We start from the raw sequence: 121,896 nt of genomic DNA on the forward strand, positions 1-121,896 counted from the left end.
GTCCAGAAGCATCTCCCGGGAGAGCTGTGTCCAGGCTGACCGGAAGAATCAACTGCTTCTCAGTTTGGCCAGAGCTTCCCAATACTTATAAGCCTTCTGAAGCACACCTTGACGTTCTACCTCCCTCCCTCTCGCTCTCTCTGTCTCTCTCTCCCCCCAGCCTCCCAGTACTTCTTAAAATACCACGTGATGAACATGGTTAATGATCTGTGGCCCACGTGGTCAGAAAGGGAAAAGGACCGGATTCCTTGTCAGTGTCAGGGCCGAGTGACAAGTGTGTGATCTCAACACGTCCATGACTTTCCTCCTCAAGGAGGGGCCAGCGCTGCCCCGGAGGAGGAACCCGGCACTATGGCTGCACCCTTCTGCCCTGCGGAGAGGTCGGGGTGCTGTGGGAGGAGTGACAGGTCAGAGGCTGAGATCTGGAGCACAGAGGCACCTGCATGGGGAGGAGGACCCCGAAGCTTTGCCTGAGAGACGGCCACCCCAGCACTGGGGAGGCTGGCCTTGGGGTGGGGATCCTCATGGGACTGCAAACATACGGACCTATAACACCGCCCTTCTCTAGACGGGGAGAGAATGACCTTCTCAGTGTTGGGGAATATCGGTGCATTTTCCAGGCAAAAAAACTTATTTCTTTAAGAATGCAAAATGCGAAGTTTAGAGATTTGCTGTGGTCTGTAAAACGTCCTCAGTGTGTTCTCTTTACCAGGTTGTGGCTCTGGGTCCTCATTATCGAAACTCCCTTAATCTTCACCATGGGGACCTCTGTGGTTTGTGGGGCTCATATCCTGCCCCCACCAGCCCCCACCACCCTCACCTCTGTCTATGGGTGCCCGTTTGCCAAGCTCTCACACCCACAGCTGTGTCTGGAGGCCCCTTTCTCCTCCTGTCTTACTGACTCGAATTTGTATAGGGCGGGGAGCTAGGACGTCAGGCTTCTCAGTGTCAGTCAACAAATAAGAGTGAAAATATTTTCAGTGATAGCCTGAGTCCTCCTATGAATTAAGTGCTTGAACTTTAGCACATCGATCTTCTAAAACAACACAAGCGACTTGTTTGTATTATTTTCTCTTTTTTAAAAATCAAATCATGCTTTTTGGTCTTTTTTTAAAGGTTGTATTTATTTATTTTTAGATAGGGAAAGGAGGGGGAGAGAGAGAGAAAGAAAGAGAGAGAGAGAGAAACATCAATGTGCGGTTGCTGAGGGCCATGGCCTGCAACCCAGGCATGTGCCAGGACTGGGAATCGAACCTGCGATGCTTTGGTTCGCAGCCCGCGCTCAATCCGCTGAGCTACACCATGTATTATTCTCTTAAACACACAGAACCAAATTTACCATTTAATTATTTTAGGTACATTTACGTGGTTGCTCAACCACCGCCACCATCTATCGCCGGGACCCTTTTCATCTTGCAAAACTGAAACTTGACACCCACCAAACAAAAACAGCCGTATTCCTCCTTCCCCCAGCACCTGGCAACCAACCACGCGACACTTTCTGCCTCTGTGAGTCTGACTCTTCCAGGTTCCGCACACGTGCAAGTGGAATCACACAGTGTTTGGCCTTTTGCGACTGGCTTCTTTCACTTACTGTTACATCCTCGAGGTCCACGTCGAGGCATGTGTCTGACGTCCCTCCCTACTGCAGGCTAAGCCATAGCTCCCTGGTTGTGCACCCCACACTGATTGTGCACCCCACACTTTGTGCCTCTGTCCATCTGTCGATAGACATGTGGTCTGCTTCCGGCGAGTGTGAGTAATACTGCTGTGAAGATGGGTGTGCAAATGTCTCTTGGACACCTGTTTTTACTTCTTTTGGGCATATCCCCATAAGTGGAATTACGGGATCATGTAGTCATTCTATTTTTAATTTCTTAAAGAATAGCTATATTGTTTCCTATAGCGGCTGCGTCATCTTACATTCCCGCCATTATGTATGAAGCTCCCAATTTTTCTTTTTTTAAAAATTTTTATTTATTTATTTATTTTTAGAGAGGGAAGGGAGGGAGAAAGAGAGAGAGACACATCAATGTGTGGTTGCTGGGGGCCATGGCCTGCAACCCAGGCATGTGCCCCGACTGGGAATTGAACCTGCGATGCTTTGGTTTGCAGTCCGAGCTCAATCCACTGAGCTACGCCAGCCAGCGTGAGAAGTTCCCAATTTTTCCATAGCCTTGCCAACACTTGTTATTTTCTGTCAAATGCCGTTTTGCCCGTGTATTGATTCTTGGTTGTCTTTTAGATAGTGAAAATGACCAGCTTTCAGACTTCCGTGTTAGTGGGGTGTTTCCCAAGAAGCAATAACAAATTAAGCAGGTGTGTCTGTTTGCACAGTAGTTGTAATAATAAAATTTATACTTTAAATGTATAGAGGAGCAAGCTATATAGAAGAAGCCTATAATCAATTATTGTAAAAGATCTTTTTAAAAATAACTTATTACAAAATAATATACATTACCTGTAGAAAACTTTGAAGTTATAGAAGAGCAAATAAAATAATGCCACTGTCTAGAGACAACTTCAGTTAATATTTTGGTGCATGTCCTTCCATTATATTTATATGTTCTTATTTTTAAAAACTGGCCACATTCTATTCTTACTGACTGGTTTTCTCACTTCTAACTTAAGAGCATTTTCCCATATTGTTTTATCTTTAAATAATCATCAGATAGATACTTTTTAGTAGCTATATAGTAAGAATCCTTAAAAACATAATCACCTCTTATCATCTGTTCGGGAGGTTTTCACGTGCTGGGTTTTCTTGGGGATACCAGAGAGGTTTTTTTTTTTTTTTTAAATCATACCTGTTTTTACAAGAATGTCGCTGGGTAGAATCTTGCCTAGGACCATTATTCCCACTTCATAGATGGTGAAAGACAGACACCCAGAGAGGGTTCTAGGTTTCTGGTCAGTTTATTTATTTTTTAAGATTTTATTGATTTTAGAGAGAAGGGAGGGGAGAGAGGAAGAGAGGGAAAGAAACATCAATGTGTGGTTGCCTCTCACGTGGCCCCAACGGGGGCCTAGCCCGCAACCCAGGTGTGTGCCCTGACTGGGAATCGAATCGGTGACCCTTCAGTTCGCAGCCCATTCTCAATCCACTGAGCCACACCAGCCAGGGCTATTTTTTTTTAAATGGCAGAAACATTGATCTGAAACATATACAGGAAGAACTGTGCAGAAAATGGACTGATTCAGTGCAGCATTCCAACTATCAGGAAGATGAATCCCTAATTTGGACAAAAACTTCAAAAAGAAAAAAACTGTCCTGGAATTAGCTGCTGTGTAATTCCATGAGGAGCTTTTGCTGCAGGGTGAATTGACAGTTAACAGCGGTCCCCATAATATTTTGGCATCGTCAGCCCTCTGGGCCCATGCCCTCGGGCATGCCTTTTTATAGAGTGATTAATAAGTGTTGGCAGTGCTCTTGTGGGCCTTCTGAGATGCTTGGGAAGGATATTGTCCCTACTGTAGCTTTGTGTATTTTGGGTCTTACAAAGGACTTACCACTCACTAAATCTGAAATCTAAATTGTGGATTTGGCTCTGGCTATCGCCAGCTAATAAATGCTATAATCCTGGGGAGAAATTAAGAAGCTATTATAAACTGCTTCAATTTCTAACTTTTTCCAATTTCTCTTGGAAGAGAAATTTCTGGATTTATAGGTCAAAAAACATGATATAGGTACTTTGTATTATTTAAAAGATATTTTCCATATCCCATTTGGAAAAATTTCTTCATGATATATTTTTAAATTGATATATTTGAGTAAATGGTTTTTTAAAGATGATAAATACAAGTTACCATTTAACTAATAATTACTAGATTTCTTTACTTGTGACCATACAGCTAAATAGAAGTCTGTGTTTTCCTAAGTATGGTCATTCGCAACATTCCTTTTGTCTTTCCTCAAACTGGAAAAGAAAAAAAACATGGCATATAGAAACATAAAGACACAAACTTTTAAAAAAGATTTTATTTATTTATTTTTAGAGAGGGAAGGGAGGGAGAAAGAGAGAGAGAGAGAAACATCAATGTTTGGTTGCTGGGGGCCATGACCTGCGACCCGGGCATGTGCCCTGACTGGGAATCGAACCTGCGACACTGTGGTTCACAACCCGCGCTCAATCCACTGCACTATGCCAGCCAGGGCTTAATGACACAAACTTACAGGAAAACGAGAGAATGTGCTCGGTTGTAGATTTGGGTTGAAATGGTGCAGTTCTTCAACAGCACAACTGCTGGCCGAGTTAGTCGCGAAGAGTCCCACATTTTCATTTTCTCAGTTCACAGTGAGTGAGACGCTGCCCCTCAGAGCTTCAAGGTCAATGACGAGCTAGCATCTTCTACTGAGCACCATTCAATCTGTCGTCCAGTTTGGGAATATATTGAAATATATTATTTTACTGGACTTCAAAGAATAGATCTAACATTCTAAAAAAAACCCATGATAACTGAAGGATATTATAAATCAGCTATTCCAACTGTTTCTCACTTTCCACATAAGAAAACAGAGAGACCCAGAGAGGTAAGCAACTTGCCTAAGGCAGATTTTTTTCATTGTCCCCTCGGTCTTCCCTCTGCACATTCAGTCAACCACTGCTACCGAGAAGAAGTCCATGCCAGCCTCTCGGACTGCAGAAAGGAGTAGCCACTGTCGCTGTTCTTGCGGAGTTAAGCTCAGGCGGGTAGGGGCAGGCAGCCCCACCATCCGCCACTTTGGTGGACCGTGGTGAGGGCCTTGGGGGCAGCGTGGGCTAAATGCCACCCAAAGATAAAGATAACTGTTAATGCACCCTGAGGAGGTCAGGAAGGCTTCCCGGAAGAGGAGACTTTCGAGCTGGGCCTTAAACGAACATTTCATGTACTCATGCGGAGAAGAACCTAGGACAACCCGGGTAGAATGCACGTACGGCAGGGTCACGGAATGGTCAGCAGTCTAAGTTCAAGTCTGTGTGGGGGAGGGGCCGGGAGGAAAGGTAGGGAAGAAACACAGTAGGAAGTTGGTCTTCAAAAGTCTCGTGTGGCTACACTGGTGAAAGCTTTGACTGTCACGCCAAGAAGTGTAAATTTTATTCCGAGAAAACAAGGACCTGTGGAAAGCTTATAAGGAGGGTTAGGGTGTGGCCAGGCCGTGGTTTATACTACAGCCGAGTTAGAAATTTACATTCTTTCTTTCTTTCTTTATTTTTAAGATTTTATTTATTTATTTATAGAGAGAGGGGAAGGGAGGGAGAAAGAGATAGAAACATCAATGTGTGGTTGCCTCTCATGTGGCCCCCACTGGGGACCTGGCCTGCAACCCAGGCATGTGCCCTGACTGGGAATTGAACCTGCGATGCTTCTGTTTGCAGCCCACACTCAATCCACTGAGCTACGCCAGCCAGGGCCAGAAATTTACATTCTTATTTTTAAAAACACTTTATTTATTTTTTTAGAGAGAGGGGAAGGGAGGGAGAGAAAGAAGGAGTGAAATATTGATGTGTGAGAGAATCATCAACTGGTTGCTTCTTGCACGCCCCCAGTTGGGGACCTGACCTGAAACCCAGGCGTGTGCAGTGACTGGGAATTGAACCAGCGATCTTTCAGTTCACAGGCCAGACCTCAATCTGCTGAGCCACACCTGCCAGGGCAGAAATTTACATTCTAAACAGGAGATGATGAGAACCTAAACATGGGGCAGTAGCAGGAATGAGGAACAGAGAAGATACACGGATGGCCAATAAGCACATGATAAGACAGCCAACATCATTAGTCCCCAGGGAAATAAATGCAAATTAAAACCATCGAAATATGAAGTAACATATGAGATATGATAGAACATTGCATATACACTAGGTGTATTGTGGATATGACACTGAGATAACACTACCTGTCCACTAGAATGGTTAAAATGAAAAAGGCTGACCATACTAAGTGTTGGCAAGGATGTGGAGCAAATGGAACGGCTAGTGAAACGTAAACTGAGAGAACAATTATGGAAAAGAGCTTAGCAGTTTTCTATAAAGTTAAATATTCCTTAACTAAGCCCTGGCTGGTATGGCTCAGTGGACTGAGCACCGGCCTTCAAACCAAAGGGTGAGAGGTTCGATTCCCAGTCAGGGCACATGCCTGGGTTGCAGGCCAGGTCCCCAGTAGGGGGTGCTCAAGAGCCAACCACACATTGATGTTTCTCTTCCTCTTTTTCTCCTTCCTGTCCCGTCTCTAAAGATAAATAAATATACCCTAACCATATGATGCAGCCGTTTCAAATGTTTTTACTCAAGAGAAATGAAAACATATATCCACAATAAGACTTGGACGTGAAAGATAGTACCAGTTATATTCATAATGGCCTAAGAACTGGAAATCCAAATGTCTATCAACAGATAAATGAATAGACAAATGTAAACTAATGTGGTATATCCATACAATAGAATACTACTCAGCAATGAAAAAGTATGATCTACTGACATGCCTAACAGCATGGAGGAGTCATGAATGCATCATGCTGAGTGAAAGAAGAGACACAAGAGCTAATACTGTATAATTGCATTCATATGAAATTCTAGAAAAGACAAAACTAATCCATAGTGGCACAGAGCAGGCCAGTGGTTGCCTGGGGCTGAGGGTGAGGGAAGGATTGAGCAGGAAGGGTCAGAGGGAATCTCCTGGGATGATGGGGTCGTTCTACACTTTGATTGTGCCGGTGGTCACATGGGTATATATATTTGCCAAAGCTCATTGGAATAAGGTGCACTTAAAGTGGATGCATTTTATTCTGTATGAGTTGTCACGATGAACTTCATTTAAAAAATAGCAAATTGAACTTAGATGGTAAATGAAATAAAGTTTAAAAAACATGGTAGTTGATCCGGTTGTACAAGCTTCTCCTTTGGTTACATTTGATTATGAATTGATGTCTTCATACAATCCAAGCAGATAGAGACAGAAACGGATGCAGAAAGGCCCTCCCACTCTATCCAGCCAACCAGAGGGAGAGGCTGGCAGGGTAGAAGTCAGTAACCAGCATAACGCACAGCCGTAGCTCCGCAGGTGAGCAAAAGGCAACTCCCCGAGGGCTATTAACAAACTCCACACGAATTGGAAATAATTGAAGGATTCATGTATTTACCACCTTTCACCCACTTGAAAAGCTATTTTTATATCTTTCTATGTTTTAAAGGCATCTCTGCTCTATTTATGCATTTAGGCTTAATAAAATAATGGGATTACCATAGTATGCACCCATGTTTTTGGCCCAAGCTTTGTGGGGAAAAAAATCTTTTGTTTTACATTTTTTAATTCAATTATTTATTTATTTATATTTAGAAACAAAATTGATTATCCTATTCCAGGGTATTATTTTGCATAAGGATATTGCTATTGCTTTCTAGAGTTACACTTTTAATGCAGAAACATAAATAAAAGAATGAAAAATATTTATATAGATATGGAATTAGTACTACCCACGTATAATGCTTATCCTTATTTTTCCCTCAAAAATTAGGGTAAAAAGTGTGCATTATATATGGCAAAATAGGGTATCTTTAATATTGCTGGTTTAACATTTTTCTTTGTTCATTTGTATTCTCATTTTCACAACTTTGATTATACATCCAGGGGAAAGAAATGTTGAAAAATGAAGTGCAGATGAAGATAAAGTGAAAAAACAAACAAACAGAGAGACATTGCCTAGAACTTGGTCTACGGCCACTATACCATTATTTAGACATTTCTCTCTTCTTTATCATCTTCCTCCTTAAAGGTGTGCTCCGCTGGGAAACAGCAAAACTGGGTAAGGAAGCCAGAAGAATGTGGAACTGTTTTATCCCTGTCGTCAGGGAATATTCACTCCCTCCCTCCCCTGTAGAGTTCCAGCAGGGTCCTCAGTCCAGGTATGAGACCCAAGCTGGATCCATTAAAGTCCGTCACCCCCCGGCCAGTGTTGGGGTCAGGCCACATGGCTCACATGCCATCATAGCCTCTCTCCATGTCCACCACCTGGAGTTCATTGGGATAGGTCACGTCCGTCTCCGGTAGCCAAGTCACGAGGTGAGCCAGGAGCTACTGGCAGCTGCGGTTACAGCTTTGTGAAGAAGCCAGTTGGAGAAAAAGAAGCTAATACTCCAAGAGGTAAAAATGCAGGACAGAGAAAGAATCTTGGCCATTTGAGATGCCGGTCATCCCTGCCTTTCCCGAGGTTTCGTTACCCGAGAAATAATTTCCTCAGTTCAAGCTGGCTTTCTGTCTGTTAAGACCATTTAAGGGAGAACAATTAACATAGGTCCCTTATCCTCTAGAAAGGGCCACAGTGCAATCACCCTGCCCAGGGCAGCAGAGGGCGGTTTGGGACCCTACTGAAGAAAGGGCAAGGGGTCCTCCTGGGGGGGTGTTCGTATGTTACTATGCAATCTAGTTGGTTTCGGGACCCCTTTAAGACCACCGCACCCTGATATTTGTAAAGGGCTTCCCCTCCCCTCCCGTTAGCTCGGATTCTTCCCTCTTTCCGACCCAGGGGTCCACTTCCATTCAGGCCTCAGCGTCTTGAGCTCTAAGTTTCCTTCTTGCAGCCTTGTCATGTCTCTGATAAACCCTGTGTTTGCTGTAGTTACTGCACTGGGCTGCTGCCCAGCACGTCTGGTGGAGGCCAAGGTCTAAGATACTGCTCTGCGATCTCCAAGAATATCTGCTTCCTCCCTCCTGTCCTCCTTTGAGAGAAATGACCTTCTCGAACTCTTCTCAGGGGTGACCTCAGTTGGTTTTTTTTTTTCCTTCAAATTATAGAGAAGCATGGATTTTATCCTTACTCATGCCTGGCTCCTCAGCCATGACATACAGACAACGGTCCCTCACTGAGGACTTTGTTGATTGCCACTGAGTAAGAGCTTGTTCCAAAGAGTATTGTGGGTTAGGAGGAGTGTCTTCCTCATATCTACCTCTGCCACCAATGTGATGGCCTCGGAGAGGTGCTATTCCCTTAGAAACTTGAACTTGAAACATGGACAAAGATCTTTCTTTTAATATCCAGAGATCAGGCTGGAGCATTCAAACAAGACTTTACTCAAGATTTGTGGATAACAAAGGGAAAACCAGCAGAGAGGGAAACAAAAACCTAGATCATCCAGTCTATAGGACTTGCCCATGACCTCAAGAGCTCCCATCTTATGTGCATGCAATTTGGTGTCCTAAGAGGTCCTCTCTTTTTTTGTCATTGTGCCCATCCTTCCCTAGCTTGCATTCCCTGCCCTCTTCTGGAGGAAGAACTCCAAAGCGTATTAACCAACCAATCAGCGAGGAGTTGTGGTACCTCAAGGCACATGGACTTCATTAAGTCTTCAGAGAATCCCTGGATATGAGAACCTGGGCAAAAAGGGAACATCCTTCAACTGGAGCAAGAGCTTCCACCGCTGCTTTGCTCTTCTCAGCCATTGCTCTGCTCAGAGCCTGGAAGCTTCTCGAAGAAGAGAACTGGTGTATCGGTTAATGGGGCTGAACAACGAACTGCCCCACATCTTTAGCGACCTTCAAACATGAACCATTCGTTTTTATGATTCTGTGGGTTGCCTGGGTAGTTATTTTGGTCTGGCTCAGCTCAGCTGGGGTTGGATGATCTGGAACCCTCATTTATAATCTGCAAAGCAATGATTATAAGGATGCTCAACAGCATGAAAAAAGACATAGAAACCATAAAAAAGGACCAGTCAGAAATAAGGGATGCAATATCTGAATGATACACTGGAAGGAATAAACAATAGGTCGGATGCAGCAGAGGACCGCATCGGTGATTTGGAAGACAAGGTAGAAAAAAAAAACACCCAGGCAGAGCAGCAAAAAGAAAAAAAAGAGTAAAAAAAATGAGGAGTGCCTTGTATTCTATGGATCCATGCCAATGAGCAGGACTTAACCGAGAGATCAAAATGCTATGGTCGATAACTCGCCACCTAGACTGCTTTAATTCTTCCTTCCTTACTGCTATCCCTTCCCATCCTGCCTTAGAAAAGAGTTACTCTGGAGAGAACCTGTTGAGTCAACCTTGCCATAAACGATGACCTATCAACATTAAACAGACTATCCAGTGCTTGGGATATGCAAAGAACACGAAGAACCACAGACCAGCTTTCTTAGGAATTGTTCCTTAACTTAATTTGGGCATCACTCAGTAGGAGAGAGTGCCAAACCCGACTTGATACTCCACAGAGATCTGAAGATAAAAATAACTCAAGCAAATCAGTATCACCATCTTATTAGTAACGAGAGAGAAAATAAAGTAAAAAATAAGAAGGAAAAGACCGGGCTGAAGTTTTGAAGGGAAATATCATTCGCAAGTGACAGACCCAATGAAATCCAATAAAATCAAGTATGTTGAAGATGCTCAGTGAAGGCAACGGTATAAAACACACACAAACACAACAGGAAGCATTTAAGGAAAATTAATGACGAGATTCTTGACGGATATAAATGCCACCTGAGTTAGCCAAGGAAGCCTCCACGGGAAGCTTAAGAAGATAAGGTGGCTGTGTCCAGGTCTTTCCCTGAAATATCGTAACTATAGGCATGGGTGAGGAAAATTTCAATGAGTGCTTAAGTCCCAAAAAATCTTTCGCAAGAAGAGAAATGAAGAAGCAGGTGACTTCCTTTCGAAGACTTTGGTAACTTTCATCCTAGACTAAGGTTTTTATGCTTGCTTTGCAAACAAGCCAAGCTCAAAGTAACACCAGTGGAGTCGGCTGGTGAATGTGTATTCCGTCTAGTCTCTCTGCTCCTCACTGGACTGTTAAGGAGGAGAAAGGAGACACTTCTCTAAAAACACACTTGGGCTTGGCTTCAGTTTTGTTTATTGTCCTGTATTCCCCGTGAAATGTTTAGCCACTCTTCTCCAAGCATTTGTGTACAAGTTGTGGTTCACTTTACCTCGGCTAGTTGTATGCCTGGGATGATATCTCAGTGGTGAATGAGCGAATTATCATTGGCCACTTCTCAGCACCACTATTATTCTGGAAAAAACTCCATGAGTTTGACGTTCCCTGACTTGGTGACTCAGTGAAGTCACTTACTGAGTCCCTCCGTTGCACAAGGTACCCTTCCACTGGAGACACACACCCCTGCCTGAGGGAGGGGCTTGTTTCCACAGCTCTTGCTGTGGCCCCCTGTGGCCCAGTCAGGGGCGGAGTGACTGGAGAACGCTTTGTTTTGTTTCTCACTCTGCTAGTTCCCTGTCCTAAGTGGACCTAGAGTCTTTTTTTCCTTCTTATTGTTTTCTTTCTTCTTTTTAATCAGAGGAAGTGAAGAGAAATGAAAGAGGCCACCTGTGCGGAGGGTAGGCGTGACTCGTGGAACCGGTCGTGCTGCCTTTCTCATTTACTGGCTGTGTGGCTTTGGGCAAGTCTCGCAACCTTTCCGCGCCTCCCCTCCGTGAGCTACGTGCGTGGCGGGGATGACCACAACGGTACCCACTTCCTGGGGATGTTGTGAGGGTTAACTGAGTTAACGTGTGTCAGTGCCTAGCAGGTCAGCAAATACCGTCATCGGCTAGTCCGTCAGCTCCATGCATCTCTCACATCCCTGGACACTCAGAGAGCACTGCTTTTCTCGGAAGCAAAGCCTGTCTTTGTTGGCCTCCATCTGAAGAGGAACGATGACTGTGCAGAGAGGAGATGGGAATGTGACTCAGTTCTGACCTCAGCAGCCATCACTTTTGCTTTTCACTTCAATTCATTTATGAGTTAATAGAGTCGCCACTCCACATCACCGTTTTTCTTTATTAGAAGTTGGCGCGAATGGTACATATGTTAAGAGTATTCAAATGTTTGGAGGCCACATGAAAGTGTTATGATCAATGACATAAGATTATTTTTCGGATAATTGCTACTTCCCTTTTGACCTTCTAAGACTTGACTAGAGGTTGAATTTCGACACTAAACCCAGAAAATGCAGATTCAGGTGTATGTTCTCAAACTAGAATTTGGCCATTTCACCATGCTTAGCAAGAGGGTCAAGGAGAAGGATAATTGGGGTTTTTAATGAACTTTGAATCTTCCCTGAAAGGTGGAATACAAGCTACAAAAGGTACGGCATTAAGCAGGATGAGTTCATTTTAGACGGCTTGTTCAGAATACATCCTGGTGGTAATAATTTCCTTCTCTGCTGTGATCACCCACCACATTAACTTCATTAACTTTTCTCCTGATCCCCTTTGAGGAAATACGCCAAGGTCAGCTGTCACCTGACCACAATTTCCATAAGGTAACTGGCTGGTATTCTCCAGTTTGATTATAGTAGATGAGACAAGTAAATCAATTCAGCGCAAGAAGGAGGGCAAAGAACCCATTTTTCTTTCCAAGATCCCAGCTAGATTTTTTAAGAGACAGGAGTTCAGAATTAGATCATGGCGATTCCTCTTCTCAATCTCATTTCGAAAGCACTATGATTTGATTGTTATCTAGAAACGAAGCCCACCAGCCGAATTCTTTCTACGGCAGCCAGGGCTGACTCTGGCGGAAACAATGCATTGCATTTTATAGAACATAGCCGGTGCCGGTTCATGTTGCTCCAAGAATGTGCAGGCTTTATCTGCTGCACAATTTAAACAGCGGAGCGCTAAGAGAAGAGCCTCTGGGGAAGAGGAAAAGACACGAACGAGATACATCCTAATTTGGAAGGGAGAAAAATGACAAATGAAAGAAACATGCAAATGGCAGAGGGGCACATAGTTTCAGCTAATGTCTGTGTCTCCTGATAATATTTTCGAACCGAGATTATAGATGGGAAGCTAAAGCTGGAAGATGAGTAATAAAAATATCTCGAATCCTACCGGAATACCATGTTCTACATTAGCTTTCTTCTATTCTGGGGAAGACAAACAAAATTGCACTAATTGCCAACAAAGAAAACACGATGCTGTGACACATAAGCAGAAAATGAACCATCACATTCGCTCCAAACTATCTTGTTTCTCCCCCACTCGTCCCTAAGTAATTTTCCAAGGGAGAACCCTTGTTTGGGTGATGGGAGGCTGTGCCTACAATCCTTAGCAATGATTTTCTCACTGCTGAGCATCCTTAGTCATACATCCTTCTCATGCCCATAAATGGAGGGCAAGCCCACACTGATGCTATCAGACGAATTTAAACAGGGCATGTTCTGAGCGAACCCTCAGAGTCGGACAGACAACGCTCTTGCAGCAAACCCTCTTCAACACAAGCATGTTGTTATTTCCTCTTCTGCCAGGGTGCACACTGCTGAGAGCTGTGTGGACCCACTTGCAAAGGCTGTGTATGCCGAGGGTGTGGAGCAACTTTCCTACAGGGATAAGCTCGGGTGTTGTTCTGTGATACGAACTTGAGGTCCGTATACTTAGTGTTAAGAGGAGAGTCTATTTCTTTTGCTGAATAGTTTCCTCTTCATCTTAGATGAGAGCAGCCATTCATTCACTCGTTCATTCGGTCACTCCTTCCACTTACAAACAGGAGGGCCGGGCATTGGGCTCCAGGCTGGGCAACTCCTATGAGAAAAGAGTTCAGACGATTTTCACCAGGCCGACGTAATCTCAGCTAACTATTAAACAGGGTTTATGAGAAGAGGATCCGCTTTGATTTTTACTGCCTCAATCCACTTCTACTTATGCCATAGGAAGGTGGCATGAGCTGGTGGAAAGAGCAACGGACCAATAACCGGAAATTCTGGGTTCAAGTTCCAGTTCCGCCACACCAGGGACTGTGTGACCGTGGGCCATTTACTTAACCTCTCTGGGCCTCACTTTCCGTTCCTGAACAATGAGTGGGTTGAACTTAAGATTTCTTCCATTTCTAAAATCCTCGTATTCTATATGGTAACACATTCCACAAAGTTCCCTTTGTGACCAGAATTAGTCTACGATTTCCTCACTCATTCCCCTCTTGACCTCTTGATTGTTAAAACCAAATATGAACAAGAAGCAATACCATTTTGTCACAGCCAACAAATTGCCCTTCCACAGGAAGAACTTTGGAGGTCAGGCCACCCATTGCAATATCTAAATTCAAAGGCAATGGTATGATCAACTTGTGAGCTGGCGGGCTGCCATCCAAAAGGATGGAAATGGTTGTAGGCAGCCAAAATTCTTGGCTGGTACATTTTTAATAAACATAGAAAATAAGAACAGCATTTCCCACGTGGATTGCTTAATTTGGTACCCATACCACTGGAACATTTGCTGTTAGGGTAAAGATGATGTGATATATCACTTATTTAGCGCAGGGTGGATTAACTTTCACGAATGAGAAGTAGGTTATGGAGTCATCTGTAAGGAATTTTTATCCTTGCCTCGTCTCTGGCAGGAGGTAGCTGGAGTCGTTGCAGCAAAAATCTCCACCCCTTTTGGCCCTTTGTGAGACTTTTCCCTGAAACATAAGCTTTGCTGGATTTACTGTATTGCTATGAATGGACTAGGGCAAATTGGTGAGAATTCTTTGTGGCCGCCTATGTCTTATTAATACTTTTCCAAGATGGTTCCATATGTCTCATTACTTTTCCAAGAAAAAAGCCTCCACAGCAAATGTTCCTTGGTTAATTTGTATTTGAGCTTAGCCAAAAAAGACGGAGAAGCGATGTTTTTTGGTTAATTTGGAGACTAATATTTGAAGTGCATGTGTTTTAACTACATACATTATAGTGAATATTTCTCAGAAGACAACCTCATAGGAGTTATGACTTTGAATTGTGCCTATTGCTCTAACTCATCCAGTTCTTGAGCTCTGTATTTCCCTGTCTCTACCTGCAATATGGCAACAAGGATATTTGCCTGGCAAGGGTGTTTTCTCGCCAGTGATTGGAGATCCTTGAATCAGATACTTCCTGTGATGATAAACTGCAATTAGGTATGTGGGTGGAAATTAGCCTTCCTGAAGTACATCATGTTTAAACAGAGGCACCGTGTTTTTTAGTACCTGAGGCCACTCTGGTCCTGTACCATAGCTCCAGGTCACTACTTCTATAGCACTGTTGATTTGGGGCTGCAGGTTCCAAAGAGAAAATAACTCATCGTTGAGTCTGAAACCAGGAAGCTTTTTATAGTTAAAACTGGGCCACACAGTTCTATTATAGATAAGTTAGGCAGTGACCAAGTATGACTATAACTTGCTCATTTTCCTTTTGGAAGGATAAATGACCTCAACTGTCAAAACTGTAATTTGAACTTTAAATAAAGCACTGAAATTTTTGAATAGATTTCCTAGAGTCAAGGTAGGTCCTCTATTTTGGATTAGATCCTCTAGTAATACGAACCCAGGAGCAACGGACCTTTTCCATCCTAGTCAGCTTTTTATAGAAAATACAGCCCCTTCCTTTCTCAGGATTACCAGAGGCCTGCAATTTGCCCAGTTCCAAATTTTGATCATTGGATTTGCTTTTGGATACTGAAAAACTCCCACAACTGTACATTCTGGCTTCCTAGACACCCCACCCCCCTCCATTTGACTTTAAATGAGTTTGCTTTGCTAGCAATTTACATCTCTTTATACCTTTTAAAGGAGGTGATTTCAAGGCAGAATATGAATGACAGAAAAATTTGAAACTGTCGTTAGTTCACATCCCTCCCCGCCCCCCGGCTGGAATTCCCTTTTCGCTAATGACGATAGAAAGGGGTTTCGCTGCTGCGTCTCTTCCACGCCTGCGGTGCTGCGCGTCTCCCCGCCACTGCGTTTCCCCGCGAGTTGGCCGCGTTCGTTTGGGGATGAAGTCATCCCTATACATAGTGTGCATATCAGCTCGTTAAATCGGTACAGCACGCAGGGATTCCTCGGGAAGACGAGGCGAGGAGCGAACAATGATGACCATATTTTACATTTACAACCCGTCCCCCCCCCCCCCCCGCCCCTACTCCCACTCCCAACCTCCCTCCAACCCGGAGTAATGGCTGGGAACGGCGGCGCGGCGGGCGGACCGGGATGCCCACCTATTCGCCGGTCCGGGTCTTCAGAGAGCAACAGGGAGAGCTGTGAACCAGCTTTGCGCGAGGGCCCCCGGCCGCGACAAAGGCGGAGTCCCCCCGCCCGGCCCGGAGCCCAGTCACGCATCTCGGTCGCCGCCTCCCGGCTTTCCACGCGGGTGCCCAGAGGTCCCGCGCCCGGGAGGTCCCAGCGACTCGGTCTCTGCGCCCCGGCTGCAGGGGAGGCCCGGAAGGTCCCCAGCCTCCGGGGAGCGCGAGGTGGCGGGGAGGGGGCCGACGGCCAAGGACAACCCCGGAGAGAGTGGGGGGGGGCAGCCCCAATCCCAGGGGGCTGAAGGGGGCGGGGTGGGGAAGCAACAAAGAGCCTGACGACCCCGACGTCGCCGAGCCCGCTCCAGCCCCTCCCGCTCTCCGCAGTCCAGCGGGGGCCCGGGGCCGCCGCGAGTGGGGAGCGCCCGGCCCCCCGCCGCCCCTCCCCCCGCGCCGCCCCCTCGCCCCCGGGGAAGGAGGGGAGGAGGGCGGCGCCTGCGTGTTCCTCCGCCGCGCGCCCCGCCTCCTCCCGGGCTCCCGGCGGCGGCGGCGATCCCGACTCTCCTGCGGCTGCCGCAGCTGCCGGTTGCACACGGCCTGGACGGCGGGCGCGGGCCTGGGGAGCGGCGGCCCGGCGCGCGGCCCCGGCGGGCACCCCTGGGAGGGCGGCCGAGGAAGCTCCGGGAGGCGGCGGCGGCGGCCGCGGGACCGTTCGGCCTCTTCGCCCCCTCGCAGCCTTTCTTTCGCCCTCTCCCCTCTCCCTGGGACCGCCGCCTGGGCTTTGTGCGCGGAGATGGTGTAGCCCCCTGGCCGCCCCAGGAAGCCGCCGGCCACTCGTCCCCGGTCCCCCAGCCGCGTCCCCGCCCCTGGAGGACGGATCCCCCCGGACTCCGCGCCTCCCGCGACTCCCGGCTGCTGGGGAAGCCTCGGCGCCGCCGGCACCATGAGGTGAGGGGCGCGCGGGGCGCGCGGGGCGGGGGCCGGGCGGGCCATTGTGCCGCGGGAGCCGCGACCCCGCTGTCCTCGGACCCCGCCTTCCCTTCCCGGCGCGGCTCTCGGGTCTCCGGGCTCCTCTCCCACTCCCCCTTTTGTCCCCTCTCATTTCTCTTTCTCTCTCGTGACCCTCCCCAACCCCTTCATATTGGGGGGGGGGAGGGTCTCTTTTCCATGATCTCCCATTTTCCCCTCAAACGCTCGCCTTTCGCCCAGGATTTCCCTTCCCGAATTCAATTTGCTCCCGGCTGCCCCCCACCCCCAGCCTTGGCCAGCCGAACCGGGGAGATGGGGAGGGGTTCGAGAAGCGCGGCGTGCGTGTTGCTCGGGAACAGGTATTTTCCCGTGGGTCCGTGAAAATCCCGTGCACTTCTAGGACACGACTCGCGTGTTTAAGGGAAAAAGGAGGAAAAGTTTGAGAGATCTGAAATCTCTGCGGGTACAAAGTGCTCCGGTAGGGGTAGGGGAAGGAGCTCCGAAGGGGGGATTTTCGCAGTGGGGAGGGAAGGGAAAGGATTTATTGGGGTTACAAGGGGAGGGCAGTGAAAGCCTGGGATAAGTTAGTTGTTTGGGGTGTGTAAACGGGGGCGGGGAGGGATTTGTTTGCAAAACCCCTTTCTCTCCCTCCTCCTGGAGCAGCCTGTGTTGCATTGCAGCAGCTTCTTCTCCGCTTTCCTCTGGAATCAGTAAAACAAGCTAGATTTTTTCAGCCCCAAAGACAAGGATGGAACGTACCGTCGTAATCTAGTTTTTTAATTGCCACGATGAAACAGACGGCGTGACATTTTTTTCTTCTTTTTTTTTTTTGTTTGTTTCTCCAGTTGAGGGAATTCAACCATGGTGTGTCATTCATAGGAGGTTTTTTCCAGCCTTTCCTTAGCCTGTTGTGAGCCCATAACCTCCTCTTTTCGGATTGGCGCAAGACTTCGTGAGAAATGGGACTTGGTAGACCGAAGGCTGATCCGTTCTGCGTTATCATCCTCATAGGCCTTCCTTTTAGGTTAAACAATTGTGGATAAAGTGAATTACTCCATTTCTGTGTCCTGGAAGAGATAGTCTTACAGTTCATTTGGATTTGAATCTCCTTTGTGTTAAAGATTAATGGCTAGCCGTTGCCAAGACCTTTATAATGTAATACAATGAGATTTGAATGATATAATCTACAAATTCCTTCGCTTTGGCTAGAAAATGTCATGTCATTGGAATTCTTCAATTTAAGTAGTTTTCCCTTTAAACTTTAGTTCTCTGGTTTCTTTTTCTATCACCGTTGAACGCTCTCCCATTTAAAACATTTTTTTTTTTTTGTGATGTAGCTGTATACTTCAGTTTACTGTGAATTTGAATTAATGTTTTTCTCTGGTCCCAAATTAGAGGTTTTTATTGTAGTGGCCTTAAAAATTGTGTCAAATGCTGCATCTCTAAGTGAGCCCTTTCCTTTTTGTGATTTTCACACGAGTTATTTTCAAATGTAATGAAAAGGTTTAAAATGTGAACCAAAAAAACCCATAATCTTTGTAGAATATGGCTTGAAAAACTGGAGCCATGGATTAAAGCATGTTTTTTTTTTTAAAGAATTAAATTACTAATGCCATTGGAAACTCAGAAATTCTAATAAAACGTATGTAATGTAATATCTTGTAATACCATATATGGTAGATTGCTCCTTTAAAGATTTAATGCTGTAGGGCCCTTGTGGACCAGGAACCATCAGTATTTTTCCAAACTTTGGGTTAACTTCTCTCAACACTGAGCAGTGGAAAACAGTGCAACTGGAATATTTTCAGATAAAATGATTGTCAAGGGTTCTGATTCAGAGGTTGTGAACTAAAGAAAAAAGTTCAAGTTTTGGGTACGCAGTGAAGTGTACAGTCTGTATCATGGATCATTGTCATTCTGTCACAGATGAATTATGTCTTCTCTTAAAAGTGCCTTTTCCAATAAAAAGTCACTTGTACTTTTTTCTGCCTTATTCCTTATTAAATGTAGAGAGGGAGGAAGCGCAGTGAAGCTTTTCTGTAGCATAAATAGAGACTGTGGTACACAGGCTAGAAAAGTCTGTTGGAGCGGCCTACGGTGATTCTTTGTAGGCTAATTGTGAATAATTGAAGAGCAGAAAAGAGGATCAGCTTTTCGTGTTGGAAGGCGTTGGATTATTTGGTCGGTGGCTGGTGTGACTTGTGTGTGCGCGTTTCCTCAGGTGCCTGTAAAAGGAGGGTGGTCTGGTTTGGGGTGAAAGGTTCTCGTGCTCCTGGCAGAAAACTTGGGGATGTTTTGGTGCTTACGGTAGGGCTTCTCAGGTTATATTCATATTTGACTTCGTCTCAACGGTGTTTTCCTGGGCTGTAGGACATCGGTGTTTTGCCATTAAAGCGAGTCTCTTGTAAAGAGCTATATTAAGGAGGAGTTCTGATGTTTTCAAGGCCGTCCAGAAATAGGCATGCCTGGGTCGGAATTTCCACTTGAGTTGGTCCGAATTCTGGAGAGGGGATATGGTGACCGTGTTGCTGTTTCAGTGTTTGGGATAAGACCTCTGAGATGACTTTAATTTTAGGGCTGGCGTGCCTGCTGTGATGTAATGTAATAATCCCTGTACAGAAGGGAACAGAGTAATACTTTACATTCCTGAAACGATCTTGAAGGCATTCTACATATGTTAAAAGCAGTGGGTAAAATGACTTCTTAATACTTTGCTTAAAGGTGAGAATGTAAAAAGTGAAAAAAAAAGTGTGTTTCTTATACAAAAGAGTGAAAGGGTTGAGACCTTCCAAACTGGTACTTTTAGTGTACTGTTTAACTTTTGGGGGTTCTAGTCTTATTTTTCATTTATTTAATGTTTCAAAAGGTTTGTGATTGCGGTAGGTATACACATATATTTTTATAGTGTATGCCTTTTACATTATTGCATTTTTCTCTTTTTTTGCATGTTTTATAACTAAGTGGTTAGTTACTCACTTTTTTGTTTGTTTGCTTGCTTGTTTGCTTTTTTAAAAAAATAGAAAGAGGGACTTGTGTGATCTAAAATAGTCGCATGTAGCCTAGTGGCTGAGCAGAGCTCAGAAGACTTTGTACTGGCATTCTTGGGTCCCTATTAAATATGGAGGCCACTCATTGCACGGCAACTTCTCCTGTAACAAGGCTGGGGCTGTGAGGTTTTGTCCAAGCCACTTACCAGCTGGATGACCTGGAGCTATTTACTTTATTTCGCTGATTCATCGTTTAAAATAAGTAAAAAAGGGGATAATTCTTTACTGGCTAGTGAGAGTCAAATGGTAATAGGAGGGAAGGTGTTTTGTGTACTTGTCAGCGTTATATACAATTATGTTTCTCTTGTTTTGAGGCTTAATTATATAAACCTTTTGGGTAGGGTAGTTTGCTTCACCTATCTGGGCCTTATCTGGTTCAAGGGTGGCACGCTGGTTACATTTTGCTTACTCACTGGGGTTGGTACTTGCTGCCACGTTGGTACGATACGTACATGCGTTTCCGGGCTCGGTGGGGAAGTGCCATGATGAGTGGTGTTTGACTGGGACATGGGTCCTGGAAGGTGGCCCTGGAGAGGGTTTCTTGGAATGCAATTATCTGTGACCTCGTCCGGCCTTGTTAATTTTTAGGTGAGGAAATGAATTGTGTCCATTTCCTTTCTCGGGTATTTGTAGAGTCTTTGAAATACTCCCTGTGATTTTGCTACCTTTGTTTATGAGAGTGATAAACGTGACAGACATTTTAGAGTGCGGTACAGGCAAGGCTCAGGAGATGCAGGTTTTCTGTGCCGACTCATTAGTTGAGCAAACTGGTAGACATGGAGTTAAGTCTCCTATTTTACAGAAGTGTGTCAAGTGAGGTGGCCATGAAAGGGGACAAATAGTAGTGTCCCATGGGTCTTCATGTATACCTGTGGCTGTTGGGTGTGTGATTTTCCCACAGAGGTTTATTTCAGGGGCAGGAGCCAGATTTGTATTTTTTTAATATTGTCATTGCCTTGCACGGAGGCATTGTTTTGTGTTGTAGGTATTTACTATAAGTGACTATAGTAAAGAATCCTGAATGAGTGTGGGTTAGTGGAGAAAACTTATCGAAGTAGTATTCATTCTTCAAGACTTCGGATACCTCGTTAACCTATTTTGGAATGAGCAGAGTAATTAGGCAGGGCCGATGTGGCCGGTGTAGAAGACATTACACACTGGCTGGCGGTTTTGGTTACTCCCTCTCCACACACACGGCTTCAATCTGTGGCCTGATTGTGTAACTTGTACAACACCGAGTCTTTGTCACGAGTGGGAGAAGTATTTGGAAAAATGCGACTTCCATTTTCATGTGGTCGAGGGGAGAAAAAGAATACTTGAACTCTTCCTATCCCAGCTGAAGGTTGCCCCCTCCCCTTTCCCGTCTTTGAAACGGACCCGTAGAATGGAGAGGAGCCCACGTGGAGAAGAGAGCTGGGACTGAGACGGGACCTCAGAGGAGGCTTCCCCTCCTAGGGCGGAGGGACGTTTTCTGGACTCGGACGCGCTTCTCGGGCCCGGGAGGTCGCCCCCGGCTCATCCCCCTCCCAGCTCTTCTGAGTGTCCCTGTGCCCTGGGCAGAGTTTCTGCTGTCGCGTTTCTTACCTTGTTTGATACTTGGATCTGTCTGTCCCTCGTTATGGTGAGCTCTTTGAGGGCAGGGACTGCGTTTTTATATTCATCGCATCGTGAAAGATTCGGCAGATAGTGGGTGCCCGTGTACATTTTTGACTTTGACCGGAGTGTTCTTTTCCAGAACGTTCACTAGTAATAGCCACCATATTTTGGGAGCACCTGTAATGTTCTAGAAGCTTTCCTGTGTACTTCGGGGTGTAAGATAGTACTGGGCATATAGTAAATGTTAATAAAGTTACTTAATTCAAGCAAGCCAACAAAACCAGCATCCTGGCCACAGGAATAAGTGTGGAGGTTGTTTCTGACTCAAACGCCAGGCTCAGGAGTGGCCCCAAAGACTCCCATTCCGCTTGGCTGAGCTCCAGAGCCCTTTGGAGGACACCATGTTTCCTTGACTTTCTCTAAACCCTCAATTAATAGACGGGCCATCATTCTGGTTTTTAGTCTCTTTGGTCATGGAACTTACAAATGCTTGTGAGCAGTAAGTGTACGCATGTCTGTTTAGCTTATTTCTACTCCATGTAATGCCTGCTTTGTTTTGAGATACCAATACATTTCCCCCCCTATTTTTTTTGCAGTTAGAAATAAAGCTGCCACGAATGCTAACTTGGATAGTTCGTGACACTCATGAAGGAAGCTGTGTTAGTCATCTTGGGGTGCCATAACAAAATCCCCCCGACTGAGTGGCTGAGACCACAGAAACTTATTTTTTCAGAGGTCTGGTGGCTGGAAGGCTGAGATCACCGTGCCAGAATGGTTGGGCTCAGGTAGGGCTCTCGTTACTGGCTTGCAGACTTGTCTCCCTGGCTCCCTCCTGGTCATATCCTGTAATGGGGTTGGGGGCAGGGGGGTGGAGAGGGAGAGAGAAGGGTAGAAAGGGAAACAGAACCAGAGATCTCTCTCCCTCTTCTGACAAGATCACCAGTCGTATCAGATCAGTACCCCACCTTTAGGACCTCATTTAGCCTTAATTTCCTCCCGGAAGCTCTATCTCCACAAGAAGTCACCTGGGGGCACAGGGCTTCAGCCTGTGAGTGAGTGGGGTGGGAGGGTCCCTTGAAGAAGATATGCAGACTTTTTTTTTTGCCAGTGAACCCAGCTTTGATGGAAGAAGCGAATCTATATAATGCATAGATGATTTGTAGGTCAATGAAGGGGTGGATTTACATAAGACATCACTTGCATTGGCTAGAAATCTCTGAACATCGGGAAGTTTCTGTTTTAGAATGAGTCCAATAAATATCATTAGCATGCAACTTTCCCAAAGAATGTTCTTAGTGTGAAGGAGGGTGCATCTTAAGTGCAGAGGTTGCGTGGCAGAGGGTGACCAGTACAGGCTTGGAGGTCTGCCTGAGTTTGAACCCTGTTTTGACATTTTCTAAAGTTGATTTCTGAGCAGGTCATAGTTTTTGAGATTTGAGTCCCTTCTGTAAAAGGGTTATAATTTTTGCATTATGGAGTTGGGAACATTGAATCAGAAATAACATCAGACCCTGGCATAACACTTGGCACATAAAATGGGCTCGATAAGAGTAAATCCTCTCCTTCTACGAAAGTCTGACGTCTAAGTTTACGTTAAGACTACAAAGAACCATGGAAAATGGTACAGTTGCTGTAGAAAGTCTGGCAGTTCCTCAGAAACTCAAACACAAGAGTCCCTGTGTGTGACCCAGCACTCCCGCTCCTAGGTATGGCCCCGGAGAGATGGAAACATGTCCACACATACATTTGCTCACAGATGTGTATGGCAGCATTATTTATAATAGCCCCAAAATGGAAGCCACACAAACGTCCATCAGCGGACCGGTAGAGAATCAAACTGTGTCCCGTCCCTACAGTGGGCTAGTGTTTGATCATCAGAAGAAATAAAGTACTGCATCCATGCTGTGGCGTGGAGGAAGTCGGACACCAAAGGCCACGCACTGTCGGATTCCATTGGTAGGCAGTGTCCAGGGAGACAGAGAGTGGGTTAGTGGTTGCCAGAGTCTGGGCAGGGGGAGAGGAATGGGAAGCGAGTGTCACTATGGAGGTGTGTGGGGCTTCTTTCTGGGGTGACGCAATGTTCTGGAATTCAACAGTGGTGATGGTTGCACACCTTGTGACCGTGCAAAAACCCCCTAAATTTTATACTTTAAAATGGTGAATTCTAAGGTCTGAATTATATCTCAACTGCCATTGCCCTATCCTTGGGTTATTATTTTCACTTACTCATTAGAATGTATGATATCAGAAGAGGGTCTTGTTGTCGTGGGCTTTACATTGTTTCTGACACTTTTCTTACTCTGGATTCATATTTGAAATTGACATCTTCGTGTTTTCTAAAGAGAGAGGCTGCAGACAGCACCCCTGGGCTTTTCCGGGGGCGGGTACCGAGGTAGGCACTGGGGTGCTTGCTGCCTTTGAGCAGCCTGAACGCATTTCAGAGACCCATGTGGCTGTCCCCTCGCTGGGAGCCCTGCGAATGAGTCAGGATGACCGAAGTCACTGATAAAATCAGCAGAGCACATCCAGCAGAATCTTCAGGAAACTTTGGTCTGGGTGGGGAGATTCAGTGATCTCAGATAGCAAGAAGATTCTGTCTTTGGGGAAAGAAGTAGCCTTGATGACTTTTTTTTTAAGATTTTATTTATTTATTTTTAGAGAGGGAAGGGAGGGGGAGAGAGAGAGAAAAAAAAAACACATCAATGTGTGGTTGCTGGGGGTCATGGCCTGCAACCCAGGCATGTACCCTGACTGGGAATCGAACCTGCGACACTTTGGTTCGCAGCCCGCGCTCAATCCACTGAGCTACGCCAGCCAGGGCCTTGATGACGTTTTTAAATGGACAGAGCGACTGCCCCGGCAGTCATGGCCTTCTGGAACGTCGGGTCTTGGCAGAGACAAGTCTGCTGAGGTGGAGTCAGCCCGGCCACCTTTGTGCCTCCCGGGCCCTCGGCATCCTTCGCTTCGGCGTCTGCATTTTCCGGGTCAGCTTGGTAGGGAGGCTGCTTCCTGAAGAAACCCAGGACGAAGTGGAATCAAGTGAATGGCTCTTCAGGTCAGATCTCACCGGAGTCCCAGCTGCTCGTGTCATGGTGCAGTGTGGGGATCTTCCTGTGCGGGTTAGACAAAAACTCATTAAATGTTGGTTAGATTTGGAGTTGACTTTGTTCTGCAGACTTGGTGCCCCCTCCTCTCCTCTCCTCTCCCAAAGTCTCACCGCATCGTAGGCAGGTGAAATTGTGACTGTTCCGTTTTCAACAGTTTAAGATTTATGAGTTACAGGCTTTCATGGAAAACGTAGTCATTTTCACTTCTTTGCAGTCTCTTTAATCGTTTTATTTGCAGTATTTTAAGGAAATGAACCAATCACCATTGTCTAAATAAATGTCTTATCTGTTTTTTTATTTTTCTATTATTTTTTCTCTTTCCCATCATAAAGCAGGACAGTTTTTGCATAGATTTTAGAAAGTATGGAAAGTATAAAGATGCTAAACCAGAATTTTTGATATTTTGATGGATAGCTTTCTAGATTTTTTTATAATGCATATATGCAGCCATACATGCATTTATATGTGGGTATGAGTATTTTAAATAAAAGTGAGATCATACTATGGAAAGGCGAAATTATACTATATTATATTGTAACTGGCCCCTTGCCTCCCAATTCTTGTCTCTAAATACAGATCTGTGTAATTTTAAGTAACTAGTATTTTCACTATGCTTCAGTTAACCTTAACCTACTTAATTTTGTAGCAGTGCTGAGCTTTTTAAACACTGTTTTTGTTATAGAATCACTGCTGTGAACTTCTTTGGATATATGTCTTTGTGCAGATATCTGCTATTTTATATCTGCACGTATATTTAATATGTCAGGACCGGTTTCCAGAAGGAGCATCAAGTAGCATTTGTGTTTTCCTTTCTCTTCCTCCATCAGGGTCTGTCAGGTCAGCCCTGTCTGCCTGTCTCCCCCGCCCGCTGCTGGTCACGGGCAGGCCAGTCCGACCCTGAGCAGGCGGTGTCTCCCTGTCCCCGTCCTGTCCTCCGATTTCCGTCGGTCGGTTCCAGCGATCTTACCCTGGACATCAGATGTTGTCATTCCCTTGCTGAAGCCTTCAGTGGCCTCTCAGTGCTCTTAGAGTGAACCCCAGAGTAATAAAACCAAAATTATTAAGGTCCTGCTCGATCTGGCTGTGTTCCTGGTTGTGAGCTCAGGCCTCTGTGAGCTCACAATAAGTATTTGAGTGACTAATAAATGAAATGACCAGACCAAAGGGAATTTGACAGTTTTTGGTACTCATCACCGAGTGAGCAACAGTGGATGGGAGTGCCATTTTCCCCGCATTCTGGCCAACTCCGGGTGTTACCAGCCTTTTTAATCTTTGCCCATCTGATAGGCAAAAGGTGTTACCTCATGGTTTTAATTTGTATTTCTTTGATTACTCGTCGAGTTGAACATTTCTTCATGTGTTCATTGGCTGTCTTTGTTGTTGTGAGTCATCTGTTTATGTGCTTTGTCTGTTTCCCAATGGGATGTTTAGTTTTTCTCACAGTGATATATAATATGTTTAATAAATAAGTGCAGGTGTCTTGTCTCCGTGATCTGTTGTGGTACAACCACTCAAAACCTGGTAAAACATGCATGAGCTGTTTGGGGCAGCCCTGCTGGCCTCACCCGAGCTCATGCATGCTTTGTTCCTTGGCTGGGTGCATGTGCGGTGTGTCCCGCTGCCTGTCTCTTCCCCAGTCCCAGCAGTCCACCCTGAGGTCCCGCCTCACTGCCCCAGCTCCCACCAAACCTCTGCCTGCAGCTGGCCCTTCGTGCCTTTCTGGCTAAGGCTAGTCACATGATCTGTGTGGGCGGAGACTACACCAGGATGTCTCCACAGGTGCGATTCACTGGGGGCACGACGGAAAATCTACCAAATCTACCACGTTACCTTCTAAATTCGTCGCTGGCTTGTTTGTTTGTTTTGGTATCAAAGTTTTAAAATTTCATGTTGGATCTGTCGGTCTTGCTCTGTACGGCTCTGCCCTTGGTGTCTCGCTTTCTCCAACGTAAAATTATGTATATGTTCACTTACATTTTCCTCTGTTAAGTTTTATGGTTTCATTTATGTTTAAATTTAAGCCACTTGAAATTTATTTTGGTGTAAGATGGGAGGTTACTATTTAGGTACCAGTCGCTTGTCAGCATCATTTGCTCGGTAATCTGCGCTTTCCTTCCCATTGATGCGGAACGCAGCCGAATCCCTACACTTGGTCCTGGTGCTGGACTCCTTAGTTATCTCGTTCTCTGCTAATGCCCCACTCTTTCAGTTACTCTAAGTATAATTTTTTAACATCTAGTGAGGGATGATGTTACTGTTGGTTTTCTTATCGTTCAAAACTTTATTTGCTGTTTCATTTAATGTGTTCTTTTAGGTCAGTTGTAGGATCATTTGTATCCATGGAACAAGTAAAGATGAAATAAAACAGAAATGACACCCCCAGCCTGTCAAGAGTTTTAATTAGCATTGTGTTAAACTAATGGATTAATACGGGTGGAGAAGGAACTGACCCTGTGCTAAGAGTGGGTTTTCATTATTTTTTCTCTCCATATATTCAGATTTTTAAATTTCATCTTTAGGAAAGTACAGCAACACATTAGTTTCTAGTTTAATAAGTTTTTGATATGGCCCTTTTAAAAAAGTCCTTATATCTTTAAAAATGAAACTTTTAACATTTTTACTATAAATCCATCTGTTCCCCTTTTTTTTGGTGTTCATTTCACTTAAAACGCGTGTGCTTGCGTTTTAAAAAGTTTTTCTTTTGTTAATAAAGTTCATTCCGATGCTGGCATTTCTATTCCTCAGTTTTCTTGCATTTTGAAATATAATAAATAACAGTTACTGAGTGCTATACTAACCATTTCACACTCCTAACAACGTAGAAGTAGGAACTGTTGGTGTCCCCACCTGATATGTGAGGAAACCGGGGCACAGAGGGTTCAAGGACGTGCCCCAGGACTGCCAGCTAGTGAACAGTGGTTCATTCCGAGCCTGTGCTTTTACCCAGCATGCCCTGGGGCACAGGTGGCAAACACCAGGCCCACTGGCCGAGTCCAGACCTCCACCTTGTTTTATCCAGCCCGGCACCTCGTTTCTACCCAGCGGCAGCCTTGAGCTCTGGTTTAACTGTTAAGGAGGAGTTACATTTACACAGTCCTAAAATTACATTCGGCCCTTTGAAGGGCAACCTTGAGGCTGATGCGGCCCCCAGTGAAAATGAGCTTGACGCCCCCTGCCCTAGGGCCTCTAGTGCTTAACTTTTGTGAACTGAGGTGTGTGTTTGAATTCTCTGAATGTCCATGTATGAGCAAATCATGTATTTTTCCTTGTGGTTTCGTCATGTCAAGGTTCCTTATTTTCTGAAAATAATTAGTACAAGAACAAGGTTGTGTAGAATGAGTTGACCTAGAAGAGGAGCAACATTTCGAAGATAGCAGGGGTAGGGAGAAGAGGTTTTATTTTTTTAAAAAAAGGTTTAATCTTGAAAAATGAAACAAGATTGTGAAAACATTCATAGTATGGTTGCAACTATGTGCTCAATTCTTGGAATGGAAGAATAAAGCAAGTTTTGGCTGCTTTTTTTTTCCTATAATTTTTCTAAAGAAATTGTGAGATTTCACGAAACTGTCTTCCGTGTTACGGGGGACTTTTCCAGTGTGATTCCGTAGAAAGTCACTTTTGCCGGCGGGCTGGGGCTTTGTCCGTGAAGCCCAGGGACTCTCCCCAGACGTTCCGTTCGGATGGTTTTCTTCCGACTCCCGTCACCTCGTCTTTGTTAGCCTTCTCCAGGTGTTCACTGGTTGTGTGTGAGGATGTTTCCAGCTGCAAGTCACAGACTTAAAGAGCATACACATTAAGAACATTTCCCATCTCGTGCATGTAACTGAAGTCCAGAGGAGGGGGCTCGCTGATGTCATTGAGAACCCAGGTGCACTGGCCATCTTGACTGTCCACTTCATCTACGCCGGCAGGAAGCAGGCCATGGGAGTTCCGGGCTTCACAGGCAGACCCAGCAATTCTTTGAGGAAGGAGGACCCTTCCTTCTTTCCGGGGCTCCTTTTCTTTTCCCTTTAAGGTGTCATTGACGTACAAGTAAATGTATACTTCGTAAGCGTACACACAGCCTGATGAACTTCTACCGTATAGACATACCCGTGTAGCCACCGAGCAGGCCAGGATGCAGACCGGTACTTCTCACCCCAATTAAGTTCCCTGATGTGCCTTCCTGATCAGTGTCCCTCTCAAACCTCCACTTCTGGGGGTGGCCTTGCCAGTGGTTGGCAACAGTTCTCATCATTTTCAGTGACTTCATAAAGGCCTGCTTTGGGGGAGGCTCACATTTTCACTTTGCAGATGAGTTGCACTGTGTTGCTTTGTGATTGAAACAGCTGCCGGTCTTCGAGAGACTGACGGGGCAAGGGGGAAGTGGGCTACTCCAGGTTCATGCCACCTGGGGAGGGATGTTTGGAAATAATTTTATAAGTGGTTAATTCTTCAGTGGGTATTTTGGTGTTAGGATTACCTTTGCTTCCCTGGGCAATCTGGCCATGTGGGGGAGTCGGGCAGTGAGTCATGTGAAGACCCCTGAACCTGTTTTGCCCTGTATTAATTTTTACACGAGTGCTCTGGATTCTCCGATTCATTGCACTGATCTGTCACCCGTCTGTTAACCTGTGCAGCGGTCCAGTCTTTCTGAAAGTCAGGCTTGATCAGCTGATTCCACGTCCGACACACGCCACTGGCTTCCCATTGCCCTTGGAATTGTCATGACCTACTTCCTGCATGATTCTTTTTGCTTTGTGATCCCAAGGTTAGTGAAATGGCCCAATGAGATAAATCCTCAAAACCACTTACAAAAAAGTAACGACATGCATAGCCTTGAACTACTACTCCCTGAAGCTTCTGGTTCGGTGGGGGAGGAGCCGAGAATCAGTCCTCCAGAGCTGGGTGCATGCTGTCACGAAGGGAGAGACGATTTCATCTGTTTCTGTTGGATTCCTTTGCTAAGTAATGCCAGCTGCAAATAGTTAAAAATTTTCCCCAGTATGTATATAACATGGCAGATTGCCAAGGTTATTTTGTATTGCTTTAGAAAAAGCATTTTGTTCTATTCGTCTGTTATTTTGTTGAAGTCATCTACTTTAAGGGAAATCCCCCTTAATACCATCTTTCTATAGTTCTCTGGATATGAAAGTTTTTCAAGGTGTTTTTTTTTTTTTTTTTTCCATTTTGGGCAGAGATGGTCAAGCTTAATAGAATCATGATTGGCTTCGAAGTTGTTCTACTATTTACTGGCTGTCCCAGATTTCAATTTCTTTCTCGACAAAATGGGATTAATAACCCATGGCCTGAAGCTGCAGTTTGCCATAATGCCTTTGGAGGATTTATAGGTTTATGGAAATGAAGTCCAAGCTCCTGGATGTTCTTTTGCCTTTTCTCTAACTTTTAATGTAAAAGACTTCTTTTCTGTTTTTAGGCATTCTACAGAGTAAACTACCTAGGAATACATTTAACCAAGGAGGCGAAAGACTTGTAAACTGAAAATTATCAAATATTGCTGAAATAAATTAAAACCTACATAATTGGAAAGACCTTTTGTGGTCATGGATTAGAAAACTTGAAAAGTGATGTACACATTCAATACAATCTTTGTCAAAATCCAACTGGCATCCCCCCCCCCCCCCCCCAGAAATAGAAGAACCCATTCTAAAATTCATAGAGAATTTCAAGGGACTTGGAATAGCCAAAATAATCTTAAAAAAGAATGAAGTTGGAAGACTCACATTTTCTGATTTCAAAACTTACTACAAACTATAATAATCAAGAGTGTGGTGGTAGCGTCAGTATAGCCCTATAGACCAGTGGACCAGAGTAGAGAACCCGGAAGTAAACTCTCCCACGTATGGTCCCTTGATACTTGGCAAGGGTGCCAAGACCGTTCAATGGGGAAAGGGTGATATTTTCAACGGATGATGCTGGGAAAACTGGATACTCCTAGTTCTTTTGAATGAGAGTGTATAGCATTGCATCTTTTCCCTGCGATCTGAATGCCGACCTCTGCATTCCAGTTTCTCAGCCTCGGCACACTATTGGTATTTGGGACCAGGTGATTCTGTGTTGTGGGGCTGTCCTGGGCCTTGTAGCATGCTTAGCATCTCCGGCCTCTACTTACCAGGTGCCAGTAGCCCACCCCTGGCTTTTCCCCCTAGCAGTGACAACCAAGTGTGTGTTCAATGTATTTAAGACACTGAAATGTTTCATGTTGAAATGAAAAAAAAAAGGCGACACTTGTGCTATTTGCAGCTTTTATGATAAGACATACCTGTGTTTCATTGTTAGTTTCATGCAAGTATTTGAAATATACTTAACTCATTGTTTTTAAAGATATTTTCATGATTAAGTTTTGTGTCTCAGAGAGCCGGCAGATTTTCCTCACTGATCCAGAGGCCCAGTACCTGAAGGTCTGTCCAATAGGTGCCTAGCACAGGGCCCAAGTCCTTGGCTGCACACCGCAGTGTCTCTGAGGCTAATCTTTGCATAACCTTTGGTCACGCTGGGTACATGTGTAGAGGGCTAGCCAATTATACATGACAACTTTTAATATCCTCTATTCGTGTAAAATAAGTAGATGTTTGATAAGTAACAGCTATTACTTGTTGCCCAGTTAAAGACAGACCAACCAAACTGGGAAGGGCTCCGTGTGAGTTATTCCATTTAATAGATTGGAATAAGCCATGAGATTGGTGTTATCAGTCCTTTTTGGGGGGGGGAGGGGCGGGAAAGCAAGGCTTAGAATGCTTAAGTGACTTGGCTAAAGCCACACGGTTGGTAAATGACGCCTGAGGTTCAAATCAAGTCTTGCCTAATTCCAGAGACCTTGGTCTTAATACTTTATATGGCCTCTAACTGTTTTACCTTTCCATGCTGCTTCTCAAATGCCCTTTTCCATCCTTAACATCGCATCCAATACTGTCTCACCTCGCATCTCGGAGTTTGCATAGAAAGTAGTGGGGAATGCTGCAGATGGGGCTGGATTGTATTAGGCTTGGGATGACAGCTAAATGAATGAAACTTAATGTGCTACATACTTCTATACACTATTCTTCTAACCCTTACAGCTACTCTGCAGGCTAGGTATCATCCTCATTAATGCCCTTGCTGCTGGAGAATTCGAGGCTAGTGAGTGATGGAACCTGGACCTGAACCCTGCATTGTCTCACTTGCATACCTGTAAGTGCTTTACCCTGTGTCTTCCAATGATTTGCACTTTTCTGGTAGACTAATGACGTCCAGTCTGGGGGCTCTGGGGCCAGCTGTGGGGTTGTGTTACAGAGTACTTGAACGCCTGGGTTCACCCAAGATGCCAGCCTTCGCATGTTACGTTTCAAGTATATGTGCCTGCTGTTATGGTAATGTACAGATTAATTTAAACGCCAGTAAATTCAAAGTGTGTTTTAAGTCGCATTTTCTCAGACAACATGTGTTAGAAGTGCAAATAAATGAATTTAAAGGGCCTTCTCATCTTCCAGAAGGTTGGGAACCACTATTGTAAATTGATTTTCTTTGTAGTTAATCTGTTTCTTAGGTGGGGCTTGGCAACCGTTTAACTTGCTCAAAAGAATGGGGGAAATCCCAAAACAAAATGAAAGTATTTAAAGCTGTGGCACGGATCGTTGCAAACCTTTTTTTTCCCTTTAGATGAAGTAGATTTCTGTTAAAAAAAAAGTTTTGTGAAATGTTACTAGTTACCTATATAGGCAGCCCACAAAAATAGTTCAAATAAATTTAAGTGGGAGAAAATTCTAATTATTAGGGCCTTATGGCCCTTGCCTATAAATGATGATTTTTAGAAAATTCACTGAAAGGATCAAATTATTTCTTTTTGGAGTTATGAAATAAAAGATGTGTTATGCTATTACATAGGATTTTTTAAAAACCAGCTCATGAAGATGATGCTTTTAAAAGAAATGTGTCTAAAATTGAGTAGCAGTTTTTTGTTAGTACATACAGAAACATTGAGAGTGTAGGCACAGTGGATAAATTCATGTTGTAAATAGGCTGGTAATGGGGCTTGTGATTTGACAGTTTCAGAAATTATATCATTAGACTTTTGATGTTAGGGTTAGTCTATGCAAATTTGTTTTCGCATATTTTCTCAGCCTTGATGGGGTTAATTGTGGCCTGGCAAATCAAGAAAAGGAGTTCTGTGCTGTTTCAGACTGCAGAATCCTGTTGCTATGCAACAAACATTGTCAGTCAGTATAGGGTATAGTAAATTGGTATTCTGGTCCCTTTTCACCACATGCTCATTTTGTAATCTGAAGAGAAGTGGTTTCGGGCTATTTTGCAAGGTTTTATTTTAAAACAGGCATATTTAAATTTTTTTGTTGCTTTTTGGACTTGGTTACTCTTAAGGTCTGTGAAGCCTTTCTGTTCTGATGTAGAAGGTACACTGCAATGCTTGTGTTCAGAGAAAGGGGTTTTATAGACCTGTTTCCAGGTTGTTTCAGGTTAGAGCGCTCATTTTATTTTGTTACTGTGAGGGGGGTGATAATGCCAACTTCCAATGAGTAACTTTTTGTTTGAAAATCCGAGTTAGATCATGCGAACCTCAGAGAACCCCATATTATCTTTGAAGTTTATTTAGAAAAGTACGGACCCAGTAGGCCTTAACTGATGAGGATTATTTTTCATAAAAAAAGTCTTATGTGGAATCAGATCATTTACACTTTCTTCCAGGACAACTTGAAATGTTTCAATAGCAAATGGGTGACGTGTGTAGTATAAAATGCAACCATTTTAACCATTTTTAAGTGTCGGGTTCCGTGGCATGAAGGGCGTTAGCGTTGTCGTGCATCCGTCATCCCTGTCCGTCTGCGGGGCTGAGTGACAGTCTTCTGTGTCTGTTCAGTCCCTCAGCCCAGGCCGTCTTGCAAACGCTTTAGCTCGATTAGCTCGTTCGGCCTTCCTAACGATCTCACAAGGTAAGTACGCTCGTTGTGTTCCCAGCGAGGAGGCTGAGAGGAACACACACCAGCCGCACGAGTGGAATCAGAATCCTCGGCCTCCGTGTTGTGTTGTAATTCTCTGTTGGAATGACTTCTTCTGTTCAGTGGTAAGAGCAGAGATTTGAAATATAGATGTATTTTGTAGCTTTGTCACGTAAAGGTAACGTACTTCACCTGTGTTTTGAACTTCTAATGAATTTAGCTTGGCTATACATCCCTGCAATATTTTAGACATTTTTTTCCTGAATATTTTAAAAGGACACAGTTGGTATTTTATGTTATGGCGAATTGTATATGAAATGATGGGCATTATGGTTCATCATATAGAAAGGATTTAAGTCCCTTTTTTCACTTTGTTTCTGGGCCATTTTCCATACCAGTCCTTCCAGTAGAGTGTACAGAGAATGCACATTATTTTCTGGTGGTTTAATAGAAATATACAGGAAGGTACCTTGTTATTGGAGAATTGTGATGGGATGCCATTGGAAGTCTACAGCCAATTGGCGTTGGATCATCTGCATAATATTTTCTAAATTCGTGCTTTTCTTTTTCATGGATAGTTTGGAGTTAATCGTAGTAATGACAATCTGGAATAAAGAGCAGTAGGCAGGAATGAAAGGGAGAAAAAACAGTGCAAGGTATCGTTTGAACTTGCAGTTAATGCAAAGGGATGGTTTGTTTGCTTGCTAGCTCTGCTTTCTTTCTGGTGGGCACTGTATTTCTAGCTCCATGTTTAACCAAAGAACTCCTCCCTGCCCCCATATTCTGGTACGTCTTCTACCTTGAGAATCCTGGGCCTTGATCTCCCCTGAATTTGTATGTTCATGTCTTGTGCAACCAGAGTAACTCCACAGTCATTTTGCTTTTCACTTCTCTTCACAGTTGCACCATCTTAAAAAAAAAACATTTCCTCCGTTTATTTTTGTGTATTTACATATGCATTTGATTATATTCTGTGCATTTTTTGCCTTGTTCGTGTGATATGCTTTGCATTTTCTGTGCTTTTAAAAAACTGCTCAGAATTTTATTAGTTGCATATTTCACTGTAATTTACCTATTTTGTTTTAAATGGCTATTTACATGGCTTGAAGTGATTTTGTATAATGAGTAATGCTTTCATGAACCCAGAGGGTTTTTTTCCCCCTCCTAATTGCAGACTAATTCCTTTAGATTTCCAGAAATAGTATTAGATCTCCGAAGAAATAGAAACAGTTTTAAAAGCTCTTGAATCATATTGCCAAATGCTTTCCAGAAGTGTTGTACCAGTTTTCATGTCAGCTAGCAAATACTCGGAGTGTCTATTTCACCACAGCCAGTAGCAGCAGAGCATGCTTTGATGCTAACCTTTCAATCTAAGAAGAAATGACTGATGGCTCTCATGGATTTTTAGCCTGCATTACACCTAGAATTAAAGTGGTGCTTTTTAAGTTCTGTTTTGATGCAGCCACGGCGCAGGTAAGGTTTCATTTCACGTCTTTTGGATGCATGAAGTCACTTTTTTGCTCTTCAACCCCTCTTAATTGTTTGGATAGTTGCATGGTGTATGGGACAAAGTGGTGTGTGTTTTAAGTGACGTTTCCCTTGGACACTGGGGCGGATGAGGCTTGGCTCCCTCCTCCAGCCTGCCAGCGGGCTCTGTGTGGTGGGGGCGGGCTCTGTGTGGTGGGGGCGGGCTCTGTGAGGTGGGGGCGGGCCCTGTGTGGCGGGGGCGGCGCCCGAAGTCAGGTGCAGCAGCTACCTTGTCCAGGGGCTGCCCCTCACGTGTGGCCGGAGTCACTGTGACTTCTTCAGTGAGAAAATCATGAACAACTGTGGAGATGAAGTGACTTTTCCCTAAAAACTGGTTAGAGAACTCAGAAGTATTAAGTTCTGGTAGAACTCTTCCCCTGGAATAGGAGAAAGGCCCAGGAAAGCTCTCCTGAGAGTTGGTGATGTGGCCTCACACTAGCATCCAGCACGGTTTGCCATCCTGGCCTTGAACCACCAGGACTCGGTGATTTTTGGGCTCTCTTGGTTCTCTCTGTTTTGTCTCATTGGCTGCGTGTCTTGGTCCTTTCCTCCCTCTTCTCCTCCCCCGTCTTATTCAGCCCCTGGGCTTTACCCCGCGGCGTGCTGCCGATCCCCAGGTTTGAGTGTCTGGCCAGCTCTCTCTCGTGAGCTCCAGATAATAAGCTGACAATTCAGTTCATTCGATGCAACTAATAGACCCCTTAAATACTGTGTTTCCAAACCAGCGTGTGTTGTATGTTCATACAAATATGTGGTTACCGATATATAGGTATTTCGGTGAGGAAAATTTATGCTCAGATTTTCATCTATAAAAATAACATAAGGTGCTAAGTTATCAGGAATATCAATGTAAGATTGTAATATTGAAACAAATGTCTTCTGCTCTCATTCTGTAAGCCCACCTTTTTCTTTCGGTAGGGCTCAAGAAGGTCCTTATTTCCTTCTGAGTACAAAAACCATCATTAAAGGATTTCACTCGTGTGGTCTTTCGTATGCCCTGTACCTGTACTGTTAAATACCATTTCCTTCTCTCAGCTTAGTGTTTTGCGTGTCACCTGGCACACGGTAATGTGCACTCCTGCCTGATCGTGCCACTTCCTCCTCAGCAGTTCAGCTGTGTCGGTGTCGTGGACTTGGTAGAGCATCGTATGCCTTTGACTATTGCCTATTATGTGCTTTTGCCTCTACAAAAGCAAGGGGAAAGTAGAAGAAATGAAATGTTAACAACAGTTGGGGTAAATGCACACGTCACCAGGTATTCCAATAGCGGTAATCCTTCGGGTGCACTGGGGCTGGACCCTGTTAGCACTTAAGCTAGTTGTCCATGTCTGTATGTCAGACAGGGTGATTTTGTTGACACTGATGGGAACTGAAGGTAGCTCACGAAGGACCAGAGGACAGCTTACAGAACCAGGGCTGCTGGGCCAGGGCAGCTGCAGTCGGATATCCGGGGCAGTGACTGAGCAGCCCCTCCGGTGGCTGGGAGTTCCTCCGTCTCCCCTTTGCTTGGCTTTAGTCTTCGCCACTCCAGTCTCTCTCTATGGTTTCTCCAGCTTCCCATTGTTCCCGCTTTTGTAAGTTGTCGTCAGAGAATGTTTTCTGTAATCCCGCTTGGGTCCTTGTCCCAAGGGGTACTGTGCCAGTGGGGTACTGTGTGGTGAGCACCAGTGGGCAGTGGAGAATGAACACTTCTCCGGAGTGTGAGAAGGAACCTTGGCAACATGTGCTCATGATGATGGTCAGCTGCAAAGGACCACGGCAAAATGACATCATGTGTAGAAGATACAGGGATGGTGTCTGAAAGGTGAAGTCTTATGATGGAAGAAGTGGAAGGTTAATATTTTAGGGATCTGTTAGATTTACAGGATTATAGAGCTTGCTGGGGAATGTAGCTTGTAACACTTTTTTTCGTTTATAATAATAGTCTGGAGTTCAATTTTATACTAAGAAAAAATTTAAGGACAGTTGGTAAGATAATATTTAGTTTATTGTGAAGTCTCTGAGCAATTAAAAAAAATCACTTCTGCCTACTACATATTGTTTTAGATAAGCCAAGAAAACTAGAATTTGATGTGAGATTTAGGAAGTTAATTTTACCTGTATTTTATATTTACTCTGTCTTGCCTGAAGTGATTGCTTATATCTTAGTTTTAAAGCTAAACACCCGTCTCCTAACTAGGGATTTTGTGCCCGACTCTTGGAATGAAAACTCGTTTTTAAATTAAGACTGCTGCTCAGTCAGCTCTTCCTTCTGCTGTCACAAGCTCTTCAGGACCGGGGCACGCGTGAGAGGAGGGATCCTGGGATTCCGGGTCAGCGTGTTCTGAGTCCGCATTGTTGACCGTAGGGGTCCACCCTCAGGGGTCAGACCGAGGGAGGAGCCACGTCACATCCCATCTGCTCCAGAAGCACCTTCTCCCTAGCTTCCCACCTGTCAGGTGATACAGTGATGAACAACCAAGTAAGACGGTGGCCTGGGAAGGATGGACCCTGTGACAGGCATCCCAAGTATCAGGATCCCCTGGGTATGTCCCCTTGTAGGGACCTTAAGGTTGGCTTCTTTGTCCCCTGCAGTTAAGATGCTGAGAAAACATCTTACGTTGAGAAATGTTGAGGAAAACAGAGCATCAGTTCAGTGTTGAGGTTAGATGGTCTCACCTCCACCGAATTATGAAGCTTTTAACATTGAAAGTTTCAGAGTCCAGAGTGCTAACTGTTGCTCGACGGAACCCCTGAAGTTTCTGTATTTTCCAAGGCGTTTGTGAATGGAATTATCCTTGTACTTTGGATTTACAGGTGAAATGGAGGGGTTTTGATTGCTGATAAGAAGACTTGTTAGTTATTCCCTTTCTTCTTTTTTCATTCACCAGGTTAATATTGGTGATTTTGAGAATAGCGAACCAACACAAGCGGATTAACCTGAGAGCCTGTGGGGAGTGAATTTACTGAAAAGAAAAATTGGAAAAAATAGCTTTGAAAAAGTGAAAAAGTCTTATTTACTTTGCTAGTTATAGATAAAATACACACAATAGGACAACAGAATATAAAATCTAAGCACAAGAAACATAGCATAAATCTCTGAAAAACAGACCGGAAAAAAGTCTTTGTTTTACCCTGTTCCTTTCTCTCAGCCTATGTTTTAGAGACCTCTTAAGTCCGTCTTGAGAACTCTGGTGTCTGGAAAAGTTCTTGGCTTCTCTTCTTTGGGGTGTTAGTGTCACCCGGACTCTGTCTTGCAGTAGTACAGAGTAGTACAGAGTACAAAAGTTCTGCTACGTCTAAAACCTTAACTCGCCGGTTTGCTCGCTTCAAGTAGAGAAGGCTTCGGTAAACTGGGCGTGCGTGTGTTGGGGGTCTCTCTTTAGAGTCTTTTCTCTTTTGTTCTCGTGCTTTATGTTGTTTCCCTTTTGAAGGTCACCCTTTGGGTTACTGTAAGGACTGGGTGACGCTCTCTGTGGCCCCTTTCCCTCCAGCCTTTTCCTGTTAGCTCTGCTTCCTCTGTGGTTATGTCATTCCGCCATCACCTGGGGGACATTTAACACAACTTAGACGTTTTAGCAGCTTCTCGGAGGTATTATCGGCAGACGGTGAGTCACATGTTGAAAGTGTGGAGTTGGGTACGTTTTGACAGGCATGTCTGTATGAAGTCATCACCACAATCAGGTTAGTCAGCACATCCCCCACCCCCGATTTAAAAATTAAAAACATGTCAACGAAAATCTCGAATATGGGGGGGAAAAGGTAGTCACCCATAAGCCTGGCACTTGTCTGTGTAGCCTTTGGTGTTCTTTTTCATTTAACACGCTATCACGAACACTTTTCCACGTTGTCACGTGATCTTGATAATAGGCAAGAGTTTTTTCAAGAGTCAAACATGTTAGAAACACCCTCTTTACACATCTAACATGCTAGAACACAGAATGTTTCATGTTGGGGGTAGAACAGATTTTTTTTTTAAAGATTTTATTTATTTATTTTTAGAGAGGGAAGGGAGGGAGATAGAGAGAGAGAGAGAAACATCAATGTGCAGTTGCTGGGGGTTATAGCCTGCAGCCCAGGCATGTGCCGTGGCTGGGAGTCGAACCTGTGACACTTTGGTTCTCAGCCCGCGCTCAGTCCACTGAGCTACACCAGCCAGGGCTAGAACAGATTTTTGATTGCCTTTGAAGTGGGGGATTTGGAGAAGGAAACAGGAGAGAGTAAGAGCCAGCCCAAGTGGTTCCGAATGGTCCCCTCTCTTGTACAGCAAACACTCCGGTTTCCCAAACACTCCGGTCCGTCTCCAAGGGCTGCGAGAGTAGAGCCGTGACCGGGAGGACAGGTGACAGGGAGGACAGGTATACGGCGTGGAGAGCGTGGGTGTGGAGAGCGTGTTCGCTTGCAGTGAAGCCGAGGCTGCGGCTGAGGGGCGTGACAAAGGGGAGTGCCTAGCTGGGGTTGTGCTGAGCTGTTCAAGGCCCGTGCAGCCTATGGGGACAGGGTGGGTTTCAGGAGAAACCAATGAACTTGGTAGGTGGACTGACGGGATCCTCATGGTCTTCGTGTGAAGTACTCTGCACGGCTGATTGAGAGGCCAGTTTACTCCTTCTTACACATGCACATTTCTTTTTATCTGGCTTTCTTGAGATTGTTGGCATGGAACGTGTGAGTTTAAAGTGTGCGATGTGATGATTTGATACGTGTGTATATATTGTGAAACGACCACGGGAAGGCTAGTTAACACCTCGATCCTGTTACATAGTTTCTCTTTTGTGCGTGTGGTGAGACTAGTTAAGGTCTGCTGTGTTAACGACTCCCAAGGATGTGACACAGTGCTGTTAGTTCTAACCACCTGTCTCAGTAGTCCCCCACTCCCCAGGGCCTGGCAGCCCCCGTCCTACCCTCGGCTTCTGTGAGTTCGGCTCTTTTAGGTTCTCCCTTATTTGTCTTTCTCTGTCCGGCATATTCCACATAGCGTAATGCCAAGAACAGGTTTAAAGGGAGGATTCTCCTGGCCATAGTGCGTGGGTCAGGAGAGTGATGAGTGTAATGAGAATGGGGCTGGGACAAGTTCAGGTCATGGCTGGGGACAGGAAGAGATGTTGGGGAGGGATTTTTTCTGAATAGAGCGGCACCAACGACAGAGCAAGGACTTGCACATCTGAGACAAGGTCTGCGCGGCGGCCCAGGTGTTCTGGGCTTTGCCAGTAGGCAGGGTGATGGCACCGTCACCCCTCCGAGGGAGATTTTTGGCAGGTTGAGGTGAGGCGAGGATTTTCTGGAGAAGATTTGTTAATTGAGGATACGTTTCATTGTTTGATAGTACACGATTCTGCAAAGAAGTGGCTTTTCAAAGATTAGAAAGGATCGTCTCCTCCACCTTGGAGGAGCTTGTGGTCTGCTGGTTTGGACAGAACAGGCTTTCGGAAACTTAGAGCTGAGAAAAGCAGCGGGCTGAGGCCAAGGCTCCAAATTTCGCCATAGCGTGGAAGCAAGAATGAGCCAGGCACCCCAAGGTGCGTGGTAGAGGAGGAGACTTTCAATGGAGCCTAGGACTCCTCTGGTGGCTGAGGGGAGAAGCCAGTGGGGATTGCCCTGGAAAAGCACACAGAGATACTGCAGCATGTCACACCCGAACTTCAGGGGGTCCCAGCTTTCGTGTGGTAGGGGTTCAGCCCGTGTCTCTTCTGTGGACACTATTCTTAGGAGGGCTGATCAGGTCCTCAAGCTCAGACCATTTAATGTATCTGTGTCCTTGAAGTATTGACCCCACTCTTAGGTTAAACCGTAAGATGTGATGCTCAAAAACCATCAGGTTGTAGCAATTGAATATGGGTCAACCCAGGACACTTATCACCAGACGTTTGTGATGCCTGTAATTTATTTGTTTCCTTGACAAATGCTGGGCTGCAAAATTAGCCTGATAGATGTGTCTTACGAACACTTCTCTGGGACCATCTGTTCAGAGTTTCAAAGTGGGGGGGGTTCCCCAAGATAGGAGGGTCCCTTTCATCTGCTTTGGGAATAGAGGTTCTCCTTGTGTCAGGGTTTTGACGGGTCTTCTCTCTAATAGGCACCCTCTCTTCCTCTGTCCTCAAAATAAGTTGAAGGGGAAGAGGACAGAGGAGTCTTTGGGGGGCATTCTTCAAACTGTGGGATTTTCACAGCACTCACTAGAATTGGAAAGGGAATGGGATGTATCAGAACACACTGCACGTGGTAGCAGCAAGCATGCTTCCGTGACGCTGTCGGCAGTCTGTGGAGCTGCGTGTGTGCTGGGCTGCAGTGCGTTCAGTGTATTTACCTCCGGCCTCGGAAGTCTGGCCGGTGCTGCTTTGGGAGATGCCCTGGTGTCGGCTGGCCATCTCCAGGGTCCAGCGTATGCCCTTTGGGGTCCTGGGACTTCCTCAACCTTCTACCTTTCTCCTCGGAGTGTGGGAAAACAGACCCCCCTCCCACCCCTTCACTGGCCCACCACCCTCCTCAGCACCCTGACTCCTGGTAGTTTTCCTCCTTTCCCTGCAGTGTGATGAAATGCAGTGTAGCACAAGGGCAGAGTTCTTTGGAGGTCTTTTTTTCCCCCAAGGAGTTGCCTCGTAGTTGCTGGTGGGAAGACAGTTAAGGTACAGAGGGGCCTTTCTTCCTCATTTCCGTGTTGTGAGTAGAACTTACAACTTCCTAAGCTGGGCTTCTGTGCAGAAGTCACTGAGGTGTGCAGGAGTCGTCTGTGGTTCGGAGGCAAACAAGGCGGAACAGTGGTTCACGTGCAGCAGGCACTCAGTAAACACTTGTGGACTGACCGGACGGACGAGCGGAGAGAGGCCCGGGCACTTGTCGAGGGTCAGTGCACTGCTTGTTAGAGGTGACGAAGCAGAAGTGACAGTGGGACCGGAGGTGGTCATCATCCCGTCTCTGTGCTGGAGTCATCCTCTCTTAAAGGGGGGCTCTCGAAGGGGGGCGGTGAGGGGGAAAGAATCCCACGTGTGGGCAGCAGGCTGATTAAAAGCAGTCCCCGTGTCCCGTTTAGAATTTGGATGGCTGTTGTCTTTAAAGGGAGATGGGTAGGCCTTTCATGAGAGCTGCTGGCCCACGGCTCACTTTTCTCTCTCCCTGGTTATCGGACAGGTTGATGGTTAAGACGGCCGGACTGTTTGGGGGGTGGGGGGGGGCCTTTGGCTGAGAATGGAGGTGACTCTGCAGGGGCAACAGCTGCTGAGGCGTTTGTTGGGGGATTAGGTGCAAGTCCCCCCGCAGTTGCAACCTGCCCCCCTGGTTTCTGAACTTACGTTCCTCGGCCTCAAGGATAAATGCTTCCTGCTCACCAGTTATGTTCACCTAGTTCTGGCTGGTGATGTTTCCAAACTGATCCCCTTTCTCTTTTAAGGGAGCTTCCTTGAACGAGATTTGACAGCTGCTATGATGAGCAAATGAAAAATGTTGCCTCTGTCTGTCTTCCCTTAGTTTTTGCCCAGGACATAATTACAAATTGGGGATGGCGGAATGTTTGAGTTCAAAAAGTAGCCGGATCATGTCTGATAATGTTGGTAGAGTTTTAAGATGCCTGCCGATTGGGTGGCATCTTTTACCCAAGACTTATACAAATTTTGTGATGGAATTTAAATTCTGAGAACCTTTAGGAACAAGAGTGTAATGGACTAGCCTGGTTGAATCCGGAGCTTGCTGGTGGGTTGGGGTTGCTGCATCCGGTCAGTCCCGATGGCACTGATGTCAGGTGTCAGTGGAAGAGCCTGGATCAGTAGCCAGCCTGTGACCATTGCCCACTTCGTGCCGTGCTGTAGGATCACTTTGATAAGCTGAGTGAATGCTTATTTAATACTGCAGAAATAAGAGCCTGCTGCGGGTGCTTTTAATCGGGTGTACGCTGACCTTTTATGTATCAGATAATGCATCTCAGTCCTGAGCCAGGGTTTTAATAACCTCAGCCTCCACTAAGGCTTGACCTACAAGCCATCAATCAGTAAGCTAGGTCTCTGGTGTTATCTAGACAGATCTTTTTATTCAGAAGGTCTCTTGTGGCATCTTTGAGCCTAGAAGGAGAAGGTAGGAGATTTGGAGGTACATTTGCATATTGAATATTTAGTTTAGTTGTATCACTGTGAGTGGAATTTATGTTCACATGTAGAATGGATGGCATGGTGGTCAGTGGACTGGCAGATTTCATCCAGCTGCAGAATGACGGGTGTAAATGTTCTTTCTGATGTCCAAGGTTGAACCCGTTGGCCTGGGCTCAGCAGATGCTTAGGGCTTCAGCTGGGCATCTTCGAACTTGGGTTTAGGGGGTGGGCTCAGTTTTCCAGTCACTGGTAGAAGCTTAGTGACAGTACATTTTGGATGCCTGCATTTCATTGGAGTCGGGAATTGGCCTCTCCAAAGGGGGCTGTCACTTTTGGTTCTTGAGCATCTCAGCTAGCTCTTCTCTTCCCAAAGGAGTAACTATATATACAGTGATAAGTTCTATATATAGTTATGTTCTTGTGAAAAGGCATTTCAACTGCGGATCAACAGAAGAATCAATGTAGTTAGGTTACTTTTCTGGTCTATTTTAATTTGAATTTTGCTTACATGAGTAAAATTAATTTTTTTCTCAACATTATTTAATAGCATATTATCTCCAGGGAGTTGTGAAACTGTTCTCATGCCTCAGATGGGATTCTTTAAAAATATTACTCAAAGGGTGTGTGTTTCGGGTGAGGGCTTTAGGGTGGAATAGGGGTAGGACTGGTGTTGGGAGAACGGTGGTTATTAAGTAGCTTTTGGAATCCGATATTTGAGACAGGTCTCTGATCTTCTGAAATAGGTAAAAATTGTTACCACGTACACTGGAGCCTTTATTAGGAAGTATTTAAAATTAGTTATGTTTGTTGTTATAACTGAAAATCAGACCCTTGCCTTGTCCTTAGGGAACAGCCGCCAAAGTTAACACGTTTTCTTTGGCTCAGTAAGTGATATTTGTCCATTGAAGTCGCTTTATATTTATAAAAAATATAAAAACAGTATGCGTTTATTATAGAACAAATGACAAAGTATGGAAAACTTGAGGGAACAAGTTAGTCAGTCTACTAGCATTTATTGATTACCTTCAAAATGTTGCTATTAGTGCCAGACTCAGTTCTCTGGCTCGGGGATGTGTAGATAAACAAGGTGAGGGGTGCTGTGCCCAGGGGGCCGGCATGCCTGCTAGCAGAGGGCGGAGGAGAGAGAAGTACCAGTTAATGGTACTGTTCTCAGGTTGCACTAAGTGCAGAGAAGGTACATGTGTGGTGGGAAAGCGGGGGAGAAGGTACCCCGAGGCCTGACTTGCTTTGAGTGGTTAGGGAAGGCCTTTCTTGGAGGGGGAAGTGTGCCTTGGCCTGGAAGTCCTGGGGACATCGGGAGGGGGAGCGTTCCGAGGGGAAGATGCAGCGGGTCCCAGGGCCTGTGCCCGAGCCAGCTGGCTTGTTCCAGGGACAGGGGTGGGTGGTGGCGGGGGTGGGGGGAGAAGCAAGTGACCGAAGTAAACCGTAATAAACATACTTGGAGTCTTTTTTGTTGCAAAGTTGGGTTTCTGGCTAATGCATTTATGTTTTGCGTTTATCACATTTGCTTCATAATGTAGGCATTCCCTTATTTTATTATGAGTGCCTTTAGTAAATATTTTTAGTTTCAGCATAATTAATTTTGTAAATGTATCATGATTTACTCAAACCCATTCCCTGATAGTTTGGCATTGACTGACCTCCCTCCCTTCCTCCCTTCCTCTTCTGGCCCTTCTTTCCTCTTATGAGTGTTAACAGTGAGCACTTTGGGACCTCATCACCACACATGGAAGTCTTGCCCTTATTAAGCCACCACTTCCCATTCCTCCCCCCAGCCCCTGGCACCCAGGAATCTGCACTCTGACTTTATGGATTTGCCTATTCTGGGCATGTCCTATAAATGGGATCATAGCACATGTCTGGCTGCTTTTCATTTAGCTAGGGTTGTAAGGTTTATCCGTGTCTGAGCAGGTGTCGGGACAGGCGTCGTCCCTTTTCATAGCTGCATTCCTTTTCATCCCATTGTTTGGTATGTGTTTGGGCATACTGTATGTTGATGATCCATTCCTCTGTACAGAGGGACACGTGGGGTGTTTTCACCATTAGTCTGTTGTGAATAGGGTTGCTGTGCCTGTTGCGTGTGAACACGGGTGTACAACTACTTGAGTGCCTCTTTTCAGTTTCTTTGGCCATCTAGCTAGAGTTGGAATTGCTGGGGCCGTAGGATAATTCTGTTTAACTTATTGAGGACCTGTCTAATTGGTTTCCACAGCAACAGCACCATTTTACACTTGTTATTTTTGTTTTTGGTTTTCATTATGTCCGTCCTTGTGAGTGTGAAGTGGTATCTCTTTTTGGTTTTTGATTTGTGTTTCCCTGATGACTAATGATCTCAAGCATCTTTTCATGTGCTTGTTGACCATTTGAGTGTTATCCTTTTAACCTGAAATTTCTTTTTTGAAGTATAACACATGTCACAGGTACAACAAATTGCACATAAATGTTCAACTCAGTTTTCACGAACTCGGAAGACCCACGTCAACCAGCATCCATCAAGAAGCAGGCCAGCTCCCCCCATCGCCCTTGTACAGCCTCAGCCCCTCCCCAGCGGGCCCCTCCGTGGTCCGTGACAGCCTAGATGAGCCTTTGTACTCGCGTGACTAGAATCACACAGTATGAATTCTGTGTCTGGCCTCTTGTGTGCGTAACGTAGGGTTTGTGCCGTGCACCCATGTCATTCATTTTATTTCATTGTGTGACATAGGCTAGTGTGTAGAATCCACGCTGCTGTTGGATGAGCATTTGGATTGTTTTGTGGTTTTGGGGTATCATAATGTCCTGAACATCCTGGTATCTGCCTTTTTCCTGCGCATGCGTGCAGGCTAAACTCAGCTCTTGCCGTGGTTGTGCTGGCTTCAGTTTCAGTACTTTTGCGGTGTTGCCTTTAGCATAAATATTTCCTCTGCTGTGTTGGTTGGCATTTTTCCTTTTAATTTCAGTTCTTTTTTGGACATAGAGAAGTTTTACATATTTTCCTTTTTAAGTGTAGAAAGTGATTGCTGTGTCTAGAGTTTCAAAATGGGAAAAATTACAAAAAATGAGACTATTTTCTAATTTGGGACTGGTGTTGTTTCACCATGTTATCAGATTTTGAGTGTCCCCAGTATTTTCATCATAATTATAAAAATCACAAGTTTATTTTTAACCTTGCAGTGGTTTAACATCCTTACACATACATAATACACTTACTGGTTTCCTTAAGTAAAACCTACAGAAATGTAATCTGTTGAATCAGTAGGTATCCACATTTCAAAAACTTCTCATGCCGAAGAACAGACTGCCCAGAAATGCTTATCATTTGACTTTCCCGCTCTGACAACTTGTTTTTATTTAACTCGCCTTTCTTTGCCACAGCGAGCTTCAGTATTTTTTGTATCTGTCTCTGCCTTCTCTAAATGTTTTTGTGACTTGTCCATGTTTATATTGGGTGTTTGTGTTTTTCTATTACTCTTAAAGATCTCTTTTCCCATTCCTTCTAGGTTTGTCTTGTTTCAAAGTTGAAAACTCTGTTGTTGTCTTTCCCATTTGTTAATTAAACTAAAGGGACTAGAACCTTTCGTTTCCCGGATGAAGAAATAGAAACAAACAAGACCAAGTGTGTACACTGGGCAGTTAGAGGAGTCTGGGCTCAGGTTGCTGAGGTCTGAACCCTGGTTTCACAGCTTAGTGCCTTTCCAGCATTAGGCCAGCTCTTCAGCTCCTCAGCTTCTTCGTCTGCAACACGTGACCGCGGCACCTACTGCATGTGATCATTGCAAGAATTCGATGGGATGGTGGTCCTAAAGCTGCTCCCAGCGCACACCGCAGAGCAAGTGCCCTGGAAGGTGGGCTCGCCGTGGTGATACGAGCCGCAGTGGTAGCGGCTGTGGGAGAAGAATCCTTGACTCGGCGCCTTTGTTTTTGGCGTTCCTAATCTCGTCACTGGAAGCCTCCTCAGCATTTCATGGGAAGAGAGTGTCCCCTTTGAATAGTATTTACTATTTTTCATTTCAAGACAGAGCGTAGGTTTCCAGCTAATTGTAATTAGTCTTAAAATGATTTCTTGAGTGCATCTGTTTAGTTGCTTTTGCTCTTCTAATTTGGTGACGATGGTTTTAAGACAGTACAGGATACAACATACCCTATTGAAGGGGGATTCGGATTGGAAATCACCTTTAGTTTTCAGCGACCAATCCATGCTCACGAGAGTTGTGCTTCACACCTGGTTGTGTCACGACACGAACACATGCACACCCTCCACGAGCCTTGGTTGTTGGGAGAGTCGGGCATGGCAGCCCACAAACTGTGTGACCTAGGGACCTAAACGCTAACCCCAACCGTGCAATCTTCCTGGGCTAAATACTAGGAAATCTTGGTGGCTCGCTCTCTGCCTCTGCCTCTGCGTTTCTCTCATCCCTCCCCTTGTTTCTTCTTTGCAATACAATGTAAAAGCTAAGGTCTTTGTACGTGGTCTGTTTTTAAGTTAGGTTATGATACACCCGCTGCTTGATTGGCCATCGTCAGTAGTACTTCGGTGGGTGTAGCAGGGCGGTTTCAAAGGCAGATGCAGCACTTCGTTTTACATGTTTTAAGCTTTGTCATGTTTTTACTGTCTTTGACAAATAATGTTGTGCTATTGACAAGTTACGGGTTTTTGGGTTTTTTTTTTACATTCTAATTTGATACTTCCTGTTTGCCTTTCAGAATTTCAGGGATTGATTAACAAGCATCCTGGTTGCTCTAGGTTCAGGTTTGCAGGATTGTTTTTCTGTTGTGCAGACTGTCTTTCTAAGCCCCTAGAGAAACCAGCACGGTGTGCTGACATCATCCCTGCCACGTGTAAATTGTTTAACCCTTTGGAGCCCCACTCGGTGTCCGATCGGCATTGCCTGAAGTGTGCCGGCACCTGTCTTGTCGTCTTTTGCTTACTGCGACGACTGGGGGTATACTGATTTTCATGTCTTGATTTTTTTTTTTTTTTACCATTTACAAACATTAGTTGCTTTTTGGTGATCCTTAACTGAATTTAAAAAAATGAGGATTTCTACTGAGTGGTCTTTTAAATACTGTTATTAATATGTTCCAGTTTTTCATGTTAGCAGAATTTTTGAACATCGATATTCATTTCTAGTGGCTAAGTCCCCCGGTATGTGCTCCTCCTCTGTGGACTGGGCATTTAGCGCCTATTTCTCCACTCACTTATTTACCCCCTTTTCAGTTAAGTCCTCCTTTTCCCCTTCAGCTCCGCTTGCCCATTTTTGCTCAGGTCACTGGCGTTATCCAAAGGAAATTATCCTCCAAAAGCAGCAGTAGGAACTTCACTGGCCCAAAATGGTAAAAGTGCCTGGAATACCCCTAAGAGGTTGTTTTTCCCCAAAAGGAAAGAGACAGGGGATTCTGATTTTGATAACCTACCACTGAAAAAGACTTATTTTTTGTTTTGTTTTGTTTTGTTTTTGTTTTTCTTTTAGATTTTATTTTAGAGGGGGAAGGAGGGAGGTAGAGAGAGAGAGAGAGAAACATCAATGTGCGGTTGCTGGGGGTTGTGGCCTGCAACCCAGGCATGTGCCCTTGCTGGGAATCGAACCTGCGACACTTTGGTTCACAGCCCGCGCTCAATCCACTGAGCTACGCCAGCCAGGGCCTGAAAAAGACTTGTTTTTAAGTGTCCGCGTTTATTTAGTGAAACAACAGTGCCGTCATTTTAACTCAGTGTACTGTTACTAGAGATATTTTGACCTACACAGGAGTTTTTGCTTGTTAGACGTTTCTAGCAGGAACAAACAGTACGAACATAAAGTTTTACATTGTTGTGTAGTGGAATAAAGACGATTTAGAATAAGATCGTCTTTATTAAAACTGTGTGAAAGTTTCCCCCTGTGTTGTCTTTGAAAATAAACAGGACTCACTGGTGGCCCTTGGGCTGCCAGGGCCTGCCTGTAATGAATGTCTCTGTACATGCTGAGGCTGTGGAAGAGTAAACACGGCAATTCCTTTCCTTTTTGAAACTGGAGCTTGAAGCTAGTGTTAAAGATTAATAGAACTGCAGTTTTGGAGCCAGAAATGCAAGGTTATATTTGAAGGTATACTTTTCCCAACTTTCTCTAATTTAATTTAGAGTTTTGATTAAAAATAATTTTACAGAAGCTGCAAATTACCATCTCATAAATAATTTCAGGGGTTATTCTTTTAATAGCAATAAACTAGTTTTTCAACATGTACCTTGAACAGTAATAAAGGACTACATGTGTAGTTTTAAAAAAAAAGCTTTACCTACACATATACTTTAAGTTTCAGGAAGTTCTACATGTAATTTTAAACGTTGGTTAAATTATTGTTATTTTTTTTAAAGATTTTGTTTATTTTTAGAGAGAGGGAAGGGTAAGGGAGGGAGAGAAAGAAAGGGAGAGAAACATCAATGTGTGGTTGCCTCTCGCACCCCCTACTGGGGACCCACTGGCAACCCAGGCTTGTGCCCTGACTGGGAATCGAACCGGTGACCCTTTGGTTTGCAGGCCAACAGTCAATCCACTGAGCCACACCAGCCATATCGTAGTTATTTTTAACTTAGGGAAAATGACTTAGATGGTAGACCCCTCATTTTGTATGACCAAGAGCCGTTGGTATATATCCCGTGTGTGGGGATGGTGTCCAGTCCTCGACCGGAGAGCTTTCATTGTCTTTTTCAAGAGTGTGGGAGACAGGAAGGGAGAGATGAGAAGGGGTTTAATTAAATCTGTGTCCTAGACCTCCCGTCAGAATGGCAGAACCGGTGCAGCCAACAGCTGTGGCCACTTGTTGAACTTCTTTACCATTCTTATCTCAGTGGTCAGATGTTGTATGTTAATTTTTCACTTGAATACCTAGAGAAGGATCAAACTCTTAAAGGTGGCAGCTGTAGTGTGAGGCATAATCTATCCAACTGCGAGATAAATAATGCTTTTAACCCTTTGCTGCCCAAGTTACGTCTTTATCACCCGGTTATGCTTTTATCCTGTAGGTTTTTGAAATGAAATGGCTAATCTATAAGGCCACGTTTTCAACTGTATTCCTAGATCAAATAAGTGAAAATTTCTGGAATTTTTTACAACTGATTTAGAGCAATACGTGTAAGCTAAACCATTCTTTTCAGGCTTAATAATTGAAGAAGCATATTCATAGCCTTTTTATTGTATTATTTAAGTGCTATTTGATGAATATAAATAGTTAAACTTTTTGGAGAAGTACTTTTTAAAAAATATTTTATTTATTTATTTTTTAGAGAGGGAAGGGAGGGAGATAGAGAGAGAGAGAGAGAAACATCAATGTGTGGTTGCTGGGGGTTATGGCCTACAACCCAGGAATGTACCCTGGCTGGGAATCAAACCTGAGACACTGGTTCCCAGCCCGCGCTCAATCCACTGAGCTACGCCAGCCAGGGCCCGGAGAAGTGCTTTTGAAAGCCAGTTACCACCCAAGCTCCCCTGCCTTCATTGGGAGCTGTATAGCTTCCCCCAAGGCACTCCAGTTTCGTGATGTGGCTTTTAGGAACTCTCAGGAGCCCTGTCCTTTTACAGACCAGGAAGTTGAAGATGAACGAGGGCTGAGCTGAACTTGAAGCCCCTAAGACTCTTGACTGATCAAGTGCCAGGTGTGACTGATGGAGGGATCGATTGGGGGCTTTGCCTGGTGGGCTTAGCCTAAGTGGAGTGTAAGCCCCTCTTGTGATTGTCACTAAAAAGGAAGAAAAGTATCTGGAAACTGGGTTTGTCATCGAGGAATACGGACTTGGCGGTAGACACCACGGCCTGTCTCAGTAGCAGTGCGACTTGCGGGACAGGGGACTAAAAGGGAGCATGAGCCCTTTGCACCTAAGTGGCTTAGGAGGTCAGTGAGGGAGAGACAACGCCGCTTCAGACAGATCTCGAGCCAAGTTTGGGAGGGCACGGAACTATGTCAGGATGCCGAGAAAACCATGGTTTCTGAATTTTTAGCCAAAAAGAACAACTTCTTTAGCTGTAGGGAAATAATACTAAAAAGAATACTTGACGTGCAGGTGCAGGCCTTACACATATCTCGGGGGGAAAAAAAGAGGCCACTTCTAAAAGTAAAAGACAGCCCGTGAACATTTTTACTTTTTGTGAATTGCATTACTCACCGCTTTGAGTGTTGCTTTCTGCTCAATTACTCCTTTACCATGAGCTGAATTGACTGTATCCTGCTCAGTCATATTCCTCCTGTTACGTAGAATTCACTTAATGTTTTGACCTTTATATTTTTAGACATACTCTAAAAATTGCCACAGCTGTCACTTGGGGGGATGTATGTGAATTACTCTGAGAAACAGGATCACGATTTAGGTCCCGTGTGCCAGCTGACAGTCAGCTGCTGCACAAGTAAAAGATTAGCACGCGAGGGTCTGGGCACAGGCACCGCGCTTGCGAATCTCTGAGTGGCCCTGCCCTGCGGCAGGTGCCTCTTCGTCCCGACGGCGTGGCGTGCCTTTCGAGACTTAGGAGACTGGCCGCGGCCTCCTGGTGGAAATCGGGCGTATTTTCCCTTCGTTTGGCGTTGGGAGCTAGAGTGTGACCAACTGCCCGCGTCAGGAGACATTTCATGAAATCGGCTCTAGTTTTGGACTTCATCTGATGAAAGTTCATTGACTAGTAGCGTTACGTAGTTGAGATCTCTGTGCCGTGATTCATTTGGTCGTTTTAGGATCGAGTTGTTCCCGAGCTTCCGTTCAGGAGGTCCGACACGGTACGGGTTGAGTTTTTCATAGGCCTGTTTTCCCTCAGTCGTATCACATCTGCACATACATCATTTCCACCCTTGAGGGGTGACGGCTTTAGCAAAGATAGCTAGCTGTAAAGCAAGAGAAATTTCCCTATTGACTTGAAGTACAGAATTGCCTGCTATTTTTGTGGGAGGTGATCTTTTAAGAAAAAAAAAAGATTAAATAGTGGTTGTCCACGTATCGTGCTGGGCACTGTAATTCATTTGCTCATTTGACATTCACCGAGTACTTGAACATGCTTCAAGTGAGTGTTAACACCGTAGGTAGAGATGATACAGTTCCCTACACTGGGATGTGCTGCCCCACAGTCACATTGTTACACTACAGTACGCGCCGCCCTGGGAGAGGGCGGTACCAGGAGTCCTGTGGCGCCCGCAGACCTGCTTGGGGGCGGTGTGGGAAGAGGCCAGTTGGAGAAGGCTGCTTGGATGAGGGCTGTGGGTACAGATGGAGCAGTAACAATTAAGAAGACAGGGAGGCAAAGAAGGCTTTCTGGGTGGGCATCCAGAAACAGCAGGATTAAACGGGTGGAGGCCAGGCAGACCGCTGGCCCAGTGTGGGAGCCACAGGATTAAGTAGATCGTAAGGACGGAATGCCACTGAAGCAGCCCCAGAAACAGGGACTTCGTGCTCTGCTGTCTGACAACGTCCTCGCTCAGATGAAAAGAACAAAAACGGTTGCATGTGCTTATCACTTTTTACAACCACTTGGGAACGGCTACCCTTAAACTTTGAACCTAGCAGTGGGCCGGAGAAGCACTGGAATATTTCTGCATTTCTAGCCTCACCTCAGCTTTTATTGCATGCCCACTCGTTTCCGCTTCTTCCCCAGGTAGGCTGGAAGGAGGATTTTTGCAGCGGATACCGTGTAGGTGTGCTCGCAAGGCCTGTTAGTCTGGCTTCTCCCAGCAAGTAGCCTTTTCTGCAAGCACCCGTTGATTTGCTGAGAACCCCACTTTGCTGATAGTCTTAGAAAACCACAGCACTAACGCCTTCTGTAGTCTAGCAACTTCTAAAACATGTAGTTTAGCAACTTCTAATGACCACAGAACCTTCTCTGAACATTCTGTGGAAGTACGGGACGAGGACTTCCACGGTCCCTCGAATGTCGTGAAGTTTGTGTGTGGCTGAGGATGGATGACGAAATCCGGCTGCCGGGTGTCAGGTCCCGTTCCTCTGGGATTGTGCGTGTGCCGTAGTGACTTTCTCACGCACGTCCTCTTGGATTGTGCATGTGCCATAATGGCTTTCTCACGCACTGCCCAAGCGTGCGGACAAAACATCGTGTGCTCGTGATTCCTGCTTCACTCTGGGCTTTCATCACGTTCACTCCCGTGTCAGTGGCGGCCACACGACTCCGGCTGCCCGTCTGCACAGACGTGTCCTTCTGCCTCCCTGTGCTGGTCTGAGGCATCGGTGTTGACTTGGACATTCATGCTTCCTCCTGCAGCACTGGGAGCACTCTTGGGCTCCCCCTCCCCTCCTGCTGCTGCTGGGGTTCCCGCTGACCCCCTCCCCCACCCCCACCCCGGGACAGGCTGTGCTCTGTGCTGCGAGTAGAGACCCATCAGGCAGACGTGGCACATCTCCCCGGAGCATCAGCTTCCCTGACACACTTGTAGGGAGACTGTCAGATTAAAACAGGCTGGATCATGGAGTGAATTGCAAAACACTCATTACATTTTAACATAAAACACGTAACTTCCAAGAAATCTGTTTGTTGTGGGCTCCTCAGCTGCTGTCGGGCATGGCATGCGTTCAGGGTGCCTGTGCCCCTTCTGCGACCTTCAGATCCCTCCGCAGGGTGCTCGTCTCAGGGTCGTCGTCCTAGTCGCGTCCCCGGAACGTAAAGCGTGCTGACCGTGTTTGAGTTAGCCGGTCTGTGCCCCGGGGGATCTGGTGTGCCACACTTGGGGGCTGAGTTCCTGGCCTGGCTGGGAGAACTATATATGGAAGAAGAGGAGGGAAGTGTGCTTTCCCAGCTGTAGCGGACGGGCTGTTTGTCAGGACAGAATTTCACAACCGAGAAAGTGGTTTTGAGCGGGAGTTGGCAGCTGCTGAATGTTGACCGTAGTTGCCAAGCTATATAAATATCTGGTCTGGAACCATGAATGTCCAAGAAATACACTTGGAAAATTAAGGATTTCCTTAGGATAATAGGAAAACCAGGCTCTCCTCACGTGGTTATTTTTAAGCATGAGAAGCATCCGTTTGTAATAAACCTGGTTTAACTAAGTGTCCAATGTCCCTGAATGTCATGGCTCATATGTACTTTTTAAGTTGACTTTTAATTCTAATATTACACGTTAACAAATTTAACAAATACGAAGTCACATGCTGTAGCAGTTAAATTGCAACAAGAGGTTAGAAGCTAGAGACGTGCTAAGCAGCGGCCATTGGTAGCCGTGTGCTTGTGACATTTCAAGGCCGTTACGAATTCCCAGATCCTTAAATAACCGCAGGAGCCTGTCATGGCCACGAGATAAAGCAGGCACCCAGGGGTGGGGCGAGCGAAAAGGAGGGAAGCCCCGTCGGCATGCAGGTGTCAGGAGGGCAAGCGAGCTCACTGTCCCGCGCCAGGCCGGCGGAGTGGGCGGCTCTGGTTCTGGTTCTGGTGTGGGTCGGAGGGCGATGCCACACATGTGCCAGGGCCCTGTGGGCTCGCCTGTCCGCACACCCGACATTAAGGGTGCACTGTGGTAGTTTGGTGGTGCGGCGCACACGTGCAAGCTGGGAACCCCGTTTATTTGCTTTCCTCGTCTCCTGAAATGCTGCTAGTAATGGCTGACGTCGAGTGCCAGTGTGTGCCAGGTACTTGGAGTGCTCTCTGCTCATGGTTTGATTCTGCGAGGTGGGTACTGCCATTGTCCCACTCAGGATTGAGGAAACTGAGGCTTCAGGAGGCTGAATAACAGCTTGTGTGGGGTCCCACGGATGTGTACGAAAACGGGGGGGCTGGAATCTAAGTTTGCTCACGCCCAACTCCAGACTCTCAGCTCCAAACCCCCGTGCTCCAGTGCTTCTGAAGGGGCCCTCTCCACGCCCTGTAGAATCTAGTGCTGGTGCTCATTAAGGCGTCAGAAAGACTCACGAAGCCTTGCCGGACTACAGGCTGTGTGGGGGGTGAAAGACGTATAATATAGTCCACGTGTCGGTGACTTTGATAACATGTGCTCGGCAGCAGTTCTGTAATGAAATCTGGGGCCCTTGTTCTCATCTGTTCTCATCTGCTCTTCTCTATGGAAGGGACGTGGAACGGTGGATAAACTCGTCTTTATCAGCTTACCTGAACATGGTGTTAGTGGAGCCAGCAGAAGTGCAGGCCCGTTTTGGATAAGTCTCCTCTGCAGAGACAGTAGGGCGCTGTATTTTCTGGGTGATTTTAAGATGCTGCCCTTGCTCCGGAAGGCTTCTGGCTGGAGAGGGCAGAGGCGGGAAGGCCCCTGCAGTAAGCACTCCAGGAGGGATAGACGGCATTGTGCAGTGGCGACGGGGCAGAGGGGAGAGGTGCTCACAGAGACTTGGGTGGTGGAGGTGACAGGATGTGGTGACTGACGGGGGATGACTGCCCGGAGTAGTCCAGCCGGGGCTAGCCGGCATTCAGTGTCCTTCACCAGGGACGGGAGATGGGGTGAAAGAGGTCAGTAGGTTTGCGATGTTTGGGTTGGAATTTAGGCAGTTGTCTGTGTCGGTTTGGAGCTTAGGGGACAAGTATGGGCTGTAACGTTTAACACTTGTCCGTTGCAAAGCGTTAGTTGGACTTCTAACCCCAGCCGAGGTGGTGGTGGTGGGCGTGTCTTCAGCGAGAGGCCCGGGAATTAGTCGCTGCACTACTTGGAAACTGATTAGTTTCATCTACACAGTGTCTCTCAGCCCATTCAGTTGAAAATTGTTCGAGTTCCGATTGGAATGAACGTGGGGAAATAAAACATGCCAGTCTTTTGTCTTCCCTTTTTATTAATGAAGCTATAAAAATGTAGTACATTACATAATCTTTATTACGGGTGTGAAGTCTGTGCATAATTAGCTCCTTAATAGAGGAGGCTGCACAGGAGTGAACACTTGGTGATTTACCTCCCCACCTCACCCCCAACGGTTTATTGTGAAAGATTCGAAACACACAGAGCAGTTGAATTATTCAGTGAAAATCTGTACACCCACAATCTCGATTCTGCATTACCATTTCACTATACTTAAGCTTTATCGCGTATCTGTCTAATCCCATATATTTATTTTGATGCATTTCAGAAAAATAAGTGGTAGTCATCAGTACACTGTTTGCTAAGTATTCCAGTATGCATGCCATTCACTATGCATATACTAGGGCCCAGGATACCTTTTTTATTCCTTTTGAGGTAAAATATGTCCAGTGACATGCACAGTCCATTGGGTGACTTTTGGCAGATGCACACACCGGTGCACCCCAAACCTCTTTCCAGATGCAGAACATTCCAGGGTGACGGCAGAGTCCCCTGAAGCCCCTTCCCACGGCATCGTCACTTTCACCGTCTCCCCCACAGATAAGTCGCTGTTCTGATTCGTTTCCACACTCGGTCAGGATCTCCTGTGTCCGAGCTTCACCCGGGGGTCCTAAAGCACACACACTTTTGTAACGCTTCCTCGGGGTGTAATGTCCTTGCTGTTCGTCTGTGTCCTCGCGTGTGTCAGTTGTTTGTCTTGCTCAGCGATGCACCTGTGTGACCGCACCACAAACTGTGGATCCCCGCCGCGGTGGGTGCCTGGGCTGTTTGCAGGGTGTGGCTGTGCTGAGCGTCGGAATGAGAGGTCAGAGGGTAAGCGTATGTTTAGTTCTGTAAAAACCATCATCTTCCAAATTGCCGGACCGTTTCACCTACTCCCACCAGCAGTGTATGGGAGTTACCGTTGTCTCACATTGTAGCCATTCTGGTGGGTGTGTTGTGGCATCTCGTTGTGGCTTTAATTTGTATTTCCCTGATGAATGTGGTGATCAGCAGTTCGACATGGGTTTAGCAACTGTTGATATATTATGTTTTGTGATATCTGTTTAAATTATTTGCAGTCTTTTATTGGTTGCCTGTCTTTTATTTATTTAGTTGTGGGAGTTTTAGAAATACATCCTGGATATAAGTCAGATTTATGTTGTGCAAACTTTTTCTCATGCGTGTCTCGCCTGTACATTCCTTCCCTCCCCGCTTCCCTTCCTTTCTGTAACAGCTGAAGATATAATTCATATACCGTACACATGCATTTTCTTAAAGGTGTTTTTTAATGAAAAGAATATTTTAATTTAAAGAATATTTTAACTTGCCTACTTTTTTCTTCCGCAATTATTGCTGAAACCTTTGCCTACCCTGAGCTCGTGAAATTATTCTCCTGTGTTTCCTTCTAAAAGTTTTATGAGTCTAGCTTATAAGTCTATGGTATGTCTTAAATTAATTTTTATATGGTGTGACGTATGGGTTGATTCATGTTTTCATTATGCATATTTAATTGTTCCAGTACCATTTATTGAAAAGAGTACCTTTTTTGCACTAATGTCTTTGTATCCTTGTAAAAATCAGTTGTCCATATATGTATCAGTTTATTTCTAGACTTTTATTCATTGATATATGTCTCAACTTACTGTATATAAAATTGGGGATATTAACAAGTATCCACCAAATAAGGTTGCTGAATAAAAAAAATGAATTAATAAAGGCAAAACACACAAAACAGTGTATGGCACTTGGTAGTACATTCATATTAGTATTTGTTTTTATTACTAATGTTACCATCATAGCACTGGCTTGGTGATTAATTACTTACATTGCTTAATTGTCTCTGGGTTTTAGTTCTTTCCTAATGGGAAGAGATTTGGATTCCTCGTGACTGTAACTAACAGTATCGGTAATCCATTAATACATTTTCATTGATTTTGTTATGACACTTGTGCATGCAGTAAAGTAATACTTTGAAACATGGGCTCCAAAAATACTTACCTATGGATAGTTGTAGAGTGCAGTCTCCTGAATCAGTTGATTTTAATTTTTTTAAAGATTTTATTTATTTATTTTTAGAGAGGGAAGGGAGGGAGACAGAGAGAGAGAGAGAGGGAGAGAGAGAGAGAGAAACATCAATGTGCAGTTGCTGGGGGCTGTGGCCTGCAACCTAAGCATGTGCCCTGACTGGGAATCAAACCTGCGGTGCTTTGGTTCGCAGCCCATGCTCAGTCCACTGAGCTATGCCAGCCAGAGCCAGTTGACTTTAATTTTTTAAAAATTGCCTTGTTGTTGTTAGTTAGTCTTCTGTACCACAGGGGAGGCAGGAGGGCTTGGATTTGCCTGTGCTCCGAGGTAGCAAGCCCTCCCCATCCCGTGGGCCCTGCCAGAGTTGCACAGGTGTGCGGGCGCCCATTCGAGATGCTTCCCATCTCACTGGTTTCTTAGTGTCTCTTTTTGCTTTCTGTCGCATATGATTTCACTTTCTTTTGTCTCCACAAACTCATGCATTGCACACTAGTCTCTTCTCTTGTGGTTCTGAGAGTGTTGAAATTGTACGTTTTCATTTTCTTTGTTATTTCTGTCCAGATTTGTTGTTGGCAGAGGCAGGTTCTTTTTGTTGGCCAGGCGTATTCATAATTAAAGTCAAATAGTACCACAAAGATTTATTAATATAAAAAAGTTCCCTCTCATTACTCCTAAACACATGACTGCCTGTTGTAAGCACCTACTTTAGGGTACTTTTCCCACTTATTACTTAGCCTAACAATTTAAGAGAGATTTTTTTTCATTTTGTAGGATAACCCAACAGATTTGTTTTCTGAAGCATGCTGTCTTCCTTAAGATGCACTGATTATTTTCTTTTTTAAAAAAGAGATTTTATTTATTTTTAGACAGAGGGGAAGGGAGGGAGAAAGAGGAAGAGGGAGAGAAACATCAAAGTGTGGTTGCCTCTCACACGCCCCCTACTGGGGACCCGGGCTGCAACCCAGGCATGCGCTCTGATAGGGAATCGAACCAGTGACCCTTTGGTTTGCAGGCTGGTGCTCAGTCCACTGAGCCACACCAGCCAGAGCTGGTTATTTTTCTTTGGGTACTGTAGATCAGTTATCATGCTAGATTGCATTGGCACTTTGCACATGAATACAGATGTTGTGGGATGAAGACTTTAGTAGTGACATTGCCCTTTTTACCTTTTTAAAAAAAAAAAAACTTTAGTGTTTCTTAGAAACATGAATGACATGTAGCTGTGTGGTCTTGATGGGAAATTTTGCCTTTCTGCGTAGTTGGAGCTGCCGCCTCCCAGATGGTCTCCTTGCCTCGCAGAAAATAAGTTTGTTTGCCGCCCTTCTGTGTGTGTGCTGTTTGTCGGTGGCGTTCACAATGTATCTCTCAGTCAGCGAGCCATGGCAACTCCCCATTGTTACCAGCAAGCAGCTCCCCCGCCCCCTGTTCTTAGCAAGTGGTTTGTTTTTGTTTTCTTGAAGGAACAGGGAAGGAGAAAAGCTGTTCAGTATTTCATAAATGTGCACTATAGTAGAAGCCCTGGTATCTCATGTGCTCTGTACTGGTAATGACGGTTAATTGAACTAGTTGAAGCTTGGTGTCTTTAAAAATGACATATACCTTTAAATATTGTAGCCTGCTGTATAATAGTACGTGTCAATTCTGTATCCTTTTTCTGCAAAGCTTTTAGTGTTGGCCTGGTGATGAGAATTCCACGTTATTTTTTTTCCCCTGAGGTATGCCCATCTTTTATCTCTAAAGATTCAGCGTGTTTTTTTTTAAGGTGGAGAGAGAGCTTAGGCATGTGCATGAATGCAGCATTCTGCCAGACTTGTGGGACCACCCCCTTTTATAGACGTCTCACGATGTTCCGGTGACTTGCCTTTACAGAAACTTTCCAAAAACATTTCCCCTAATTTCATGCAATTTCTATATACTCACATTGTCTCCTTTCATAGGATAGTTAGATTGCATAATTATAAGTACAGTTGGAATGAGTACATTTGGTCACAAATGCAGCTGACTCTTGAGAAGCGCACAGCCCAATGGCAGGGAGCAGAAGGGGGCGGGGCAATGAGACAGCTCACCCGCTCTGAGTGTTCCCGGTGCTGATGGTGCGTTTTATAGGCGGGAAGGGGAGGGTGTGATAGGTTGTCCATCGGGGCTTTGGAAGTCAGAAAAGGGAACTTTCCCTGGCACATGTTAGGTAGGGCCCCTACAGGTTCCAGAGTTTTACTCTTTACAGTTACTCTCTCACTACTTTCCAAGTCACCACTTTAGCAGATCTTCATCAGGAGAAGTGAAAAGCTACAGCGCCAGCCCTTCAGGGGTTTAAGGCCTGATGTTGGTGGCGAGGTGATGTGCAGCAGTGTATTGCGATAATGCAGAATGAGTCCCTGTTTGGGGCCGGAGAGAGGAAAAGCTTCCGAGAGGATGTGGCACTTGTGTCTTGATTTCGAAGGACAGCCAGTGTGAGGCAGAAGGTATTTGGGAAGAGATAATGTGCAGGGAGGTCAGGGGGAGAGAGGCACGTGCAAAGGTGTGCACCGGTGTGGCATCATCGTTTCTGCTGCTGCGCTGGAGTTTTGACCTGTTCCGCACACCCGCCCCCAGCGGTCGGGAGGTGGAGTGTAGTGTGGCGTGCTTCACACGCTCCCGGTGTTTGAGAGAGAGTCAACGTCAGAGACGGAGGCCAGATGACGGTGGACCCTGTACGCCACACGACAGAGCCAGTGTTCACCCTGAAGCGAGTCTTCGGCGGCTCCTGACCTGGAAGAGTGACCTGATTAGATCTGATTGAGAAAAATATCCCGAAGCATCGGGAATTGGGAATGAAATTGCGTCTGAAATACCAGTTAGGGCACCGTCGAAATAGTCTGATCGAGAAACAAGGGAGGGCCTGAGGCAAAGCTTTCGAGCATTGTGAGCGAAGGGAACTAATGAGTCAGAAGTCCTGGGGGCAGCAGTGACAGACGGTGGTGGGTGGTGGGGCGACGGGCAGGGGGGACGGTGCAGTTAGTCCCAGGATCACAGTGTGGCCCGAGCCCAGAGCGGAGGACCGAGAGCAGAGGCACAATGGGACCGTCGGGGGACTTACCCCGACACGGACTTGATGTCCACTGATTCCTTTCCCGGGTGAGGAGAACACGTGGTTACCCCGATTCGACCACGTCGTGTCTCACCACCGGGATGGCCCGGTTCAGCTTTAGGGCGCTGTAGGGGCGGGGCGTACAGGTGGGAACTGTGTTTGTGGAATTGAACCCTGGCGTCGTGACTCCGGTCCTCTTCAGTGCTTGCAGTGTGATGAAATTGCAGGCTTGAGCAAAAAAATTTGGCATCGGAGAACAAGATGGAAACCCCGCTTGAATTTAAATTCCCTCCTTTTTGGGTGTAATTTCTTCCTTAATATTTTTATCTTCCGAACAACTGACATCTCAGCTCATCGAACGAGTGACTGAGTATCGTAACAGCCAAGGTGCTAATTCCCTCTTCCAGAGTAACCTGTCTGTGGCTGGTAGTGTCACAGAGGTCATTGCACAGACTGTGGGAACTTGAACAGGGGTTTGAAGACGAATGAATGACACTCTCCTTTCTCAAGGACGGTGAAGACGTGTCTCTCTGTACGTAAAAAAAAAAAGGCGTCGGGCCCGTGACGTTCCACGGTGATACTCTTCGAAGCATGTTGCATGTCCTTGGGGAGTGTCGATAAAATGCTAGGTGACATCGTACCTCTCCTCCTGCCTTTGACCGCCCCCTTCTCTTCCCTCCTCTCCCATCTGTGTACCGGCGATCCCCGCCCGCATCCCTTCCGACACGTGTTCCCACACGCTTCCCTCCCGTGTTTCCAGTGGGGTCACCGTGCGTTCATCTCACACTGGGCTTCATGCTTCCGTTCTTGACTTCTGTGCCCCCTTCCTGAGTCCCGCCTCCGTCTCCGTAGCAGCGAGATCCATCTTTTAAAAACGTGAGGCAGGCTCTGCTTAGAGCTCTCGAGTGGCTTCCCAGCGGGCGCATTTGGAGTGGAGTGCCCACGCCTTCCGGGGGCTCAGGCATCACCCCCTCCAAGAGAGCTATCCTTGTTCAGAGATTAGTGAGTACTGTGAGACCCAGGAGGATGCAGGTGTCTCTGACTTTGGAGACCCCGGAGAGCCTTCACGGAGAAACGGAATCTGATCCAGGTCTCCATAAGTGGGAGCTCCTGAGATGAAATCCGGTCCTGAAGAAGCATTTGAAGAGCGTCCCCTGTGTGCTAGGCCCTGTGGTGGCCGTGCTGTCTTTGACAAGTAATGATTCACGAGTGGCGTCTTTGAAAGAAAGCTGCTATTTACAAAGATGTGGCTTCACTGCAACCTCAGTAAATAGCCAAGCCATCCTTAAAATGCTTAAATACGGGGAAGCTTCTCTCTCACTAGTAGCTCTGAGAACAGGGCTCAGCAACCATTTTCTACCATCATACCTACCTGTTCAGGGAACTTCACTATAGTCAGGGATGAATTACTTGACAAAGCCACAGAATTGTAATGTAGGGGCGTGGTTTTTACACTTAAAAAGAAAAAAAAAAACAGCTATCTCTCACCTTCTAATGCCGTATTTTATTTTAAAAACACAAAAGTTAATGTCAGAAAGAAAAACTGTTACCTCTCATATATACCAACTGCCTTTGGTCATAGAATGACATGTTTGCTTGCAACTGATTTGGTGCCTGATCTTCACAAAACCGCACCCGAGTAGTTGACGGATTTGGTGTCCCGTAGTTCCTCTGTGGGCTCCGGACGCTGAAGGCTTCTTCTGCAGGTGTCCACGTGGAGGCTTGTTATGATGCGGAGAGAGGATGGTCGCGTAACAAGCATGAAGTTTCGGGGTGTTTCTGCCGTGCTTGTTTAGGTCTTCATTCTTCCCCCTTTTCGACTCCAGTAGCTGTGGTTCTCAAGTCTCGCCTCCCTTCCCTGTTCCTTTCCCTGAAAAACTGCCCGTGTGTGTGCACCGTCCGCACGTCAGAAATCCATTCGGTGACTTTCTCAGCTAGAAACCCTCCGGGAGAAAGCTGGAGATCCCCGTCAGAAGACCCTTTGAGCTGTCTCTTCCGTTGCTTGTTTATGTGCAGCTGCACAGGCCGCTCTGCTGGGGCCAGGGCCGGCGGCGCCCTCGAGCAGACCCCCTTAAGTATTTCAGTGGGTCAGAGAGAAAGGGGAAGGAAGAAACAGACAATGTGGAGAGCTGTGTGGAAAGCCAGCTGCTACATTTACAGTACGTTACAGTAGGTTTCTTTATTGTGCGATGTTTAAGTGCCAGAATGTCTTCGTTTTATTGCGTTGCGGTGATCCCTCCCACACCCCCAGTCTCCTACCTGGCAAGTAGGCCGAAATAGTGCTGACCTTCTGTGTTGGTTCATCCCACCTGCGGTTGAAGTTCCTGAGTCCGTGAGGCCCCAAGCAGGTAGCCAGCGGCTTATTTTGTGCACACCTGGAGTGGGGGTTGGTGTGCAGCGTGGTTTTCTTCTTGCATCACAACCGGTTCAGGTTTTGACACCGCCTGGGTGTCCGACAGTTGGGTTCAGTTGTGACGGACACTCTCAGGAGTGAGCGCAGGTGCCATAGGGGAAGGGCTCCGCCCCATGAGACTGTGCCCACTTCGGGCGCCAGCTGCCAGTGGGGCACTTGGACTCTCCACCTTTGCCCTGTGGACGGCACATGCGGGGGTTCCCACGACCCCCCTTCAGGTTTGGTGATTCATGGGAATGGCTCCCTGAACTTAGGCAAGCACTTGACTTGCTGGTACTGATTTACTGTAACGGATGCAGCTCAGGAACGGCCAGATGGAAGAGTGCTTGCACATAAAAACACCAGGGGTGGGTGCAGTTTCCGTGCCCACTGTGGGCATGCCACCCACCCAGCACCCGGACTTGAGCTGTTGGGGTGTTTTTATGGAGGTTTCGTTTACGTAGTCATGATCGGTGAAGTCATTGGTCATTGGTGAGTGAACTCAATTTCTGGCCCTTCTCCCCACCCCACAGGTGGGGGTGGGGTGGGACTGAACATTTCAACCCTCTAATCATGGCGTAGTGTTTCTGGCAACCGGCCTCCCTCCTGGAGCCTAGAGTCATCTCATTAGCATACCAAAAACTCTCTTACTGCTCTGGAGATGCCAGGGGGTTTTGTTCTGGGAGCTCTGTGCCAGGAACCGGGACAAAGACCGAATATTTTTTATGCCACAGGATGTCTGTCTCTAGCAAGAAAGGTCCTCCCATGCTGTGGAAAGGCCTGACTCGATTTGTCACCCAGAACTCCAGTGGGGGGTGGGTGTCATCGCCTCCTGGCTGACCCTTGTTGCGGCTTCTGGAGTGCCAGACGTCTTCTGGGACTGCAGTTACGTGGGCTCAGCCTTCTCCTTCACCGCTCGCCACACCTCCTGCGGCTCTCATTGCTTTCCCCCACAGCACTTCAGCTCCTACCCACGTCTGACTTTTTCTTCTCTTTACCGTTGGCTCCTCTGGTGCTCCTTGGCTCTGTTCGGAGTTAGACTTGTGCCTTTCACGAAACCTCACTTTGAACAGTTCTTTTCATCTTCATTAGAAAACGAGTCAACTCGGTTTTTGCATTGTTGGCCTTCGTTGGCTGCTCTGGTGGGTTCATTTGGAGATGTCCTTGTTTCGTGGTTGTAGCTTTCCCAGGGAAGTTGGGGTCACCGGACATTTGCCGGTGGACAGGCAGTGTGTATGGTGAGCACCAGGGAAAAGCCGTTTCATGAACTGTGTGCTTCCATCTGTGGGATGCTTCCAGGTCCCCGCTGTAGAGCAGTGGGGGGAGGAAAAAGTCGGGACAATATATCTAACTCGCCTGGTTTTGGATTTTCTGTATTTTTTTTAAACTTCTTTTTTTGAGGCATGGAATGACCTAGTTTACAAAATAGGGGTTTTCCGTTGCCGAGCCTGTGTTGAACCCACTGGGACTTTTCTTGAAGAGACATCATTTCTCGAACCATGGGAATCCCATTGTGTGTCCAAAAATAATAATTTTTGGAACCTGGGAAACACTGTTCTTAATTAATTCACAGATTCGTTCATCGAATTGCGACGTGCAGTTAGTGGTCAATTCGTTTCCGGGCCTGTGGGCTGTAAGAGGCGCCTTGTCTTACCTTGTCCATGGCGTCTTCCTGCGGGCCTACGTGAGTGTTGTCACCTTAGTATTTCTCTCGTGCGTGGCGAAGAGATTCCCACGGCCGTGCTGACAAAATGCTCTTTAATCAGGCTTTAAGAAGTAATTCAAGTTCAAGTCATTGCCTCGTTTCTATTCCCAGAGCTATTTTACCAAAAAGTTCTAGTGCGACATAAAAATGTAGACTGTCACTGGGTTCATTTTAGCGTTTGTGCCGCACAAATACTGTTCCAGGTTTTTATAACATTTGTTTCGTGGGAGAGGAGAAGCAGTTGTGACCCCCCGTCCTGAAGCAGTGCTCCTGCTCAGTGCTGCGACCGCCTGTGTCTCCAGTGGCCCTCGGTCACCAGGTCCCTCAGCAGGTGGAACAACACACACGCACACACGCGTACACACACACACACACACACACTGTCACGGTGTCGAGGTGGGGCAGGCGTGTGGGGAGGAGAAGTCGGGAAAGTGGCTTTGTTTCCGAGGACGCTGGGGAGGAACCCACGCGATGTTTGGAATCTTTGGAGTAGGTTGGAGGGAGGAAAGCTTTCCTGAAAGACGGGGCTGGGCGAGCTGCCTGGGCGCAGCTGCATTCACCGCGGCGTCCACCTCCGATGAGCCTGCGCCGGGGGGGGGGGGCTGAGTGAGGTGGGTCAGCGGTCAGCGGTCAGCGTGGCGTTCGTGTGCCCGTCTTCTGTGGACCACTTTTCGTGTGTGATTTTTTTAAAAAATAAAATACGGTATGAAATTAATACAATTCAAATCGGTCTTCCCCTACCCCCGATGGTGTTAGAGAGTTTTTTTGAAAGATGAAACTGGTGCTTCATGTGAGATTACGATCATCTCCCTCATTTTATTTGCTCACGCGTCTCCGTCTCCTTTGGTAGCAGGTCACTGAGATGAAGCTGAGATCGAAAGACATTGTGCCGGAATCGCTCTTTTTGAAATGTTTGTCGGTGAAGGTTAGAATTAAAATCCAGAAGGATCCCTAGAAAGCCTCTCATTTTACTTTTTCGTTTTTAAGTGAAGGAATGTGACACACAGGGTGTTACCTTGCCCGAGGGGACTCACATTGCCGGCCATCGGTTGCTAGCTCCCACTCCCTATCTCGGGGGGCAGATACGCTTGTCAGAACTTGCCAGACACCCTGAAGCCATGATGATGGAGAAGATGGTTTTCGGTAAAGAGGGATTCACACACAGGTCACCGGTGTTAGACACATAATATGCGGTTAAACAGATGATTAATTTACACTTGTAGTTGTGTTCAGGTTGATGGAAGTGTTAGATGCTCAGATTTAGGAGAAACCTTTTTTGTGTTGCTGGTGTGTCCGTGGATCCTGGTCTCCTCCGCACGGTCCCTCGTTGCCTCTGTCGTTTCGTCTGTTCGACTGCGCCCGCGAGGGCAGGAAGCTTCTGTCCCACTCGCTCACTCACTGTCGTTTGCAGCTCCCAGGAGAGCGTCCGTTGTTGACCGACTGCTAGGTTGGCCAGCGCTGTGACTCTGATGTATGTGGCTATGTGGGCACCTCGGCATGTTTTAAATGTCTCAAGTCTGCCCTTTTCTTTGAACAGTGAACAGAGTATCTGTCAGGCAAGAGCTGCCGTGATGGTTTATGATGATGCCAATAAGAAGTGGGTGCCGGCCGGTGGCTCGACTGGCTTCAGCAGAGTCCACATATATCACCACACGGGCAACAACACGTTCCGAGTGGTGGGCAGGAAGATCCAGGACCACCAGGTAAGGCTCTGCTCCGTCCTCAGAGTCACCTTGTATCCCAGCGGGACTTGGTACATGCTCAGTGAAAGAAAGCAGGAGTTTAAAGCCGGAGTCGAAGTAGTCTCTATGGGGAAAACGTAGATAGTACTGAAGAACAGTCCTAAAGGGTAAATTTTGGCAAAAAAGAAAATGAATACTTAAAAATAATTAGAAAGACATCTTTACCAAGTCAGGCAATTTCCAGACTATCCTATGACTTCTGGTTTTTGACGAAGGGAGTGTTTTTAAAATGGATGGAAACTTGAAAACACTTCTTAGTAATCCAGGACACTCAGACGAAGTCATTATGAAGACTGGAAAGTGTACAGAAAGTAAGAAAGTACTTAGACCTGGGTGACCAGTTACTATGTACAGAAACCTGTGCAGTGTCTAAGCTGCCCTCAGCTGGGTGAATCTTCCTTAATGACCTCAAATGACCACAAATGAAGAAGGAAGCAGAAGGAAATCTAAAAATAAATAGAAAGTGTTAACACAGAAGCTGCCCTACTGAATGGAAAAGTTGGCAGACTGAAACAGAAAAAAAGACAGTTACAAATAAACAGTATTAGGATTGGAAAAGATATTGATATAGTACAAAAATAAATGACTATACAGCCCTGGCTGGCGTAGCTCAGTGGATTGAGCGCGGGCTGGGAACCAAAGTGTCCCAGGTTCGATTCCCAGCCAGGGTACATTCCTGGGTTGCAGGCCATAACCCCCAGCAACCGCACATTGATGTTTCTCTCTCTCTCCCTCTCTCTCCCCCTCTCTCTCCCCCTCTCTCTCTCTCTCTCTCTCTCCCTCCCTCCCTCCCCTCCCTAAAAATAAATAAATAAAATCTTTAAAAAAAATAAATAAATGACTATACCATAAGATTATGAATAACTTGATGCCAGTAAGTGGGCCATTTTGTAGAAAAATATGATTTGCCAAAACTGGCAGAAATGTAGAACTTAATAGGCCTACAACCATATAAAATACATCAACAGTTCATGAGCTACCTAAAATTTTATAAAACAGAGGGAGTCAGTCCAGAATATTTGCAGTCAAAATGTAAAAATCTTTAAAACACTGCTAGTTATAGACAAATTGTTTTAAAGAATAGTATTTTATGAGGCTTGTACAATTTTGATGTCTAAAACAGAAAGGTTTGAGAGAGGAAAATTCTAAGCCAGTCCCACTTATAAATATTGACGTAGGAGTCCTCAATAAGATATTAGCGGACCAAATTCAGTAAAGTGTACGACAAAGAAAAAGACCACCTCTGGACCAAATAGGATTTCTCTCTCTCTCGGCAATATAAGGGGAGTTTAACATTAGATAACCTAGTATTGAAATTGGGAGAAAACCTACGAGAATTGAGATTCAGGAAAAGCATTTGATAAAATTAGAATCTGTAGGTAATAATTCCCAGCACGTTTGAAAATGAATTTTCTCTGGCTGATAAGGATGACTGATACAGACATTCAGCGAACACTGCAGGTCAGTGCAGTGTTAGGAGAATTTCCATTAAACTCAGGAATAAGTTGAGGATTTCGGCTTTAATCACTTTTATTTAGCATTGCAGAGGAGGTGACTTAGTGATATGAAGATGAAAAAATAGAAGCTGTAAGGTTTGAAAAGACAGAAATAGCTGATTTTAATTCATAGGTGATGCACCTGTCCCCAGAAGCGTCCCAAGGGTGTACAAAGATAAAACATTACAACTGTCAAGACCATTCAGCAGGGTTGCTGGACACAAGACCAGTATATAAAAGTCAGGAACATTTTTGTACAACTAGCAATAAGCAATTAGAAAATGCAATTTTATAAAAATACTAAAGTAACAGAAATGATAATATACATATGAGTACATCGAATAAAAATTGATTTCCTCTCATTCCAGAGTACCCTGTTACATTTCTTAATGGTTATCGGTCTTTTCCAAGTGGAAACATGTTATAATTTATCAAACGACATCTAAACTTTTTATACTAAGAGCCATTAAAAAAATAATCATTTATTTATAGGATGGAGCATGTACAAATTATATAAACATATTAAAACATTCCATTTTTCTACATGTTTTAAGTGCTTATTATGTCGTAGGCACAGTGGTTAGGTTTCACGAGCATCATAGAGTTCCCAGCCTTGAAGGAAGGACGCAGTCAAGGATGGGGATGTTTGCTAAGCATGTGAGGAAAGAAATATACTAGTAAGTCGTTACGATCTTACCATAGACGTGAACTCAGCTTTGGACCTGCGTTTACTAGAGGTGCGTGCCAGTTTTGAAAGAGGAGACTGAGAAACTAAGCAGGTTTTGGAGAGAGTCGTGGGACCAGCAGAGCAGAAATCTAAAGTCTGGCCCTGCTGATGAGGAAGGGTTATCTTGGTAATCCCCCAGCCCACAGTTCGGGGCCTAGAATTCCCATATGCTTGGAAGAAGTTTGACTGTTAATTCATTCATTTCAATCACTTTTGAATTAAGATGACTTAAGACTGTTAGTTTCCCTCGCCGTTTGCCAGAAGCAAATGTAAATTTTCACTGGAAAAAATATAACATTACCACAGGCCTCAAAATGTCCTTATATTGGTCCATATGCAATGTCTGGCACTCAATGAAAATACCCAGGCATTCGAGGAAGCAAGACGAACAATGGTAGTAGATCCAGTACGAATCCAGTTAATGGAACTATCAGAAAGTGACTTTAAAATAACTGTGCTTAATATACTCAAGGAAATACAAGACAAGATGGAGTATTTTAGTTGAGAACCGGATACTTGAAAAAAGAACCAAATGGCATTTTAAGAATTGAAAAATGAAATAACTGCTATGAACAACTCAGAGATGGGTTTTATAACAGTTTAGAAACAGCTAAAAAGAATTAGTAAACTGGAATATATATGTATATAATATATATGTATATATCAGAAAAAATATTCAGACTGAAGCTAAGATACTCTGAGAGAGAAAAATGCAATATAAAAAGAGCTTAAATATAGGAAATACAGCAAAAAAAAAAAACCCCAAACAGTGTAGCATCTGTATAATTAGAGTCCCAGAGGGGAGAGGAGAATGGGGCAGAATAACAACTAAAAAGATAATGAACAAGAATCTTTTCAAAAGTGATGAAAGAATATCCCCTGAGAAATGCTATGAGCCTTGAGTGGGATAAACACAGAGAAAACCACGTATACACTCACTGTGTTAAAACCACTGTACACTGAACACTGAGGTGGAACTCTCGAGCAGTCACGGAAGGAAGCTAAGACGACTCCAGAGAAGAACTAGAAGCTGTTGTCCGGTGTCTCGATAGAAACGTGAGCTGGAGGGCCGTGGACTTCAGTGGACTGTCGGAAGTGAGTGCCCACTTAAAATGCCGTGCTTCATGAAAATACCCTTACAAGATGAAGGCGAAAGGACGATACTCTCTGACAAAAAGGGAGAGAATTCATCGCCAGATCTGCACTGGAAGAAATTCTTCAAGATCAGAAGTGGTCCCAGCGGGAGCGTGAAGAAGGCCGAAGGAACAAAAAGCAACTGGAAACATAAATATTGATCTTACACGATCCCCAACTGCCTAAAGCTAAAGATAGTGCTTTACAGGGTTTCAAATATACATAGAAGAATGATGTCCTATTTCTTGATCAGGAGTTTGGCTGCATGGGAATGTTCGCTGAGATACATGCTTAAAATTAAGAAAAAAAAAGTTTTTTAATCATCACCTGAGGATACGTTATTGATTTCGGAGAGAGAAGGGGTGGGGAGAGAAAGAGAGAGAAACATTGACGGGTTGTCTCTTGCTCATGCACTGACCAATGATTGAGCCTCTAGCCTCAGTGTGTGCCCTGACGGGGACTTGAACCTGCCACCTTTTGGTGTATGGGATGGTGCTCCAAGCAACTGAGCCACCTGGCCAGGCCACAGGCTTAAGTTTTATACACTTTGTGATTTTATAATATTCACTAAACATCTTAAAATACATTTAATGAGGGATATATCTTTTCCTTTGTTTTTCTGGTTTACTATTTTAAGGCCAGATCTTTGTAACCATCTGACAGCTTAACTGCCACCCATCAGACTGTCACTTCTGCGGACTGATTTTACCCTGGACAGTTGTTTTAACCGTTTTTTGCCAAGGTCAGCCCAGAGCAGATCTGAGTGAATGAATGACTGTGTATCCGTTCAGTCAGGGTTTGTTGACTTTGCCAGTTACTAGCTGGACTTTATGAAGAATTCTTGTCTTTTAGGTGGTGATAAATTGTGCCATTCCTAAAGGGTTGAAGTACAATCAAGCTACGCAGACCTTCCACCAGTGGCGAGATGCTAGACAGGTGTACGGTCTCAACTTTGGCAGCAAAGAGGATGCCAATGTCTTTGCAAGTGCCATGATGCATGCCTTAGAAGTGTTGAATTCACAGGAGACAGGTAAGCGCCTGTGCTGGGCCTGTGCCCTTGAACTGAAGCGCCATGTCTGAGTTAAAACAGTTCTTTTCTGACCAGCTTGTAAATCATCTGTGTATCCGAAGTGATTCTTGAATTTCTGTTATTCTCTGCAGAAGTGTGAACTTTTATCTGCTGATGTAAACTCGGAGTGTGTCAGGGTAGTCGTATGAGATTGGTCCGTTGGTGACTTTCAAACACTCTCGTTGGAAGTCATCTGGGACCTGCTCTGGACCCTCGACTTCTGTCGGAAGGGTGTGAGGCCCAGAGAATGTGCAGCGGGTAGAAGTGATGCACATTCATCCTCACCTCAGGTTTTGTGAGGAAACGTGGTTTCTGAAATGTGTTTTAAGCCACTACCAAGGCCTCGAACCTCCAGTAGGACTGGAGGGGGATAATCCTTCATCCTAGGAGATACAAATTTGATTCTAAAAGTCATTTCAAGATTTTAGGAGTGCCCTCAGGTGGTACAAGCTGTGAATTGCATCTCCCCTGCCACAGCATATTGGTTAGACAGCTATGTAGAAATAATTCACTTAAAAACCCCTCCAGAGTTTAAGATTGTGTATGTGTCAGAGATGAGCTCTCTTTTTGTTTTTTTTTTGTTTAAAAAACAAGAAGAAATGCACCAGTGTATTGTTATCTCTTTGGGGAGATTTTTATACTCAGAAACTGTTTATATATAAAACAATACAAATGTGATTTGACTTTGTTGTATATTTAGTAGTGATCTACATGATATAAATGTTCTATAAACAGAATTTATTTATACATCTTCAAAGGAAGGATACACAGATTAAAATTTGATATTTTGTTGAAGGTTTAGAATTTCAAAACCTATTATAGATCAATTAAATTTTATTTATTCTGCCCCTTATTGTAAAAAGGATTGAAACATCTCCATGTTTTAGTTTATTTCAAATGTGAATTTCGGTGCAAGAAGACATTTCGGCATCTGGGTGGAAACCTAGTATTATGCCTCAAGGTGGTTTGCGTTAGATCTCCTTGGAGGACACTAGCATCTGTATAACTGATTGGTACGTAGCTCTCCTGGCTTATCTGTTTCGAGAAAACAGGCCACTGGAACTTCTCCTGGTTTGTCAGGAAGTCCAGAAAGTAGACAGAGAAGTCTGCGTGTGGACAGTTTGGAGTGTAGATGGACTGGGTCACTGTGCTTGCCTCACAGACGTCGGTGTTATCTCGGCGTTCTGATGTGGGCGTAGGATGGCCTTCCCTTCACCACGGCCTTACCGCAGGGCAGAAGCCAGAGTTGCGGTTCTTGGTATCTTACTAAATGGGCCAACTACACAGTAACATAATTAAAGGGCAACTAAAGGACCACCGTTTCGACAGTGTATGTGTCACAGTCATATTTGGCCTCTCCATATTTGGAACGGACTAGGATTTTAATTTCTAAATCTTCAAGAGTGTTTACTGATGTTAGGAGCTACACGTTACTAATTTAAAGTTAAGATTGTTATCTTGTTACCAGTTTTTTTTTTTTAACCAAATGGAAAGCATGTGTTTTAATCAATGCATGGTCACACAGTTTGCTTTCAGAATGTATAAAGCTAATTAATGTTTTTTTTTTTTCTGATCTTAATCCTTTCAAATTAATGAGTCCTGATATGGAGAGACTCAATGACATTCTCTGTAATTCCCATATTATAAAAAGTTTGGCAAGTGAGAAAATCGCCCCTCATTTACACCAGCATTTTGGAAGGGCAGAACAAATTAGTAGATCCTTCTTAGACAATTTTGGAACTTTCTTCTCTTCTCTGTCACGACCTGAGCCTGTAAAAAATACCACAGGCTGAGGAGAGAGAAAGAAAGGGGGAAGAAGCTGGCCCATCCTGTCACCTGTCATCTGCTGGCATCATGGCCCAAATCATTGGCAAAGATGCTTTTGGGTCTACAGCTTTTTCATCAGAGAAAACAAAGCGTATGAAGTGGTTGGTGTTTTCCAAAGTCTGATTTGTGTAGAAAAGGACTTTTCGTAAATCACTGTAGTTTAACAGGACTTTCTGATTTTGGTGCCGTTGATGGGTTCGGAAGTGGGGGCGTGGGAGGAAGAGGATGCTAGGAATCAGAAGCGTCCCTGGGGAAGGACTTAATTTTTTTTCCGTAGATCTCCACCGAAGTAGGATGGGTGTGTCCCCTGCCTGGGTTTATTCCGTAGTCCCCCTGCACCCACCCAGACACACACACCCAGCAGTGTCACCCCTAGTCTTCAGAAATGTCTTTCCCTTCCACCGCCGTTCCCTTTGGGCTCGCTGCCAGTTTCTTGTTAAAACCGTCCATTGTCTTTCTGCCAAAACCAAGTTGAAAAAGGTTAACCTGTGTGTCCCCTCCCTAAACAAGGTACCCGATAAGTCTCTAATCAAAGGCAAAAGGAATTTATTCATAAAGGTAAAGCAACTACAGATATTAGTCATGCCTACTTAATGTCTTAACATTTTTTAATATTTTTAAAAAACATTTTCTTTATTTATTTTCAGAGAGGGGAAGGGAGGGAGAAAGAGAAGTAGAGAAACATCAATGTGTGAGAGAAGCATGGATTGGTTTCCTCTCTCATGCCCCCATCCAGGGACCTGGCCTGCAACCCAGGCTTGTGCCCTGACTGGGAATCAAACTGGCAACCCTTTGGTTCGCAGGCCAGCACCCAGTCCACTGAGCCACACCAGCCAGGACTGTTTTACTGTTTTTTTTGTGTTTTTTAAAAAGCATTTGCTCATATGAATGTTCTGTTTATTGTTTTATTAGGTGTTGATGTCAATATTATACATTGAATATTGGTGAATCCTTCTTAGGGATTTTCAGACTTTTTAAAGTCACGGACACCTTTGTTCAGACAGTTATTTTTCAGAGACCCCGTGCATAGACAGACCCAGAAAAATGGAGCTTCTCTGATGGATATGGGGGCTTGGGAGCCCGTAGCTGCCGAGGCACGTACGTGGTTCTCCAGAGCAGGATTAGAAAATTACTAACCTATCTTTTTTACCAAAACCAGTAATTACACAATTCTCCCTTCCTCTCTCTCCCTTGTTCCCTAAGTCCTCTAAATCCTCAGACAAATTTTTTAAATGGAGAAAAAAATAGCTTTCTTTGGGGCGCATCCTGCTGACCTTTACAAGGTGCTCTGTGTGTGTTTCATATTTCCGTTTCTTGGGAGAAGGGTGGGTGGCAGACATGTTTTCCTTTATTTTGTTTTAACTCGGTGTGCAATTATCTAATATACTGGAGAGTACAGGAGGTGCTAAATACAGTGAGTTATATTTGGAATTTAAACACAAATCACATGTAACGTTTTTGAAAAGAGTTGAAACAGTGTTCTTCCTTTTATGCCACATGCTTCAGTTTCTCTCTTTCAGTTGTCTAATGGAAACCGACTCGATGCATTGCATCTTTAAACAGATGCATTGAAAATGCATTATTCAGACTGATATTTTGTATTTCTGTATTATTTATCAGGTACCTGTGTAGCAATTTTGCAGATGATAGTTATGAATTATATGAAATATAGAGTCAGTCATTGCAATGATTGGCAGAGGTAAATTTACATGGTGTTTCATTTGGAAAAATGTTTGAATCATTTGAAAATAGAAAATAATTTTAAATGTATTTTTAAAAGGAAACTCATAGGCATAGCCAGTAAGATTATTCTACTGCTTGTGTTCTGCTCAACCGGGGTTTCCTCTTTGTGAGAGGAACTCCTTAATATTTGCCCTTGGCAAAACTGCTCTTGCTCTAAAAATATCTCTTGAAAATGAGAACACAGTCAAAGATGCCCTCATGTTTGAAATTTTCTTTAGGCTTTATAAATAAATATTGAGCTTCCATCTGTTTATTTTTTCCTTACACTTTTTGGCCTGATATACCTTCTGATATGAGCATCCGTGTAAGTTTTATCTCAGCGTTTTTTAATCTTTTTGAGATTTAAAAAAAAAATTAATTGGATTTTAAGACGTCTCCAAAAGTCTCTAGAAATACCTTGTGTCCGTAGCAACGCTCTCCTGTTCCAGGCTGCCGGCATTCGTGAGAGCAGCGGCAGGGTTCTGTCGCGGGAGCCGACCCTGCTGGGAGCGGAGCGGCCGTGCCAGGCGCTGGGGGCACACGCGAGTGATGAGGCGGCCCCTTCTCTGCCTTCCAGGGTGTCGTAGCTGGGTGGGGGCTACGAGAAGCAAGGCCAGCAGAATTAGAAACCAGTTTGGGAAATGTTGTGGACGAAGGGTGCAGAAAGGCCTTTGGAATGAATGCTAAAGAAAATTCCAGGGCTAAGGAAATTTCCAGAGAGGAGATGGTGGTTGAGCTGTGTCTCGAATGAGAACATTCTGGGTAGGTGTGGGGGCCTGAGCGCGTGCAGCAGTTGGGACACAACAGATTGACTGTGGGGGGCGGGGGCCCGAGAACGTGTGTGGGGAGAGGGAAATCCTGAGAAATGAGGCTGGAAAGGTTGGGGAGGACCTTGCATTCTTGCTGAGAAGTGTGCATATTATGTCGGTCGGTGGTCCAGGCATTGCGGGGTGCTAAGTAAACGTTTGATGCGATGAATCAGGTTTGTGCTTTAGAGCAAATGTGTAATGGGGTGGTGGGTATGGAGATCAGTTTAGGACACCGTGGTGGTAATATTGGTGAGAAAGATGAAGCCTGAAACGACAAAGTATAAAGAGGAAAGGAACAGAGTGAAGAGGCCCTGACGGGTGTGGCTCAGCTGGTCGGGTGTCCTCTTGCGAACTGAAAGGTCACCAGATCGATTCCAGGTCAGGGCACATGCTTGGGTTTCGGGCCAGGTCCCTGGATGTTTCTCTCCCTTTCTTTCCCTCTCTTTAAAAATAAATAAAATATTTTTTAAAAAGAGTGAGGAGGGGACATGACTAACTTTTATTTAGTGCCTCCTCTACCTGCCAAGCTGTTGCTGTAGGCCTTCAACTCCTGCTCTCATCGAGCTGTTCACGCACGTCTGAGGCGTGAATATCTGCTCTGTGCCAGTTCCTAACTGGGCACCTACGTTACCGACCACCTTTATAACAGCTGCACGACATTGGTGGCATTGTCTTTGTTTCAGAGATGCGAGTGGGGCTTGTAGAAGGTCCCTGGGCTTGCCCAAGGGCCGGCGGCCCACAGCTAGACAGCGGCAGAGCTGGCGTGTGTCCCCAGATCTGGTGTCGCAGCTCGTCCTCTTTCCATTGTTCAGTGGGATGCGACGGACGGGCCAGGAGGCGGAGGAGATGGGATGTGTGGTTCTGGGCGAAGGCCCGCCCGTGAAGACGGTTCCACCAGCCGGGGGCGGGGAGGGGGAGAATGGGAATGTTGCGCAGACAAATCACACTTGATTCTTGGCAGAGCACTTTTGGGGGGCACTTCCTTAATGCTTTTAACACGTGAAATCATACAGCATAATAAAGTCACACGAAATTGGGTCATGAAGGGTCCCAAAGGCAGCCGTGGACAGTGTCTTTCCCTTTGAGCTTTCCTAAGTCAGCTAACCCTACTGGGAAAGTAACCTTTTTAAACAGGTTTGGGGGGTGGGGCGGGACAGTCTGTCTGTGGGTGCTTCACTCTCATGCTTCCCGCTTCCCCTGTCTCCCTCGTTTTCAAACTCACAGCCTTCACGGTCCTGCGAGGTCAGTCTGTGGGGGCCGTCACTCCCAGCGTCCGGTTATAGGAAGGTTGGCGTGGACAGATGGGACTTCTTCCCGTTGGCCCTGCCCTGCAAGGAAGGCATGGCCGGGGCTGGCTCTTCCCCCCTTCAGGCCGCTTTTTCTGTGTCTCTGCTTTTCAGTGCAAGACCTTCACAGCGCACGTGAGAAGGCTTTCCGGGCAGTCCGTTCAGGGGGAGAAAGGAGGAAAGAGACGAACTTCCGTTTTACTTTGTGTTTTACAGTTTTGGAGTAAAATTAAGGTCTCGATTGTGATTCAGTGGAGAGAACTTAGAATGGGAGTCGGGAGACTCCAGTCTCTTTCCCCGCCCCCCCCCACGGGCAGGTGGTCTTCCCTGACCTTGAACCTGAACCTGAACCGCTGCTGCTGCACCGTGTGTGAGACATGGATCACGAGAAAGCCCGTGTTAGGGAATCACTGTGGGAATTAAGTGAGATAAAGACATTCGTATTGCTAAACCATAGACTGTTATCCTTGAATGCTAATATTTAAAAATACATAGAAAATTCTACTGTGCAGATTAACTTACGTAGAGGAATAAAAAGTAGAGAGACTAAGATTTTTCCTGACCTCTTTTTTGTCTTTACTGCTTATTAAAGACATATTTTATTATGTCCCGTGGCCCCTCCTCCCCAAGAAAATTCATGAATTCATCTATCATTTGAGTACCTCTGTATGCAAGGGGACATTAGGCTGAAATCCTGCCCTGAAGGATTCTTCTCTTGCAGGGGAACTGAGGCCCAACCGTAACCCTGTCTGAGGCCCAGCAAAGAGCCATGGGCCACAGAGATGCAGTGCACGGTGTTGAGCCAGTGCAGTGGTGGGAAGAAGGCTGTACCAGAAAGCCGGTGCTGGTTTGAAAAGGCAGCCCCTGGAGGCCAAGTGCGAAGGGCTGTCCTTGTTCGTGTTCAGAAAGGGCGTGTGCACACTGGCGCCGAGCCTCTGAACTAACACCGGCCGTCCCTGGCTTGTGATCTGGGCACGATACAGAAATGCTCATCAGACTTTGGAGGATGCTATTAAATACTGGTATCTTTGAAATCAGTATTTTATATGTGAAGAATGTTGGGACTTGTTTCATAAAATCCATTAAAAAAGTTCCTAAGAGCTAGATGGTCTCATAATCTAAAAGAAGAAAACCACAGGGAACTGAATTATTTGTACTCTTTTTTTTAAAGATTTTATTCATTTATTTTTAGAGAGAGGGGAAGGGAAGGAGAAAGAGAGGGAGAGAAACATCAATGTGTGGTTGCCCCTCATGGGCCTGCTACTGGGAACCTGGTCCGAAACACAGGCATGTGCCCTGACTTGGGAATCGAACTGGCAACCCTTTGGTTCGCAGGCTGACGCTCAATCCACTGAGCTACACCAGCCAGGGCTATTTGTACTCTTAATAAGGTACCATAGTACCGTGGCGTGCGATGAGAGAAGCAAAAAAGAATACTTCAGAATTGTTGATCTGGAGGCTCTGCTGAGCGTGTAGAGAAAGTAAGACGTGGTCAAAAACATGAGGACAGTGTACGGAGTGGCAATGAGCAGCCGCATAAGCAACCACGGCACCCTGCTCGTGCGAAGGCACCGGAAATAACCCTTACGAGGTGCACCTGCTCTTTCTGTGGGCTTTTCTGGTTTCGGAGGCGATCGTGGTAGAAACAAGTGGCATCTGTTTTCTGGAAACGTTCAGGGGTGTTTTGCGACGACAGTGCATTCGTGTAGGAAGAAATCCATTTTTATTTTGTAGTTTCCTGGGCAGATGCTGACCTGATCTTGACTGTGGTCACCCTAGACTAAATCGAAGATTAAGAGTCACTGGTGCCTATCTACTTAAAATTTCCTTAAGCCAATTGGAAGGTGTTGACCACATTAGTGACATTAATTCCCAGGGAACGGGGCTCTGGTCTCCTTGGGGCGGACCTCATACTGGCAGGAGGCAGGGGAGATGTCTGCCTGGCTGCTGTCGTGTGCACCACATAGTCTCGCGGTGGCTTTCCGTTGCTCGGAGGATAAGGGACACACTCCTCCTCAGTGTGACTCCTGGCTCCTTCGTGAACCGGTCCTTCTGGACCCTGGAGGCGTTCAGTGAACAACCTCTCCTGCATCCAGGTCCTTGCATTGTGTTTTCCTTCTTTCGCTGCTCTGGGACTGACTTTTATCAAAACACTGTAAACTGTTCGTTTCTCCACTGTGTAAGGAATTGGGCAGAGCCACAGTTAGTGACAGTGCTAACATGGTGACACTGGCAGCTTTGATTTGCAAAATAAAGATCAAATTATTCAAAGTGTCTCTGCTGAAGGCTAGAAGACACACACACACATACTTAATGTAGCATACAGTCTTATTAACTGGACTGAGATGTGGTGCATAAACAGCCCTTGAGCCTGTTTAATGCAGCAGCAATGTATAGTGTTATTTACACGAACAGATGTCTGAATCTTTAGAATTTTGTTCTTAGAGAGCCGTAACTATTTTACTGCCCCAAAGGGATACTATTCTTTTGGTAAATCAGCTCAAATTATATATTTTCCCTCTTAAATAGGTACTTTTGCTCAGTTGGGATAGTACTGTTTTATTTTCAAGTATCACATTCCAGACAAGAGCTGAGTTTTCGGGACTCTGGGATATTTCCACCTTGTCCATAGGCTCAGCAATGATTCCTCTGCCAGAATTTATCCTTTTATTCATTAAAGTGTGAATTGGAGCAAGCAAGTGTTATTTACAACTTTTTCACCTGTATTTTTTTGTGCATTTTATTTTTCTTTAATGAGGGGTGGTGTATGATCCCTGCAGCCAGCGGATAGTCTTGATTTGCTTAAAAACAAGTGTAGTACGATGTTGTCCCCAGAGGAGACACCCCCAGATTGCCGGTCGAAGGACACGCCCTGCTCTGTGAAGTCACCCGCCCCTAACAGTGCTCCCGTGCCCTGCCCTCTGCTGTTTTGGGTCATGAGAGTGGGGGGGGGGGGGGGGGCGGAGAGCTTGCCTTCTCCTGGATTTCTGCACCCTGAGAATTGTCTGTGGGCCAGACCTCTTTCCCGCTTTCTTTTAAACAGTTATTTTTTTTTTCCTGGAAGCTTGTGGGATCCCAACTTCACAGTCCATTAAAAAGTTCAGATCTAGATTTTCTGGGCTGTTTCTTGACATTATGCTGAATTTGGCCGTCCAGGAACCTCCAGTTTTCCAACACCATGAAGGTGGTTTTTTTACCAAGATCGTTTCATTTTCTTCTGTTTAAATATTTCTGGTTGTGTACTTTTTTTTTCTTGCCCCTTTATTGTAAAATTATACACAGAGTCATTCATTCTCATGCTTATTCTCTATTTGCATTATTTAGGTGGATCAATAAATGTAGAGCTACTTTGTATACAGCTAGCACGTGATGCACCCCTCATGGGTTCTGTTTAAGTTGCATCCACTCTGTAAAACTCCAGTGTAGTGTTGAAGATTGCATTAGTTACCTAGCATATGCCAAGCACTACCCACCCTCCTTGAAGTCTGGTGAGGCGGACAGCTGACTCTGAGTAGATAATGTAAAGTAATAATTCAGCAGCCTCACAGTGCGTTGGAAAGACCCCAAGTCACTGCCAGCTGGTGTTGGGGTTTCAAAATGTGTTTCCTTGGAGGCTGTAGCTGGTATTGAAGTTTCCTTTTCTTCTCCCATTTTGTTCCGTCTTTATGTAACAATGAATTGCTGTTACTTTTGTATCTTTTATTTTTCGAGGGAGAGGAAGTAAAAGACCAAGATTTAACATGGAAAATGTCTAGTGAAGAAAGGGCAATGATAGAAGCCTGCAGATGGAACTAAAATACTAAAAATATTGTTTAAAATATGTCAATAACTATTTTGTGCACAGTTTTCCTGAAAAAGAAGTACTTTATTGAGTAACATTTATTGAGTCTTAAAGAGTAGGAACATGACTCTCCTAATTTAAGGTTTTGTGTGTTTGTCTGAATATTCGTGTTTCATCTAAACAACATCCTGTATCACATGTGAATTTGTATGCCAAGATTATGACCTACCAACTCAGACTACATTTTTTTAAAGAATAGTAAAATAAAATACATATTGTTAGGGGCGTAATTACATTTCAGAGACAGAAGTTAATGGTGCTTAGTTTGTAGAACAAATTTATTTTTATGTTCTTGCTGACAGTCCACACCAGTAACTGTACTTAATGTGATTTTATTTAACCAACTCCACGTGAATGGGAACAAACCCAGCTTAATTTTTTTTTTTTGTTTTCAACAGAACTGTTTTTTAAAAACTATTTCATTTTAAAAATCTATGTACTTTTGAGTTTTAAGAAGTAAATTTGGACATTGCTGTCTCGGAGATACAAGTTGCCTCCCGGGTTGGAGTACCGGGAGCTGCTGTGCGGAGAAAGGAGCAGAGCCAGGGCCCCCGGGTTCCCATGGAGACGCGGCCGCCGTCCCGTTTAAACTAGGGCAGCCCTGGTTTCCGACGCGCCCTCCTGAATGGAGATGTGTTCAGAGTCGTGACCCAGGCGGGGCCTGCGGTTTGATTCCTGCTGACCAGCCAGCCTGGCGGCAGGACCTGCCGTGCACCTTCCCAGACCGGCTCTCGGGTTCGGGAAGGGCGTCCAGGTCCTGGCTCTGCGGTCCGTGCAGACGCCTGGGTCACGTGGGACTGATCAGCGGAGTCACTTTCCTTGCTGTTCACGGTCAGTTCTCTGGTCGGAAACTGGAGCCGGTTAGAGCGCCGCCGGACGCGACCTCTCACTTCCAGCACAGCACTTGGTTTTCAGATGAGAACAGGCCTTTTCCCCGCTGATTGTGCTCACTGTGAAAAGTTCAGCGGTACAGAAAAGCATAGGGAAGAAGGTAAAATGACCTAAAATCCTGCCACCCGGAGATTAATGGAGAAGTAATAGGCACTGAGATGTCTTCAGCGTTGTGCTGTAGTCAGTGCTGAGCTGGAGAACACCACACAACCCACTCTTTAAAACAGCCTTATTGTCTTCACGTACCACGCAGCTCACCCATTCAGAAGGCACGATTCGGTGGTTTTGAGTGTATTCACAGGGTTGCGCAGTGATCGCCACAATTTTTGAACACTGTCGTCATGCTGAAAAGAGACCCCCTGTCCTTAAGCCATCATTAGCACCCCCGCCCCCCTGCCCTCTTCCATGCAATTCCTCCATACCTCCCAGCTCCTGGCAGCCACTCGCTTACCTCCTGCCTCTACCAGACCGGACATATAAGGACTGAGGGGGCACGGGGCCCTGCAGGAGTAAGGCCTGCGTGAGCGTGGTTGGCAGGGTAATGATACACGTGTAATCATTTACAGTTTCAATTTGAACATTTCCCCTAAAATGTTCTACGGTGTGCTTGCATGTGATATTGTTAGGTTACCGAATCACATGCCTGTGATTTTGTAAGAAAAGATTCTGTAGTTAAAAGAAGGGGCGCTCTTTGTGCCGGACCCTGCAGATCTCGATCTCGATCTCCATGCATCTCTCCGTGTGCATCCGTCTCCATTGTCGTCCCTGTGTTGACGGGCACTTACTACTGTGAGTGATGCTGCAGTGACCGTGGGGGCGCCGGTGTCTCTTTGAGATTCTGGTTTCATTTCCTTTGGATCGGCACCCAGAGGCGGGATTGCTGGGTCACGTCACGTGGTGGTTCTATTTTTACTCTTGGAGGAACCTCCGCACTGTTTTCCCCAGTGACTGCATCAGCTCGCCTGCCCACGGTGCCTGTGTTTTTGAGCGAGGGCAGCCAAACCACTGCAGTGTCTGCCTCCGGTCCACTCCAGCTACCTTACAACAAACACAGCACGTTTGCTCTCGTTCTCGCTCAGAAATGCATGCAGTCGAGCTTTGCAGCCACGGGGGTCCTACCTGGGGGGCCTTATTGACCGTTAAAAGCGCGAGCGCTGCTAATTTGGCTGCCAGGGCTGTGCTCACTGAACAGACCAGCTTTCTAGAGTGCAAATCAAATTACAGCCAGCTTTGGGCAAACATTACCTCATTTCATCCTCGGAAAAAATGCTGAGAGGCGCACCATCCGCATTACAAATTGCCTTGGGGCCAACTGCCTGTGGTGGGAACCTCTGATGTTTGAAACGTGAATGTTGAGGGTGTATGGTGGTAATTCTGTGTAGCAATATAATATGGTAATGCTGATCCAGTCTAAATAGCCTTCATTTTCTGCTGTTAATATGTTACTCAAGGTTTCTGCATTTCCCTGCTCGTATAAAACCGTTAATGGTGAAGAATGTTAAAAGGCAGGGGAGAAGCCTGAGGAATAGCCGTTTTACGGACTACATTAGAAATAAATGGACAACCGTGACAAGACTATTTAAGGTTAGAGTAGCTGATAGCCACGGCCATTTTTCTTCTCCTTAAGTTTAAATGAATGTTAAATCTTGCTTCTTTTGGATACGCAGTTCATGCTTTTCATGAGGGCCCATCCCAGGCTATCTCAGCCCTAAGCCTGTTTTAATATGGCTGAGAAAAATGACCTTTGATAGGTAAAATGTGAGCTGTGTGGACCATCGATGCCTGTACTGAAACTAATTATGCTGTAATCATCATTTTGCTGAGTTTACTCAATCTGGACAGGGAAGGTTTTCGGTACATTCAGGCCTCTTCCCCTGGCTGAGTGAAGAAGGAGTTAACAGCATCAGTATTAAGCAGGAAATGCTGCTAGCTGTATGCATATAACAGAATGAATAATTTAGTATCTTTGGGGAATGCAAACTGCAGTAGAATTCAAGCAACTGTATCAGAATTTAGATCAGTATTTCTCTTACATGACGGTAAGAAGTAAAAGTCATTAGAAAGAAGGCGCTTAAAGATGCCGAGTGCGGGAATGGTGCACAATACTTGAAACTGACAAGACTGGGAGTTTTTGGGTGACAGTGTTTTGTCTCATGCAGTAACAGTGGTTTACCTGCATTCTGACAATGGTCAGATGACTTTTTGCCACAATGATCTGTAATCGATCGTGGTGGTTTCTTTGTTGTCAGAGACGAGATAATTTCTCAGGTTTTTCTTGTAAGTGTTTATATTTGCCTTCTGTTCCCCCCTCCCTTAAATATGCGTTAAAGGAACTGAAGGGTAAACCCTGAAGACTAGGCACCTTTGTTTAACAAAGGCTTTAAAAAGTCATTTACAGACACTGGTAAGATAGAGTTCTTTCAAGTTTAAACTTAAAATATAATTATTTAAAACATTCTAAATTGTTTATCTCCTTTGGAATGATCTGATTAGCTTGGCAGACATTGTATATATATATATATATATATGTCTGTGGTCTTTTTTATGTCATTACTGTAAATACTGTGCATGCAACTTTAATAATAGACTGGATGGTGGGAAGTACTTAGTGAAGGGGACATTTATCAATCTTTATGTATTTTGTTTGTGTTTAAAAATACCTGCTGAATATAGTTTCAAAACAAGATTTATACTTTGTTCGACTATATCAAATCTAATTTCTAAACATGATTAAAAATCTTGAATTTTAAGATTTATTGCTATTTTCAGTGTGCGTTCTTTAAATATTAATTGGCTTGGTCTGATTCTCTGCAAACTTCAGTTAGCATAAATTCTGATATTTGAAGCAGGCAGTTTTAGAGGAAATCTGCAATGCCCTCTTGTTTGCCTTTACGTCGTCCTTGCGAAGTCAGTCATTTCTAGCCTGTTCGTTGTTCCTGGTTCGTGCCAGTGGAAGAAGGGAATCCTGATCATGGTGGAAAGGATTTCCTTGGGATTTGGTAGAAAATTACCGGTGTAAGGTTTTGAATGTCACTAATGTAATACTAAAAAAATTAATTTTGGTGTCACCTTGTTTTGATAGAAGCCCTTTCTCCCTATTCCTCAGCTCTCACTTCTTACTCAGTTTTGCCTTGTAAAAAAGAGTTCACTTCATTCATGCTAAAGGTAAATTTTAATGAAGGTGGCCTAAATAGTAAATGCCTGTTTGACATGGCCACACGTTTTAATAAGATAACTTATCAAATATGTGTACATATGTTGAGAAAAAAGGAACAATAATAAGTGGCTTGGTAAAACACGGAGTTGTTTTGCTATTTTTCCACATGAAAACCAAGTGAAGATATTTGTATTTTACATCAGTGACTGTAAAACACGTTAAGTGCTGTAGGCTGTTTAAAGTGGCTGTGGTCTTTTTCAACTAGTAGATACGAGTATTTCTCTTAAGTGTTTCCCCTAAATTTTTTTTTCAGCTGCAAATTCTCCTGCGTGAGCAATACTAAAGGAGGGTAGATACCAAGAAATTAACTCTAATGGCCATAGATCTTGACTTCCTGGACCTCAGCTTCATTTGCTTTTAAAAAATGTAACTGTAATACAGAAATTGATTGCATTCTCTGATTGTATGACTCAGGAAATAATTAAGCTACATGAGCATCATTAGAACTGTGGCTTACGGGGTTTTTCCACAAATAAGATAACGCCTAACCGTTTTAAAGCTAATGTGAAAGAGGATACGTTTTTATTAAATTGCAGCCCTTCCAGAAGGAGGATTTAGATAGGAAGTCTGTATAAACCCATTGTGAACTTTTCAAAGCAGCTTTTAGTTTATGTGAAGTTCTTCAGATGGCCCCTTGTCCTTCGAAGCTTCTAACACCAAGGTGTCTGTTGCAGCCCAGAGCAAGGTCACTGCTACCCAGGACCGCACTAATTTGCGATGTATTTTCTGTGGTAAGCACCATTATGTTTACATTACTTTTTTGAGCTGTGGTACATGCTCTTGCGCATTTCCATGACTTTTGTTTCCCTAGGCCATAGTCTGGTCCCGTGGTACTCGGAACACACAGCAAGCTGCTGTCCATGTCGTGATACCTGTCGTGGTCCATGCAGGTGCTCAGCCAGCTCCCGAGTCGGCGTCTCAGTGAGGGTTTAGTGAGATGCAGGATCTTAAAACTAACTCTCGTTCACTTCTTTCAACATGAGCGAGAGAGGTGTTCTGTTCGTTTTTGGTTTTAACTATTTTGCATGAGAGCAATCTTTTAATTTGGAGTTTTGCGGGGGGGGCGGGGGAGTCCATCTTACTAGGATCTGAGGAAGGTAAATGTGCCTTCATAGAAGGGAGCTTTCGCTTCTTCACCTGAATTCATCTATGGGTGTGCACGCTGCCGGGCAGGTGTGCGCTCTTGCTTGCTTTGGTGGGTGGACTTCTGACCACCAGCCTCCTTTATTCATAGTTTATGTGTCTGTGGCTCTGGAGTGAACTTAGGCTTTAGAGAGTGTTTCCTTTCACTCGTATACACAAGTGTGCACACACATGTATTGTTTGTGTGGACCAACCAGATGTGTCACTCAGCCACCCCAAACTCCAGTTAATTAGAGACGTGCGTGTCCCTGTCCTCACCTGAGGGATACCTGCACACGCACACAGGTATCCTTTCCGAATTCTTTTTGTCCTCATCGGAGCCTAAAAGTTTGTTTTGAAAACCCAAGTTCAGAAAGTAGTTTTCAAATCTTAGTGCTTTAGAATTTTTTTTAAAACTCACATATGCCTTTTTTTGACTCCTGAATACCTGGCCAGATTTTTTGAATCGGAGATAAACTTACGAAGTGATCTACTGCTAAAGTTTTATGTAAACAGTTCAGCTGCGTATACATATTTTATCCATTTTTTGACTCAGCTTTTGATGTAATTCTTCAGGATTACTGATAATTGTTTCTTTATCTGTGACGAGAATTGTTTCTAAATTTATGTCCTTGCTGGTTTAAGGCAAAAATGTGCGTGTTACACGTTTTCAAAAGTGAAAATTCTAGCGCATTTCCCGTTGTGTTTAACGATCGCCCCAGGCGACCCAGCTGAGCAGTGAGCCTCCAGTTGGGCACTTGGTACGTCCCCTGCCCTCCCCCCCAGAGGCCACAGTCAGCCGCTGCAATGAAGCGTCCCACCAGTAACTTTTGATTCTGAATTTTCTGCCTCCTCTGGGGTGTTCTTGCAGGCCTTCTTCCGAACTAGCCCTGAGTGACTGTTCCTATCTGGGTCATTAGGACTCTTTCTGGAAACCGACTTGATGTTCTACACTTGCTGCTGAATGTGCTGAGTCCCACCTACAGACTGATAGGTGCGGTTCACCCAGTTGAGGGGAGAGGAGGGATTCGGCCTTAACAGGAGTGGATTTTTTAAGCTGTAAAATTGTGTGTTAAAAAGCAGATTTTCCCCCATTATTATCTTGAATTGTACAAACAATATTAATTACCACATCTCTCAGTTTAAACTTGATTTTGTATTGTGTATAATAACACCTACTTTGTCTTTTGGTCCTGTGTTCTTAAATAGTCTGTGGCTGAGTGTGAAACTGTATCTGTGAAAATTAAAATGTTACAGTGAGTAAAATGTGCTTTAGCCAAAACTCAACATTGAAGTCCAGACTGAATTGCCTGCCATTCATTCCGTGTTTAGAGAGAGATTCTGTTCTGACTCTGTCCCTTCTGGGTTGCCATTTCAGCAACACGAACACTTTTCCTTTATCAGAAACTGTAATTCACGGACTTTGCTATATGAATTCCAACCAGGACAAATGAAGATCAACCATTGCCTTTGGCCGTGGTAATTAAACAGAGAAAATTAACCCAAACTAACAACCCTCAAATAGCTATTGTCCTTTATGAAAATATAGTAGGAACAAAGCAGGTTTACTTATTTCTTCTCTTTTTCTTCCAAAAGAGAACTTGAACCACCACATGATGCTCCTACAATACCGTCACGTGCCCACTGGTCAGGAAAGGACCTTTTTTTGTATTCCTTGGGGACACACACTCGTGTAGGAATACGGCCTGTGTGAATTGAGTAAGAGTCACATCCAGAAAATTCGGTGGTAGCTGATACCTTGCCTGATCTGAGTTGCCACTTCACATTGTGTGTGGTGCCTTTGGTACAACTTGCTCATTGCCCAACCCCCGGAATGCTTGCCAGGAAGAAAAAAATGTAATTGTGTACCTGAAGTCCATGATTCATGTAGAACTCTTTTATTTAATGCTTGCAGGGTGCTTGTGCTGTCTGTGGAAAGACAAGTGGCCCACTATCACAAAGAACCATGTCGAGAGAATTTTAAGAGTTGATTTTGGATCAGATCCCCCTACCCCACACCCATGTTAAAAGGATCTTTGATGAAGTTTTTCTTTACTTCTCAGCTTCATGAATAAACCGCAGTAAATTACTTTTAAATCAAGTTCGCTGAGTAAACTTTTAACTAAAAAACAATCCAAACCAGTTTCTGTAAATTGCTAAGATACTTTTCTCTCACTCAGACTCTTTGGCGAGTCATATTGACTTTTGTTAGTTTTCTTTTAAAAAGCCTGTTTAATAAAACCAACCGAATTGACATGTTGATATCTTTTCCTTGAATTCATCTATTTGAGTTAAAACTTACATCGATGGCTTTTAATTGGTGAGTTTGTCTATTAAAACTGTCCTTGAGATGCAGCGCCTGCCCTGGGTGTAGCTGTGTGAGCGTGTTCTTGTTTGAGGTGGAGGCCAGCGAAGTCTGGCCTGCTGTGTGATTACCTGAGCAGCCTGAGGTTTTCACGTAAACATCTCAGCATTGTTTTATAAAAACAGTCAACCCAAAATCGCCTTGTGAGATGCCCTTTTAATATTTTTAAATAAATATGACTTTGGATATATAAAATATTCCCCCCGAATAATTTACATTTTCTCAAATTTAACCTCCTACCTTATATGGACCCCTGCTGCCAAAAAAGACACCTTTTCCCTGTAAAGTATTAAACATTGGTGTATGACAGTATTTTTACACTATTACATTACTTTTCTAAAGAAGGAAGGAATTCCATTCTGTTCATTAGACAAGTTCTGTACCTTCATTTATGCAGACATTTAAGGGCGTATGTAAATCTCATTTTAAAAGTTTTTGATCTTTCTGTTGCTGCTGATTACATGAGAGTAATATATTTTGTGGTTCTCAAAATAGCAGACTCTTAGGAAATCTGATGAAACATATTGCTGCAGTCGTTAACCTAATTTGTCGTTAGAGGACAAATTAAATGATTAATGTAAAAAATGTGTGAAAGAGATGGGGCAAAAATTAGTGGGTAAGTTCAGATCGAATTACTTGTTTTTCTGCACTTGGGATAAACCAGTTCTTTATTAGGTTTAAATGAGCCGCATCCTTCCGGTTGTGAAGTCTCTTCCACTAGTATACAATACTCTGTGCTGTTACTTTATAGATTATAAGAGTTTGCTTTAGAAGCATTTACTTATTAGCTGTTTTTTTATACTAGTGGTCTATGAAACACTTTTAAAACATCTGCTGGGGCATTTGCTGGCACACTAGAACTCACAAATATGTGTATTTCTCCCCAAGAGTGGAAGATAACTGTTTCTTTATTCTCTTGTTTCCTGGATTAGATTTCAGGACTTCTGTTGTAACCCTAGGCATTGTACATTAGGTCCAGTATTTATCTCGATCTATGACACATTCAATAGCCAGTGACATTAAAATGTCCCGTAATTTAGAGGCATTCTTTATCAGATGCTACAAGTAGGTCTACCTTGTACATGGTGTGTGGGAACGGATGGTCATCCGTTTCTCATGGCAGAACCATGTTGGTTTGAATGCAGGTGTTTTTGGGGTTTTTTAGCCCCAGATGGAAAGTTAAAAGATTACCTCTGTTACCTTAAAAATTCAGATAAGTAGGTTAATTATATATTAAGTTCAGTGGAAGTTTGTCCTCACCAATGCCAGCAGTGCCAGGCCATTGAACAAGAGTGGCAGCTTCGATTGAGCACATTTGATAAATGCATTGACAGCCATCCGTCCAGTAATGAGGTTCTCATGCTTTCTCTCTCCTGTTTTTCATTTCCAGTGTTCTATTTAGGTGAGTTTTTGAATTCTGATTTTTCATTTAAGTTCCCCCTCTCCGCTTCATGAATAAGTACCCCCAAAAGAATGTCTCATTGTCTTAGAAAATGTCGAGCTTAGGTGCCTCTCCAGGTGCCCATTAAACACTTGTTTTACTCAAGCTCTTCATATATAAATGTTTCTTTTTCCTTTATCGTTGGTGTTTCCCATTTGTTTCAAGTAAGCCTTTGGAGATGATGACAGTATTATGTTGCAGTCTTTCATTTGCTCTGTGTTATGTAAGGCTTCTGTTTTATTTTGCTAAACAAAAAGGAGACACATCTGTAAATATGTGATGGTTTTATGTTTTTCTCATGGTTTGATCTCTAGCCAGCTAAATACTGAGACAATGCTCATCCATAATGTTTTCCTCCCTTTTTAGGGCCAACATTGCCTAGACAAAATTCACAGCTACCTGCCCAAGTTCAAAATGGCCCATCACAAGAAGAATTGGAAATTCAAAGAAGGTCAGTTTCCTAGTTCCTGTTTATACTTTTTCATTCTATTGTGGAAGACCAAACTATGAACATCCTAATATTGAAAGTAGATGGTCTCATTAGCCATTTGAAAGTCAGAACTTTGCCCTGGCTGGTGTAGCTCAGTGGATTGAGTGCGGCTGTGAACCAAAGTGTCGCCAGTTCGATTCCCAGTCAGGGCACATGCCTGGGTTGCAGGCCAAGTCTCCACTTGGGGGCACACAAGAGACAACCACACATTGATGTTTCTCTCCTTCCCTTCCTCTCTCTCTAAATATAAGTAAAAATAAAATCTTCAAAAAAAAAGAAAGAAAGTCAGAACTTTTATTAAGTTTCGGAATCAGCATTAATAAACGAGCACATTCTTGTTAATGCTGAACAGAAGATGTTAATAAATTTCATAGCTGCTTTTTTTTTTTGTAAAAATCATACTCATGTATATTTAAATATTTTAAATAGCATAAAAATGTATGTACTTCGAGGAGTCTTATTTTTATTGTAGTTATAAATTAACCTGTGATTGTTACGGCTTTCACATGACTAATTTAACTAGAAAGTTGAGCTAGTCCTGGCCTTCTGTGTGAGGCATTGATCTCGAGACATCACCATTGATCGGGTGTAGTAATGGAACATGAAATCATTCTGTTTATGACCACACTGCTGGCTGAGTGAGATCAATACCATTACCTTCATTCTTTTGGTGCCGTTTATAAATACATTTGAAATGATAACACAGACTCATTTAGGGGTAATTTTTCTGAACTAGAATCCCTGAATGATAAGCTAGCTACTTGGTAACAAAGTTGGTTTCTAAAATTCAGGTGTATTCGGTAACAAGCATCGAGCTGTTGAAACCAGGTCTCACATTTTAAGCACACGCAGGCTTTTTGGAGATATGTTAAACCCATCACCAGTGGCCACCCTGTTCTGGGGAGCTGGGAACTGTCGCACAGATGGGTTTTTCCAACTGAGAAGCCCTCGCTCCATGACAAGCCGGCGTTTCTTCTTGTGGCCTTTCAGCTGGATCTTATATGTGACACATTCCTCGCGTTCTCTGTGTCGTCTTAATACAGGCGCCACGTTTCCCCGACAGAGAATCTCTCGCCCTGGTCCCTAAACTGCTCATCTCTTGAGGAAGTTCCTCTAGGACCTCCCAACATGGTTTTATTTATTTATTCATTTGTCAGTTTGTTTATCCATTCATGCCACAGTCTGTCTATTCAGGTAGATCACTCCTGAAATAGCCTCCAAATCTGGTGAAAGTCTAACTCTTTGGAGTGATGCTGTCATCAACAGATTTTATAAATAAAATTAAGTTTCTGTAGAAATAAGGAAAGCTTAAAAGATGGAATAATTTCAGTTCCCTGTTGAGAGTTTTCAACATAGCAGAGTAATTCCAAGAGTTGTAAGCTGTAATGATACTGTACAGGCACACATATGCCAGGGAAGTAATTAATAAAAAATGATCACAGTGTTATTGGGACTAACAAATTTATAGAAAACTAAGCTGAACCAGGAAAAACCCAAAACATAGTACATAATTTTGGTAAGTACGGTGGCAAGGAAGTAGTCTGAGGCAGCTGCTAGAGGCCGGGACAGTTGGGGATGGAGACAGAAACCACGAAGGGCCTGCGGGCTTGTGGGCCACAGGTCGAGACCCGCCGCACAGCAGGCTGCCGAGAGCTTGCAGCGCGCAGTGGTAGCTGGGAGTCAGTGTTGAGCGAAGTTCTAGTCCTTGTTATGGGAACTGCGTGCCTCCTAGATATTCTTTTCTCTGATCAAAGTGCCAGCCCTAGCAGTGCCCACCTGGACCTCAGGCTTTTCTGTTTGTCTCAAAGTAGAGATTTAAGGGTTTGTTTGTTTTTTTAAAGATTTTATTTATTTTTAGAGAGAGGGGAAGGGGAGGAGAAAGAGGGAGAGGCACATCAGTGTGTGGTTGCCTCTCATGCAATCCCCCTACTGGGAACCTGGCCCACAACCCAGACATGTGCCCTGACTGGGAATCGAACCAGTGACCCTTTGGTTCGCAGCCTGTGCTCAATCCACTGAGCTACACCAGCCAGGGCAATACTTAAGGGTTTGAAAATTGGAGACGCTGTTTATACTTGTTCACTTGAGGGCCTTAATTTTCTCATTTTGAAGACTGAAATCCAAATTTCTGAAAAGTTGGTATGGATTTTTAAATTATTTTTTGTCTAGTCATGCACAGGTTCCCCTTTGAGGTAAACCTTCTGAACCCATTTCTTTCTCTTTCAATATTAATCTCATCTTGGTTCTGTCTCCACCATTTGCTTTGTGTCTCCACAAATTGTTGGACATGCTGCTTCATGTCTAGTTTAAGTTTCCTGCCTTCCTTTCTGTGCTCTAGTGGCTCTTTTTGTTACTTCTCCCTTTCTGTTCTTTTCTGCCACAGAAAAGACCCGGAGTTTATTTATAAAAAATGATGTACTTATTCTTACGTGTTTAAACTTCAGCCACCTTCAAAGCACTCTCCATTTGATGCAATACACTTGTTGAGATGTTTTTTCGACTGCTCCAAACACTTTTTGAACTTGTTGATTTTGTTGATGCCTTTTCGAGCTTCTGCTGTTTTGTGTTTCACCTCTTCCACATCCACAAAATGTTTCCCTTTGAGGACTTTTTTTCGTCTGGGGAAACAGACAAAAAAAAAGTTGCTTGAAGCAAGAGAGGATGGGGCATGAAGGTCATGCATTTTTGGTCAAAAACCGCTAAACACTCAGCTCAAGGTGCGGGCAGGTGCACTTGTAAATTGCCCGCCATGAAATGGGCAATGGGCGTTGAAAGAGTCTTCAAAAAAAAACTCACTGAAACCGAACACAGCCTCTCACTGCAACACCAGCTGGTCCACTGATCCAGATGGGTTCCTAGAACACTCACCTAGTGAGGGAGCCTGTACTACAAGGGCCCCCCCCCTCCTGAAAATAATTCTGATTTTGGGGGGGGGCGGTCTCCCAAATATATGTACAATATTTTATGAGTTTAACTTTATTTGTGATGAAAGTAAAATTGAGTTGATAAAACATTTACTCTAGGTGTTAAATCTTACTAGTCCAACACCTTTACATTAGTAATATGATAATATTGTAGTAGTTTTCTGTTCATATGTGTATCCTTTCTAATACTGGCTCTTGATTCCTATTCATTAATATTTGTCTTCCTTGGCTGACTGTGATGCAAAACATATTCTGAGACACATGAGTCAGTCCTCTGTTAGTCTCAACACAGAACTGAATGTAGTTAATATCTATAAATAGCTTGTACGTCACCACCACTACCCGGGACTTATAAAAGGGGAGTAGCAGTGTCCGCGTAGAACAGGGGCCAGAGCAATGAGGGTGTTCAGACCTCAGATCAGCCTGCAGAGGCAGGAGGGGCCGAAGGTTGACCGCCTTCTCCTGTGAGTATTGTCCCTGGTCTCAGGGGCTCTCTGACAGTAAAACTTGATTATATTGTGTAGTTTTGTCCGTTGTCACGTGTTTGCTAATAGAGATGTGAAACGGCCACATGGTGGGATCAGAACATATTTACTTGATCAGTTTTATTTTCTGACAAATGGCCACATGATGGGATCAGAACATATTTATTCAGTTTTATTTTCTGACAAGTGTCCGTAAGATCGGAGTGTTACTGAATGGTATCAACCCAGAACATCCTTCCTAGTCTGCCGTCCTACTTCATGACGTCAAAATTTAAATGACTCTTATTTCCCTAACACTGGATTATAGGTAAGGCTGAATGAAACCAGTTTTAATTTTTTTTAAATGTATTTAATTTCTTAATTAATTTTTATTTACTTAAAGGTTTTATTTATTTTTAGAGAGAGGGGAAGAGAAGGTGAAAGAGAGGGAGAGAAACATCAGTGTATGGTTGTCTCTTGCGCATCCTTTATGGGGGACCTGGCCCGCAACCCAGGCACGTGCCCTGACTGGGAATCGAACCGGCAACTCTTTGGTTCGCAGGCCGGCCTCAATCCACTGAGCCACACCAGCCAGGGCCACAGTTTTAAATTTTGTTATTTATATTTTGCTTGCTTTAACACATCAACCTAAACTTGACTTTGAGTCAACCTATGTGTTTGACTAAAACACATAGTTGACTATGTGTCAACTAAATATGTGTTTGAATATATACAAAACCTATTAATCTCGTGGGCCAGTGCTTTGTACATCTCTGTATTTGGGGACACCTCTTGTGGGAGCAGAAACAAATATTTCGGTTGGTGGGGGGAACTGTTTCTGATACTATTTAAAAAATGTTCTTGGCTCTAATTTTGGTCACCCACACTATAGTTGTTTCTGAGAAAATACATATATTTCAAATTATTTTAAAATGAATATCCTCACTTCAGAGAAAAAGTACTCTACCAGAATTTTTCCATAGTTCAGAATTAGGGCTCTTGTATTCCAAAAATTCTCCAGGTGATTCTCCAAGGTGGAGGAGCAAAAGCAGGTTTACAGTTTTATTATTTTCTGTACAAACAGCTGTGTTGTAGACAGGACTGTAGGAAGGGGGATCACATGCATTTCCAGTCTGTGAGTTGGCTGTGATATTTCTAAGAAAAAGCAGAGTTTATATATTTGTGAACGGTTATAAAAATTTATATAAATTCCTGCTTTAGAGGACACGAAAGTCAGATTTACGTAGCACCCCGTTTAGGGGGGATGGATACTAAAGATTTGTAAACTTGAGAGAAATTCTCTGTTTGGCACATTACTTTGGGAGATATAGTTAGATGGGCAACTTTTTTGGTGAGCAGGCTAAAATTAGCTAGGATTCGTAACACTTTTCCTTCTTACCCTCAAATCAAGAAAATCAACAGTAGGATCTCCTGCAGCTGTCTGAGCTACAGACTTCCATCGTCTGTCAATGAACTTGGGAAATCTTCAGCGTTGCGTTCTTTCCCTACATCAGCAAATACTCCACCTTTTACGGACCGAAAACCCTAGAATAGTATGACATGTGGAACAGTCTTCCCGAGTCAGGACACCCTTCGTTGTAAATGCCATCACTCACGAGTCTTTCCGATTCGTTTCCCTCGTACCTAGCCTACTTCTCCCTCTGACTTCAACCTCCTGTTTTGTGTCAAAAGCATTGTGTTGCCTAGAGAAGCAGCCATTAACTTGGGGGTAAAAAAAAAAAAACAAAACACAAGAACTTGAGTAAGAAATGAGATGTAATCTTAGAATATTATGTGAATGGTATTTACATTATCCCAGGAATAACAAGCTCAGAGTGTCGACTTAATCGGCAGAAACCAGTCTTCTCCCGTGACTACTGGGAAAATTGTGTGTGTGGTAAGGGGCTTGGGAAAGCATGCTCTCATTAGAAAGTCAGCATGTTAGATGCTGGAAGCAACCTAGATGCCCATCAGTAAATGAATGGATCAAAAAACTATGGTCCATTTACACAATGGAATTCTATGCAGCAGAAAGAAAGAAGGAGCTCCTACCCTTTGCAACAGCGTGGATGGAGCTGGAAAGCATTATGCTAAGCGAAACAAGCCAGACAGTGAAAGACAAATACCACATGATCTCACCTTTAACAGGAACCTAAACAACAAAACAAAGAAACAAGTAAAATATAACCAAAGACACTGAAATAGAGAACAGGCTGACAGTGCCCACAGGGGAGAGAAGAGGGAATTTCAGGGGACAATGGGAAGGGTTCACGGGAACAAACTTAAAGGACACATGGACAAAAACTAGGGGGAGGGTGGTAATGGGAGGGAAGTGGAGAGGGTTGGGTGGGTGGGCTGGAATGAGAGTAAAAGGGAGAAAAGTGTACTTGAACAATGATGAAGGTAAAATTAAAAAAGAAAGAAAGTCAGCATGTGGCATCTAAAGTTAAAAAAAAATACGAAACATCCAGAGAATTGACAGCAGTTGTCTTTGATGTGTTGGAAATGGGTGGGAGGATTGGAGGAATGAACTGCTGGTTTTGTTACAAGTTTTAAAAATGATGTGCTTATATTATTTTAATAAAATGAAAATGTGAGGTGGCACAGAGATGCAAAATGACCTGGTCACTTGGGTCTTTTCATCACTGATTTCTTGGTGCAGCTACTAATGTAAAGTGAAGCACTTTCCCTGACTTTCTGCATTCCGATATATTCTTATTAGAAAAATATGGGTGTATTCATTTGTCTTTTGGACCCGATAGATTGCTCAGAGTATTACATTTAAAATTCCCTTAAAAAAACACATGTTGTGTGTTTTCAACTTAATATAAGACCTAACTGAACTTATTCATTAGATACAGGTTATTAAAAACTACAATAGCTGACTTTGTCTAGTTTATTTTTAAAAACATTCCTCCAAATGCACCTAATTTCTTGCCCTCCTCCCTGGGTGGCATTGTCATCCCTCAGACACTTGGCAGCTAGCAGTTTATCCAATAGCATAATGAAGTCGGTGCTGTGTCCTAAAAATCTGATTTGGTTATTTAGTAGCCGGTGGCCCAAACCACTACTACTCCGAGTAAGCACTACTATAGGTTTGTTCCGGTTCTCTCCTGCAGTTACTGTTAAGTATGGTGATCTGCCCAGAGAGAGGCTTTGTGTCTTTGTGAGAGACGTGGGATTAATTTACTCACCAGGTGGGCTTTTTCTTTGTTTTCTAGTCAGTGTAGGAAACAGGAAGGGGAGAGATTACCGAAAGAGCTTACTGGTTTATTGGTACTGCTGGGAGGGGCAAAGGATAGCGTACACATTCCATCGTTTGGCTGTACCCGTAAGCCAAACCTGGCCAGTTTGTTAGCCAGGCCAGGGACAGCCCCAGTTTGAAACTTCTAGATCATTATTATTATAGCTCACATTGATCAAGTGGTCTTACGTTCCAGGTTCTTTTTATAAAGGGGTTTTAAGGCGTTACCTCACTTAATCTTCCTCACAGTGCTATGAAATAAATATATTATGTGTAAGATGAGGATAGATTTTTATCTTTTAGTTTTTGAAGAGTTAGCTTTTATGAGCAAGAATATCGTTTAGATCCAGATGAGGACTTGGGGACATTTTATTGTTCTTTGACACATGTGTATGGAAAGTAATAAACAGACTGTGTTTTAGAGCCACAGACATTGGGCCTCGGCAGGTTTTTAATACAAGAAGAGTAGTAAGGATGGGTGGGATGCTCCTGACTGGATATTAAAGAACGTATGTATCAGACCTCACAGCATCAAGATGCCGGTGCCGTACTAGACAGACAGACAGACAGACCATGAACCAAAACGATCCGGAGCTTCAGAAGCTGCCACCACACACATATGAAGGTGTCGTCTTAAGTCGGGGCTGTCATCTGTCCCGCAGATGGCGTGTGAGGTGGAGCTCTAGTTCCCATCTCCGGCCCCAGAGGAGGTTCAGATGAGCTGAGGGCTTCACTGTAAAAAGTGAAAGTACGAAAAGGAAGTGTTGGTACGAGAGGACCGCCTAGGAAGGGGACACCCAGGGCGGATCACAGCAAGGAACACTACTACCAGACTTCCGCAGGAAGATCGAAAGCCGTAGTACAAATCAAAACACATCTTTTCCTGTAGCAAATAATGTGTCGGTAGTGGTCCTTAAGGTGCAGTTAAAAGGGGGCCCCAGGGGGAATGGAGGCAAAACGCCTACCACAGTGTCTCCAGGAGTCAGCCAGGGGAACAGGGCTGGACTGGCACACCCTGCGCTCGGTGACTGCTTAAATCGCGGACAGGCAAACAGCGGAACACTATGCGGTTGCAAAGAATAAAGATGCAGAACTAAGTGCCCTAGAATGCCTTTTATAGTATATTGAATGGGAGAACTGAAAACAGAATGGTAGGTACATATTATTCTATTTTATTTGTTTTTAAAAGTTTACGTGTGTACTTTTACAGAAGGAAAAGTCTGCAAGCATGAATGCCCACATGTTAGTGATGGCTCCCTCTGGGCATGAGACTTGGGATGCCGTAAACTTTCTTTTCTTCTTAACTCGGGGTTCGTTTGTGGGTTTTTTTTTCTTTTTCTCTTTTTTTTTCATTTAGGAAACTTTGTTCATGCTAGTCCTGTGATCAGCTGTTGTATTTTCTAAAATGATAATGCAATGCTTGTACAATGAAGCTTTGGTGTCATGTTTTAGGGAGGAAATTAAAATTTAGAATTTTTTTTATTGAGTGATTAAAATAATGCCTTGGTCATTAAAGTGATATGTTCAGTTGTTTGGAAAATCCACTTATCTGCAACATTTTATTCATGGAAGGTACAGAATAAAATGAGACATGCCCTGACTGGTGTGGCTCAGTAGTTTGGACACTGTCCTGCAAAGCAAAAAGGTCACCAGTTCGATTCCCAGTCAGGGCACAAGCCTGATTTGTGGGTCTGATCCCTAGTTGGGGTGCGTGTGAGAGGCAGCCAACTGAATGTTTCTCTCCCTCTCTTCCTTCCCCCTCTCTAAAAATAAATAAAATCTTTGTTGAAAAGCTAACTTTAAAAAAAAGAGAGAGACATGAGTGTAATGTGCTGAAGCAGTCAGCCAAAACTGATCTAAGAGAAATTATTTTCATGTATATAAAACTGGTGAGTCATCTCTGTTCAAGGTGGTCCATCACGTGGTGAGATGCTGATTGTGTGTTCTACGTGGCTTTGTACTTGAATCAGAAATGACGTTCACGTAGGTTCATCGTGAAAGAAACAGGTTTTTCGTGGTGAGTAGCCGGAGGTGCATATTTTAAAACACTTCTGTGCAATTCCAGGCAACTGCAAGAACAGCAGCGGCAGAAGGAGCTGGAGCGGGAAAGGATGGAGAGAGAGAGGATGGAGAGGGAGAGGCTGGAGAGGGAGAGGTCGGAGCGGGAGCGGCTGGAGCGCGAGCGCCTGGAACAGGAGCAGCTGGAGAGAGAGCGGCTGGACCGCCTGGAGCGGGAGCGCCAGGAGCGGGAGCGGCTGGAGCGGCTGGAGCGGGAGCGCCAGGAGCAGCTGGAGCGGGAGCAGCTGGAGTGGGAGCGGGAGCGGAGAATATCCACCACTGGTAAGGAGTTTGCCTGTCGTGCGTGGTCTTGGTATCGGCGCTTGGAGGGTGGGTGGTGTTTGGAGGAGTCATATGTTACGATATCTCACACTTGAGATGCTGGGGATGAAGCAATACGATCAGAAATTATGAAAAAGTTCATAAAATAGCAATTGCTACTTTCACATTTTTTCTTTTTATTTCTCTCTGTATTGCTTTTATTGCTTGGAGACTTAAAGAAAGCCCTTGGAAATTTTTTTTCTGGCATTCTAACTGTTCTAACTCCCTATGAATTGGCTGTAAGGTATAAGTGTTTTTGTGAATTTTCTTATATTGGAGGAAGTTGGGCTGTATTTCCCTTTAGAGGTTTGCTTAAATTGTCTTGACTGCTGTATTATTATAACACAGTTCCATCAAGACATTTGCCTAATTGTTTCCTAAGTTTTTGAATGAGAATTAAAAACAGTCGGTGAAAAATATCTTCTCTAAAACTGACGAGTTATTTCAATATATTTTTTTAGTATTGTGAAAATTATTAAACGATGGAATTTATGGAAAGACTCGTCGGTTAAATAAGTATGACTGAGAGTTTGAGGTCTTTTGGCATTGGCTGAAATGAACATTTATTCTGGGATTTAACCATCAGTTTCTATTCCGTATGGCCCATATGAAAAATCTCAGTGTGGGCTGGTTAAATACTGGTTGACTGGTTTGTTGTTTGACTTGACTTTTTGCCTTTACCTCCCTAGTATTTTGGGGGGTTATAGCCAACAAAACAAAACTTTTTCCACAAATAAGCATTGAATAGGAAGTTCCTCTGCCTTTATAATAAAGGTTTGCCAATTTGGCTGCTTGTTCTATTTTTAAAAAAGTGGAACTTAATTCCTCTGTTTGTAGCCCTTATTCGCATAATCTTAATGGACTTTTGGTGGACTGAAAAAGGGAAATTAAGACCCCAGTGCTGTGCTTTTCTTGTAAAGGATAAGCGAATCAGCTTAAACGGCCAGCCTGCCCATTAGATGGGAAGAAAGCCTCCTTCCTCCTCTCCCGGACCCCCGCAGTGTGTCCACGAGTGAAAATGTTCTCGGGTGGAATCGGTTACTTGCGCACGTGCCCAGTTCTCTGTACTAACTGTAGCCTACTTTTATACATTTTTTGTCTGAATGCTGGTTTTGTGGCTTTACTAGCTCCCTTTTTCTCTCTCCTTTTTTATCCTGTCTTTCGCTGCCGCCTCCCACCTCTGTCCAGCGCCACCTTCCGACAGCTCCCCGCATAGCGCTCCACTTCCCGAGTGTGCCAGTTGCCAGCCGCCTCCGGCACCTCCTCCACCTCACGCTAAAGTCATCTCGGCTGCAGTGCCAGAGGCCACTCCTGATCACGCTGTAGTGACCGCTTTGCCACCTACTTCCACACCCCCTACGCCGCCGCTGCGGCACCCGGCGGCACGTTTCGCCACCTCCTTAGGGTCAGCCTTCCACCCGGTCCTCCCCCATTACGCCGCAGCTCCTCGCCCTCCGAGCAAAGCCTCTCGGCCTTCTTCTCCCGCGAACACACCCTCTTCTCAGCCTCCAGCTGCGAAGCCCTGTGCCTGGTCCACGTCCGGTTTCTCGCCCCTCCCCCCCTCCCCCCCAGTAATGATCAGCAGCCCCCCAGGCAAAGCTGCGGGGCCCAGGCCTGTCCTCCCTGTCTGTGTTTCTTCTCCTGCGCCCCCACTGCCTCCGTCGCCAGCGGCACCCGACGGGCTGCTTGACTCTGTCGCGTACCCAGTGTCTCCGCCGCCTACCTCAGGGCCAGCGCCTCCGCCGCCGCCGCTGCCTCCCCTCGCTCCACTGTCACCCTGCGGACCGCAAGCCTCTCCTCCTCCGAGCACCCCTGTTGCCTCAACTCCCTCATCCAAGCCTAGTGTTCTCCCTTCTCCCTCTGCAGCTGCCCCTGCCTCTGTGGAGACTCCTCTAAACTCTGTGCTGGGAGACTCCTCTGCTTCTGAGCCAGGCTTGCAGGCAGCCTCTCAGCCGGCCGAGACTCCAGCCCCACCGGGTAAGGCTCCCGTTATCATCGCTGCGAACCGCCGGTCCCTTGCAAATGCCCCGTGTCGGCATCCGGAATGGCCCGGAAGCGTGGGGAGGGTGGTTTTGACGGTCGAACCCCTCGGTGCCACGGTACCGTATTTTTTTCTACTTGACAAAATTGGTGTGGGTTTCTTTTCTGCTGTCTTCATCGTCTCTGGAGGATCGATAGGAGGAATTTTCATACTGAACTGGATTTTGGCATCTTTGGCAGGGTCCTAACTGGAGGTGTTGTCCAGTATTTAAAGGCTTCCTCAGTACATTTCTCTTCAATTTCACTGGAAAGATAGCAATGCCGTGCTTGAACCACGCTACACATGTGTGTTCCGACTTGTCCCCCTTTCGTTTCGGTAGGCCTTAGAGGGTGACGTAGTGCCCAGCTGTGGTGGTTGCGTATGTGTCATCCTAGGGGTCCCCTCTGCAGCAGTTCCGATCCTGACCCTGCTTCACTTTGGTCCTGTGTCTCCCGCGTTGAGTTCCTGTACTGGACTTCCAGGGCCGGTGCTCCCCCAGCCCTGTGGAGGAGCCTCCTTCACAGCAGGGGGTGGACAGGGTGGCAGGCTGCGTGTCCGCCCCAGAGGGTTCCGGGGTCCACAGTTACAGGCAGTCGTGGGCTATAAAGAGATGGTTGAGAGAGAAGAGCATCTTCTGTGGTTACTCCTTCCCCCATCCCACCCCCTTGCCGGACCTTGCTGTCATGGTAACATACTTCTAAGTATGGATTATTTGTGAGTAGAGAAGCACCTGGCTCTGGAAGTAAATACGAAGATGCTTAGCAACCCTCCCTGCCCCCCCCCCCTTTTTAAATAGGATTTAGCAGGAATTACCGGAAGGAATAGGACAAGTTGGTGCTTACAAAGAAACAGTGTCACAGTCTGGATTCAGATACACCTCTTTTTTAAAATCCTAGTTCTCAAGATAAGGCTCATTATTGCTACGTATATATTTTTCTCGTTGACGCCTCAGATTTGCATAAACACTGAGTCAGAATTCTAGCTTAGCTCGCTGTGGCCGTAGTGTGGGCCAGGGAGGCACCATTACTAGCCAGACCGGGGCAGGCGGCCCCGCACCCTGTGCTCTTCGGGGAGTGATCTCGGTTTTCAGCTTGCGGACCTGCTCGAAGGCAGCAGTCTCAGGAGATGTAACCCCCCCCCCCCCCCCCCGCCCCAGCGTGCAAGTGGCATTTTATTTGACCTAAAACACCCCGTTTAACCCTAAAGGAAGGGAGTACCTCCTTGCTGGGTTTTCTGGTAATAAGTTCTTCACTCTCTGTGATTTTAGAAGAGTTAGACATTTTTCTCTTACTCTGTCTTCTAGCCTAAAAAAACACCTCTGTGCTTCAACCTCTACGTCACTTAATGATTTCTGGTCATTATTTTGAGCTTTTTAATCGTATGGATTCTTTAACTTCAGCGACTCTCACTTCTCGCTGCACAGTGGAATTCGATCTGTAGTGATTTAGGGTGTTGGTGCCCGGGACGCAGCACCCTCGATGTTCGCAGTCCGGCCCCTTCGGCCCCCTGCACACACACACACACACACACACACACGTGTTCTCGCTGCTGTAGAACCTGTCTCAACACTCAGGGTTTACACAGGTTAGTGGGGGTTATTTCAAGTAGCACTCACTGCCATCACATACAGTGGCTTGTTTTTTCAGGGATACTGACTTCCAAATTTTGTAAGCATTTACACTGTGTATTTACCAAATCCCCAAGAACAAAAAAGAAATTCTGATTAAATTAGGTGATCTGTTGCGTAGTTCTAGTTAATAAGGCTGTAACATTAAAGTAAGCGGTTGTACACTTTGTTTTTATATTTTAGTGTCTTTTTAATACGGACCTAGACTTGGAACATTATGATAAGCTCATTAATATGTAGTAAATGTTGGAGTCATCCGTTAAATGTAGCATGGCATTCTGCCTACAGTTCCACGTAAGGCACTGTTATGTAGCTCTGTCGTTGATGGTCTCATTTAATGTTTCTTTCTCTCAGGCGTGGTCTTGGGACCACCTGCACCTCCGCCCCCTCCTCCGCTCCCACCAGGTCCTGCCCAGGCTTCCGGGGTGCTTCCCCCTCCCCCAGGACCTCCTCCTCCTCCTCCTCCACTTCCCTCCTCAGCGCCTCCCCCACCCCCTCCTCCACCTCCTCTCCCTAACCAGGTCCCCCCTCCTCCCCCACCTCCCGCTCCTCCCCTCCCCGCCTCTGGATTTTTTGCGGGATCCATGTTGGAAGACAATCGCCCCTTGACTGGACTGGCAGCTGCAATTGCTGGAGCAAAACTTAGGAAAGTGTCACGGGTAAATGCGCTTCCAAATTATTGTGTTTTTATGTGTGTCTCTTGTTCTTGCTCAATACCTAAAATGCTGAATTTAACACGCTCTAATGTTGCGAATCCTATGTTAATAACTTCATTGGAAAATTTTTTAAGAATTGAAAAGATTTTTAAAAACGGAAAGAATTTAAATTTAGGGGAAGTGTTGCCAGGATAATATAATTTCTATAAAGCCAGCTGTTGGCCTCAGCAGTTAATATTTTACTGTATTTCCTTTACTGTTTTCCTGTGTACGTTTCCTTCTACGTAAACACAGACACTTTTTGTCTCAACTGAGAGTAAGTCCGAGAGAGCGGGTCCCAAGTCCCCTAAATACCCGGTTGTATATTTTGTAAGACCAGGGACATTTGGTGACCAGAGAGTGATTACCAAAGTCAGGACACATTACCGGTAGAATACCGTCACCTACAAGTCTGTTCGAACTTCATCTGTTGTCCAGTCACGTCTTTCCTGGCAGTTTTTCGCTAGCCCAAGATCCCTCATTATATGTAGCTGTAGTGTCTCTTTAACGTGCTTTCATCTGTAGCAGATCCTCAGTTTTTCATGGCACTGGCATTTTTGAAGACTGCAAAACCATTATTTTGTGCCTCACCCTTCAGTCTGGTTTATTGGACGTCCCCTCAAGGTTAATTCAGGCTGTGCATTTTGGGGGTGGGTTATGCATTTTTTTTACCCCCAAAGTAACGTGTCCTGTTCAGTGCAGCACACGCAGGGCTGTGCGGGGCAGCGTCCCCCATGACGGGTGATGTCGGCTCTGAGAGAACTCATGTCACTATGTAATAATCACCCCAGTAGTTCTTACGAGGTTTTAAAAGAGAGGTTCTTTATTGAGGTTAATGCTGATGTATTCTGTCTTGAATATAATAGAGCCGTAAACACAGTATCGCGTGACACAGGAGTTTACTATGTATGTATGTTTCCTTAAGATGGAGGATGGCTCTTTCCCCAGCGGGGGCAGCGCCACAGGCGTGAACGCGGCCTCATCCAAGGCAGACGCGGGCCGCGGGAACGGGCCCCTCCCGCTGGGGGGCAGCGGGCTGATGGAGGAGATGAGCGCCCTTCTGGCCCGGAGGTGAGCGAGGGCGCGTGCGCTTGTGGTCCGAGTTCAGGGTCTTGTCTTAATTTTCTTCCAGAATATAATTTAACTAGAGGCAGTCCTTCCCTCCCGGAATAGCTTTCCTGCTGAGATGGATGATGTTTTTAAAATACGACTTGCCTTCTTTTTAGGAGAAGAATCGCTGAAAAGGGATCAACAGCAGAATCTGAGCAGAAAGAGGACAAAAACGTGAGTGAATGCGGGCCGTCCGCACACCCGGGAGGACGAGGCCCTGGCACGCGTGGCTCCTTCAGGGACTCGTGTCGGAGACTGGCCGGAACCCAATAAGAACTTGCCGTTGCTCATTTTTGTGCTCCTCAGCTATTAACAACAGCTTGTCATGAGTGTTACTTACGATTTTAATGACATTCCTAGTAAGACGTGGGGTTGTGGGGGAAGCCCCAAGTTCAGGCCTAGGAGTTCAGTTCTCGACCCACGTCTCACGTTAAATGCGGGAACAGTCTGTCACTCAGTTTTTTGGGGGTTTTGGTTTTGGTTTCTCCCCTGAGGATCCCCACTTCCTTGCATTTGAAATGGAGGACTGAGACTGGGTCAGCAGTGTGCAGCTGTCTTCCCCCGGGAGCCTGGGGTCCTCAGCTTTTGCCTCCCCTGCCTCCCCGGCCCAGCTGGGCAGACTCCGCTTCGTCGGCTGCAAAGCCTGGTGTCCGACAAACAGTGGAATTGTTTCTCCCGCTCCACCGGGCCCGAGGGGGCACCGCTCCTCGGGTCCCTCGCTTCCCTCCGGACTGACCGCGTGGGCCAGGCTGTTCCCAGCAACAACACCTGAGGACGGGAGCTACGGGGACCGGCAGGGGGAGATGCTGGGCAGGCGAGAGCAGGGAGAGGCCTGTAAGGCCGAGGAAAGAACGAGTGGGGAAGCGGCGGAGAGAGTATTGGAGGTGGAAGTACAGACTGACTACGTACGACGGGCTTGTGATGTTATTCATATTTGTTTCTGTGTGTTTAGGAAGATTCAGAGCCCATAACTTCTAAGGCCTCTTCAACAAGTACGCCCGGTAAGTGCAGGAGGTACAGTTTAACTTGACAAACCAACCCACTCTGTGGGGTGATGCTCCTGTTTCCCCACGTTTGCATCGAGTGACTGCTCGGTTACTAAGACGTTAAAGGTTTTGTTCACACTCGAAAGCACTGGCTTTTGCCCTCTCTTCTCTGCCTTTTGTTGTCCAAGAAGCAGCTGTAAATTTCTTTTTGATGCTGGGAGACCCATTAAAACCCCACGTTTTTCTCTGGTGTATCTTTCTTTGAAAATCATAATGTTTACACATTTTCTGTGTATCCTTGATAATGGGTTGAGGTTATTCACTAAAACAAAGACAGTGTGTCATCAGGTGAAAGGGAAGTGTTTTTAATAATTGATTCTTAAAGGCAAAGATTGAGCATGTTGGCTGGCACCGTCTCTTTCCAAACATTCTCACTTTGAGAAGGTCGTCATTTTGCCCACCCATATGGCTAACAGTGACCATTAAGGAAATAAAGCTCCTGATTGGCAAGGGAAACATTTTTTTTAAAACTTCCGGGAAACATTATTGAATTTAGTGAAATTGAGAGCTCTTGGGCATAGACTATATTATCTAGAATATTAACGAAATGTATTTCACTGGAGGTGCTTAATGAGCACTGTCCCTGCGATGGGGCTGTGGCATTGCTACGTAGTCTCAGGCCGTTTCTTCATATTTGACTAAAAGATTAGGGGGCGGACTGTGCCCTGCCGTGTCTGATGTGGGGTGAAGCAGCACACATCTGATGATTTTGGTGGATTCATATCCAGACTCGATCCACAGGAAACCACTGTAGAGAAAAGCCTACATTAATTCCTACCTACATAGTTTGGTTTAGAGACTACCAGTGCCTCTGAGTTCCACTTTTCGGAAAGCATACTTTTGTCTTTGTTTTGACGGTTGTAGCCTGTTTTTGAGAAAAGAAATCATTCTCATGACTCCAGTGACCGCTCAGCCGTCGGACTGCTGGGTGGTAATTGACACCGTGACTTTGCTAACGGTTTTCCCTCGGCTCTGCTCGTTTCTCCTCTGCTCAAGTCAGTTTTATGTTATCGTTGTTAAAAAACTTATCTGGTTTGTGACCTGTGTATCTTAGCTTTATCTTTCTTTTATAAGCCAAAATTAATTATATATGCTGTTATTAATACCCTAGATATTTAAAAACTCAAGTACAATTTAGGGTCACAGAACCTTTTAAAATTTGAAAACAGTAGAAATCCTCTCCCCAAGGAAGGAAAAATCATATTTTTATACAGATTTGCTCTTAATTTCAAAATTTATATGAATTCCCTGAAGGTTATGCATAGACCCCCTAGTTAACAGCTGCTTAATATATACCCCTTATTTAAAATGTGGAAAACCGAAGCATGGGTTTTCCATTTGTTCTGTGCATTTGTGCTTGTGTGTTGCCATAGGTATTAAACCAAGGATTCTTCCAGAAGGGCTGTGGCTTCTTTTTTCACTTATTTCATTGAGGTCTTTTTTTTTTTTTTTTTAATATGCATTGTGCCAGATACATGACGAGTCAAAAAGGCCTTGGGCACCAGCTGGGAAGATCACACACACATACACACACAATTAATCTTTTACATCCACGTGTGAAATATTAAGTAATGTGTCAGAGAGGAAGGACATTGTATCGTCTGGGGTCACCTGGGCATCTCTAGAGAAAAACGACATCTTACCGTGTGATGAGGGGGATTCAGTCTGGCTGGACGTGGAGGAGGGGGCACCGCTGCACGGGTAGGGAGCTGGAGACAAGCAAGGAGAGGCTTGCCTGCCTAGAGTGGAGAGGTTCCTGTGTACCCGGGGGGAAGTTTGGAAGAGTGAGTGTGAGAACCAGACTGTAGGAAGCTTTTTACGAGAAGATCAGGAGTTTGGTTCTGCTGGGCACCTCAGTTGGTGGTTGGAGTGGTGTTCCGATGTGTCAGGGTTGCAGGTTCGATCCCTGGTCTGGGTGCATGCCAGAGGCAGCCGATGAATGCATCTGTAAGCGGAACAACAAAAAATCTCACTTTCTCTCTCTTTCTCTTCCCTGCCCGCTAGTCTCTCTTAAATCGTTTACAAAAAAGAAAAGGTCAATAGTGTAGACTTAACCTTGCAAGGAGTGGATTGATGGTTTAGGAGCAGTAAAAATGGCAGCAGTGAGCAGTGTGACACGGGAATCGGGGAGGGCCGAGATGGGGAAACCTTCTCAAGGAGGATCCAGTGCCATTCCAGAGACCTGCTGGCAGTGACCCAGCCCGTGTCCTCCTTCCTCAGACCGACATGGGGCCCCCCAGAGAGAGGGCAGCCCCTCTGTCCCCACAGCTGCACTGACCTGCTCCTTCCCAACACCGGAGGGGCCCTTCTGAGATTAGAAGAGGATCTGGCTGATGGAGAAAGACCTCACCCCCCTGCTGAGTGTTAGCGCTCACTACTCCTTCGCCACGCTGGACTCACTTCTTCATCCCTCCACATGCCGCCTCTTTGGTGACAGTGCCCTGGTGGCCGTCCCCCTGCCTGTCCAGCTGTCTGTCCTTCGTTTCTATTCAGGACCTCCCTCTTTGCACCTACTCCGGCACATGTCTCTTGGACGTGTTTCTGTCCCTCCTGGACCCGTTTAAAACAGAGAGATGGATGATTGGTCGATGAGCAAAGCCACATGAGGGGTGCCTCGAAGGTGTCACATGTAGATGGCCGAGTGCAGCAGCAGCCCAGAACAAAACTAGTGTTTCGAGGAAGAGCGTGACTTTACTTTTGCCTGCATGCAGTTTAGAGAGAGAGCAAGCTGCTGCCTGGATGGGAGCAGGAGGCCGCCAACTGAGGGAGAGCATCGGAACGAGGGGTTTCCTGGTTAAAACTGCGCCCCGAGGTCACAGCTCGTAGTTAGACTTGACTCTCGGGTGGCCAGATGCTTTCCCGTGACAGGGTCCCACTGCTGGTGTCAGCCAGTCGGTGAGCGAGGCCGGTGGCAGCAGCAACGATTCGGCCCGAATCAGAGCAGCGCCTCGCGGCACGGGAGACTGCTGACCAGTGAGCCCCTGCACGGCCTTTGCAGACGGAGCTGATGGGGAACTCACTCCCGTTTATCTGGAGTTGTCTGCTGACGCCCGAGAATTGGTTTCTTTGGGAGTCAAGGAAGTACAATAGAACTGCATGGTTCCGAAATCTATTTCGAGTTGTTCGAATTTTTTTTTCCCAAAAGGACTGTTTGAATTTAGCTTAAATGTCAGAATTTATCACGACATTAAAGATTTTACTTTTGGCACTAAAAATAGTTTAAAATAGTATGGTGATACTGTCTCAGCCTAATAAACTTACACTATCTTTTAATTTAAAATAATTTATACTGCTTATAATTTATAACTACCTAAAAACATCATACTCTTACTCTGATCATCCTGTCTCTACCAGAGAAACTTCTGTTCGTCCGGTGTACAGGGGTGTATTTTCAGTTTGACGATGGAGTATATTCCAGGGAAACTTATCTCACTTGGCCTTTCTTCTCTTTTGAAGGTCTGGAATTGTTCAAATTCGAATCCTTACAGATTTTAATTCGAGTTCAGAATTGAAATTAAAATCTTCTTATTTGCCTGTATGACTACATAAGCCTGTATCATGGTATTTAGTGATTTATCATTTGTTTTGCCGTAGCTCCGGGAGCATGCGGGATGTTTAATAACGTGTGTTCTTTATTTTTAAAGAACCGACGAGAAAACCCTGGGAAAGAACAAACACGATGAACGGCAGCAAGTCACCTGTTATCTCCAGGTACCAGTGTGTTTTTCTACGTGTTACATTACACTTTCACCTCAAGAAGGAGTTGACGCCTACATTCGTGTGGCAGGAACAGTGGGTGGTCGACTTGAACTTGGGGGGTGGAGCAGAGAACACCCCCGTGTTCCCTCTGCTGTTCGACAAGCTCCGGGCTCCTTTGCGTTTCCACTAGTGAAATTCCACTGTCTGAATTCTGCCCCACGCGCTCGGCCGGCCAGGTTGTCTGAAACTTAGGTAGCTTTTCTTCCTCCCCGTTTTTTTTATTTTGAGAGCTTCAAACCTACAGAAACGTTGACAGATAGCACAGTGAACACCCATAGCCCCAGCACCGAAATGCCCCGCTTATTAACACTGTGCCCCATTCGCTGGAACTCGTATCTACACACGCACACATTTTTTCCCTCTGAATAGTTGGAAGGCATTTGCCAATATTTGTTGCTTCACCCTGAAGACTCTTTGTGTTTTGTCCCAAGAACCAGGACATTCTCTTAAGAAACCTCAATACAGTTGTCGCTCTCAAGAAATTTCACGCTGAACAAAATAATATTACCATGCGTAATATGTTCCCATTTCCCCATTAGTCTGAATGACATCCTGTATTTTGTCATTGTAATTTTTGAAAGTATTTTAAACTGAAAAGCAGCTGGAGAGAAAAGACTGCAGTGTTTATGAGAGAGCGAAAGAAAATTCTGAATTGGTAAAGTAGAAAGATTTTTGCTCTCTCTGTTCAAACTTCTAATTATAATCAAGTCAGGAAAAACAGTGCCCAGAAACAAGAGTAGTTAATTCGTGTTTCTCCGAGTGGCCTTGTGTCCATGGTCAAGGGAATTCAGTATTCCTTAGCTGAGCGTGCTGTATCATCATAACTCAATTTATACCACGGGTTTGGAACACAGAGGAAGATTTGTTTTGGTAGATGAGGTAGCTGAAAGGTGTCCCCGAAACGAAAGCTATTTTTCCTAGACACTAAAGAGTTTTTTGCCTTTTCTTTCTGAGCCATTTGCCTTAGTTTTGCCTCGTAAAGTGCAAACTTGACTTACGGAAGTCTAATCAGGAAAAACACAGGGACGGCCCTCATACTGTCACTGGTCTGTTCTGCGTCGGCCTCAGTCTACATCGGCGCTAGTGGCGGTGAGGTTCTCCTGGTGGCGACGGGGTTTGCCCAGGTCACTGCTGCCTGCGCACCCCGAGGAAGCCGGGCCTTTTTGAACGTGGGGGTGCTTGTAGTTTCTCAAGGGACTGGAAGAGGGTCCGGCAGAAGTAAGGCCTGCTGGGGTGTGGTCGGTAATAACGTGGGTGTAATAATTTATAGTTGGAATTCGAACGTTTCACCTGAGACGTCCTGTGGTGTGCTTGCATGTGAGATATCGTTACATTACAGAATTACACGCTTCTGATTGGGTGTTTAAGGAGGGGCGTTATTTGTGCCTGACCCTGGGTTTGACTGTAGAGGAGAAGGCAGGGATTTGTCTCCGTGCACGTGTTTTTCCAGTGTCTGCGATGCCTAGCCCCGAAGTGCAGTCTCTGAGGGCAGGTTGGCCCCGGCCCGTCTGGGGTTGCACCTTGGGAAGCTTGTGGATCACGTGCTGATAGGAGAGCGGAGCTGTGGTGCACCATTCTCCTTTGGAGGCGGGAATTGTGACATGAATTTTGATGGGGAGGATTCTTTCTCCTCTCTGCCACCACTTTTCCTCCCCGCTTCATTGGTAGGGATTCGGTTGTGAGCCTGCCTACGGCTCAACCAAAATTCCCAAATTCCCAGCGGAAGTGTCTTAGAAGGGTCAGGAAGAGGTTCTCCAAGTGGATGGTGCTCCTCAACGTGTTGGTGTTCCTTTAGTTCAGGAAAGACTGCCTGAAGGATTGATTCTTCAGACAGACTTTGTCTAAAGGAAATCTAATAAGTGTTCTGAAGGCCGCCGTTTGAAACGTATTTTTGTATATAGATGGAGGGAGTGTTGGTCCTTATTATCCAGTGGGTGCGTTGGATCACGTTCTGACTTGTAGGTGGTTTTCCTCTCCTTTCCCCAAATAGGAATTCTGGAACGCCTGATTGTCCCCTGACCACTGCTACAGCTTTCGACAGATGTGACGCAACCACCAATACGTGTGGTGTGTGTCTCAGCATTCCCCTGCAAGCACTGTTCAGCCATAATCGATTTTAAAAATATGTCTTATAGATAAGAAGTGTATTCCTCTTCTTCCTAAGTCATCTCCCCTGCTCCTTCTGGAAGCACGTACACTGGCCATTCTGTGTTTTTATCTAAGTGTGCCCTACCCTCGCGTGGCGGTGAAAATACCCCTTTCCCTCCCGAGTCTCCGCGCCGTAACCGGCACGTGAACGTCCTGTGATCACACGCAGGAGATGCTGCCCTCACGCTGGAGTTACTAAACGAAGGCGTCGGATAGTAGGGGACACGCAAGGCTATTGTGGTCAAAAATGCTTTCACCTCGGACTGGAGTGAAACGCTGGGAAGTTTGTGGTTTCTTCCTGCGGTGTTTGCGAAGGGCTTGCAGGTCGTGTGTTCGAGATGGAAAAAATGTCCTCTGTATGACCCCCCAAGAAGAGTTACTTTTTCTTACTTCAGGCCACGATGATTCTTACTGTGCTTTTATTTGAGACCGTGTAGCGTTACATTTAGTCTAATAGAAACGTCTTTGGGTTTTGGTACATGCTATACATCTTTGTGTTGACATCTCACTGTGTCTGTAGTCTATAACAATGATTTAAAAAGTTCTCTGTGATTAAGTCAACAGTACCCTCACATAATTAGAATTAGTCTCCAAATACCTTCTATTTTGTTGGAAAACCTCATTTTAAGGTTAGTGGACTCCTTTCGTTCTTACTTTGTTTGCTAAGACTAAAAAACCTGTAAAAAAATAGCATAATGAGAAAGACTTTTCCAAGTTCCATTGTATGCCCCTTTACATGGTCTCTCCCCTTCGTAGACGGGATTCTCCAAGGAAAAGTCAGATTGTTTTTGACAACAGACCCTATGACTCATTACACAGGTACCCCCCTGATGTGCCTTTGTGGTTTGAGACTTCTAAATAACGCGTTCAGGCCTGGGCTGAGCTTTTTCTACCCGGATCGGTAATCACCACGGGGGCGACACCTAGGAAGATTGGCTCTTGCGCGTTCAGCTTTTTACCTGGAACACTTTTTTAAAACTTCTGAGAGATTTGAGTTAGAAAAATGAGTAGTGTTCATTTCCCCAGCATCACCGTGTAGTTGGGTTAGGACAAGGGTGAATGGTAAACGTATCAGAAACACTAGCATGGGAATCGGAGGCCACACACATCCGGGCTGTTTGTAGGTTGTGTGTGGGGGCCAGGGCCTGTAAAGAGGGGAGCACTGGATCCTGTGCTGTCCGACCCCGGAGCGTAGGGCGATAGCACAGCCCCGGTTGTGGGTAAGACATTCTTTGAGGGAGATCGCTGTTTTCTGGATACTTTGTTGTAAATTGAGTATCTTTGACAACCTAGCATCTAACATCCCAGACAGATGATTTGTCTTCTAGGATGAGTCCTATTATTCCATTTTTTTAAATTAAGAAAAACTTAAGTTGTGAACCATGTATTTCTTTCTTCACTGAAAAAAATGGCAATGTTTAAAAAATCTCCAAGTGCTTAAGTTATACTGAGAGTTAATTTGGCAGGATAGGGATATAAATATTGTAATGTATCTTGGAGGCAACACTGTCATTATAAAGTTAACAGAAACCTCTGAGAAACCCTCATGTTCTGTTACCATTTACGGTGAAAACCACAGATTAAGAGTAACTGAGATCTGTGCACGTTATTACCTGTGTCTGTTTTTAAACCTGCACACCGGGTCTCCCGGGAACACGGGCTCGGTGTTCCGGCGTATGGAGGGGTGTCCGGGGCATGAGGAAAGGTTCCGTCACCAGGCAACCATTTGGCCAAAGTTAGCTAAAGCTATTCTCATGGCTTTGATGATTAACATACTTGATATGTTTGTTTCATTAGCCCGTCAAATCTGCATATAATAGTCAACTCATTTTTTCCTGCCTTTTTTTGAGGTTATTTAATTTTTACAGCCCACAGACTCAAACTTGCTAGTAGATAGACAGACGGCACTGGCGATGCAGCTGTCTGCTGCAGTCTTCCCGGGTGTCTTGCCGCTTGGCACACAGTGCCTCCCGGGGCAGTGTTGTCCATAGACCGTTTTCAAAGTGGTGATTACTTCTTTCCTTCAGTATGAAAAGTTCCCCCCTGTAGTTCACTGTCGTGGTGGTGGTGGCGGTGGTGGCGGTGGTGGTGTTGGTGGTGTTGGTGGTGGTGGTAGGTTGCATGTTAGCATGAATTCCATTTTTTAAGAATTGCATGTTTCCACAATTACTGTATAACAATAATCGTTTCTTGAATTGTTCAGTAAGTATGGATATATTGGTAGCACACCACCTGGTTAAGTAACAGGTGGTAGTTATTCACGTGAGTTTGAGGGTATTCGTTTTATAACGTAGGAGAAAACTTTCAGCCCGTTGTACCACGTCCATATGAACAGTAAGAGAAAAGGCACGGCAATGAAGGACTGAATTCCGGAGCGCAGGAGTGGGTAGCGTGGGCAAACGAAATGCGCAGCGTGTCGACCTTAGGGACACGGCGCTAGACCAGGCTTTACACAGAGCGCCGCGCCTGGCCTACTGTGGACCTCGGTGCGTCCTAAGTGGCCGTGGCCCTGAGCAGTCTCCTCTGCAGAGGGAGAAGTGCACCCTCCCTAGAGGCGAGGACATGGGTCGTGTGAATCTTCTCCCCACACAGGGCCTCCCTCCGTGCTCCTCGCGTGGAGCTTCCTGAAGGTTGCTTTCCTCGCTCCCGTGAGCGCGTGCAACATCTGATGCGATGCAGTTGGCTGGCCTGCTTCACGCCGCCTCTTAGGCAGTCGCGTGTTTGATGTTAAAGCAGATCGGCCCAGTATCTCATCTTCCCAAGCAGAGCCTGTGGGTGGATGTACAATGTGCCTTATGAGAATGAATGCAGTCAGGACTTTGTAAAAGTCGTTAGTGCCCATTGAGTCTTGGCTTAGGCGCTCCGGCAGAACTGCAGTGAGCCGACTGACGGCTTTCCTCTGCCCCGAGTTGGGGCCCCACAGCCCTGAACCAGGGGGTTCCCCTCTCAGTGTTTCCTCCTGTTGCCAGGCTCGGGGAGGGAGGGAGCCATGACCGGCTTAGTTGATACTGAAACTTTTGCTTGAAATATACCCAATCCTGAAGATTTCTTTCTTCTGTGAAAATTTTAATAGAAGCTAAACTTTTTTAAAAATAAATTTCTCATTCTTTTTTTAAAACTACATTTCTTTTTTTAAATGACTTTTTAAAGACTTTATTTATATATTTTTAGAGAGAGAAGGGAGAGAGACAGACAGACAGACATCAATGTGCAGTTGCTGGGGGCTGTGGCCTGCAACCCAGGCATGTGCCCTGACTGGGAATCGAACCTGCGATGCTTTGGTTCACAGCCCAAGCTCAATCCACTGAGCTATGCCAGCCAGGGCGAAGCTAAACTTTTAAAAGTTCAATAATTGACAATCAGCTTCTGTGAGGCATTTCCTTTTTAAAAAACAAAACAAAGCAAAACGAGTGTATGGGAGTGGTTAGCCAGAACACACCATTCAGATGCTCTCTCCACAGAACTTCATCCGGAAATGGCCACATTGCCAGTTGGATGTGAATACACTTTTAACATAATAATCATTTTCCCAACATGTTTTATTCTTTTTTTAATGTTTGAAATGGAATTAAAAAATACATAGAAATTGTGCTTGCTGAAAAATCCCTCCCCTGCCCCCACAACCCCAGGTGTAGAGCCTGTAAATTGCTTCGTGTTAGAGTAAGATGTTTGGGCTTACATTTTCCCTTCCACGGGTCTGGCGGCATCTGGTAGACAAGGTGTGATTTCAGAAGAAGGAGGAGAAAACAGGAATGTGTCACTGGGGCCCTGGAGGTCGCAGCTGGCCTTCCGTCTCTGTCGTGACCGACACGTCACACATTACCTGGTGACCTGCCTGATGGCCTGCCTCGTGCCCGAGGAACTGTCTTCCACTCTTCACTGAAGATGTCTTATCGTCTTAGCACCTTTCTCTTGTTTCTTTACGGATAACTGGAAATTCTGAGAAAAAGTGGAAAACACTTTCTGTGTTGTGTTCTAGTCAGCCCTGCGGCTTTGACGGCGCAACCCAACAAGTTTTGGGAAATGGGTTGAAATCTGGGCCTGGGTTGGTAAATTCACAGGGACTCACGAACTCTGTACATTTCTCGAGTGTTGCTGACCTGTCCTGGACATCTCGTTTGTACAGACCAAAATCTGCACCCTCATCGCAGCCCAGTGCCAACGGAGTCCAGACGGAGGGCCTGGACTACGACCGGTTGAAGCAGGTGGGTGTATGCGGGCGGCGGTCCTCCGTTTGTTTGCAATGCTCCTCAGTGAAAGCATCTCCGGTGCGTGCATGCATCTGACAGCTCATGAGTGTGCTTGAAGAGCACGTCGAGTCACGCTAGTTTTCTGCAGGTTAAACAGTGACATCAGCACCATATTATTTTTTCGGATTCTCCTGTTCTGGTTCAGTGGGTTTGCATCAAGGTTCGGCGGAGGCGGAGGGTGTGGGCGGTGGTTCAGTGGGATAGTATGAATTTTAAACGTCTGTGCCTGGTGTGTATCTGTTTAAAGGGGGAAGCAGGCTTCCCACTTCTCACTTCCGTTGGCAAAAACGGGCCTAGCAGATCTGGCGTGAGTGAGAACGTGAGGAAAATGGGCACTGGCGTATTTTTGCATTCTCGGAAACAGTTTGGGAAAATAAATCAGAAGCCTTAAAAATGCCTTAGCTTTGACCCCATCAGTTTCACTGCTAAGAATTTAGGCCAAGAAACTGTCATAGAAGTGTGTAAGTGTGTAACACCAGGGTGGGCCCTGCAGGAACCCTGAGTGAGAGGATAGTTCACAGTGAATTGTGAACGCATGCCCGCATTCGGTGAAACGCACAGGTAACTGACACTATAGACAGTTATTTCACCTCTATTTAAAAAAAAGCTATTGTCCATATTTTGGATATATGTGCATTATATTTAATACCTATGTACTCAGGGAAAAAGTGGAAGGAGTAATAGATGAGGAAATAGTGTGGAGCTTTAAAATATTTTATTCCAGCCCTGGCTGGTGTAGCTCAGTGGATTGAGCGCAGGCTGTGAACCAGGCATCGCAGGTTCAATTCCCAGTCATGGCACAAGCCTGGGTTGCAGGCCATGACCCCCAGCAACCGCACATTGATGTTTCTCTCTCTCTTTCTCCTTCCCTTCCCTCTCTAAAAATAAATAAATAAAATCTTTAAAAAAATAAAAATAAAATAAAATAAAATTTTATTCCTAAAAGACATAAAATAATTTTTTGAAAAAATTGGATAGTGTTAACAAGAATCAAAATGGCCAGCTGTGAAATCTTAGTGAAGTTGATCGTCAACTTGCAGACCCTAGCACAGGCGGGTCTTTGAGGAAAAACCCGCCTTTGTCATCTTTGTGTCCTTGCTCAGCACTGCAGGCTGCAGGCTGCCTCGGGAAGTAGTGGCGATACTGACCACTGTAGTAGTGTGGGCTCGTGGGCTGGCTGTCTGGTGGACCTGGCACCGGACGAACGTGGTGTTGGGTTCCTTGCATTGCTTTGTCCCCACGTCCTCGTGGCCGCCCTGTCCTGTGGTGTTAGTACTCAAATTCTGCACGTACACGGTCCAGAGAAGTCCAGGTCCCTCAGACCCCACTTCCCCCATTCTGTCACTCGTGTTTTTCAATGCCCGCAAATGTTCGTTCGGGGCCCGAAAAGGCGACAGTGTTGCAGTAGTAAGTTCAAAATTAACTGGGGTCACAGAGGGAAACCCTAGCGGTCATTTCAGATAAACCTAGTTTTTGTGCAGCAGAGCTCTCTGGAAAGGTAGAGGGAGTTATGTAATTTGGAAAGGAAGCGTGCGGTGTTTGATAAAGCTCTTGTGTTCCTGTGTGTTAAGTACGCCCTTGTCTTCCTGAGAAACGTTTGGGAACAGAGCACGGGGCACAGGCTTTCTGGGGAGTTCTTGGCCGGCTGAGGAGGGACAGCAGGGAGGCTAGATCCGGCCTGAGGACAGATTGTAGGGTTAGTTTGAACAAGGGTGTCTGTCCGTCCGGACAGTCATTCCTGTGCCTCGGGTTTCTCGTCGGCAAAGCAGAGGGATTAAACTACTGGATAGTTTTCAACCTTATTTTAAACTGGAAAAGCTTTATTTTGTTTGTTTTAAAAAAAAAGATGCACCTTAAACACAGAGCAGTTTCACTTTACTTGAGGTGTGTGCAATATTCAAGTCACATCATTCAAAACTAACCTTTCCTAAAGGTAGCTATTGTTTTCACCATTAAAATTGTGTTACCTCATTATAGCCCTTATAGCTTTCAAATTACACAGTTTTTTTTTTTTTTTAGATTTTATTTATTTATTTTTAGAGGGGGAAGGGAGGGAGAAAGAGAGAGAGAGAAACATCAATGTGCGGCTGCTGGGGGCCGTGGCCTGCAACCCAGGCATGTGCCCTGACTGGGAATCGAACCTGCAATACTTTGGTTCGCAGCCCGTGCTCAGTCCACTGAGCTACGCCAGCCAGGACCAAATTACACAGTTCTTAATTTTTTTTTTAATGGTGGGGAGGTCTGTTATTTCAAACTGAACGTACAAGTAGAAATTTTGCAAAGAGGGTGTGGTTTTTCATGGCAGAAGGAGGGTCCTGAGTGTCACTATTAAATGGAAATGTAATATGGACCTGATACGAACTTTAAAATGTCAAGTAGCCACGTGAAATAAGTACAGGGAAAGATGTGAAATTTCCTAATAATATTTCGATGCGTAGAAAACATTTTTAAATTAACTACTGAGTTACTAAACGTTATTTTCTTGATACTAAACTTCTGAAATCATGTAGAGTGCATCTCTTTTCTGGGCTGCCACACTCCAGGGCTCACCCACTGCGTGTGGCTGGTGCCTGAGACCTGCTGTGCGGGCCCCTCCCACCTTCTCCCAGGCCCCTCCCACCTTCTCCCTGGCCCCTCCCACCTTCCTCTCCCCATTAGGGTAGCCAGGGGCTCTCCAGGGGAACCCTAGATTCCTGGAAACAGCTTGGTAGCTGTGCTGATGCCCTGGGAATCCTGTGCTTCAGACCCAACGACAGGTTTGCCGAGAGCTGAGTGTTCAGTTGACCTGTCTTCCTCCTTCACGCACCTTCTAGCGTGCGGCACCCCCAGACCGCGCCCAGAGAGACCAGACTAGAAGCGGAGCCTTTGGGGAGGTGACCTGAACCGCGCCTTTCACTGGGTGGCAGAGAAATGGGTTTAGTTTTAGGAAGCATCTGTTTCATGTCCTGCGAGGCTGGAGTCAGCAAAGATTGGGGAAAGGAAAACTATTAAAACAAAGTTTCCCAGTGCTGGTCTTCCAGCACACAAATTGTGACTGCAGAAACCAAAACCAAACATAGTGTTTTATAGTCTTAAAATTTACTATGGGCAAGACTCTTTTTGGCAGTCACTTTTTTTCCTGTATTCCTCATGTTTTTCTCTTAATATTTCAGGACATTTTAGATGAAATGAGAAAAGAATTAACGAAACTAAAAGAAGAGCTCATCGATGGTGAGTTTCTAAACACATTTGGTTGGTGTCCCCATGGTTAAGGACAGCAAGTTTTTAAGCAAACAGGAGAAGAACAGAGACAGAATCATGGATACGGAGATCGTTTGGATAGTTTCCAGATGGGAAGGGGGTGTGGGGGGAAGTGGGTGAGGAGGCGAGGGGGTTAAGAAGCACAAATAGGTAGTCAGAGAATAGCCATGGGGTGTAGAGTCCAGTATAGGAAACGGAGTAGCCGAGGAGCTCGTACCCGTGACCTATGGACAAAGACAGTGGGTGGGGGGGAATTGCCCGAGGGAGTGGGGGCTGCTGGGTGAAGGGGGGCGAAGGGGGAAAATCAGGACAACTGCAATAGCAAAATCAATAAAATATAATTTTAAAAAAAGAATAGGAAATGTTAAGAAAATGCAGATAGTACTGGCCTGTGTGGCTCAGTTTGTTGGAGCGTTGTCCCAGAAACCGAAGGGTCGCAGGCTCTGTTCTGGCCCCGGCGCACACCTGCGTTGCAGGTTTGGTTCCCCCCCCTCCCCCTCCCCCCCGCCCGCCCGCCCCGTCAGGGTGTGTAGCAGAGGCGACCGATGGATGTTTCTCCCCCTCTCTACCTCCCATCCCCTCTCCCTAAAATCAGTAAGCATGTCCTTGGGTGAGGATAAAAAAAAAAGGAGAAAATGCAAATAAAGTAATAGCCAGTTATTACTTGAGGGCATAAAACAAATACTTTTCCATAGTATCCTGCCCTTTGCTTGGCATGTGGGAGGAGCCCTCTCTCCTTCCTGTAAGGGAGAGAAAAAGAGGAATAAACACGGTCCCTCTTTCAGTCGCCGAGTAGTAATTGCTGGAAAACTAGGGGAACAAGTCTTTCCCCAGGTTGCCTTCACTCGTCCTTTCCACCGCGCGGCTCTCTTATCCTCGAGCCCACAGAGTAAGAGTTTTCACTGGGAGTGGAAAAGGGAGAGCATAAGCAAATACACATATATGGAAATGAGCATCATTTTTGTAATAAGAAAATTCAGAGATGGTGCGATGAGACGTGCAAAATCAGTGTGTCTTTTTGTTGCTGTGCAAACACAGTCGTTAAGATTTCTTAAGATGGAATCCCTCATTTATTTCACCGTACTGTGTTTGTTTTGACTGCTTCTCCTTCTCCCACCCAGCCATCAGGCAGGAGCTGAGCAAGTCGAATACCGCGTAGAGAAGCAGACGAGGGAGAGATGGGACTTTACTCTGGAGAAAGGAAAAAAAAAAAAACACCTACAGACAACAGCTGTCAGCGACACCACACCCCTGCGTTTTGTTGAGCTGTAAGAAGATGGAGACCGTCGGAAGGAGGGAAACACCAACACACTTTGAAAACCTTCAGGCGTCATCACTCTGGCGATAAGCTATTTCCCTCCCCGTCTGCTGCTGTTTTCCGACCTTTTCAACAGGATGGAAGAGTCGTCCGTGTAAGAGTTCCTGGAACAGTGACACAGAAAATGCTAACCAGCCCGTCAGGCAAAGATCGCTGTGCGTTGAAATATTTTCATGTCAAGATAAACGCTCTCATTTTCCACAATCCATTGCTAAAATAAAGAGGAGAAAGGCTTAAGAAGTTTTTTCCCCAAGCGTGCTGATGAAGAGTTCAGCGAGCTACGCCGTTGTATTGTACATGTTTCTCTCAGGTCTGTCTTCCTATCATGTTGTTCCATGACTGTTGGGACGAGCCCTGCGTACGTGAAGACCGTCAGGCTCGGAGCAGAGGGGATTGTTACGTGCTCTCCAAGGGTAATATTTATGAGAAAGTGTCCTAAGAAAGATTCGTCCGGCTTGAGGAATTTTAGAATGATAGGAAGTCTTCTCGAGGTAGCCTTCATGCAATTTTTGTAGAGTACAACATAAAATTCGTCCAGAATTGAAAGATTTAGATGCCTTCCTAAGTTGTTACAACGCTTTACCAAATCTATGACTCCTTACATAACACAAACCAGTGGTCAAATGTAAAACAATATATTGTAGATTTACTGTAGGTTTTCAACCTTTTTTAGACTTATGCATGTGGACATTTTTATAACGTAATTACTACCACCACAAAACTAGCTTTTTTAATCGCAGGCGGTAATGCATGTCACAGTAACACGCAGGGCCTTCTCCAGGCCTCGTCCCCGGGAAGACGTTTTGTAGCATACTCTGGGGAGTGGGAGGAAGGGACGGAATAATTTTTTATTTAAAGCTAATTTCTGCACTATCTTTTTTTCTCGATTACCTGCATGAAAAATGACGAGGACTATTTTGTGACTTTAATTGGTTAAATATGTTAACAGAACCGCGTACTTAATCTTTGACATCATGTCTTCAGCTCTTTGTATTTGAACTTCTGTCATTTCAACGGTCTGAAACATGATTCGGCGCTTCCCCTGAAGCGTGTCTTCCTGTGGGACTCACACGCTCGGTCCCCGAATCTGGCCGTGACGATGACCTACGTGCCCTGCAGGTGTGCAGGTGGTGGGGCACAGGCTCCTGGCTGCCGGGCCGCTTTTGAATCTCATTACGTTGAGTTACAAGAACAAACAGTGAGGGCAGCAGTCAAGGTCACAGAGGTCGTTCGGTAAGGGGAAACCCGTGAGGAGCTCTGCATCGTTTCCTTTTAGTAAAGTGAGACTTGGGTGGTGGGAACAAGGAAGTGGATACTCTGCTTACCGTTGTGTGTGCGCACGCCAGTGTACGCACACGCCAGTATGCACACACACGTGTGCACGTCATCCACTCCC

General features: G+C 45.1%; 1 protein-coding gene across 7 annotated transcripts; it reads left to right on the top strand.

The window, feature by feature from the left end:
* Positions 1-16,571: 16,571 nt before the first annotated feature.
* On the top strand, positions 16,572-121,540 carry ENAH (ENAH actin regulator). 7 transcript variants are annotated; one of them, XM_028531172.2, is made up of 16 exons: positions 16,583-16,888; positions 31,718-31,829; positions 66,635-66,800; positions 71,049-71,226; positions 90,153-90,237; positions 98,974-99,248; positions 101,154-101,264; positions 103,289-103,593; positions 104,555-104,700; positions 104,856-104,913; positions 105,692-105,740; positions 109,430-109,496; positions 112,449-112,511; positions 115,819-115,897; positions 119,095-119,152; positions 120,304-121,540. In XM_028531172.2, the coding sequence occupies exons 2-16, from the start codon at positions 31,786-31,788 to the stop codon at positions 120,339-120,341; spliced, it is 1,722 nt and encodes a 573-aa protein (XP_028386973.1). In that variant the 5' UTR covers positions 16,583-16,888; positions 31,718-31,785; the 3' UTR covers positions 120,342-121,540. The 7 variants fall into 7 exon arrangements, with proteins under 7 accessions (XP_035872045.1, XP_035872046.1, XP_035872048.1 ...); XM_036016152.1 differs by lacking the exon at positions 112,449-112,511 and having other exon boundaries at positions 16,572-16,888; positions 100,476-101,264; XM_036016155.1 differs by lacking the exon at positions 101,154-101,264 and having other exon boundaries at positions 16,578-16,888.
* Positions 121,541-121,896: the final 356 nt, after the last annotated feature.

This window comes from Phyllostomus discolor, chromosome 15, assembly GCF_004126475.2.
Source record: "Phyllostomus discolor isolate MPI-MPIP mPhyDis1 chromosome 15, mPhyDis1.pri.v3, whole genome shotgun sequence".
In the NCBI taxonomy this organism is placed as follows: Eukaryota; Metazoa; Chordata; class Mammalia; order Chiroptera; family Phyllostomidae; genus Phyllostomus; species Phyllostomus discolor.

Bases quoted from the DNA above. Each gene is read 5' to 3' on its own strand.
- ENAH (XM_036016152.1), top strand. From the start codon at position 31,786: ATGGAACCTGGACCTGAACCCTGCATTGTCTCACTTGCATACCT. The intron at 101,265-103,288 runs GTAAGGCTCCCG...TCTTTCTCTCAG, and splicing joins CGAGACTCCAGCCCCACCGG to GCGTGGTCTTGGGACCACCT. The intron at 105,741-109,429 runs GTAAGTGCAGGA...TTATTTTTAAAG, and splicing joins CTCTTCAACAAGTACGCCCG to AACCGACGAGAAAACCCTGG.